This window comes from Phodopus roborovskii, unplaced genomic scaffold (genome assembly GCF_943737965.1).
Source record: "Phodopus roborovskii unplaced genomic scaffold, PHOROB, whole genome shotgun sequence".
NCBI lineage: Eukaryota > Metazoa > Chordata > Mammalia > Rodentia > Cricetidae > Phodopus > Phodopus roborovskii.
The window spans coordinates 6,544,757-6,663,856 of record NW_026125489.1 but is presented as its reverse complement, the minus strand read 5'-3'; the positions used below and the strand labels follow the sequence as shown (position 1 = coordinate 6,663,856).

General features: G+C 44.0%; 1 protein-coding gene across 1 annotated transcript; it reads left to right on the top strand.

Annotated features, from left to right (window-relative positions):
• Positions 1 to 31,106: 31,106 nt before the first annotated feature.
• Wif1 (WNT inhibitory factor 1) lies at positions 31,107 to 86,554 on the top strand. The gene is made up of 10 exons (XM_051176344.1): positions 31,107 to 31,257; positions 31,693 to 31,832; positions 66,456 to 66,564; positions 73,466 to 73,606; positions 74,425 to 74,520; positions 75,572 to 75,667; positions 78,878 to 78,973; positions 83,533 to 83,628; positions 84,173 to 84,268; positions 86,440 to 86,554. Exons 1-10 carry the CDS (start codon positions 31,107 to 31,109, stop codon positions 86,529 to 86,531), a joined length of 1,113 nt encoding a protein of 370 aa, XP_051032301.1. The 3' UTR covers positions 86,532 to 86,554.
• Positions 86,555 to 119,100: the final 32,546 nt, after the last annotated feature.

The following is a 119,100-nucleotide window of genomic DNA, read 5'->3' as shown; positions in this document are numbered from 1 at the left end:
TGTCCGTTTGCTTGCTTGCTTGCTGACTATGATGGTGACCGTACAGAGTCATGGATGGAGAAGCGGGAGCGCCTACCATCCGGACCACTTTGGCAGAAGACGGACTCGCTGACTCTCCTGCTCTCCCAGCACCTACCCAGGCAGTCGTTAATAAATATTTTTGTTTACTTTGAAATATCTTATTGCCCCCTTCGGCTGTAAGCGCCGTGCACAGAAGACCTTTGCTTGCGTCCATCGTTTTCAACACCGGCAGCACAGAACACATTTGTTGGGTGAGGTAGAGAGCTGCAAACTATAATAGAATGAGGTGAAAATCTGGGGGGGGGGGCATGGGAAAGATGCCTGGTAAGGTCGGGAAACTTTCCCCCACAGAAAATAGTAACTGGAAGTCCTGCCTTCCTGTTCACGAAATACAGAGTGAATCTGAGAGCAGAGAAAGGATCTTGACAATTTTTGGTAAAGAGTGCTTACCCTTTTCTCAAATCCTGACAGAGCTAATACTTTTTTGAATACTTAATCCCTAGAAGCTATTAGGCAATCCTAGCACCATGTATGAAACACTACCAAGTTTCTGAGTTCTACCCTATAACATAAAAACATCTATAGGGAATAGCTTAGTCAAAAGCATAGATAATAGCTCTTCAATAACCAGCATCCCACAGTAGGGAGAAAAAAATACATATTAACCTCAGTTCTTGATTTCTAGCAGATCTTGTCTTCAAAACAAAGCTCTCATATGAAAGGCCGCTTCCCTTTTTTCTGTATCACGGAGACTTGACCCCGTCGCACATGATCCTGAATCTATGACTGTTAAGCATTTACAAGAGTGCCTGACGATATTATCATAACGATTATGATGACCCACAAAGTAGTTCATCTGGGTGTTATATAAAACTAGGTATTGGCCCTGTCCTTTCCACTACTTTTCGTCTTAGTTCAACATGCCTTCACCATTCTGCTGGTTTAGGTCAGAGTCCCAGGTGTCCGTGATGGGGAACACTGTCAACCTGACTGGATCCAAAGGCCCACCTAGGAGACAAGCATCTGGACTGCTGTAAGGGGTTATCCAGGTTTGGCTAACTGATCCACCTTAACTCAAGGCAGGCCCATTCAATAGCCTGGGATACTACACTGGATAAAAGGAGAAAGTGAACTGAGCATAAGACATCCATACCTTTCTGCTTGCTTGACCGCAGTTGCAACACGATAGTAGCCTCTGGCGTCTTCATTCCTTGGCTGCCATGAACTTTGACCTCAAACTATAAGCCAAAATGAACCCTTCCTTAAGTTCCTGTGTGAGGACTGGAAAGTAGCCAATACAGTACATATTGATCCTGCCTCAACTGTCTGGAGCTGTTAAATGCATGCCTGCAAGGATGGCTGGACAACTTGTATTTCCATCTCTAACTTTGGGTAAACTGATGTCTCTGAGCCTTCATCTCTGTGTATACGAAATCCACCACATATGATCCCCACACAAGTGTCCATGTGATGCATAGAGTCACGCCTAATACACAATGTACGCTCAGTAAGCCTTAGTAATGCCAAAGTCAGCCACCGTGGGTGTCTATTTCAGTGGCATGGTTCCTAGGAATTCCATGTGACAGCAATCAAAACACTTCTGTACAGATAGAAGTAGAATCATTCAGAGTCTGCGGAAGGTCTTAATCACATCGAGTTAACGCGGGTCAAAGGCTTCAGTAACCACGGTTGGTCAGTTCAGTACTTGGGGTTTTGAATGAACAGGGAGCGAAAGGTCTTCCGTCTCCAAGTTACAAAAACCTTAGGCTCTCAGAACCCCAGTTTATCCTGTTAAAATGTTGACATATTACCTTCCTCACTTGGCAAACAACTAATATTTAAGAAATTTTTATGGGAATGGTGAATAATACATAGTATATAAAAATGGCATTCAAGTATGGTATTCACATGTTGGTTACTGCCACACAATAATAAAAGATGAAAATTGAACTAACATGCAAATTAACGTCTTACAAGACTTTTGTAAACATGTTCTCATTTGGTCTACACAACAAACAACAAAACCCTTTCTTTCAGGATGCTGAGGGCATGGTTTATCGTAGGGAACTGATATGGGGTTGTAATTCCCTATCACTGATCATTTGTGACTTGCCTCTTATTTTCCAAATGCACCTTATTCCAGCTCCCAGACTGGCTGAGTGTTTAAGTATGGAGCTTTATCTTAGTTGCACCAAGATACTTGGCAGGGAATCCAATCTCAAACTTACTGGGCTCCATGGCCTCTGTTTTCATTGAAAAACCTTGTATAGAATTTTTTTTGGAGCCCGATATTATAATCAAAGATACCACTTGTGGTTTATTTCCTAGAAGTTCTGGTCCTAGTACTAAACATAGTTCTGTTTTTCCAGGTCAATAGATTTAGTTTTGATTCTTTTTTTTTTTCTTACTGAAATGAAATTCACAAACATAAAATTAGCCATTTTAAAGTATACAAGTGGTATTTAAAACACTCATAGTACTGCACAACTATCACCTATATCTAGTACCAAAATACTTTCATCACTCCCAAAAGAGACTCTGAACTCATTAAAAACCCACTCTCCATTTCCTCCTTTCCCTACGTGGCAGACAGCCGCTAGCAGTTTCTTGCCTTTCTGGATGTAGCACGCATGAACATATCAGGTGAGTAGAATCAAAAGTTATGTGACCGTATACCTGATTCCCGTCACTCAGCATAAGGTTTCCAAGATTTATCCATGTTGTAGCATTTATTTATTTAGGTTTTTCGAGACAGGATTTCCCTGTGTAGCTTTGGAGCCTGTCTTGTAACTCACCCTATAGACCAGGCTGACCTCAAACTCACAGAGATCCGCCTGTCTCTGCCTCCCAAGTGCTGGGATTAAAGGTGTGCGCCACCATTGCCCAACTCCATGTTGTAATATCTTATTATATGATAATATTTCATTAGATGAGCATGTCACATTTTAGTCATCTATTCATCCATTGACCAGCAGTTTGGTTGTTTCTACATCTGCTTGCTAGTAATAATGTTATCATAAACATTGATTTTTTTTTTAAGTGTCCATTTTCAAATCTGTGAGTATGTGCTTCGGAGCGGAATAAGAAATCATGTGATAACTATATGTTGGAATTTTTGAGGATTACAAAAATTCACGGGGGTAGACAGTGCCAGAGGGACATTTGCTAGTTTTGTGGAGCAAAGCGGTTGACAAGTGAGGCTGTATTGTTAAGGGTGGAGGGAATGGACACAGGGAGGAGGGGCCAACCAAAACATGGGGGGGGTGGTCCTCTTGGGAACTAGGCTTAGTCCTGAATGCTAAGGTCCCTTGAGCCAATGTCAAGAGGAACAAATTTTAACAGGCTCTGCTGGAAGCTTGAGAGGTACAGCCTTGTTAGGAGAGCTCTCCTGCTGTTTCAAGCCCCGCCCCCAGTATCTTTACACATAAAGCGAAAGCCTGGGGGCAAGGTGTTCCCACTCTTGTAATCCACGTGGAAATATAAAAAGCTAAAAAGCACAGCCATCCACTTCACAGAACATTAAAAAAAAAAAAATACCTGACACTCTACTATATTGATGCTATCATTGGAACTCCTCGAATAATGCCTCAAGGGTGTGTTTGCTAGTTTTTAATCTACACAGTTCCTGGTATTTATTTCTCTTTTTGATCGCCCAACTTCTGTTTTAAGTGCTAACCCTTCTAAGGAAGAAGCCAGAATAAACATACTAGAAACACAACACGGTATTAAGAAATGTTAGACAAAATTCTTACCCTATGTTAGTGTGAGAATTTGCCAAGAAAGTTTTGTCGGGCGAGCGTCTGTCTTGATGCTCTATATATAACTCAAACAGGTGAGGAGCAGTCACAGGGCTCAAGTAAACAGCGCACATATGCCGCCGCCGGTATTTATATCCTACTGTAGCCACTCGAGTGAGTGAATTGCCTCCATCATATGCAAAAAGCTACAGACATTTCTCTTTACAGAATGATGCATCCCAGTGTTCGATCTGAATTCTATTTCCAGTTCTACAACCCATTGCAGAAATATTTTATATGGCCTCCTAACCTACCCAAAAAAAAAAAAAAAAAAAAAAAAAAAAAAAGCCTTTAACTTGTCATTTCATCTTTACATCCACTCTGAGGGGGAAGAAATTAACATGATAGTTTTAGAGATGGGAAAACTAAAACTTAGGAAGTTTCTGTCCTTCGCCCTTTGTGAAGCAAATGACCAAGACCCAAAGCCACTCTTGGGTTCTCAGCCTCTCAGTTGGCTGCTCCTGCCCACCACAGTATCATTCAGATGCCACAGACAGAGTTATGGGATCTCTTACTTCATCTATAAAATGTGGTGGGAAAGTACAGTGATTTAACCACCAAGATCCCTGCAAGACGCAAAGTCCTTCTCAACTACTTACATGGTGGGCATTTCTGTACTGGCCTTCTCTCTGCCCCTCGGCTCTTCCTGTCTTTTTGAAACTTTCTTCTTCCCTGACTCTAACTTACTGCCTGTGTAGTGGATAACTATACAGCTGTGTCAATCAGTCACATTTATAGAGGGTACCTACCTGTAACAAAATGACATTAGGGCGTGTCTTAGGGTCTTGTTGCTGTGAAGACACACCACGACTGTAGTAGGACTTTCTTTGGGACTATCAGCTCCCCGAAAATGACATGGGGACTTACGTTTAATTATGGAAGGTTGGCTTTCATCTTAGGCTTGATCCCCACTAGCTCTAATAACTTAAATTAACCTGTTTCTATTAACCTACATTCTGCCGTGTGGCTTTTTATCTCCATTCTGTACATCCAATTCCTCAGCGTCTCGATGGTGAACCTAGATTCTAACCCTGATTCCCTCTCTCTCTCTCTCTCTCTCTCTCTCTATCTATCTATCTATCTATCTCCATCTCTATCTCTACTCCCCCCCCCAGAAGTCCCACCTCCTCTCTCCTGCCTAGCAACTCTTATAAAGGAAAACATTTAACTGGGGTTGGCTTATAGTTACAGAGACTTAGTCCATTATCATCATGAGAAGAAGCATGTTGGCACATAGGCTGCCATGCTGCAGGAGAAGGAGCTGGAGAGTTCTGCATCTTGATCTGCAGGCAACGGAAGTGAACTGTCCCACACTGGGCATAGCTTGAGCATATAAGACCTCAAAGCCCACATCTGCAGTGACAAACATCCTCTACCAAGGCCATACCTACTCCAACCTATTAATAGTGCCATTCCCTATGGTCCAAGTGTTCAAACACTTGAGTCTTTGGGAGCCATTCCTATTCTAACCACCCAAAGATTTTTTTTTTATTTATTTAGAGCATGGTGGTACTGGGATTGAGTCTGGATACATTTTTATATAATTTAACTTTACTTTTGATTTTTTAATTTTGCTTTGAGACTGGATCTAGCTACATAGTGTCCAAGTTGGTTTCAAACTCACAGTCCTCCTTCCTCTGCGCCTTGGGTTCTGGAACTGCAGATACCTGCTACCAGGCCTAGCTTGAGTTTCAATTTGTTTCATTGCTTTTTTAACTGATACACAGCATCATTCAAAGTCCCCATATTTCTAAGATACCATTTGATGTCTCAATACATGTATACACAGTGTAAAATTTAAATCAAGTTAACTAGATCTGTCTCCTCAAACATTTATCTTTTCTTAATAGTGAAAACATTCGAAAATCCTTTCTCACAGCCATTTGAACTATACAGTACACACTTGCTATCCAAATTTCTCTGACCCTGCTGTGTAGGAGCATACTAGAGTTCACAGCTCTTATCCAACTGTAACTTTGTACCTATTGAGATGCCTTCCCTGACCCCTCTGCCTCTATTTTTGAGACAGTGTAAAGCAGAGTCTGCTTACAGATGGGTGGCAGATCCCAGGAAAGGATACCTTCAGAAGAGCCAATCATGACTGCATAGTTTTAGGTTGGGTATCCAGAGAAAGAGACACTGTTTACTTAGCTATAGCAGCTTACTGCAGTGAGTTTCCATAGGTGCCAAGAGATACATTTGGATTTGTGAGGTTTGTAATTACCAAATAAAAGGAAGATGGAAGCAGCTATTCACAGAACACAGATCTGGGAGTGGGTGAGTGAAGGAGTGGGAAGTGAATTTCAGCATCACAGAGTGGAATTTTAAAGTCGTGGAAATTATAAGAAAAAAGGACGAGATGGTGCATGCCTTTGACGCTTTTAATCCCAGCACTCGGGAGGCAGAGGCAGGCAGATCTCTGCGAGTTCGAGGCCAGCCTGGCCTAGAGAGAGAAATCTAGGGGTGTTTTCTCAACTGAGGTTCCTTTTTCCCAAATGACTCTAGCTTCTATTAAGTTGACAAAATACCAGCCAGCACACTGTGCAAGCCTGACACCCTGAGTTTGACCCCAGCACCCATGTAAAAGTAGAAGAGAACCAATTCCACGAAATTGTCCTCAGTCCTCCACATGAGAGCCAACACACACGCACACACGCACACACACTATTATTAATATAATAATCACAAAGAAACAAAAGTTTATTCTGACTAGCATGCCTGTTTTAATCATCTCATATATTTAATCATATTTTCATTAAAAATAAGCTGCACAAAATGAACTCAAATTGATGTCTCCACCTGACATTCTTTTCTATCAGTCACCATCTACCATCTAACTATTCTTTGTAGCATTTTGATTCTTTCTGCATTAAAAAAAAAAATCAAATGATAGATTTTTCCGTAAGAAAAAGATGATTGCCACTGTCTACTGAAATGTTTTATATTCCAAAAGAAAAGTGTAATCATGTTCATTTTAGAGAGATTCATGAGCGCTATTAAAGTCTTTAGCTCAAGTTTGGGGTAGAGAGCTGAGCTTCAAAAATTATTATTTGGTAAGTGGAAAATTCTTTCTAGTTTTAGCCCTCCCCTGCCCTCTTCCCCGCCCCCCCATCCTCTTCTCCCCCCTCCCCTCCCCTCCCCTCCTCTCCTCTCCTTTCTTTTCTTCTTGTCTTAACATTTTGATTCAATGACTCAGGAGAAAAGATTCACAACTGTCACAAACTTAGAATTTCAAAATGCCTGAGAAAACAGTGAAGCACAAAGGTGGTTACATTATTGCAACAGTATAAGAACAAGACATTCTACTTCCTAGAAAGCAATAGCAGGCCCACTGGAACCTCCCGCGAAGAGTCACTTGCCATATGGCTTCCTCGGCTTGTTGGTGTTCTTCCCAGTATAGCCAGTAAGATGTGCCATATACACTTCTTGAGAATTTTAATCTCCAAACCCAATCTTGAGAAAATGTGGTATAAATTGGAGAGATAATTGGAGGTCCCTCAACACAGAGGTCCTGCACACATCCTGGTTATGAGATAACTGCTGTACTTTCTGCTCCCAGATCGGTGTGTGTTACCTTGGTTACCGTTTATTTCAGATGGAGCCATCTCTTCTCAGTTTGAATGCAGTCACTGTTAACTCGATCCGTTTGAGAAATTAGCAGGACTTTAATGAGATGCAGCTTTGGCCATTGTTTGTTATCTTGTTCTGAGAGAAGATGAACTGTGGGGGAAAGACATCCTAAACAAGGGCTGTGCCCTCCCATGGGATGGAGTCCTGACTGATTAAAACATTAAATTAACTAAAAAAAAAAAAAAAAAAAAACAGAAGCAAGCTGAACAACAGCATTGCCCTTGCCTCTGAGTACTGGTCCATTAAGATGTGAACAGTCTCAGCCACACACGCCTGCTGCCTTAAACATCACCATAATGGATATTTATGGAAGCCATAACTGGAAGCCAAAATAAACTGCTCCTCCCTTGAGCTGCTCAGTCACAGCAGTGACAGAGTAGTGACTAACACTGGGAGTAGTTAGCCAAATCTAGCCTGGCATGCCTGTTTTTATAAGGATCCCCAGTGGGAGGCGCCCCCTCCCCGGTCTTCTCCAAAAAAAAACCCCATAGGATAGAAGAGATGTAACTTCCTAAGGGAAAGCTCAGGTATTTTGTGAGATGCCAGACATGCTTTGAAAGGAGCAGCAAAACACTGAGTGCTGACCCTCAGGCAGGAAAATTGTGGAGGAGTATTTTATAGTGGACATAAAAGTATGTCCTGGTGACTTAGAGGGATGGGCTAACTGGACAGGTGAAATAATAAGCCCCTTGGCACTCGGAGAACTCCAGCAGAGGTGGTAGCTGAAACATTGTTGGTGGTATCGGAAGAGGCGTCTACAAAGGGATCACATAATGAGGGTGCCCATAAAGATGGCTGCACGCCATCTTGGCACAAGGGCAGAGAGTTCAAAGCTGTCAGCAAATCATAAGACCTAAAGGTCAAAGGTGGATGTTTTGGCTGTCTTAGTCTAAAGAACAACAGACCTGAATCTGAGGTGTGGCTACTCTTGACCTCAAGGCTAGGGAACAAGAAGTTGGAGCTAAGGTGGGGTTACTGAATCCTTAGATTAAGTGAGGAAGAAAAGTCTGTTTGTTCCATATACATGATACTGTGTTTCCCCTTTTTAGATGTGTATAAGAGTGGTGAAAAATAAACTCAGGGTATTTCAGTATTGACTGATCTGCCCTCCTGACCTTTATTCTGTCTCTCTGTCTTTCTCTATTGTCTATAGCTAGCCTCTCCCTCATCCACACTCCCCCAGTCAAGTATGGACTTGGGGCCGCTCGGCTGGCTCCAATTACAGCCCCACAAAGACCGCTCCTGTCTGGCTATTTAGGGTTCTTCACAGGAAAAGACACTTAACAGTCTTGACTATTTTACACCATGGGATATTGAATGTATGTACATAAATAAACAGATATCAATCATAAGCAACTTTGCCTTTTACTTACCTTCAATGCTGTCCTCAAATTGTGAACTGCCTCACTTCCAAGTCCCTGCATCCCTCTGATTGTCATCGGTGAGGTAGCTTCTTCCTGAGTGAGGACACAATCTTTCTTGGTCCCAGAGCACAGTAGAGATCATTCTGCTCTGTGATGCTAAGCTTGTACTGAGGCACAGGGGAGCCAGGGAAACTTCAAGATCCCCAGGGTGAAGGTTCCCACCTCGGCAGGAAGCCTACTGTGAACTACTAGGTACCCGTGCCATGGCTTCTCTTTAAGACCCTGGACAACCTGTCTGCCCACAAATTCATTTTTTTTTTTAAACTAAAATGACTATTTGTCTTTATCTCTGCTAACCTATCTCTGGCTGCCTAAGACTTTTGTTGAATAACTGTCCTGGGTAAGTGTATTAAAGTTCGGTATTGGAAATAGAAATTGAACTATTTAAAACAGATTTAATAACGAGAATTAGCCAGACATGATGGCATACACCTTTAATATCAGGACTCTGTGAGCAGAGGCAGAGGGATTTCTGTGAGTTTGAGAACACCCTGGTCTACATAAAGAGTCACAGGGCAGCTAGGGCTACATGGTGAGACCCTGCCTTAAAAATAAAAATCAATCAATCAATAAAAAAGAGTTAGGTCGTTACAAAAATCACCAGAAATGCCAGAAGACTGGGTGACAAGCACATCAAATATAGAAGAACCCTGGTGATAACATGTCTGGAAATTTTGGTGTGTGGTTTTCCATCTATTGACTACAGAAAGACACACAAGAAAGAAATACAAGTAGTGAATGGTATACTCAGCACACCATGCCCACGAGTAGCAGGAACCCTAGTTAGTACATTAATGCAAAGAAAACACGCAGGAGGGAACGGGTAATAGTAAAAGAACAAGGGGACAGCGTAGAGCCAAGTACAACGACTCGGTATAAAAATGCCATAGTGAGTCCCATTGCTTGGTATGCTAAAATCTTTAATTTTAGAAGGAAATTAATTTTAAAAAGGAATAATGTGACTCTGTACATGACAAATCGTCTAGAACCCACAAGGACAGAAGGCATTTCAAGTGCTAAGTAAATACAGCAAGTCCAAAGCTACAGGGGCCAACTTCAATTTGTGATTTCCCATATAGGCAGCGGACTGCTTCTGGAAATTAAATTTAACATCAGTTATAATGTAAAAAATTTAAAATATCGGTTATGATATAACTAGAGAACATGAAATAATCAAGGACAGATTTTTCTAAAATATACATAGTATATGTGCATTTAACATTTCAAGGTAGGGCTAGTGAGATGGTTTCCGAAGACTACTCAGGGTCAACATGGCGGAAGGAGATAACTAACTCCTGAGAAGCTGCCCTCTGAGCGCCACATAGACTCTGAGACACACACACACACACACACACACACACACACACACACACACACACACACACAGAACAATACTTTAAAACATAAAACTGTGACGTATTCCTAAGAGAATGAAGATCTAACTACAAGTAAATTAAGCATTTCATCATGTTCACAAATGGGAAGCCGTTTATATTCCTAAAATGTCTATCCTTCCCAAAGTAGCCTTTAAAGCCAATGCAGGCCTACTCAAAATCTCAGCAGGTGTTCTAAACTGAGTATTTATACTCTGATTCTGATTTTACATAGAATCAAAGTTTTTAAAGCACTCAAAATATGTTGGAGGTCAGGGGGACCCTGTGGCTCTTTGGAGAAGTCCTTCTGAGTCTTGGGCATTTGAATACTCAGTCCCCAGTTGGTGGCTGTTTGGGAAGGATAAGAGATGTGTCCTATGCTACTTGAGGATGGGCTGTAGGATTTCAAAAGAGTCACGCCAGCCTGGTGTAATGGCACATCCTTTTTACCCCAGCACTGGGGAGGCAGAGGCAGGCGATCTCCACGAGTTTGAGGCCAGCCTGGTCTGCAGAGTGAGTTCCAGGTCAGCCAAGGCCACACAAGCAGACCCTTTCTTTAAAAAAACAGATAGAAACCAAAGGCTCCAACTGTTTCTAGTTAGTTCTCTCTGCTTCCTCCTCACGGTTCAGGGTGTGTGCTCTTGCTTGCTCCTGATACCATCCATGCCTTTGTGCCACCATCATGGACTCTAACCCTCCAGAAACATAAACCCCAAATAAAGCCTTCCTTCAATAAGATGCCTTGGTCATGGTGTTTAATCAGCAACAGAAACATACCCACAGCGCTGGATACTGTCGGAAGCTCACACAGCTGATACCATGTGGTATTGGCATCCCAACAGAGGCAAAGGTCAACGGAACAGAACATGGTTTCTGGAATTAGGGCACACACATCGGTACACTGATTTTTCGGAAAATTGCCAAGGCAACTCAGCAGGGGAAGGGTAGTCTTTTTGGCGAATCACAAAGGGACAACTAGATAGACAGAGCTGAGGAATTAATTTTACTCTTATTTCACAACACACCCGGTCACTGTGAGGGACTGGACGATTTCTTAGAATGCTGAGTTGGTTGTACAGCGAAGGACTTTGAAGTAAAGGTCTAGCCTTTGCTCTGTTAGCAGAGTTTCCTCTTCAGCAAAGCTTTTCAGATGAATTAAGTGAGCTACTAGGTAAAATAATCAAGCACACTGCTTTTTACATGGTACACACTATCTAAATGTCAGCTTTAGCATAAATGGAAGTAGCTATCCCACTGTTCGGCATTGATAAGATTTGCCTGGATGCTAAATCTGCCCCCACAGTTGTCAAGTGTGTAAGTAGCAGACAGCCCAAAAAAGCTGAGCCTGTGGCTTGTGTTTTCTTTCTTTCTTTCTTTTTCTTTCTTTCTTTTTCTTTCTTTCTTTCTTTCTTTCTTTCTTTCTTATTAGTTTTATTGACTCTTTGGGAGTTTCACATCATGCACCCCAATTCTGCTCATCTTCTGGTTCCACCATATCCTTCCCTCATCCCTGCCGCATACCCCCAACACACACACACACACACACACACACTCACATACACACACACACATACACACACACACACAAGCAAGCAAACTAAAGCAAAAACAAACAAAACCCAAAGAACAAAAACAACAGAAAAATAGCGTTCCCTCTCCTGTTTTCCTGCCCTTCCAACCCCTCTTCATTCATCCTGGTGGCACTGGAGGCTTCGGTGTGCCATTTAGTATACCCACTTTCCGACATCAGCTTTACTGGCAATGTTCATTGCAATGAGTCACAGTCTGATCAAGGCTTCTGGTCTCTGGTACGCCATCATCACTGGATCTTCATCAGAACTCCTCCTGGGAATCCTGCGGCTGCAATAAGTCTTGGAGATCTTGTGGGTATCAGTCCACAGGACGAGTCCCTTCACAAGCTCCAGCAGGTCCTATATGGGGTAGATGCTAGGAGGGGTCAACCCACGGTCCTGCTGTGGGCGTGGGGTGGCAGCCAATACTTGTGTTTTCTTAAAGTGAGATTGAAAAACTGAAAAGTTAAGCCACATAGTGGTGGCACATGCATTTAATCCCAGCACTTGGAAGGCAGAGGCAGGCAAATTTCTGAGTTTGAGGCCAACCTGGTCTACAGAGTAAGGGTCAGGATAGCCAAGGCTACACACAGAGAAGCCCTATCTTGAAAAATCAAAACAAATAAATAGAGAAATTAGATGCTGCTATAGCTAAGTACCTCTATTATTTAAACATCACTTTTTAATAAAATGAAAAAGCAAACCACAGGCTTGGAGAAAATACTCACAGTACATATTTCTGATAATGACCTGGGATTCCAAACATCTAATTATTCAATAAGAAGGTGGATGGCCCAATTAAAATGAGCCAAGCTGATATACAAATGGTCAGTAATCTGTAGCACGAATAATAAAAATCCAGTGACAGACATTGCGGTTAAAGCTGAAGACCAGAAAAGCAGCCTAATCACTAGAGAGTTCTCACCTCTACCTCAGACTGAAAGGGCTATCCTGTCTCCACGAATCCTCAGATTCACCTTTGTGTGAGCTGTTTTCTCTTTGGACTGGATCAATTTCATGAAGCTCAGGGTGGCCTTGAACTAACAGAGATCCATCTGCTTCTGTCTTCTGAGTTCTGGGATTTAAGGTGTGTGCTACCACTGCCTGGCCTCTATGACTAGCTAGTGTGGCTAGCTTTGTACTCTGATCTTCAGGCAAGCTTTATTTGTTAGATCATACATAAAATATCACCACAGTAATCACATACCAGTTTGAACATTAGCAATTATGGTAAAATACAAATTAAAAGCATAGTGAAATATCACTGTACACCAACTAGAATGGGTACTTTTAGAAATTGGCCATACCAAGTATAGGCAAAAATTTGGAACAGTAAATTCTTTCCTGTGTTGCTGGAGGGACCATAAAAAGCTGCACTCACCTTGGACGCCATTTTGGAGGTTACTATATAGCCTAGCAGTTCTGCTTCTGGGAATTTGCCCAAGAGAAATGAAAACAGATATCCACACAAGGACTTAGCTGTGAATGTTCACAACAGCTTTATTCATGGGAGGCCAAATGTGGCTTCAGTATCTAGCAACAGGATAATGTATAAATAGATTTTAGTGGAACCGCTAAACATAACTTTGTTTGAGCTACTCATTAGTCATAAGTATTTACCTACTTATACATGGACAGTACTCTAGACATATTTCAAAAGTAATTTAAATTACATAAGCCCAGCATAGAGGAATAAATATTGCATGATTCCATGTAAAAAAATTTTTTAAAGGAAAATTAGTCCATATGTACAAAAAAAGCAGAATGCCTTTGGTGATGGGTAGAGAAGGAATAGAGGCATGTTTGGGATACAAAAAAGAATGTCTTTATCTTGATTGGAACAATGAATACATTATATATGATTTTTTTTGTCAAATCCAAGAAAATATTTCAATTGATATCTATTATATGAAATTTCTATCTCAACAATGTTGATTTAAGCCATAAAACCCTAGCTATGTTGTATACAATGTTTCCATTCATTAAACTATGCCCCAATTTATTAATTTCTTTATTTTTTTTTTAACATAGGGTCATGCTATGTAACTCAGCCAGACTGTGAATTTACCACCGTCCTGCCTCAGCCTCCCGAGTGCTGGGATTACAGGCATTTGCCACATCCCTCACCTAACCCCCAGCTGGTACCCACCCCCCAAGCAGCACATAGCCAAATCACCTTTTTTTCCCTATACTGATACAAACCTTGGAGATGATAAATGCTTCAAAGCTGTTTTCCTAGTTGCTATGAAAGGACCTACTCAAGACAAGAGATATTGTAAGGTTATTCATTTTACTCCTGCTAAAGTCAATTTTCTTCTCATCTCACTCATAACTTGCCAGTTTTATGTCAATTTTTCATCCTTTCCAAAAGTTAGCATTTCAGAGCAGTCCCTAATATTTGGGCAGCACACATCAAATTGATAATTTCTTTGTACAAAGCAAACTGAGAAATCTCCATCGAGTCCTTTGACTATTTCTAGTCTGGCTGTTTGGCTTGGAGTTGCTGAGTCATTACATCCATATATATTTTGAGTATAATCACCTTAGAAAATACATCGCTCTAAAATAGTGTCTTGTGTGCCATGGGTTATCTCCTCACTCAATTTATTCCTTCCTTTGTGTTTTAGTTTGAGGCAATCCCATTTGTCTGTTCATATTTTGTTGAACAAGGTTTTGGTGCCAAATAATTGTGTCAATGTCATATGAAAATGATCAGCTTTAGTCACAGCACTTTAGAGGCAGATGAATCTCTGTGACTTCAAAGTCAGCCTGGTCTGTAAAGTAAGTCCTAGGCCAGCCAAAGGCTTCTCACTGAGGAGGCAGAGGCAGGCAGATCTCTGTGAGTTCGAAGCCAACCTGATCTACAGTGAGTTCCAGGACAGGTTCCAAAACAATACAGAGAAACCCTGTCTCTAAAGAAAAAAAAGAAGAAGGAGAAGAAGAAGAAGAAGAAGAAGAAGAAGAAGAAGAAGAAGAAGAAGAAGAAAAGCTTTCTCTTATGAATTCTGCTTATATTTATATTGTTTGGGGTCAAACGTTTAAATTTTAGTTTAAAGTATATTTGCATATGTATGAGGTGTAACTTCCTTCTTGGGCATGCAGACAGCAGCTTTCATAGTACTTCTACTTGGTCTTTAATTATGGACTCCTTGCTAAATTCTACAAATACCTATTGAGAGCAATGTTGCCAAATGTATTGTACTAAAATAAGCAGGACAAATGAGTACTTTACAACCTTGTGAAAAATTAATAACTTCTAAAAATCTGTAATCTAAAGCAAAAAAATTTAATCATTATAAGAAACATATATAACCTTATAGAAACAGGGAAAATCACGCCTTGTAATGGCATTTTAATTGAAGATATCTGACTGAGTTGTGTTTGCAGGATTGTTTGTCTGTTTGTTGAGACAGAGTCTCACTCTTTGGCTCAGGCTGGCCTAGAACTCAAAGCAATGCTTTTGCTTAAACTTCTCTTCTTATTTACTTTTCTTCTATTGCTTTGAAAAAACAAACAAACTAACAGAAAACACAACCAAAGCAACTTACAAAATAAGGCACTTAATTTAGGGGCTTGTTTACAGTTCTAGAGGGTGACTCCAGGACCATGATGGCTGGGGCCAAAGCAGCAGGCAGGCAGTAGCTGAGAGCTAACACTTTATCTGGAAGTGGGAGGCAGACAGAGTCAACCAGGACAGTGAGGGTTTTTGAAACCTCAAAACCCTCCCCCAGTGACATATTCTCTCTGACAAAGCCACACCTCCCGATCCTTTCCAGACAGTTCCACCAGCTGGGCACCGATCATCCAAACATATGAACCTATGGGGGCCGGTCTTATTCAAACCACCACACCTCTTAAATGCCGGGATGCAGGCATGAGGCTTATGCAGACAGAGCTTTTAAGGAGGTCCTGGAAGTTTTTTCGAGACTTTGACAGGCAGAGATGGTTCCAGAAAGCTTTATGATCAGAGGGATATTAAAGACAAAGCCTGGGAGTTTAGAGAGCACCGGAGGGTTTCAGAAAGAACTGTGGGCATTTAACTAAGGCAGAGCATCCATCCACGGAGCAGCAAGGTTGTTAATGTGGGTTAGATTCGGGTTCAGAAAACGTGGGGTGGAAAGCTAAAGGCTAACCTTGTCAAAGCAAGAAGCCTGTTAGGCGAAGTTTAACAAATGCATGTTTGGCCTTCCGTTTAAGGAGGACCGAGCTGCAAGGACAGGCGAAGGGAGAAGGAGCCCCCAGATAAAGAGGACACGGAGAGTCTAACTCAGTACTAGGTAAACAAGCAAGCAAGAAACTAAAAGGGCTGGAGAGACGGCGCCACTGTTAAGAGTACTCGCTGCCCTTGAAGGGACCGGTTTAATTCCCAGAAGCAGCGTGGTGGCTCACAAGCATCTGTAATTTCAGCATCACGCAATCTCCTGACCCCCGAAGGCACCCATCACACACACACACACACACACACACACACACACACACACACACACACACACACATACTTAGACACGATAACAACACAAATCACTGGGGGAAATGAAGGAGGACGGTGAAGTGGCACTTTAAAAAGTTTCCACAGGACTTAGTGGTATGTCACAGGTACGCTGAAGAGGGAGAACGGCACACTTCAGTCCTGGATCTTTCGGGTAGTGAGGGATGCATGCAGGAAGGCAGCAGAAGCAATACTATCTGGACGGTTCTCGGGCGAGAAACAAGGTGAACATTTGTTTTGTCAACAGAAATTAGGAACCAGCTTCAATTAGACGTGGTGAGTTCAGTGCTTGTGTGGATGGAACATTTAGATGGTGATCTGTAATGGAATTTGGAAATGAGCAAGGGAAGCCTGGCAGCCAGGCCTAGGAGCCACAAATCATCCGGATGGCGGAGTCGGCAAGAGCGATTGATAAGTTCACCCAAATAAAGCCTGTAGAGAAATAGTCCCTGGGTATTTATGGCCCCCACTGCCATGCTTGTAGATACTGTCAAGTAATTAGTGCACTCAGGGAACCATGCCATGAATTAATTCTCCATGTATTAGTTATCACAATAAGGGAAAATGTGAGTTATAATTATGACTGGTTAATTATTGGTAAACACTATAAAAGTTAATTTCCCAGAGATAGAATCCTAGATGATTTCAAGGTTGGCAGTAACGAAGAGGAGGTAAGAGGGAGGGAATGGAAACCAACCAGATTTTATTATCTTCTCCAGAGAAGGAGTCACTGCAATCGCTAATCGTTAAAACGGAAGTTCACACTCAGTTTTCACCAATGGACCGTCACTGGGTGTATCAGCCATTCTGGGCAGGCCTCATGTTCAGGGGTAGTCGACCAACATATAAGGACTAAACACTCTTGTGTGTGTTTGCTTTTATTTGGTTATAGTTTAGTATCTCTCTTTCTTTTGGGGTATTGTTTTATTTTGTCTTCTTTGTTTTGGGGGATTTTGTTGTTGTATTGTGTTTTGTTTGTTGTTTCTCATTTTGAGAAAGAATTTAAATATGGGTGGATAGAGAGGGAGAGAGTACCCTGGAAGGGCTTGGGGAGGGGAAGGTTATGACCAAAATAGATTTAAATAACAAAACATATAAAAATAAATTTAAAAAGGTCAGAAATTCAGCATTATGAAGAACATGTAAATGGATATAATATGTCCTCAAACCACTGGATTGTAAAAAGCCTGCCTAAGTAACTGTGGGGATACACTTGCTTTATGTTGATAATCTAAGGACACAGGTTTGAAATACATACTTATACCTTGTTAGAAATATAGACTGTTTTAAAAGCTAGGCAGTGGTGGCATACACCTTTAATTCTAGCACTTGGGAGGCAGAGGCTGGCAGATCTGTATGAGTTTGAGACCAGTCTGATCTACGAGAGCTAGTTCCAAGACAGACAGGCTCCAAAGCTACAGGGAAAACTTTTCTCAAAAAAAAAAAAAAAAAAAAAAAAGAAAGAAATACAGACTTTTGAAAATCTATTATAATGAAAACTATAAACAACCCCTTGTATAAGTTTACATGTCAAGTAAGCCGAAATGTTAACATTTAAGTGACATCATTTAAACAATAACCATATAATGTATGTTCTTATGTATGCACATAAGTGATTGCAGATTTCATAATTTTCAAATGTCTTTGGACATTATTAAGCACATGGATTTTGGAGGTGACTTCAACAAAATAGAAACAACAGGATCCTGAAGTCATACATTCTAGCCATACTATAATAAAAACAGAGACTCGAGGAAAGGACAAACACACCTTACGTCGGCCTCTAGACTCAAAGTAACCTCTATCCAAGCCTGTTGGCAGTACACACGAGCAATCTGCTGCACCTTTCCCCTCCAGCTTCCCCCAGAAAATGCTTCATTCCCTGGCATTGACAACGTCGTCGTGGAGCCTCTCTTGACACTTAGACTCCAAAGCTTCATCTATAGACCACTGGGAAAGTCCCTGGAGAGATTCTAACCACGCCCCACTTCCCCTCGGAGGCTTTTCCCTGCAGTCCTGGTGCAAGTCTCCAAAGATTCATCCCTCTTGCCTTCTGCACTCCTGCGAAGCCAGTAGCACACGAACGATGAGGGACCATCAATCGTTCCACACTGCCAATGCAGTAATCAGTTCACTTGGGTCACTTGCCACGCCTTGGCCTTCCAGTGCCCGCATGGCTGAACCAAGAAATACTCCCCTCGGCAGAATCCCTTCACCTCTTACGTTTTTAATGAACCCAATCCCATTCTAGTACAAAATAAGAGGTACCTTTTTTTTTGTTTGTTTCTGTTTTTGTTTTTTTCCCCCTCTCTCTCTCTCCCCCCACCCCTCTCTCTCTTAGACAGGGTTTCTCTGTAGCTTTGGAGCCTGTCCTGGAACTTGCTCTTTGGGGAGACTGGCTTCCAACTCACAGAGATCCACCTGTCTCTGCCTCCTGAGTGCTGGGACTAAAGGTGCTCATCACCACTGCCCAGACAAGAGGTATCTTTTTTTTTTTTTTTTTAAATGGTGCTAGTATCTTCAACAACAACCACTCTGTTCCTGGTTGCTCTATCTGGAACTTTAACTATATACCCAGCTCTATCTTCCCCAAACTGTACAAATTTTCACATCTTTCTGCTTCACATTTTGCTCCCATTTCTCTCTGTGCACCTGACTCAATACTAAATAAAAGCATCAAGCAATAGTAATGCAACAGGCTGAAAGTTACACTGATGTTACGAGATGTTTTCCCACCAGCCTGGTCCCACAGCCACGTCAGCCCCAAATAACACATGGAGACACTGTATTCAATATAAAGCTGTTGGCCTATTACTAGCATTTCTTATTGGCTAGCTCTGTCTTAAATACTAACCCATTTCTATTAATCTAAGTATTTCCACATAGTCTTATCTTACTGGAGAGAGGGTCCAGACCTTCTCTCAAGTCTCTACATCTTGACTCTCCTCCTACATCTCCCAGAATCCTCCTTGTCTCCTAGTCCTGCCTATCTTGCCTTCCTATTGGCCAACAGTGCTTTATTCATTAACCAATTAGAGAAACATATTTACAGAATGACATTTCCCATCACATTGATTTGAAATTTCCCCCAACAAAGTAAAACACCCATTTTTCTCGAGTTCATTCTCACTCCAAGGGTCCTTTGCCTCCAGTCCAGTTCCAGTAGAGTATTCCCATCTGAAACTTCCTGAGTACAGTCTTTACTGTCCATACCCCTAACAGCATTGCTGTTTTCTGAACTCATCATGGAATGGTCCTTTAAGTGTTCTTGCCACATTGCGGGGCTTCCCTAGCAAACAGCTCCAAATTTTTCCACATTTTCTAACGAACCAAGCAGCTCCAAAGGCACCAAGACCCCCCACAGTCAAATTTTATCGCAAACACAACCTCATCTAACCGGTTTCCATAGCAGATCACCATCTTCAAATACTCAAGGGAGAAAAGGGTGGTTTTGGCTCAGCATGGGGAGGCTAGTGGGCGTGGCGGCTTGAGAGCTGCGTCTGTGGCAGCAGGAAATATGACGTCATGCATAGAGCACAGCTCAGCAGAACCATGCATGCGCATCATTTTAGTGACACTCCTAATGACCTACTTCTACAAGCAAGGTTCCATTTCCTAAAAGCGCTACAGCCTTCGAAGTAGTGCCACAACTAGGAACTGAATGTGTAAAATGTGAACCTGTGGGGATAATTCACAATGGAAATCAAAGGCGCAAACTCTTTACCATCATAGGTTAATGTGCTGGAACGTTATTTTAAGATGTGTTACGTTTGTTTATGCCGTGGAGCATTTGGCTTAGTGATGCAAAGATGTGTTGCATTCTTTTACACTGCACTCGTTTAACTCCGTGAAGCTGTGTTATTTTGCCTGCCTGAAGCAACCGATTGGTCTAGTCAAGGGCTGAAGAGCAGATAGCTGGGCAGAGGGAGGAATAGGCGGGGATGGGAGGAGAAATCTGGTAAAGGAAGAGGGAACGAGGAAAAGGGAGGGTGCTAGGGGTCAGCCCCCAGCCACACAGCCACACAGCCGGCCACAGAATAAGAGTGGAGGTAAGATATACAGACGGGAACGAAAAAAGTCCAGAGGCGAAAGATAGATGGAGTAAATTAAGAAAAGCTGGCTAGCAACACACCAAGTTAAGCCTGGGCACTCATAAGGAAGAGTAAGCCTCCATGTGATTTAATTGGGAGCTGGGTAGCAGGCCCCCAAAACAGTAAAAAGAGAAAAACAACCAACTATAGACTAGCTCTTTTGATATTTTAATACAACACTAAAATCATGTGATAGTTTGAAAGAAAGTGGGCCCAAAAGGGAGTGGTACTATTAGGAGGTGTGGCTTTGTTGGTGTGGGTGTGGCCTTGTATGAGGAAGTGCATCACTGTGGGGGCGGGCTTTGAGTTCTCCTATGCTCAAGGTACTGCCCAGTGTCACGGTTCACTTCCTGTTGCCTGCAAGATGGAGAATTCTCAGCTACTTCTCCTGCACCACGTCTTCCTTTCATACTGCCTTGCTCAGTCACGATGATAATGGACTGAACCTCTGAAACTCTAAACGACCGCCTCAGTTAAATGCTTTCCTTTAGAAGAGTCGCTATGGTCATGGTGTCTCTTCAGAGCAATACAAGCCCTAAGACAAATCATCATACAGATGAGGGGAAGAAATGAATTTGACTTGAAAACTTTCATCCTTAAAATGATACTACCAAGGAAGCAAAACTACAACCTAACAGAGGAGATGTTTGCAAATTATATATCTGTTAAGAATATATACACAATCTTGTGTGTATAAACACTGTATATAAATGAATATACACGTCTACACTCACATGCACACATACATACCCAAGTGGGACATGAAATGACAGAGTTAATTCGATCATCAGTCTGGAAGGTCTTCCAAACGGTTAAATATGATGTCATTGTAAGCAATCAAAATCCTAGCATTACTTTACAGAAATTGGCAAGATAATTCTAAATATCCCTTCACTGAAAAGACATGCTCGGAGGAAGCGGTTTGGGGTGAGTGTGGTAACCTCAGGTGTGAACTGGGTCTACCCAACCATGGACTCATCTGGATAGCAAAGGCCCATGCACAATAGGCACAGCAGTTCTCATCCTGGCTACTCAAAGGCATTTCTGTATAAACTAGTATAACTAGCTAAACTAGTATACCACCCATATAACTAAACTTGTTGTTTTTCCAGACTAAGGTATTTTATCCTCTGTTGAGGTTTGATATAATGGAAAGTGTTAGGCTAACTCACAATTATGAGCAAATCTGAACAAGGATGGGGGGTACCTTCCACTCTGAATTACCACATCTAACCCTGGGCTTCTTTATCGACATTTTAAGACATTGAGATAGCATTGACGATTGTTTTCATTCGGATTACCAGAGGGCTTCTTTATCGACATTTTAAGACATTGAGATAGCATTGACGATTGTTTTCATTCGGATTACCAGACACTGTGTCAAGGACAAGGCACTTCCTTCTTTATAGATCTTTAATTGGAGAAAAATTATTTCTATAGTTGTCACCACAGTTCTTAATCGTTGTTTCAGAATCAGAGAAAACGGCCTGCCTGCCGTTTTCATCTGGGAAAAGCGTCTCGTCAAAGAGTTGGAGATGAAAAAGCGTCGGAAGTGGGTACATTAACTAAAGAAGTGTCTAAGGTGTGTCTGATGGGGAAATGTGTACACAATAATAATGAAAACAACTCTGGGGGGGGGAGGGAGGAGAGAACATGGCAGGAACCGCAAGCCTGCCAGGAAAGGCGGCTGGCGGGAAGTTGAGGGTGAATGAATAAAAATGTTTTAGGAAAAGGGATGTCTAATTGTCAAAAACTATGCAAGCTATCTGCCTGTCACTTAAGGCAGGTATGCGCTTTTTTATAGATATAATTTCATTTTTGTTTGGTTCTTTACGTGTGTGTGTACATGTGCCCAAGGGTATCACAGTCTCTGGAGATGGAGTTAAAGGCAGTTACGAGCCATCCAACGGGGGTGCGTGGGAAGTGAACTTGGGTTAAGTTATCCATCGCACCAGCCTTAACATAGCTACTTTTACATGAAAGGAGTCGAGGGGAGACCCAGCAGTGAGAAACCTGGCCTGCCTTCACCCCTTTCTTCCTGAGAGGAACTTAGGAGGAAGTTTTGGTGGAGTTAAGAGCAACAAAAGGCAATGATAACCGATTTAGAATTGCAGGTGGGAATGCACAGCCAGATGCTTGGTGGTATGGAATGTCTTTGTCATATGTAATCAAGAGAGAGATAACCCTAAACAACTAGGCTGAGGGAAATAAAAGATCTACATGACAGTGACACCAGACGCTAGGGTCTTCTTATGACAGAAACAGTAGGAATAAGGCCAAGCCATGCACTATGCACAAGACAGCTGAGGCGTCTTTACTGGGAGTGAGATCTCAAGTAGGAGGGATCTAAGACAGATCTAGAAGATGACCAGGGTACTTATTTAACAAAGGGAGCAGCTGACACTGATGGCCTTTCTGGTGTGGACTACGTCTTCTAATTGTCCATTGGTCAAGGTCAAGGTTTCAAAAGGCATTTCCTTCTTGTGCATAGGGACCCTAGCCTTCAAGGTTGCAAGGTTGATTGTGGTTGGTTCAACCCAGGAGCTGCTTAATTACTCTCCCGGCTTACTGTCAGCGTCTCTCCTAAATAACCTGGCCTCCTGTTTTGTTCTTGGCTTTAGGATGAGAATGAGCAACTTTACATGCTTGAGCTGCTGAGAAGCACAAGGGTAGAATATAAAAAACCACACACGGCTCCAACAGGCACTGGGTCCAGCACACCTTGCACTATAGCACAGGACAAACACTAGTGCCAGCCTGCATAGATGCCATCTGTCTATGCAGAACATGGAGGCACAGCCGCCAAACCTCTTCCAGAAGTTCAGTCTTCCATCAGCTACCTGAAGGTCTAGTAGAGAAGTCAGTGTTACTGACAAAGATGACCTTCGAATTCCTGTGGGGTAACCTAGACAACTGTTATCGGAAGGGCAGACATCAAAGATGTTATCTTACAGAAAAGCTAGTGAGGAGCCAGCCACTAGTTAACCATGGAGGCCAGGCAGTGGTGGCTCACACTTTTGATCCCAGCACTTGGGATCCCATGCCTTTAATCCCCCCACAGGGGAGGTGGAGACAGGAATGATACGGCTGGGCGGAGACAGGAATATAAGGCTGGAGGAGACAGCAGCTAGCTTCTTTTCAGTCTGAGGATTCCATAGAGGTAAGAGCTCTAGTGGCTGGCCGCTCTGCTTCTCCGATCTTTCAGCATTCGCACCCTAATGTCTGACTCCAGGTTTTTATTATTAGGACCAATTAGAACTCGTGCTATTGTCCAGCTGCGGAATCTCTGAAGCTGGTGTTCTAGTCCAAGGGCAGGAACATCTTCTGCTCCTAATGCTGCCACCCCTTACTACAGTTCCCCATGCTGTGCCAACCCCCAACCATAAAATTATTTTTGATGCTATTTCATAACTGTAGTTGTGCTACTGTTATGAGCGTGATGTAAATTTCTGATATGCAACTCATGTGGGGATACCCACAGGTTGAGAACTTCTGCTATAGGGTTATCTTCTTGAGCCTATCATTAAGAAAGTGTACTGGTCTCTCTCAGTGCCTTAGGTGTTGGGTGAGGTCTCTTCAGCGCCTCTAAGTTTCTCCGAGCTCTGAGGGCATCTGGGGACTTTTCATCTTCTAGCGTCCCGACTGTAAGCAGCCATGTGAAGTCTGCCTGTGTATTCTCCGCTTGGTGTTCATGGAGGCAAGAGCCTAACCGCAAGCGCCTCCTCCTCGCTTCCTTTCCTCACATAGCTCTGTCCTCTAAGGGTTTTGTTACAGAGTGCCTCCATTCCGTCTTGCTCCCCTTAGACTTGGTGGCTATCTGCGGATCCCATCCCCACACTCTAATCTGGGATGGGCCTTGGACCGAGATGTGACTCTGCTTCTTCCCCCACATCATTGGCTGGAGGGAACAGAAGCAGGAAACAGGGTTCAAGCAGTCTGTGGGTACCAATGGAGGCGGAGACTTGGGTGACTCAGTCAACTCTATTCCAGAGTGTAAGAACGCATAGGATTAAGGAGGCTGGGCACAGACCCTAATTTGCATTAAGTGTCACCCAAATGGCTAGAGCACTTGCCTAATTACCTCCTGGGTCATCAGAGGAAGAGAGTTGCAGGGGACTGTGTCAAGGGTCACCCTTGAGATAAGTCAAGCATCCTGGGCCTAGAGACATCCTCCAGATAAGGCTGGGTAGAGAGCAGGAAGCCTTGCTGGGAAGGGAGGAAGTTTCCATACTGCAGAGCTGCCAGGCTATGGTGGACTGCAACCTCCAACTATTAAGCAATGCCTTCCAACACCTAATAATCCGAGTCCTTCAGTTTTAAGGTCTACTGTATTGTGCTATCTATTGTCCAATGTCTTAAGACAATTAAAAAAAAATCTTATTTTCTCATTGTGTTCCATGGGGCCATGAGTACACCAACATTTTCCATTATTGCTGGCAGAGGAAGTCTCGCTTCCATAATTAATTATCTTGTTATCTATCCATAGCCAGTACTATTTTGATACCTGTACAAATCCCTACCCTTCTCTGTAGACGTATATATAGAAACAACCCATTTTAAGTTGGTGGTGGACAGAATTTGTTATGAGCAGGTTTTCCTGCCAGCCTGGTTCCAGAACCGCGCCAGCCCCAAATAACACACAGAGATGCTGTATTTGATATAATGCTGTAGGCCAGTTACTAGTTTCTTATTGGCTAGCTCTGTCTTAAATATTAACCCATTTCTATTAATCTAAGGGTTTCCACGTGGTCTCATCGGTACCCACAGAATTGCACTCATCCTTGAGTGGTTGCCACAGCAGCACACCCAAAGATTTACTGTGTGCCATGGATGCTGGAATGCTGGAGTTTGGGCATGAACTACCTTCATCCCACCAGGAAATCCATGGTTCAGTCTACTTTAAACAAAGGAAGATTTGGGTTTTATGTTGTTTCAAGTCATTTGATTTTCACCCAATTCAAGCATCAGTCGCTATAAGCAAACTCGTTAACCTAACGTTTATTTGGTTTTTCTTTTAGAAAACCATGTACAGAGATTTAAACCGCATGATCTTAGCATATGTATCAGCCAGTGATTATTACATGTCAGATTACTTCTACTCGTGTGTAGCTTAATTGAGAGTTTAACTGGCAAGAACATTTAAAGAGCTGTTAATTTATCATTTTGGCATGTATTACTTGAGTGCTATCCAAATTAAAGTCTTTTATTCATCTTCCCCCTTAACTATGTTAGTTGTTTACAGTAAGTGAACTATTTGCAGAGGTTGGTATTTACCAAGGCCATTCCAGAAAGTTACATAATATACTATAAATGACAAAACAATAAAACCCAAACCATCCACCCTTTAACAGCTGAGTGGAAGCCGGAACTTTTACACACACACCTCATAAAAGCACAGGGGACTCTATTGTCAGTCGTTACAGTGTCCTTTCTTTGAGGAATGGGAACAGTGTTTTGTTTTGTGTTTCCCTTTCCTTCTCTTAGCAAACACAGGTGGCATGGTAACAGAAGAACTGACTTTTTTTTAACTTTACAAGTTTCATGCTGATGGATGAATAGAAATGCCCCCTCCCCGCACACACATCACTTTAACATAAAACCTGTCGGGAGAGGAGAAATCAGTGTTCTCCAATATAGTGTCACTGGGTATACCAGCCCCATTCCAGTTCAGGCCTCCAGTTAAGGAGTAATTGACTAGCTAACAGACGTCACGTGAGCGCGTGTGTGTGTGTGTGTGTGTGTGTGTGTGTGTGTGTGTTTGTGTGTGTGCACACTCGAGCGCGCACGTGTTTATTTGGTTATAGCTTGGTGAACTTTTTTTTTTTTTTTTTTTGCTTTTTTGTTTGTTTTTCCTTTGGGGTGTGATTTTATGTGGTTTCCTTGGTTTTGAAGGGTTTGTTGTGTATTGGGTTTTTGTCCATCTTTTGAGAAAACTTAAAGTTGGTTGGCTGGGGAGAGGGAGAAGATCTGGAAGGACTTCGGGGAGGGAGAGAATGTGATCAAAATATACTTATGTTTAAAATCGTTTTAAATGACAAAAACATAATTAAAAAGTTAAAACATCTTATGTAAAAAAAAACTGTCCACATTTGTTTCACTCTTCCTCTAGCGTTAGGCAGTGGATCAGTTTCCATTTTCCCCATATCATAAAAAAATGGTTTTGTTAAATATCACAGGGATGCAAAAGCATGGGCAAAGAAGAATTTTTTTTTTAAAGAAAACATTTCCAAAGCCTTTATTTACAAAAGCTTTAAAAACAAATAATACCCTCTGTTTTGCAAATAATGTTTAGCTTAAAAAGGACCGCCCAGTTACAGCATTTTAGTATCACGAGCATAGATCGTACAGGGAAAACGAAGGATGCTGGGAACATTTGGAGGCTTGCTGATATTGACTGAAGTGTAGATAACACACATTACAACTTGTAGTCTGCCACTTCAGGGCAGAGTGAGTGACCACCAAAACCTTCCAACACATGCTCTGGTCCTGTCACATATTCATTCTGCATGGCTAAACACTTCTGTCTCAACAGGAAATTCTGAATGTGATTTGTGGAAGTCGAGATATGCAAGGTTGCTTGGCAATGGCTGCCACTGAGAAGGGCAGAGCAGGAAAGGCTGTGGGACAATGAGGGACGCTCAGACTGTGTGTCCAGTAATGAGCTGTCATGTGTCATATTTAACTCAAAGAACACCTTATTATGAAGGTCCTACAAGCACCTGAAGGGAAAATCATTTTCTCTTCCCACTTTCACATTCTATAGACACCTGCTGGCAATTTCATGGTATGTCATCTTCTAGATGGCATACAGAAATAAATATGAACATAGGTTGGCAGATTTGTCTGTGTACTTTTATATACATATTGTATATTGTCTTCTACAAGCAAAACTAAATTATACACAATACTGGGCCTTCTTATTTCTTCTTTCCAGACTTCCTCCCCACACTAGTGTGCTACAATGTAACTCAGGTGTCATTGATGTGTACTGTTCCCACCCAGCACCTGTAGCCACCAAGATCATTATAGCTGGGAGCTGGCTACAGAATGGCCACATGACCAGGGAGAAATCACTCTTATTTTTTTTTTAAGTTGCTTTCCTATCCCTGTGCCCTGTACAATGCACATATCAAGCCCCTAAGAATGTTTTGAATGAACGATAAATGAAAAACTGTTCAGAATTCCAGATGCCAGATTTCTTCTTTGAACCTCTGTCAAAAGTCGATACATTCTGCTTTGAATCATGGTTGTCTGGTCTCATTGTTTTAGTAAGTCTGGTGCTCTGAGGGTGGGGTCAAGTGCTGTTTTGTCTGTTCTAGACCAGTGCCTGTCATGCATTGGGTACTTAGTAGATTTTATTGAATGGGTGAAAAAATTAATGAGCAAATAAATGAGGCTACAAGCATAAATGATAGGACAGAATCCATCACACCAGGGTAGGGAGCACACCGGGCTAGGGAGTAAATGGGAAAGCTTTCAAAGTAAACATAGTGACTCCCGCCACAATGCAGCCAACATGTGTCATGCATTCATATTTCCTACTAGAAAGATGCGAGGCCATACCTGTCCTAAGTGAATAATCTATTTGATTGATCTTTGACTTAAAGCAGGTAGAGGATAAAAATTCAACTCTTAGATGGATTTCCCATGAAGATGCACTCTATTACTGTTAAAAATAGCGTTGTATACACAGCGTATGATCCTTCCTCATTCTTAGAACCCAACAATTATTCAACCACAGGTTTCTTTTTTCTTCTTTGAGACAGGGTTTTACTTTATAGCCTGAGCTAGCTATGAACTCTAGAAATGGTCTTCCTCCTTAGGCTCCAGAGGGTTGCCATCACTGGGTGTCATGTGCCATCCCAGCTGGCTTAAATTCCAGATGTGTGTGTGTGTGTGTGTGTGTGTCCATGTGCAACCCATACACAGAGATCAGAGGAGAACATTATCGATTTTCACCTTAGTTCTTGGGGCGGGATTTTTTCAATAAACACAGCACCTGGCTAGCAGCAGTAAGCCCCAGGGATCCCTGTCCCACCCCTCAGCATTAGGCTAACAGGACAGGACCACGCTACCTGGATCAGCTTTCTATTTTTTTCTTTCTTCCTTTTTTTTTGGTCAGGGTTGTGAACTCAGGCTCTCATGCATGTGCATGTTCAGTTGGGGTAAGGGCTCTCACCTGCTTAGACATCCCTCCAGTACCAATAATTTCTTAAACAATTCTTTATATATTTCTAAAAGTATAATATAATGTCTTCTGCTGGATAAAAGTGAACAGAAAGCAACCATTGCTGCTGCTGGTGGTGATGACGATGTGAGACAAGCTGGACTTGGATTCCCTAGTAGCATAAGCTGGCGTCCTAGAAACCCTCCTGCCTTAGCCTCTGAGTGCTGGAGTAACACACGCTTGCCACGACACCAAGCGAAATAACTACTGAAAAGGGAGAAACGCCTTCATAGCAGGATAGATCAACACCAAAGGCAACACCACAGAAAATCCTAGCCATCTTAACAGAGAATTTACTCCTTTTCCAGTTCTCAGCTTGTCTTCGACAAGAACGACCTGTAGAGGGCGTCCTTGCACCAAGAGCCATAGAGGACTGAGCAATCATAGCAGGAGAGAAAAACCTCCAATGAAAACCACACGCTCCAAATCAAAGAAACGGTCTACTGTGTTTCAGAGTTATGACGAGTGACTGAGTGGCACTGGCCTTGCACTATTAAAGGGTTTAAAAGTTTGCGTAATGGGGTAAGACATTGTACAAATGAATATTCACTGCGACGATAAAATAAAACGTTAGGGGGAAAGTTTTTGTGTTGTTGTTTTGTTGAGAGATAGAATCTCACACCGTCTTCAAACTCCATGTGCAGACTGAATGAACAATGAGCTTCCGAGGCCCCGGCGTCTACTTCGGTAGTGCTCACCAGAACCGGTTTACAAGTTTTGTTCCCGGGAAGAGTGGCTGTGAAACTTTGGGGGCAGACTGCCTCGTGATTTGTTCGTAACAAAGAGGAATCATCACGAGAAGCGGCTTTGAAGTCAGAGCGATCGTGACCTGAACTCTGACTCTTGTCGCTCACCAGCTGGAGGTCAATTTACCCGATTTTCCAAGCGCCAGTTCCCCATCAGTAAAAGGAGAATAGTAACAGTAGCTACTGCAGAAGGAAACAGCACTAAGAACTTAAAGTTGAATTCTCAATGGGCGGTCGTCCTCTTGTGTACCCTCCAGACACACACCCCTCTTTCTATCAGCTTGATATCTTATTTATTTATTGGGAACTGCCAGTGACCTAACGTTTGTTGAACACGCACATGTCCAGACTTTTGTTGTGTAGTTTCTGTTTGCTTTTCCCTGGCGAGAAACACTCTGTTCTACAAGGGGCTGAGTGCTGAGTAGGACAAGATGGGGGGGGGGTGTTGGTCAAAAAGCAACTGGGTATGGTGGGGGGGGGGAGAGTAAACAAAGCTTTTCCTGAGTCTGAAAACTTTCTGGGCTTTTGAAAAACCATTTGCAGCCTGTTTCTCTGCTCATTCAGGGAGTCAGGCAAGAGGCGAAAACCTTCCGTGCAGGGAACTGGATGAGCAGTGCATAATGATGGAGGCCACTGCCAGCTAGGGGCTCTTCCCCAGCCTCCCAGGGTTTCAGGAACTGGGCACGAGCCTCCATTTTCTTTTTCCAAAATCCAATGTTTAGGGAAGTCTTACCCTCGTGGGGCAAGGCGTGTGTGTCTGTGTGCGTGAGTGCGTGTGTGTGGTGCAAGTGTGGGGTAGAGAGTAGTCAGCCACAGCTATCATCCAGGACCTAGGGGGACTATTCTGGGTGCAGCTGGGTTATCAAGAAGATAAACCACGCCACCTGTCGGGTATCGATCGGTCCAGTGCAGAAATGAAAACTGCCTGCGAGGACCAACGCCTGCCATAGCCACACTACTGCCCGTGGGGGTCTCGATACTTAACCTCCCAGGAAAGTGCAAACCGTCAACTAGAGAAGGCTGCGTTTGCAGACCGGCACGCAGAGGCACAGGTGGGTTGTGTGCGTTCAGTTAGCCCCGGGATGGAAGACCGAGTTGTCACCATCTTTGGTGACCAATCGAGCCCAGCGTTTTTCCGTTCACCGCATCCCCGCACCCACACACGTCTCGTCTGGTGGGAGAAGGGTCCAGTGGCCACCCTAAAGTCCCTTTGGGTGCATTTTTCTCTGCTGCGTCCCCATCACACTTCCCGGGGCGCACAGCGCTTCATCCACCTGGCGCGAGCGAGCGGGCTGGCGCGGTCTGGCGGCTACCGCGGCCCCGCCCACGCGGCCCCGCAGCGCCCCCTAGCGGCGGCCGCTCTCAGCGCTCGCCGGTGCCAGCGGTTCCCGCGGTTCCTCCCTCCCGCGTGTGATCCTCTAGCTGCTGGCGCTGCGGGACGCGCTGGCCCCGCCAGCTTTGCCAGCATCGAGTCTCTGAGGTCCCGACTCCCTCCAACGCCCCTCCTTCTGCGCGGCCGCACATCCACTCCCTCCTCTGCAGCTCTCCCCAGGCTCACTCGCACCGGAGACTTGCCCGCCCAGCCGTTTTAAGTGGGAACAGTTCCAGCCTCGCCAGCTGCAGCCCCCCCCCCCCAAAAAAAAAAAAAAACAACTCGAGAACTTCACAAGTCACAAGCGCAGGTTGGGTCCCTGCGTCAGGAGTTGCACCACCAGCGAGAAGGTCCCCAGCAGCAGCATGGCCGGGAGAGGTGCTGATCCAGCTTCAGCGCTCCTGATCTGTAGCATCCTCCTCCCTTGCCTGCTCCTCCTGCGAGCAGACGCGGGGCAGCCGCCGGAGGAGAGCTTGTACCTGTGGATCGACGCCCATCAGGCGAGAGTGCTCATAGGTAAGACCCCTGCATTTGCACCTTCCCGGTCTGTCCCCAGTCTCTCCAGACAAGCACCGAGTATGCTTTAAAACTTGACTTCCAGGATGATTGCCCCCTCCTTTTAAAATCGGTGTCTTCCATTGGGAAGTTTATGAGTTTCTTCCTCAAAAACAAATCCAAGGCGACCCAACATTCCGATCCTGCTGCTGCTAGTCCTGAGAGGAACCCAACTTTAGCGATGCTTGATTCCACCCACCGTGTGTGTTCGAGTGTTGGCAAGCCTGGTTCTTAGCGCGGGAGGACAGAAAGTAACTATTATCGTTGGTACCAAAGGCAGGTGCTTTGTGGAAAGCCGTGACCTACAGGTTCCCTCAGGTTTTTGCTTTGTGCACGAAACGCCTGTTCTTCGAAATGCCTCTGGTTTGATAAGTTTGTTTATTACTTCCACTCCAGGATTTGAAGAAGACATTCTGATTGTCTCAGAGGGGAAAATGGCCCCATTCACACATGATTTCAGGAAAGCCCAGCAGAGAATGCCAGCCATCCCTGTCAATATCCGTTCTATGAATTTTACCTGGCAAGCTGTGGGGCAGGTAAGTTCTGGTGTGTGTGTGTGCGTGTGTGTGTGTGTGTGTGTGTGAGAGAGAGAGAGAGAGAGAGAGAGAGACAGAGAGACAGAGAGACAAGAGACAGACACAGGGAGAGAGAAACAGAGAGAGGGGGAGGAAAGACAGAGACAGACAGGAGAGGGAGAGGGAGAAAGAGAGGGAGAGAGAAACAGAGAGAGAGAGAGAGAGAGAGAGAGAGAGAGAGAGAGAGAGAGAGAGAGAAATAGCTTTAGTATTTCTACTCTCTGGTAATGAGTAGTGATAACATTTGCAATTCTATACAAGTTCTTGTTTGGTTGCCAAAGCAAATAAGGGATCAGTTCCACTGTATTTAAAGTTGTCAAATGAATGGAAGAATCTAAGAGGCAAAGTGCCTACAGTCATTATTTTAATAAGGGTTGGTGTCTTGGGGTTGTGAATATAAAGACCCCAAACATCCATCTCACTGGCTCCAGTGATCAAAGACTTTCCAAACTAAGCGATAATCATTTGTGGCATTATTTATACTTTACAACAAAATAAGTTTATAGGTATTCTTGGCATGCAATTTTAAAGGCTGATAATGTTGATTTTGTTCAGAGAAATGTGATGCCATACATTTCTGATAGAGATTCATAGACTCAAGAGAAACAAAATAAAACCATGAAAATTAAAGACTACTGATTTTTTTTTATAAAAAGTGTCCACTCAAAATGCTTTTCTATGAAAAAGAAAAAAGAAAAAAAAAAAAAAAGACCTATCTTAGTGAAGCATTCCTTTTAGTACTTAACATGTAATGGTCTTTTTTTTTTTCTGCCACTTTTTGTACATCTCCATCACAATATTAATGGCCTCTTGTTTGGGAAGGACAGGGTGTCTGTGTGACTTTAATTTCTGGGGCACAATTGTCTAGAGGACAAGTTGGTAAGTAATAAAATCTGCTCATTAGTTGGTAAAAAAATGTGTCTACTATGAAACCCATTGTAATTATAATTAACTGCACATTTTCAGTTTTTTTTTTAAATTCTAAAATTGCTTAAATAGCCATTTTCAAGAAGAATGTAATCAAGAAAACACTTTATAAAAAGCAACTATGCTAAATCAGGAGGCCACTTTGGTCCCCTGTAATTGCCTATTACGGCACAGGCACGGCCACTTGGGCTGCCGTTTTATTCGGTCTGTTCTGTTTCATTTGGAATCTTCTTTTAAAATAGATCACATCCAGACCTTCAGTGTTTCTCTTGCTATGAGTTTCTGTCACATGATGTTAGAAGGATCTCGGTCATAGATGCTATGGTCCCATTGCACAGATAAGTTTGCTGGGGCCTCTACCGTCCTTTTTCTCTCTTCATAGAAACTTTGTGTGCAGTTTAGTTCAGAGTATTGTGGAATCACTCGTGAAAAACTGGCCTTTCGTGGCTTCCTTTTCTTTCACCCAAATCTGTTTACTGGCGGTAAATGACTTTGTTAGTGCGTTCAACAGTCTATATTTTAAAGGTACTGGTTCATAGTACTGGATCCATCAAACACATTAGAAAGTAGTTCAACACACACACACACACACACACACACACACACACACCTCTTCAGGTGAAAGGGTTGCATAGAAACCCATAGAAGGTTGGTAGAAATGCCAAGCTACACACACACACACACACACACACACACACACACACACACACACACACCTCTTCAGGTGAAAGGGTTGCATAGAAACCCATAGAAGGTTGGTAGAAATGCCAAGCTACACACACACACACACACACACACACACCTTCTGGAGAATTACAAGCAAAGGCTTTGGTTCCCTGCTGTCTCCTCTATTGCTTTGAAGCTGCATATTTGCAAATACTGACTTCTTGCTGAATATAAAATGGATTCACACAGCCAGCAATCTTAGGAGTGTCTTGTGAGGGGTTAGGGGAAATGGCAGAACTAGCTAAAGATGAGATGTCTAGTGTTTTATTTCCTCCTGCTTAGGTGCCCATTAAATGTATGGCTTAGCTCTTCAGGAAGAACAAAGTTATCACCTCAAGAAGGTACCTTGTTCTCTGTGGAGAGGTGACTCCAGGCCATTACATAGCATCTGATGTGTGTTCTTCTTATGAATGGAGAGTGTAATGTGGGGAGAACTCAACAATGCCAAAAGAAATGTATTTGTAAATCTTATTTAAATATAGCCCATCTTGCCCCCTAAAGTAATGCCAGAGAAATTTGAAGGTGGGAAACATAATGACTTCAACATCAATTAAGTGTTTTGAAAGGCATCCATAGCTATAGCCAAACCACATCAAAACATGAAAAATGAAAAGTTAACGCCACTATCTAGTTACTTAATCCAAATGATATCAAACACTTAGACATTTCAACACTGCAGAAACAAAACATACCTGATTTGTTACATTTTAAGCTTTGGCTGTTGTAGCAACATGTGAACCAAATTTGTTTCTTCCTTCCTTCCTTCTTTCCTTCTTCCTTCCTTCCTTTCTTTCTTTTTTTCTTTCTTTCTAAGATACAAAACCTAGTAAAAGCAAATAAAGAATCATCAATTGCTAATAAAATTTTAGTTCAGTCACCCAAAATGCTGAGAGCCATTTAAAGCATACCCCCAATCAGCTTCAGGGAAGCGCAAGGGGATAACAGTGAGCTTCATTTTCCCATAGGACATTGGTCAGACCTTAGTCAAGTGTTTTCAGTATGTAGGGAGCTATGCAGACTCTTACATTGGATGGGAGCAAACAACTCATAGCAGGGCGGTCCCACCAGGACAGAGAAAGGCTTGAATGCGACTTTTCAGTGGGGGGCATTTTACTTACAGAAACAAATCTTAAGAAAATTGTTAAGAACATGAATATAAATTTAGCTGAAAAGTCACTTAGGGACCCAGCAGTCATAGCAACGTATGATGAAGCAATAACATGGATATTCTAGGCAGTATTTGAGGCCCTGGGAAGAACTGTAGTAATAGATTAGCCTGTGATATAGTACATTTTGTTTGGCTCCGTTGTAAACAGGTTGGGCATCACGGGACAATTCATTTGGGCTAACTTCCGATCTTCTAAGGTGTAAACGCGGGTCACAGATGTGTCGTGGCATCTCCGTTTCCCAGGAGTGACATGTGTCGAGCTGTCATCTAGAAACTCATTTCATATTAGATGTGTATGAATGGGCGAGTGTGTATTGAACGGGGTTAAATGCACATGGGATGAGTTTAAAATTGTGAGATGTTCTATTTTCACAAATACTTAATATCTATTGTCCCCTATCATGTCCATGCTCCACATCACTCAAGAAAATGACAGGGTAAGTGGCTTTTATAGGCAATTGTCTACGGAGACTGGAGACCTAACTAATGCTTATGCGGCTTCAGTAGCCTCTCAAGTCCTCAAAAATCTACCTGAAATGATTCTACCTGAATTCCCTTTCTTTTGAGGGGCGGGGGCAGTGGGAACCTTTGCCCCCATTTTCTCTTCCATATAAGCCACTGGGTTTCTGGCCTGCCTTTTCTAAAAGCTTTTAGTTGAGAAGAGTTTCCATAGAAAAAGGCGTAGGCTTGAAGGCTCTGTAGTCACGAAGGGAAAGACCCTTGCCGTTGTGTACACTGTTTAACAGTTGTTACTTTTCAACGAGCCTGTGCCTCATTCATGTTCTTTAAATTTGAGACAGGCAGGGGCCGTAAACAACCATTTTGGTTTTCTAAATTAGGCACTAATTAAACATTTTATTTGGAAAATAACACTTCCGAAACCCCAAGGCTTTCAGCTAAAAATTTTAATGGGAAGGCTTGGTTAGACACATCTGAATTCTAACTTTAGGACATGGATGCTGATTTCCACATGAACAAATCTGGTGTAAGGCCAAAATGTTTTATGGATGTAACTCTTGTGAGTAGTTCTTCGTGTATGAGGCTGACAAAGACTTGGCCTTTTAAAGGCAATACAGCCAATCCCCTGCAGAAGCATTAAGACGGCAGGGGTCTAGTACTTAATGACATTATTTATTTATTTATTTATTTATTATTTTTGGACACGTCTATTTTGATGTTGCTTTTTTTTTTCTTCTGTTTTTTTGGTGGAGGGGGGAAGGAGGGGTAGAGTTTCTGGAATCATGCTGAGCCCATCAGCATTAACTTTTCCATTCTTCTTATGGCCCAAATCTGAATTTCTTAGATGGAAGATTAGACCTGGGGTGAAATTGCTGTCCATGGACTAGAAATGCTTTGGGTAAAAATAATCAAGCAATATGAACTTCAGATCTATCACCTGAATTATGGTGCAAGGTGGAGCCATCAGTAACAGCCCATCCAGCTCTTAGACAGAGCGTTTGGTAATGTAGAGTGTGTTAGCTCTTATGCAGCCACTAGAAGCCAGTAGTATGGACACTTTGAAAATATTTTGAGATGTCTGCATGCATGTTAGAGGACTTGACTTTATTAGGCTAGACTGCATGAACATGCTCCTTTGTGGCTTTTAACTCATTATTAAGTGTATATAGTGTGTGCACACATGAGGGCATGGGCAAAAGCCAGAGGACAGCGGGGGTCCTGAACTTTCCCTCTCGGTGTGGTCCTTGAGACAGGGTCTCACCCAGAACCTATAACTGTGCTGAGAGCCAGCATGGCCCCCAGAAATCCTGCTCTCCACCCAGCACACATACCCACACCTGGCTCTTTACACTTCTGGAGATATGAATTCAGGTGGTCATGTCCATGCAGCAAATGCCCTTGCATACGGACTCATCTTCCCAGCCACACCCCTTTGCTGTTACGCATGACCATCGAGAATATAAAATATTGGACGGTTAGATAACCCAGTAGCCAAGCACCTATTGCAAAAAGTTCTGGGGTTAGTCCCCTGCACCACCCAAAACAAGATTAGGTAATAAATACGCTGAAGTCACAGTGTATCAAGGAAGTGTTTCTAGCATGGAAAGTTAATCATAAATGAATCAATGATCCTCATTAGCTCCCTATTGACTAACAACAGTCTTGAGTTATTGGAAGTTACTTAAAAATAATAATGAATAAAGTATACAGAGAGCATGAAATCTTCGTATGGGGCTTGCCTTATGAGTCCAGTCAACTACACCCAAATTCAGCTTTGGAAGGAGCAATGTATCATTTAAAAAGGACAGAAACAAAGCCCAGGTCATTTCTCTGACAGCCAACCCAGGTGCTGGCTAATTACTTTAAGAAAACAGTGTGATTGTAGAGAGATACTCTAAGTCCATTAGTCAAGCACTGCCACCAGAGAGCCTGCTCCCTAGGCAGGACTGAGATGGCAACACGGGCTCCATGAAACCTTAGCTGCAGCTTTCAGCCTCCAGTTTCCTACTGGAGTGGCTGCATTCCAAAGACGTGTAGCAAAGTGGGATTTTCCCCTTGATGAAAAAAAAAATCAAAGAATAGCAACAGGGGGCGATTTTAACTCGAGCATCCTTCCCATCTTCAAAGGACCATCCCCAGCCTCATCACCACAAGAACACGCTGAAGTCTCTCCTGTCAACATTTACGACAATACTCTTCTATAGATCCTCGATGTCCCCACTTTCTCCCAATGGAGTTATGATTGTCTGAGTGGCTCCAGCCCAGTGGGCTCATGTCTTGGGATTCCTGAGACTTACCATCCAAAGTTAGTGTGTCTTTACGTCACCAAATGACGGAAATACCTTGTTTGCTGACCCCTGTTCCGCTACTTCAAAAGTGGAATGTAAATACATTTCACATACCACGGACGTGATTTTTTTTTTTTTTTTTTTTTTTTTTTTTGAAAAAAGGAGGTACACATCCCAAAAGGACGACGTTAAGCCTTTAGTGTTAGGACTCCACTCTGCCTTTGCGTTGTGTTGTGGACACGCCACTGAGGATCAAAGAGTGAGTCTGCAGAGAGCCCGATTTCATTTAGCAAGCCAGGCATGTGCCAGCCATCTGTTGCATCTGATAGGAAACAGCAGTGTCTCAAACTTTTGCCAGAAGAGGGGGAGGGGCTTTATAGCTTAGCGGAGATGAGTTACAAGGTACCTAGCAAGCCACATCTGGTTCTGTAGAGGTCTACATGGCATAAATGTAAACTCTGTTATGTTTCCCTTCCATGGCGGTGTAAAAGCACATAAACAAACTCTTCACTGATAGCCTTTCTGCTTGGTCCTGGTTTTGAATTGTTGCACAAATAAAGGTAATTTAAATTTCCACGGGGAAGCAGAAATTTGTTTTTTGTTTTAGGTTAAACTCATATAATCTATTAACCTGTGATAACGAAGAGCGATTTGGAGGGAAGAAGTTTGGGGAAGCTGAAGTTTGTGACAGTGACTCTCAACTGTGGTCTGAGCTCCAGCGGGGACCTCACTGGATCCGGGCCTCGATGAGCACAGTAGTTTAGCTAACTCGCTCAAGTGACTCGAGAGTCACATGGCTTCATGCTGAGGGGCCTGAAGGAATGGGTGTTGTTCTCCAGTGTAGACTGGGAACAGCAAAAACATCACCCCGTTTTCTTCTAGGAGGAGCGAGGCTCTCTATGCAGGTGCTGTGTGAATTAATTCCCGGAAGGATGAGTTAGATCTGTCACCGAGGAAACTGCTAGGTGAAAAGTTGGGATTTCCAGGTGCTTGCAGCTCCCAGAGGACAAAGCAGGCTCCATGTGACTGTGTAGGGCTTTACCTTGTGTCTGAAGGGTAATGGGCACCCAACGAAGAGGAGTTGCAGGTCAACAGGCAGAGGAAGTAAGAACCACTCATGTGGTTCGTCTCCCATCTCTTTCCCCTCCCTTTGAGAGACGGCATTCATTATCTTGCACGTTTATGCCGGGGATGCACTGAGTACATTTTGTCTTTCTGTTCAATGGTCGGTGTCTTACCCATCACCTGAGTTGAGCTCGTTGTCTTAGAAGCCTTTGGAAAGAATGTGCAGTGATTTCTCTTTTCTGTCTTTCTTCCTCCGTGCTGTCTCCTCCCACTCCATTGTGATGGCATAGGCTTGGAACCATAAAAAGTAGCTTCCGTGCGGCTGGAGGGGTGGCAGTCACTGCTCTTCCAGAGACCCAGTACTCTCCTGTGGCCTCCATGGCAATGTAGTGCACATGCATGCATACACACACGCACGCACACACACACACACACACACACACACACACACACACACACACACACAGGCAAAACACTCATGGACATACAAAATAAAAATAAACAAATTTTAAAATGGCCTTTTAAGGGAACAGAACGTAATGAATGAATTTAATTTCCTAATAAAGTCTCAACCGCAAGGGGGCCTAACTGCCTTGAAGAGACCTTCCTACAACAGCCCGCACACCTTTCCTGGCCAAGCACTGTTTGTCACCTTAGGGAGATGGTGCTGCTTGCTCATGCTCTGCTTTAATTGCCTGGCTCTCTGATCCATGCAGGTTCCTGAAAGGAAGAACCCTGCGGTGTTTACTGTGTCTCTCCTGATGCCAGAGCATCCTGGCTCCTAGCAGATGGCTGATAAAGCTGTGTTGGACAAATAAAGGAGGCATATCTAATTATTACTGTCTTTGCACAGATAAGGCAACCGAGGCATGGAAAAGCAAAGATCACACCACTAGTAAATAGCAGAGTCAGAATTCAAGCCCAGACAGTTAGGGTCCAGATCCCTATAGGAAACTACTTTGGGGTAAATACTAAACAGAGCTGGGACCACAGAGCTTTGGGAGCACAGAGGAGGCAGCTGGTTTGGGCTGAGGGTAGGGCTTGTCTATGGCTATCTGTGACAACAGGAAGGAAGCTCATGATTGGTGATGTCCACTAATCAGTCGGGGAGGAGTACGGCTTGGCCAGAAGGGCTGGCAACAGGGGAGGGTCAAGCGAGTTGCAACAGAATATTTTAGGAGGGAAGTACATTCCACCTGAGTCTGGGTCTTAGCCTATGGAAAGAGAATTCTGGGCTTGGGTGGGGCACATGGAGGAGGACATAGGAAGTGCATTTGGAGAAGGTGGGTTGGAGAAATACTAGAGCACAGGAAAGGTCACACAGCCCATTCATTCCCCCGAGCTCTTAGCTACCAGGGGTGTGGTTTCGGTTATATGTAAATCCTACCAAATTCTCCAATGTGAGTTTATCTGTAAAGTAAAGCATCTTTGACCACTGGACACTAATGGCAACATCCTTATACCGAATGCACAATCTATCTTCAGCTTTAGAGACAAGGCAGAAGGGTTCTTTCCTCCAAAGGGAAAGCCTCTTGGCTTATTCTGTGTCAATAAGAATAGTCAATAGTAGCCTAGGATGCAACTTAATGGTCAAGTGTTTGCCTAGCATCCACAAGGCCCCCGGGTTCATTCCCAGCACCCAGAGAAGCAGAAGCCAATGGGTTCTCAGGGTGAGCATGGATAAGGCTTCTTTGCACTTGAGACTTTAATCAAGCAGGACAGTGGGAGTTGAAAGCCAGCCCACATTTCCCTTCTCAGTCCCTATACTCTGACACAAAGCTACCCCTGACCAGAGAAAGCTCTTTCGTGTGATTTGCAAAGAAGTCAAAATGGGGTAGCTGTGGTTTCCACGGGTGGCCTAAGGAAGGTGCTATGAGACCATAACCCCCAAGGATTTGCTACCACTCAGATAAATGTCTAAGCATTTACTCTCTAGAGAAAAACATTGCTAAGCAGGTAAGATCCAAGTGCACCCGGAAAGCTGGAGACTAGGTGGGGGCAGTCAAAGCAAGAGTTGTTGAGATGGCTGCTCAGGCTATGACGAGGAACCCAAAGGAGGGCACACAGACTCGAGAATCTCTGGTGTGGGTACAGAATGGCAAATCTGAGGAATGGGTAGAGCTTGTAGGATAGAAAATGAGGAACGTGCCTAAAACAGCAAGTTTAGGAAAAAGCTATGACAGCCATCTGCACTCCACAGTTGACATTATCTTGTAGACGATGAACAGGGAGCCATTGACATTTAAAAGTAAATAGTGTGTTGTCTGAGTGGGTGATGATGTTGGGTTCGGGGACACTTTGGAAATTACTTGATGAGCTGTCACAGGTAAGGAGGCAATGGAGGGAAAGGGCAGACTCCTGACCTTCTAGGTCAGTATAACTGGACACGGCATGAATGGACACAAGGGGATGGAAGATGGCCTCAGGGGACTTAGTGGACAGCAACGTAATCAGAGGAACAGATATTTGAGGTGCAAAGACAATTAGAGCCCTTTCAGAAATTGTGGGTGCATTTCACATCCCATGGCAAATTTGAAAGTGGAAGCTGAGACATGGTATGAATGACAAACACCACATTTTGAAGGCTGACTCCTTCCTGTCCTCTCCCTGCCCCTTCCCTTCTTTTGACCTCAGCTCGATGTTTGTTAAGGTCCTACCTAATGCCCAAGCCCAAAGCTTGCTCTCATGGAGTTCAGAGTCCAGTATGGGAACAGATATGACCCCAAATAGCAGCGATGGACCCTAAACGTTTTCTAATTGCAGGACGGGTGAGGAAGGCACAGTTAAAGTCCTGGGAGTGGGCGTTGGCTCAGTAGAGGGGGAGTGAATTGAACATGGCATCCCCGATGCTCTTAGGGGTTGTATCCTGGGTTCATAAGACTGTAACGAGTATGGTTTTTCTTCCCGCCGCTGCTGGTCTCGTCCCGCCGCCGCGCCAGCCCCAAATAACGCACAGAGACTCTGTATTTGATATTATGCTGTTGGCCAGGTGCTAGTTTTTAATCGGCTAGCTCTGTCTTAATTATTAACCCATTTCTATGTATTTCCACGTGGTCTTACCGAGAGCGGAGGAATGGCGGTTCTGTTCTCTTCAGGCTCTCCATCCTGACTCCTCCTTACTACTTCCTCTTTCCTCCTTGTCTCCTAGTCCCTCCTATCTTCCTTTCCTATTGGCCAACAGTGCTTTATTATTAACCCGTATGAGAAACATATATACATAATGGCATCTCCCATCATAAGACCATGACATATTATGTGGAACAAGGTTTGACCACTTTGTGACTTGCATGTCCTTGAGCCTAGTGGATTCTGCCTTCTACTTGACAGAAGAGTTTGGACATGGATGTGACAAGGTCACCATTATCTCTAGGTGGCAGAACAGATCGGCTCTCCTAGGCAAGACATCTGAAACTACTCATGACAAACAAGTTTGTGCAAGCCATAGATGAGCTTGAAGAAACTTGGAGTAGTGCCTTGCTTCCAAGGGCCATTTCTGTCTTGGCCAGGGTTAGGCCACTAGCAGGATTCACCTCTGAAGCGGAGTCCAGGGGACATCTTTTATTTTCAGTGTAACCAGATGGCCTCCTGCAGACTTGTTTGGTTTTACAGTTTTATATTAATCACCATTGATGAATATTAATTAGTGATGATTTATGATATTAATTTCTATTTCCACTTAGAAGTTGATTAGGACTGAAGATTGTGTTTGTGTTGCTGTCACTCAAAGCAATGTGAAGTTATTTCCCGGGGATTGTTTTCTGCCTCAACATTGTTTTGAGCCTTCTGTGAGTATTGCACTGTGCCTTGCCCATTTCAGTAGCTCACTAACACCTTTGGTGTGTCGGAAGATAAACTTTCTCAGATTTCTACCGCTTTATCACTATAGCTCACTGATACAGTCAAGAAGTAACTAATTGCCACTAAAGATGGGAATGATTTCATTACATATCAATGACTCACTTCTTTAATTCAGAGAGGGGTCACATGTAAGGTCATCTTGCCTTGTGTGTTTGATGTTTGCTTTGCCTTTTCTGGCTGTATGACGAGAAGGAGCCACGAAGCAGCTGGAAGAGGCTGAAGGGCTCCTCCAACCTCATAACAAAGCATCAGAGCACTTGGCTTAGGCTCTAATGGGACATGTCCCAGTGTTGTGTCAATCACAGTTGCTTGTTGTAAGGGATCATGGTCTGTCTTCCTAGTACAAACTGAATATCCCCAGCCTCGATAGCAACGGTTCTCAACATGTGGGCCAAAACCTCTTTGGGGGTCTCCCAAGACCATCAGAAAATGCAAATGTTTCCATTATGATTCCTAACAGTAGCAAATTACAGTCATAAAGTAAACAAAATAATTTTATGGTGGGGGTCACCACAGCATGAGGAGCCCTATTAATGTGTTGCAGTGTTAGGGAGACTGAGGACCAGTGATTTTAGAGAATCCCATGTGTTTAAACACTCAAATTGTTTCATTTATTCTACTTCTTCCCCAGCAGTGATTGGCTAGCTCTGAGTTGTTACCATGGCTCCACAAAGCTCCATCCTGGATGGAGGTGTTTTGACTTCCTGTCATAGTGCCAGGTTGCTTCCCCAGCCTGGGCAACCTGTCCGTACTCCTTACATAGTAGTCACACAGCAGAGCAAGCTGTGGTGTATTCTTCACAGGCATTGGAGCCACGCAGCAACTTGCCATTCTGTGGGGAGAAAAGGAGGGGTCTACGCCTTTCTCTGGTTTTACATTGAGCTTTGTCTCTTGGAACCTTAGAACCTGCTCCTGCAGCCCTGGTCCCCATAGATGTCCAGCCCCAGAATCAGAGTCATGCCTTAAATTCTCTCATTAATCTCTGTCTCTCTTTATCTTCCAAGCAACTGTATAAAAAATTCTACCCATGCATGGCAGAGGGTGTCATAGACAACCAGGAGCACACCCAAGCTCCAGATCCCAACCAGAGCTCTGCTAGGATGCCTGGGTGGATCCCATCTGAAATTCCTGGCTCCAATCCGCTTCCTCTTTCTGGAGCCTGTGAGTGAAAATTTAACCTCTTTCTCATTTGAGACTAGGCCATAGGCTCCCATTCCCTTCAAACTATCCTTTCTCTATGCTAAACCTGATGCTTTGTATTTCTTCAGCCTCGACCTGCATACTTTCATCAAAAGTTCAGAATTCTTCCAGGAAGGAACTCACTAGGACTCTACTCATTGTGCTTTGATAAGGAAGAGTTTGTGTTGGTTTTTGTTTTGTTTTGTTTGCACTAGGAAGGCAGGTGGATCTCTGTGAGTTCAAAGTCAGCCTGGTCTACAGAGTGAGTTCCAGGACAGCCAGGACTACACAGACAAACCCTGTCTTGAAAATCAAACAAACAAACGAACACATGAACCAAGCAACCAACCAGAGGTTTTACTCTCATCCTGCTCATCACACTAGACACCTCTCATTTTTATTGTGCGATAGTCTAAATTTCACTTTCATGTATGTTATCTCATGAAGTCCTTCCATCAATCTCAATCTCTAGTTTTCTCCATGCGTCCATGAAAGTTTAGATATTCAAGTATGACCACGAATGCAGTTTAGCCAAAAGGAAAAATGGTTCAAACCTAATCTTAACTGTTGCACGATGCACAAAAGATCCGTGTTTGTGATTCTGTAGATGTGCCTTTGCCTGCTGGAAACGCAGCTCAGTTGGTAAGGTGGTGGCCTCCCTTGGAGGAAGGCATAGGTTCAAATCTCCAGTCCTTCATAAACCAGGCAAGGTGGCCCAAGCCTGTAATCCCAGCACCCAGATTCTAGAGACGGGAGAATCAGAAGATCAAGGTCACCTCCTGTTATATTCTGAATTTAAAGCTAGCTTGGGCTACAATGGACCCTGTTTTAAAAATGCACTTACCTTTTAATAAAAACATATTTAATAAAAACATAGAAGCTTATCAAATGAATATTATCCCAATTACCAGGAAACTACCCAATAATTTTTAGTTGAAAATCAGTGGGTTTCAATTCCATTCAGTATAACAGAAACAACTGATATTCGTCTGTCTATTTTGTATTCAATATTTCAGTTATTTAAAAAAATTTTTACCTTTGCTATCAATTTCTTGAGTGGCTTTGTATACCAAAGGCTTTTCTTTGACTGTAAAAACTTGTTTTCCTATCCTCCACCCCCTACTGTAAGAAAGGGGACAGAATCTACTTGTTTGCATAAGACACAGGACCTGACGTAAATTAGGGCAAGAGAGGTACCCAGGATGCTTGTGTGAGCTGTCAGAATGAGTGTCTCTGTAAACATACACTCTGGGGTAGGGAAGCCCATCACCTAGTCCAGGCCTGAGAATACTAGCAAAGAGGTGTAACAGTATAATACTATGTATGTGTCAACTTGACAAGGGCCATGAGGGGCCTGGATATGGGCACCCCAACTTTATTGTGGGTATGTCTTTGAGAGTGTTTCTGGGTGAGAGGAGCATTTGAATCAATAGACCGAGTGAAGTAGATTGACCTTTCTAATGTGAGTGGCCGCCATCCCATCAGCTGATGGCCAGCACAGGGCAAGAAGACAATCTACTTATAATTAGACAATGTCGTTGCTCCTGGCTTTGTCCCTTCATGATGAGACACTCCTGTTTCCTGGCTCTCCAGCTGCCGTCTTTCAGGCTGAAATAACAGTGTGGGCTCCTTCAGCTCTCTCCTTTGCCAGCTACAGATCTTGGAACTGAAAGCCTCTGTTTTCATGTGAGTCAGTCTCTCTGTGTGTCTCTGTCTATGTCTCTCTGTATCTGTCTCTCTCTCTGTATGTCTATATCTATCTCCATCTATATCATGTACACACACACACACATACAGAGAGAGAGAGAGAGAGAGAAAGAGAGAGAGGAGAGAAGAGGAAAAGAGAAAAATCTCCTCTTATTCAATTTCTCTAGAGGCCCTGAACAATAAACCATTCAGAGATCACAGTAGTTGATCGAGGCTAAGTCTTGATTAACTTCAACTCTTGGGGCCTCATATTCAAGGACTAAAATGAAATCAATAATTCACTTTCTTTTTTTTTTTTTTTTTTTTTTTTTTTTGCAGGGACAGCAAAATGCAGTCACATAATGTGTACAAAGTCCTTGACACATAGTGGACAACAGAGGAAGCAGGGCCTTTCTTCTCTTTGTATTAATGAGCTGTTAGAGCTAGGTGGGAGGCATGGGGCCAGAGAAAGATCAGCTGCCAGCTCCCAAGCTGGGAGAGTGCTGGCAGGATGCCCAAATTCCACCGTAAGTGAATGGCGTCCTGCCCTCTGGATTCAGAATGTCACACTGAGCCTGCCTCAGGAGACCTGGCTTAGAGCCCAGCTCACACCCGCTATCTGGGACCTCAGACAAGTATTCCAGTTTACTTCTTCTCGCCGGTCGCATAAGGGGGGTTTCTTTCTGTTCTAAAATCCTCCGACTTCTTATTAGTCAGTGTCTTTTCCGCATTGTTCTTAGTCTTGTGTTTGAACTCAGATTACAATAATAGGAGCGGTCCAGACAGCGTGAACACTTGTCAAAGTGATCGAGCAGAGGTAACTTTTCAAAATGCTGTTGGCCTACTGAATCTACTCAGCTCTATTCAGACAATGTCTGTGTCTTCTGTATCTGCTTGGATGCCCTCCTTCGGTTTGACCGAAGAGATGACTTTAGGAGCTGAATCCTAGGCAAGAAGACAGGAGGGCCCTACTATTAACATTCACTCCTCAAAACCGTGCCCAATCATAGCTTCTTTATAGATACTCATGTTCATTCCTGACTTAGCTCTTTGCAAAGGACTAAGAACTCTGAGATTTGTCTTCCTGTTATAAACAGCGGCCTTTGCATCTCTACTTGTCTTTGTAATAATTATAACATGCAAAACCCATTACTCACCAGGAACCCAAACTGAACCTCATTAGAGTGCCATCCCTCGCTTCCTGGGTATAACTGTTTCTTTTCATGAATCATGACAGGCTTTTTCTTCATTGCTTTTTCTTTTTTCCATCATAAACTACTGCCTTCCCTAAAGGCTTCCTGGAAACTATGAAAAACAAAGACGGAAGACGGAGGGAGGAAATAATTATGCGTGGGTAACTCACCTAGAGAAAAGCAAAAGCATGCTAATATGTTGGTGCTTGTCTGAGTGCCATTTTCCTAACAAAGTAGGAAGACTGATTTTCTCTGTTAGTTGCTTAAGGATATGGCACTTTCCCATGCATTTGCCTACATGTCTTCTCAACTTGATTTTTAAATGGTTACGCCACATCCCATCGCAAATTTAAACGTCCTCCCTTCTAAATGTGTAACATTTTACTATTGTAAATAACACCATGAAGAGAAACATGGCCTATAAACCTTTTTCTGAACTGGGATTACTTCCTTAGGACTACGTTCCAGAAGTGGGATTTCTGAGCCCAGAGCTCAGATTCTCCCTCCCCCCATGGGCTTTTGGCCCATGAGTTACTGCTGAAGCTATTATGGGCACTCCATACACCAGCAGCAGAAGTATGAAAGACACGTTCTTTTTTGCTTCCTTTTATGGCCTTTAAAGAAGTCTCTACAGGACGCTTTCCAACTGGTCCCTGTGGTTGCTGACGTGGGCCTGTATTTCTGTTCAGATAGGGCAAACTGAGCTCAGTGGGATTTCCATGCTGTAGGGGAAAGGGAGCGATCAGTGTGTGGAGGCAGTTCTCTCCTGCTGTACCAGGCTGTGGGTGTCCGTCAAGGCAAGAGGCTTTAGAGCAGTGGTTCTCAACCTATGGGGTGAAACCCCTTCAGGGGTTGAACAACCTTTTCACAGAGGTCATATGCCAAATATCCCGCATAACAGACACTTACATTATGATTCATAGCAGTAGCAAAATTACAGTTATGAAGAAGCAATGAAATAATGTTATGGTTGGGGGGTCAGCGCAGCATAAGGAGCTGTATTAAAGGGTCGCAGTGTTGGGAAGGTTGAGAACCCCTTCTTTAGAGAGAGCACCCAGGAAATGGCAGGGCTGGTGTTGTGTTTGAGCCTTCAAGGTCCAGAGCCATCATCATCAATGACTGAAATAGCAACCCTGTAAAAGAGGAAGAACAGGTCAGGTATAGGGGCTCACCCCTAGAATTTTCCATTCTCCAGAGGCAGCAGCAGAGGCTTGCCGTGAGTTCAAGGCCAGCTATGGAATGTGTTTACCAATCTTATCATCAATCGTATTTTATCAACCTGAGGGAAGTGTACGCTCTCTCTCTCTCTCTCTCTCTCTCTCTCTCTCTCTCTCTCACACACACACACACACACACACACACACACAGACACACAGACACACACACACAGGTGTGAAGGGAGCAGATAGGGTGAAAGCAGGAAACTAAAGACGAGTGGGAAAAGGAGGCTGGCAGATGGGGGAGGGAGGATCATTGAAGGTAACGGGGATGAAAATAAGGAAAGCTCAATGATACATACATAGGAAACGTCATAAGGGGAAATCTAGTATTTTGTGCACTAGCCACCCCCCCCAAATTAGCTCATTAAAAAATAGACTCTAAGGGTGTTCAAAAAGGAAAAGACAGGCCGGGTGTGTGTGTGTACAGCTGCACTGTGTGTGATTAGTAGAGCCCTATGTCCACTACCCTTCTACTCTCCCCTTCCCAACCCCAAGAAAGGGCTAATGTGTCAGTTTTTCTCAGGCGCTGTCTGAGCGGAGGCAGACATAGATCTGGGAGAGTCTTCAGCGCGCACGAGAGAGTACCAGGGCGGCAGGTCCGAGCCTTCACTTCCGCTAAGTTTACTCTGTGCTTTAAGATCAGGAATCCTGGCAGTGTGTGGTAGGAATGATTGCTTACCTGCCTGGCCTCTGAGCAGCTCATCTCCCTTCTGCTGTCACTGAAAAGAGAGGCGTGTCCTGCGGCCACTGAGAACATTGCACACGTGTAGACTCATGACCAGCGGAAGGGGAAGGGCAGCTGTAGCAGAGAACTCGCTCTTAGCTATCCCACTGGTTTAGTCTAAGTTGCCTTCTCAACAGGCTACCAACACACACCTGTACATCTTCTTGAGGGACCGATAAAGGACTATGGCGTCCCCACGGGCGTGGGCACACTCAATGTCCAGCATTTTTTCTGAGACTGCTCATTAGATCATAGCAGACCAGAACTAATATGCTGGGCTTCAAGAACTGTGAGCTTATCAATTCTCTGCATAGATACATATTCAAGAGGGACTGTATCTGCTCCGTGTTACAAAGCTCAAGACTCATAGTTGAACATGGGGTTTGTGTGTGTGTGTGTTGGGGGTGGATTACCAAGTACTTGTACACTTCCAGAAGGGAACTTTAGGAATAAGTTCAAGCACGCCATTTTTCAGGGGAGACACGATGACAGACGTCTGGGGATAGCAGGGACAGCCAGCAATAGATCTTATAGGAGAGTGCATTTTCTGACAGCCAAAGCCAAGCTCTCCACCTTCCTTCAACCTCAAGCTCTAGCCTCTGAGGAAGTGCGATATCATTTCATCCTTGCATCCCAACTCAACAGCCCCATGAAATGTGGAATGATCAATGTCCTTGCTGTTTCTCAGCGTGTAGAATGAAGACACCCATTGATCTGACTTTTGCCGTTCAGTCCAACACACATGTGTGCATATTCATGTGTGAATTTTAGGCTTCCTTTTTGAAGCAAGAGTTGGACAGGCTGAAGGTAGTCACCTTTCAGTCCTGGCTATGATGCATTTTCCTAAGCACGGTGCACAGGATATGGAAGGTAGCCAATAATGGTGCGTGGAAACATGATCAGGAACGTGAGGTGGTTCATGGGACAGATGTTGAGTAGGCTTTGGAGTGTAGCATCTCTCCCTACTTGAACTTCTAGAGTCATTCCAGCTTTGGAGTTTGATGATCTGCCATCTTAATTTACAAGGTTACTGTCAAGAATGGCTTGTATGTAAAACTCACTAAGATCCCATAAAATATAAATTCAGTCTCATCAAAAGGAACTAGAAATACCACTTTTTAAAAAACAAGATTGTTTGGTAGATAATACATAGTTTTAAATATAGCATTGCCTTTTGATGATTTTGGAAAGTTGTCCTGGTGTGGTAGAAACATGCTTCCCAAAGCCTGTGTTTAAAGACTGACTGTCTTGTATCTGCTATCCACGAAGAAAGGAAGACATCATGACACCGCGTATTTACTAATCCTCGTATCCTGCTGTTTTTCTCTGAAATTCTATTGGAACCTTGGTTCTTGGAGATGAGCTCTCTCTCCAAAGCCACAAATTTTAGCGTTAAGCACAACCCTTTCTTTGTCTTCCCCCTTTCTTCTAGTTAGTAAGCATATTTGGCCCAAAATGTTTCTTACCAGGGTCATATCTGAACTAGTGTCATATTTTAACTACTGAAAAACCTTTGGAAGTTGGTCTTTCCAGAGTATTAAGACCTACTCATAGGCTTAAGTCAGTTTCCAAGAACAAAGCAATCACCACCCAGTACGTATACCTTTTAAACATAGATTGTATTTAAGTGATGTCAGGATGGGAAAGGCTAGGCTGTTTGTCAATCAGCATGCCATGTGGGCAGGAATTGAGACTGAGTTTTGAAATAAGGTAAATTTTGCTATTGTTCCTGACCTTACTCTGATGAAACATCAATTTGGAATTTGGTCTGGGGCTTTCTACTTCCTCTCATTTTTTTTTTTTTTAATGTCTAGGTTGTTCTTCTAGATACTAAACAAAAAAGCCAATGAAAACCAATACTGAAACTGACAGATGTAAATTTGCCATCACCTTTTCAAAATGAGTAAAATAACGAACAAAAGAGATTCCATCCTCAGAGCCTTTTAGTTTCCCTGTGTCCGCCACATTGTGGTCCGGGTCACACCAGCCTCCCTGACTTGTGTACATCAGTTTTCCTATTCATCTATCTCTTTTCTTCTATACGCTCTGTCATCTTCTGTCACAATTGGGGACCCTAATAAGCTCACTGGGATTTTCTTTAAAAGCAGCCAAATTGAAAATAGTTAAGAGCTTGAACCCTGGCCCCTTTGGAATTACTCATCTCCTTTGATCCCTCTTTTGTATGGGGTAAGACTTGGCTCCATAAAATAATGGGGGCTCTGAAAGCAGATGATGGCTACAGCACCTGCCGTTAGGGATGATGCCTGGATGGAGGGATGGGGCCACACATCAGTGTCAGATTTTCATTGCAGACGCAAGGAAGACACTGGAAGCCAATGACTCCGATTTTAATATAACTGATGTATTTTCAAGCGCTGAGGGTCTGTGGAGGGGAAGGAAATTCCCAATGCTCCGTCAGCATTGCTGATCGGAATTCAGGGGTCTAGACCTGTGTGTGTGTGTGTATCCTGAAAATTGTTTTTGTTTTATGGTATGTTCCAAAAGAAAAAACGTTCATGATGAGCGGTACCAGAACCTGCCAGGTGCCATTGCAGAAGGGACAAGCTGTTGTAAGAGCAGCAGAGCATTGTGGGAGAAGCCCTCTGCTCGGACCATTTTTTCATTGATTGCTATTGGCCTTTTATACACCTGTCTTTTCAAAGGTCTGAGACTTAATCCAAACCTAGGAGACTAACCTTTCCTTTGATGCCTTTTATTCTGTCGTTAATTGTTCCCGCAATTCAGACTTTGTTGTTCCCTGGGTTTGTTTTTACACTAGTGAGGACCTGGCTGGCCACTTGTCCACCCGCTCTTCTCTTCCATACTGACTGCCCTTCCTCCCTAAACGGAGGCACTCCATGGCCGAGTCACTAATACAGTGTCATTTATCTCGATGAGAGAGACGGAGAGGGAGGGAGAGAAAGAGAAGGGAGAAGAGAGAGGAAAAACCTAAATCACTACTTTTGGGCTTCCTAGTCAGGTTCAAATTATGACAGAACTTAAGAGCACATCTCCGCTAAGTGAATATACGTATATATGAAGAATATATATATATATATTGTGTGTGTATGTGTGTGTTTCTAACAATTATTTACTGAGGAGTCTTGTTATTTCCCTGGTGCAGGTTTGAAAGCACACAGGCCATGCAATTAATTTAAGGAGTTCCTGGCTTTGCTTAAATCCTCTGAGACAAATGAGTGCCTACTGAATATGAGAGAAAATATTTATCCTTTCAGGCTTTCCAAGAATCCAGCCCTTGAAGGCCCCACACCCAAACCAGGGGTCTAAAGAGGGCTTGTAGTAGCTGTGAAAACTTTCATTGCCTTTTATGAAAGTTCAGCAGCTGTATTCAGGGAAGAGATATGAATCCCAGGACTGCAAGCTAACAGGCGAGTGGAACATATGGAATTCATAAAGGTCCAATTACAGGGCCGTCACTGTTTGCCACGGTTTTAACTTATGTAAGTTATGGATTATACTTTCATGAGATCATAATCAAAAGGTTATTCCTTGGTAATGGTGTGTTAGAACTTCAAAGCCGTCCTCTGAGCCTTGAGAACAAAGGCTCAGAAGTTTGAACGTAGGCCAGAATCAGTCTGTATGAGTTAACGACATTCAACCATCCAGGAGCCGGATCAACCTAGCCAGGCACATGAACTTTCTCTCATCACCTCAGATCAACAGTCGTCACTAAGAGATGACACTAAGAGATCACTAAGAGATGACAGTTGCTTCACCTTTAATGCATTTTTTTTTTAAAAATAAATCAGCCTGACTAACCAGGGTGTCTGCTCACATTTGACTCAGAACCGTTTGTCACGAGTGTATTGTCATTCACTGCTCTTCCAGAAGGGAGTCGTGATGATTAATTAGGGCCATAGTGAGGGAAAAGAATGGCAAGTATTGAGGAATTTACAGAACTACCTGGGTCTTGGAAATGAGAAAGTGACTGTGTAACTTACATAACGAGTTGTCGGATAAAGAAGGTGTCCTAGCATTCTGCCATGCTCTAAGTGAACGGCAAAGGAAGTCAGGATTGGCTAATGTCCCAAATGGAAAGGGCCTTCCCCTTGGCTCTTAATATCCTTAAATAAGGACTGAAGTGTGCTTAAAACCACTATACCAAATAAGCAAAATGCCATGGTGTATGATCACGCTGTCAATCTTACAGCTCTTTCCCAACTGGCCTGAAAGCCTCCAGTGTGGGCTGCTCCCTCTCTGGGCACTGGGATGGATCCTTGGGCCCGTCCTGGGATTTTGCTCATCCTCCTCATGTGGTAAAATGTTCTGACTATTTTGGCCCAACAACTCTTCAGGTCTTCATTCCTGGGGGGTGGGGGTGGGGTGGGATACTGTTGATGCAACTCACTGGGCTATTTCTGTCTCCACACATCTGGAGGGCTAGGTAGTGGCTAAAGGCAGAGATAAGAGTCAAGAGGGAAGGGGCAGGGTTTCTGTGACTACTGGGGTGTCCTCTGCTCCCGAAGTAGTTTAGAACGGGGGCCACTTTCCTGGCTTCCTCCGCTGGGAGTGTTGACTGTATTACCTGTGTTGAGATGCTCCTTCTACTGGATGTTGATAACCAGGGTGTCCATTCAGTCCACGGTATTCCCGTGTTGCTTCCCATCCCAGAGACCCAGCCTTAACTATTCTCCCTGTAACAGTGCCTTTCCCCTGATACACGCTTGTTCCGGCCTTTGGTCTAGCCTCTGGTAAGCTGCCATCACATAGGCAGGGTGCCCTTCCTGTTTAAAGAGCATCTGCATGGCCAACCATAAACCTCTATTGTCTTTCTCGCTTTGCTTTCCCATGTAGCCCAGCTCATGCCCACTCGAGCATTTTGTTTTTAATTTCCATCCTCCTCTTCACATGGTGAGAGTAAGCTCTCTGCCGACCAGGACCTGACCTCATCACTCGCCACTGCAACCCAGTCCCTGAAGCCATGTCAATAGAAAGGGTTCTGACAAAACCCCCTGAATAATTGAAAGGAGGAATGGACAAAGAAAGACCAGTTGGGTTGAATGGTAGTCTTCCATTTGGATCTCTGGTCAAAAATTTTTTTGATTTGCTTTAAAAATCTCTACCATGTTCAGAGCTGTTGGCCAAAACTGACCGCTAAAGTGGAAGAGAAAGCCTTATGAGAAACAAGCAGGGTTTTGGAAATCTAAACACGGCATGATTTAACTGCAACGATATTTTATCTACATGTAATTTCTTTTTTTTTCACCTAGAAATAGAGAAATTTAGCTGTACAGAATGAAACATCAATTTTTTTTAGTGGTTTTTCAAGACAGAGTTTCTCTGTGTAGCTTTGTAGACCAGGCTGGCCTCAAACTCACAGAGATTCGCCTGTCTCTGCCTCCCGAGTGCTGGGATTAAAGGTGTGTACTGCCACCTTACAGCTACATCAATGTATTTTTTTTAAGAGAGCACACTCTCACTCCCTTAAGTCCAGACAAGAAAAAGAATTTGCCAGAGGGAAGGGTGAACCCTTCTCCTATAGCCCCTCATTGCCTGGTGTGATGCTAGCCTCTGTTGGAAACACTCCTAGCCAACTCAATCCTATGCTTTCAAGTTTTAATTCTGGACCAGAACCAATAGCCTCACCTGTGCCGGAGAAGCATTCTGTCACCAACCTGTGTCCCTACATCTTTAACTTTTTAAAATTACAGATGGTTGTGAGCCACCATGTGATTGCTGGGGATTGAACTCAGGACCTCTGGAAGAGCAGCCAGTGCTCTTAATCACTGAGCCATCTCTCCAGCCTTTGCATGTTTTTTTTTTTTTTTTTTTTTTTTTTTTTTTTTTTTTTCCATTTAGGAACAGAGTCTTGCTAAATTGCCCAGACTGGTCTCAAATTTGTAATTCTCCTGCTTCAGCCTCCCAAGTAGCTGAGATTTTAGGCATGTGTCTTAGTTAGGGTTTCAATTGCTGTGAAGAGACACCATGACCATGGCAACTCTTAGAGAGGAAACATTTAATTGGGGTGGCTCGTTTGCAGTTTCAGAGGCTCAGTCCATTGTCATGATGATGGGGAGCATGGTGGCATGCAGGCAGCTGTGATGCTGGAGTAGTAGCTGAGGGTCCTCCTACATCTTGCAAGCAACAGGAAGTCAACTGAGACCCTTGGTGGTAGCCTGAGCAAGGGAAACTTCAAAGCCCGCACCCATAGTGACACACCTCTACCAACAAGACCGCACCCACTCCAACAAAGCCACACCTCCTAATAGTGCCGCTCCCTACGAGATTATGGGGGCCAATTACATTCAAAACACCACAGTGAGTATTATCACACTTGACTGCTTTTTGCTTTTTTAAAAAATACACTTCACTGCTGTCTTTGTGATTTGAAAAGTTTCTATCAGTACAATTTGGTAAATATGAGCAATGAAAATGTGAATAAATTAGCTAATATAGGTTATTTGTGACGTACTGTTCTCTGTGAGTTGACAAGTATTAATTCAACACAGCAGCCAGGAAGGGACTTTTCCAAACATACAATTACTAACATACTATGAATAAATGATTTAGTTCTCATCATGGCCAGTCTTGCTGCCTCTATACTTAGTTTTCCAAAGCAATCTTACGTAGCAGCATCAGCATGGGCACATCTCTAGAACTTAAGAGCTGAAAAATGTTCCCTAATATGAAATGCATAGCTAGTATTTAAATTTTCTGTTATATCTCACAAGTGTTGTATAAGGGCCACACCCTCTGGCCCTTTTTGGTCCCTTCTAAAGAAATAGGCACTGTCCATATACAGCTTGCAGGTGGACAGTTTTGTTCCTGTAGTCCCATTGTGACTTTGTGGTGTGGCTCAACTTGTTCATCTAGCTTCTAAGTTCTCTGTAAATCAATAGTTTGATAATATTGGCTAACTTGCTTGAAAGCTAGAGAAAATCCCACCTTTGCTTGCATGTGCTGGCTAGAACTACATAATGCAAATTTTGACACCCACACAAAAAGATTGTTAGGTGTTAAGAGTAGTTTCCCCTGCCAGTCAAGTCCCAGCGCCACGCCAGCCCCAAATAACACACTGAGACACTGTATTAGATATAAAGCTGTTGGCCTGTTTCTAGTTTCTTATTGGCTAGCTCTGTCTTAATTATTAACCCATTTCTATTAATCTAAGTATGTCCATGTGGTCTCATCTTACCGGAGAGTGGGCCCGGACATCTGTTCTCCCCAGTCTTTCCATGCTGACTCCTCCTTACTACTTTCCTCTCTCCTTGTCTTCAAGTCCCGCCTAGCTTGCTTTCCTATTGGCCAACAGTGCTTTATTCATTAACCAATCAGAGAAACATATTCACAGATTGGCATCTCCCATCCGTTAGCTACTTTCAAATCCCTGCCTTGTTTCAGGGTCCTGCTGCTTGTACTCATAACACAGGGATGATGACATTCAGGACTTTAGAAGGGCACTCTGATCCCACCCCCTGAAGCCCTAGTACCCAGAATCCCAGGCTATTCCTCTCTGTGTGCAAGTGCTTCCCAATTCCGGGAACTTTCCCCGCCCCGCCCTGCCCCATCAATAAAGCTGTTCCCCTTGACCCTGTTAATACTGACCAGCATTTGTGAAATGCTTGCAACATGTCAACCTTTGCTAATATTTCACATGCAGTATCCACTTTGATCCTCGCCGCCTCTCTATGGAGGGAATGACGGCTTTCCTCAGATTCCCCAGGCTTGCTGACTCCCTGCCAGCTCTTCCCTACTCTTCCCTCTGCTGAAGAAGTTGCCTCACCCCGTCTAACCTTCCCCCCTTCCCCCAGCAGTTCCCAGGCCTGTCATTCTTCCTCAGGGCAAGCCTTTACTATCCTCACAGAGAAATCCAAGTGTGCAGCTCAGGTCACCATGGACATTTCTCAGGCTCTGTATCACAGTCATAGAGTTTAAAAGTTACTCTTTGAGAGACTAACTTCAAACTCCACAGGGACAAAAACTAAGTAAGGTAATAGCTCTTAACCTTTTTTTTTAAGGTGTATACTCTTTTAAGAGTAATAATAATAATAATAATAATAATAAAAACTAGAGTTTATTCTTCTAAGAAAAAAATGTTCACATATCTATGGACACAAAAGCTATACATTGTAAAAAAGCATGGACCTACATGTGGGACTCCTATTTCTGGTCCATTTTATAGATGAAAAGCACATTAAAGTAACTAGAGTAACTAAAGAAGGGAAAGATGGCTGCTGTGTATAAGTCAAAGAAGAAAAGTTACTTATTGAAAAACAAATTTCAGAGAAAATAGAGATAAAGTTGGAAACGTGTTCATTGAACTTCATTATTGCTGTAGTTTCCTGCCCCACCAATTCAACCCCAAATAAACACGCAGATGCTATATTAATTATTAAACTCTTGGCCAGTGGCTGGGGCTTCTTATTGGTTAGCTCTGTCTTAATTATTAACCCATTTCTAAAAATCTATGTATTTCCATGTGGTGTTGGCTTACTGGAGAATGCCTGGACCTATTACTCCTTTGGAGGCTACCTGGCGTCTCTCTCTGCCTACCTTTTCCAGAATTTTCCTTGTTTCCTAGCCCCGCCTATCTTCTTGCCTCTGTCGGCCAAGCAGTGTTTTATTCATCAATCAACAGGAGAAACGTATACAGAAGGACGTCTCCCATCACTCCATAGTGAGGTGGGAAGATTAATGCTCCAGAAAATGGAGGCTTCTGGAAGCAATGGCATGAGAGACAGAATCTGCATTTTCACCACGTTTGTGTGCATGAGGAAAGATGACATGGCTGACGGGGACAGGTGTGTGGGGGGGGTCTGTGGAAAGGAACATGGTGGGGTGAGGTTTGAAAGGACTGTTTGCAGGTGGAATGGGGCAGGGGTTGCCCAAAGAACTCATTTGTGTGATCACTGTTTTCATGAAGTACTGTTTCGAGTTGAGGGAAGAAAGGGGAATTGAGTAGGGGACTTCGGGAAAACAATGGACTTGTGTAGAAGGGAGAGACTAGCACTATTTAAAAGAATTACCCAGGGATCTTGAGAGACAATCAGATTTGGCCACACAGATCTATCTGGATCTCAGAGTTTCTGAGGGATCTTGGGGGACATCACTTTGGTGCTTACATCAGTTTCTCCTTTCCAGAAACAGGAGGATGATGGATCTACATCAATCATATGGGTAGAGGAACTTACTAGGGTTCTAGGTGGCTCAGGGGATGAAGGTGCTTGCTGCCAATCCTGACAACCTGAGTTGGACTTCTGGGACAGTCGTGGTAGAAGCATAGAAATGAATCTTACAAGTTGTCGTCTGACCTCCACATGAGCAATGTATCACATGCACATCCACACATATGCACACAAAACGTACATGCCCCACACATGCACGCCCCACACATGCACACATGGCACATGCACGCCCCACACATACATGTATGGCACATGCATGTCCCACACATGCACACATAGAACATACATGCCCCACAATGCACACACAGCACATGTATGTCCCACGCATACACACACAACATATGAATACCCCACACATGCACACACAGCACATACATGCCTCACACATGCACACACAGCACATGTATGCCCCACACATGTGCACACGCGCACACACACACACATACACACACACACACACACAAGATAAATAGATGGTTTTAAAATGTTTCAAAACTGCAGTTTAAAAAGTCACTTTAGACAATGACTTTTTCTAAAGTGTGAAATAAGATGTGTAGAATAAATGGGCAGTCTTTAATCTGCTAGTAAAAGTATCCCTCAGAATTTTGTAGCCATGAGGTCACAGACATTTCCCTCTTCCTGTGCAGCTTTTAGGAACAGGACAAGCTAATCATCAAAGCATGTCTCGTAGATGGCATTTTGATATGAGAAATTTCAACTGCATGAGCAAAATATTTAAATTCAGGCAGGCAGATCCCATGACTTTCCCCAAAGAACTTTGAAAAGTATTAGTCAAAGCTAAAGAAGAAAAAAAATCTATTTCATTTTTTTAAATGAAAGAAGCAAGTTAGTGCTGTCCACGTGGATCCAATAAAAATATATTAAAACTAAGGAAAACATGACCTCATTTAAAATACCCTGAAAGCCATCACAGAAAATATCTCCCCTCATTTCTAAGTTGCCTAAAATATTCCAGTGTTCCTTATCACTAGAATGAAGTAACACACACCTGCAGAGATATGTATATACCACATAGAAACAAGAGAGAAGGTCAACACTTATTTTACCTTTTGGGGGCTACTTACAACTTTTACCCAAGTTTCTATTATCCGTGTTCTGTCCTAAAACGTGGGAAGTTGTGAAATGGACCCCGTGGACAGTGCGAAGGGACATAAAAGAGAATGCCACACCCTTGCAGGTTGTGGATCCCTCAGGAGAGAGAAGGGAGAGGTTTTGTTTTTAGTAACGATTAAGGAAATTTAGCATTTTCTTTCTGCCTCGAAGCACATGAGTACTCACTGGCTACTTCTGAAGCTTTACGAACGGTCAATAAGCAATAGTCAAATATGTCCTTAGGAGAAGAAAAACACGATGGAGGGTTGTTGTTGTTTTCTCCAAATGAACACTTGCCTGCACGTGCTGCATTTGTCAGTAATCACTGCACTTCCCATTCAGGCTCCCCTGGTCTCCAAAGTGCTGAGCAGACCACACATACTTCTACACCTCCTTCCTAGGTAGGTGCTTTACCTTCCACTGTTTTAGTTACCAGCAGCATCATTCCTCCCAAAGTCCAATCTGTATATAGCTTGGCACTGGCCCTGGCCTTACAGTTGCTTGCAACCGATCTGGCATGCTCTGAGGAGTGCATAACAAGTAGCCAGGGGCTAGAAGAATAAACGGAAGCATAAGCACTCAGAAGCCCAAGGCTGCCTGCCCGGGCTGTCTGCTGAAAGCAGTGTGCAGAACAGGGCTACATCTGCTGTTGCTTGGAGCTCAAACCCAGCAAAGGGAGGCAAGCATCCTACCAATGAGATATGGTCCAGCCATACAGAGAGGGGTATGACAGCTCTTTTCCTTTTCATTGGCCTTGAGGCAGACTGGGAAAATCTTTTCTACCATCTAATGCTTTTTCTTCTCCTCCTTCCTTACTTCCCTGTTGCCCTTCCCTCCACTCTTATCTTTGGGGCCATTCACTACAAAAGATCAGCTCAGGATTCTGTTGCTTCCCCATCTTGAGGACTTTTGAAAGAGAGCGACCAGCCAATGGTTTGTTGGATAGCCAGCTCTGTTTCTGGTTTGCAGAAGCAGCGGTGATTCCAAGTGCTAGGAGGAAAGATGGAAAATGTCTTAGAAATTTCAGATTTATGTGAAGCCAAACTGTGTGATCTCTTGCCAATTTTAGTTTACAAAACTCGCAGGGCCCCAGATGTGTTTACTTGAACTTTAAGCTTTAATGCCACCATTATATTCCAATAATTTCACTCCCTGCATCCAGGCCACTGGCTGCGGTCTGGTTTGGTGTGCATAAAATTATTATTGGAACAGAAGAGCTGGGAGGCCTGGTGCCCGCTCTACGCAGCATTCCTTTCAATGCCAATTAGTGAACTAATTAGCTAACCATTCCTCGTGGAAAGGTGCTTTTGCTTGTTTTGATTATACACATGCGTGCGTGCACGTGCACACACACATTCTGGAAGCCAGTTGCAGAAGGCTTTGTGATATCCCACAATTCCCGGCGTTGCTACAATTACACATTGAAAGTTGTAGAAAGTAAACTGGCTGGAGATCTTAGTGGGGAATTGTGACCTGGAAGAGCATGGGGACAGTTGTTTTCAGAGCCGGACCATGTTACTATTATCCATTCGTATTCTTCTGGGAGTCTCATGGCCAAGGGTTTGTTCCAGAATAAGCACAAAACAGTTACAAACTACACACCCAGTAGCTGGATATCAAATGTCAATATCTATTGGTTTGCCCTTTAAAAGATTTTATTCTGTATTTTCTATGTGAGCAGCAGAAAACGACCTTGCAGCAAGGTCAGAGGAGTTCTTTGACCCACAAAATAAGCTAGTGCCTGTCAAAGCGACAGGCAGCTTCTGCCTGGAAGTAGAATCAGGAGGAAATGCCACTACCAAGTGTTCTGGAAGGCAGTAGATCCTTCTCATGCATTCATTCATTCATTCACTCATCGAATATCTATGCATTCATTCAATCCTTTATTCATCAAATATTATTCAAGTGCTTTGTACACGAGTCTCCAACAACCTATTGGAGAAATGTATATATGTATATCATTCATACTCGCAAGGAATCCACAATTGCCAGGGGCTGGGCACTTATTAGTGACTACTTAGGAGGAGTAAAGCTAGGGTCTGTTCCTAACACCAACAAAAACTTGGTTGAGAAGAAATGATCTGTGTTTATGAACAGTTGACCAAGACTGCACAGTGGTGTGTATACTAAGGAACATGCTGGTTGAACTCCAGCAGGCCAGGTAAACTCCAGAAGATGACACCATTTGACAGATAGGATGTGAAGGAAATTCAGTCCATACTGTGAAGAGGCTGACAAGACTAAAGAGCTTACTCTGGAAGTGAGAAGCACCAGCGAAGGACTGAGGCATGGCAAAGCCATGTCTTAATGAGAACGGCTGGTTTGTTTTGTGGTGGATGTTTTTAAAAAGAAGGCAAGAAAGATTTATAGTAAAGGCAATGCGGGAAAGAAGGGGTTGGTTTAGGGTTAAAAGAGAGGGGCGAAAGGAAAGGATGCAATGAAAGACAGCAAAAGAAGAGGGAGGATAATGTTTTGGTACCCAGGTACAAAGCGATGAGAGATACTAAGACATGACAACGAAGCCTTTGTTACTGGAGAGAGTACGGTGCCCTTCTCAGGCCTGAGGGAACCAGCTGCCTAGGAGACCAGCCAGGCTTCACGAGTACAGCATGGACAGGCAGGAGGAGAGAACACCCTGTACTTTGGTAGAAGGATGTTTGACAGTACGTGTTGACCCATCATCTCGTCCATTCCCATTGCTACAATGAAATACCCCAGGCAAGCGGCTTAGAAGGAAGGAAATAAAGTTATTTTCGCTCATACTCTGAAAAGTCAAGGCCATGGGTGGGACCTCTAGAGAGGGCAGCCTATTACGGCATGAGGAGTGAGATGACTGCTCACATTACCATCCAGGAAGCAGACAGAAGGGGCAGGAGACTGGGGTTCTCCTGCAGGGTGTGTCCCCTGACCCACAGACTCCGCCAAAGCTCCATCTCTATCAGATTTGGTCATCTTACGGACAGGTGGACCATTCTGAGCCTTCAGGGGCCTCACCAACCAGGACAATTGCCATCGCCTAAAAGGTGCCGTGAAACCAGTGCAAACCACGAAAAGGAAGAAAGATTGAGTCCTCATGGGTTGGCAGAGGTGATGTCACTGGAAATAGAAGAGTGGCCACAGTGGCAGCCACCTATTAGTGGTTTGCTAGGATCAGAGGAGAGGGAGAAAGATGGTAAGATAGGGAAAAATGGTAAGGACGGGCAGGGAGAACAGGAAGTGGGAGGGGACCCGGGTGACACAGCCCAGTGGGAGGGGACCCGGGTGACACAGCCCAGTGGGAGGGGACCCGGGTGACACAGCCCAGTGGGAGGGGACCCGGGTGACACAGCCCAGTGGGAGGGGACCCGGGTGACACAGCCCAGTGGGAGGGGACTCGGGGTGACACAGTCCGAGGTTAAGTGTGTTCCTGTTTGAAGCATGAAGTCCTGCAGAGAGGAACACAGAAGACTGAAGTCTGGCAGCCTTCGGTCTAGACACGCAGGCAGAAGATTATTTTAAGCACTGGGCATACTTACTTGTTCGTTTTTGTTGGGCTTTTAAGCCCGGCACCATTTCCTTTCTTGTTTATTTTAGTAGCTATCTTCCTGCCCTTCACCTCTAGTACAGGGGCTATTTTGTAACCCTTTATAGTTCTCCTACCTAGTACCCTGCTAACCTGAACTCTAATGTCGCAGACTGTTTCGGTAACAGTGCAGAGTGTGGCAGTAGTGATGTAGTACAGTCAAGCAAGGGTTACTTAAAAATTTGAACCCGCTGCCCATCTGTGCTTTGTGTCTTTGGAACAAAGATGATACTTGAGAGTTTGACTTCTCTCCCGTGACCACTTGGGTCAGCACCATGGTACCAGTGGTTTTATGAAAGGCTGACTCGGAGGTTTCTGCAATTATTGCGCTTATTAGAGTCAGCACACACCTCTAAGGCCAGACATTCAGAGGTAAAAAAGAAACATGAGATTCCCCCACAGTTAACCACAGTTAACCAGGGCTCTGTTTCCTTCTCTACGTACCCTCCAAAGAGCCTCTGACCAAAGGCCTTCTGAGGTGTTCCAGTTTGCTGTGGAAATGATGTCTTCATCTATTTGGAAAGAATGACTATAATTTCACCCAAGGCAATTTGGAAGCAAGATGAATGGCTTCCAGCGCCCCTCCCTTGATAATATTTGGGTGACTTTTATATTTCTCCATGAAAAAAAAATTTACTGGGCAGCAAAGCAGTCCAAAAGAGAAAAACAAAAAAAAGTTCAGCAGCTTAATTTAAAAGTGAATTAATTATCCCCCTGAATGGACCCTTTCTTTGTTTGAATACAAAGCAATCATTTCATGTATTCCCCAAATAACTGCCCTCCTTGCCTCTACCTGAATTCCCACTAATGTCATTTAATAAGACGAAACATACTTTTTCCTAATGGCAGTTTACAATATAACTTCACTGTTGCATTGCAGTTCATGCTCTGCTCCTTTTATCTAAGCAATAAATCTGTAATTTCTGAAACTTGTTCCCAAATTTTAAAGCTAGTTCTCTGTTCTTCTTGGCATAGAATTTGGGTTTTATTTGCCTCCAAATAAGTTATTTTTTCCAATGGAGAGACTGGGGTCTAGGAATATTTATCATATTATAAATAAGGTAAAAATGGAAAGTTCTGTCTAGAAGTTAGAATGAGGCATAAATCTAAATCTAACATTTATGACTTTTAAACTTAAGGCCTTTACTCTCTGTTGTGGTAGTGAAGGTATGTCTACATCTCCTACCATTGTAAGGAGGTCTATCCTTCGCTATCATGTAAATAATTCCACATATATATGTACTCATGTGGAACTGTTTACATGACAGCTAAGAGTAGACTTCTTTGCAATGGTAAGTAAATCTTTCTAAGAAGTCACTGTCAAGATCAGACAAAGCTGGTTAATTTCTAAGTGACTTTCCATTTAGAATATGTAAGAAGCAACGGAAGAAGGAAGTGTGAAAGGGCCTTTGAAAATACACAGATATAAAATAAATGCGGGGCTGTTAAGACAGCTCAACACGTAAAAGCTCTTGTACCAAGACTTGACCACCTGAGTTCAATCCTCAGGACCCACATGATGGAAGGATGGAACCAATTCCCAACCCCTGACTGCCACATGTACTGTATATTACCACACACTAAATAAATACAAAGCCATTTAAAACATAGTAAGAACTTTATAAACAAACAAGAAAAACCAAGCAAGAAAGAAATCCCATATTTTAGAGACTTGAGCATAGTTATTGTCTGCAGGAAGAAGTACAAACAGACAAGGTTTGCACCAACCACCACTCTCTGCTGGTAAAATCCAAGAAACGTCTGTGCCTTGAGACATTTTAGATACAGAATTAGAACTGCAGTAAGGAAACCATAATGTGTGCCAACCATCCAAGAAGTTAGAGTGATACCCTGAAATCCATAATGTGGGGCCTCCTTTGACAAGGTCGAAGGAGCAGCCATCCTGCTCCAGGGTCACCAGGGCTAGAGAGAAGGCACTGAACCTGAAAGAGCCACGCCTTCCTAGCCTGGCATTATGGGATACTATGAAGAGCAAGATGTCTCTTAAAAGCTGCATTTCCAGGACTGATCAAAATCCTCCCAGATCCTCCCTCCGTCTTTCATGGTTATGGAATGAGTTTTGGAGTAAACTCGGAAGCAACCATGATGTCAACTGCTCTCTCACATTCAAGGGGCTGTGCCAGGAAGGCTGTATGAGCACAGATGCCCTCAACCGAGTGCCAGTGTACAGATTTGTTGACTACCATTGGCCACGTGGACCTGACAGCAGACTCCATGCTTATTGTTAAGTTAATGAATTAAACTTCACTATAAAATGACTAGAACCACAATGCTGAAGGTGTGTAAGAAGGAGGAAACACACACACACACACAAAACAAGTAATTTATTGTCAGTTCTAGTTCTGTGATGCCTTAATCTCCAGTTCCTTTAATGAAATGGTCTTAGTTTACAAGTGTAACTTATTTGCTGTTTTTTTTTTTTTAAATCCTTGGTGGTACAAATAACTAGAACATAGTTAATTATAATGGCATTCAGCACCAAGCCCTTTCACAGTGCCACTTTACCCTGAGTTTTAAAATAGGATGTTTTAATGACAAATGCTATGGGCTGAAGCACAGGGAAGGAGGGTGTTGATAGGAATCATTGGAAACACCTGGATCTGTGGAAACCGGAGTCTTTTCCCTTGATTTTCCTGCAGGGACAGAAATACTATTCATGCTCTATCTCAAAGGAATTCGTTGCAAATTGAATTACCTTTCCTGACAGCATCGCTTTCATAGGCTTCCTTCAGATCTCTGGCTTCCCTTCCATAGGGGAGCAATCCTTGGTCTCATGAACTGACCTCCTCCCTTTAGTGGATGAACTTAAGAAATGAATTCACCCAACCCTGTCACTCCCTCTCCCAGGGAACAGACACACAGCGGTCTTCTGGAACCTCTGCAATCATTGCCACAAGCCAAAGAAGGGGATTTGGTTAATGAAGGTGGTATTTTGGCTCCGTGAACCCAGGTGGTGTTTCTTAGCTCACTGTACATGTGGACAGAATCTGTGTGGCAGCTGAGATTCCATCATTATCCGCCCATGAAGTCCTTGGTGACTGATGTATTTGACAGTGATTTCAAGCAGAAGTTGGTTTGAATGGCTTCTATGCATTCATTCTTCATATTTTCCATGTTATAAAATAAAAAATTATACTGAATGTTAAACCCATTACTTAAAAAAAAGTCTCAGTCCATCCCCATATATGTACTGTAACTCATTTCTATAATAACTTATCCAAAACTCTGGCTATCTCTTCGGATAATGGTGGACCCACTTAACCTGCCTATTCCACTTGTTAGCATTGTGCTATTTATTCGTTGCCCATTATTCCAAAGCAAGAACAGACTGTTGCTAGCATAAACTGTGTGTGTGTGTGTGTGTGTGTGTGTGTGTGTGTGTGTGTGTGTGTGTGTGTAACTGGAGTTACTAGGGGTTGTCAGCCATCCTATATGGGTCCTTGGAATAGAACTCTGATTCCTGGGAAGAGCAGCAAGCGCTCTTAACCTCTACCCATCCAGCCTCCACAAACGCTTTCAATAAAAGTGCTAAGCATCAAAGCTCCACGGTTAGACCATCCATCAATTTCCCATACTGATGGCCACTTGAGTCACAAGACTTTTTCTTAACTACTGACATAGTGGGGAAACTTTACATTGTAAAGTTTTACTACTTGTCGTTGTTGCAATGTTTTTGTTTTGTTTTCAAAATTTAGGCTTTTCTCTCTATTAAATCGAGACCTTAAATATAAACCTTTTAACTTAACGGCAGCAAGATCCTTAAATTTTTGGCCTTTACACATCGTCTTTGCCATTAGGTTTCTATTTCATTAATCGTTATTTATTACAGCTCTACCAATTCTCTCTGATTGAAAACAAAAACAAAAACTAAACAACTAATGGTCCAAGAAGCAGTGATGAACTTCCTATGGGCTGGTTGCTAATCCTTTTGTTATGTTTTCTTCCTCTTTTTTCCTCCAAATCCTTCTACATAAAGCACCTAATCATATTGTTGAAGTTAAATGACATTTTGAGTAAGCTCCAAATAAATGCATTGAGCATTTTGGGGGCTTTCTTCCCTCCAAGAATGGTCCAAATTCCATAGGTATAAATCAGAGAGAGTGAATTATGCCTATATGAAATTTTAGATGTCGGGGACTCCCGAGTTCCCAGAGGAAAAATGATCACTCTCCCATCACGTAGACAGTTCACCAAGTTCCTGGATCAATGTGGTTTCCCTGGTGCTGACTGGCAATGCCTTTTGTTGTAGGCAGAATACTTCTACGAATTCCTGTCTCTTCGCTCCCTGGATAAAGGCATCATGGCAGACCCAACTGTCAATGTCCCTCTGCTGGGAACAGTGCCTCACAAGGCATCAGGTGGGTGGACGTTGCTTTGGAGCAGTTTGTCCATAAGACTTCATGGAGATGGGGGTATAGAAGGGACATGTGTCGTCCATTAGAGGGATTATGGGATGTATTCCTGAGGAGAGCTGTTGAATTGAGGGCAGCTTGGTCATTATCCTTCAGGCAAACAAGAGAGCCAAGACCACACCCAATTCATTAAGGATTCTAGATTTTTTTTTTTTAAATAAAGGAAAAGGAAAATATACATGCTTGATGATGTGGACATATTCAGTCAGGGAATGTGGATTAGCACAGTACACACAAATGTAACAAAGATTCAAAGTGGTTGGGGGCAGATGATAACCAAGAAGAAGTTCCCCAAAGTGAGTCAGAAAGCCTTTAGGGGATGGAGTGATGTCAGTTCAAGCTTCCAGATGTAACCATCCTGCGGGGCTGAGAAAACCATGTATGTGATTTGGTCCCAGCTTGTGTGATACCCACTCAAGCATTATCGAACTTAATCACACTAAGACCAGAACTCTATTTTATAAGCTTAAAAAAAAAAATGAAGGATCACACAGCTTGAACAATACGTCCAAAGTCTGATGTTAGTCATAGATAGTAGAGTCAAGGCCAGAGCCCAGGATTCCCGGGTTTTAGGAAACAGAAAGTTCTCCTGTACTTCCTTCTCGTCCTGCCTCAAGGATCTAATGTTCTTACACTTGACACTTCATGACAAGCATGCTATTTATAGGTCTTTCTTTCTTACCCTTGTTAAGACATGAAGCATAACATTCTATTATATGGATTGCCATAGCTTGTTTCTCTGTTCCCTCGGTTTTCATTAATGAGATTTCTTTTTAGAGTTTTCATGTTATAAATATCATGATAAACATCCTTTGAAATGAATAGATGCTCACTGCTGTAAGGGAAGGGCCCCATGCATCTTATTTACCATGACCCCTAATGCAAGGTTTAGCAAACAGCCAGCACAGACAAAGTCTTGACTGGATTAATACGTATACTAAACAGTTGGTACCTATTTCTTTATTATAATAGATTGTTGTATACTGAATTCTTGGTGCTTCTTTATTATAATAGATTGTTGTATACTGAATTCTTAGTGCTTATAATAAATAGATGTTGGAAGTGATATTTTTGTGGTAAAGATCATGATATGAACTATTAACATAAAAACAAAACCTATGAAACTGCTCAAATGCCAATAGTACTTGCCATGAGTTGCACCTATTTGTACCCTGGCTCCAGTGTGGGAATGTAATCTCATCAGTATAGGTAACCAATTACATCAGCTACTTTGCCAATTTAAAAAGTAAAAAGTGGCCTTTTTGCAGCGTTCTCCAATAATTTTTAAATTTTTAAAATTTCCTACTGATATAGAACGAACATTATCCCTGAATTTAGTAGACTAGGTGGAATATCAGTGTTTTGTTTTGTTTTGTTTTTTTTATAATGAGATAATAGTGTTCTTATTAGCTTGCATAACTTGTGGCACATACATTTATTTACCTTTTACTATGCTTTTTTTTAAGCTACTGTTTTTACTTATTTATTTGTTTAATTGGTGGGAGAGTGAAATTTATATTGCCAGACATATTTTTCCTTTGCAGTTTTTCCCATTTTTTTTTTTTATGTTTCATTAAGTTCTACTCCAGAAAGCTGTCAAGTGTCCACTTACACGTACTTCTAGAATCCTAGGAACATTTATTTTGGCTGGAGTATAAACGAACAGCCCTAGCCCAGGTTGTTCTCTGTCATTGGCCCTCTTAATGGAAGAGGTCCCGCCCATATGGCATGCCCTTTGCATTTCCATGTGCAGTCAGCCATGGCTTTGTAGCATTTAGGAAAAAGTGATAGCGATGCCTACTTTTAATATCATTCTTCTAGAGGGACAAGAAGAAAATCGTCAGGTATCAAATAAGAATCCCATCAGGGGCTAACAGGGGTCTGAATTGTGATTAGGAAATGAGGCCCCTCCACCGAGCCTGGGCTCCTACCGTCCACCATTTCCAATGGGTCTGTGATGTGATCTGCAACTTCAAGACTAGAAGATAGTCTTTCTAGATCCTGGCCTTCACAGCCAGTGGGGGCGCAAACAGGAGGGGTGAGGTGGGTGGGGTCTTAGTTCTTTGCAGTCATCTTCCTGGTGCTGTCCTGACCAACAGCCTCGCAGGGCATTCACCGCCCATCTGCAGGGGTGAATGGGTGAGGGTTTGCATTCTCTCAGGGCATTGGCTACCCATCTGCAGGGGTGAAGGGGTGAGGGTTTGCATTCTCCCAGGGCATTGGCTATCTGCAGGGGTGAAGGGATGAGGGTTTGCATTCTCCCAGGGCATTGGCTGCCCATCTGCAGGGGTGAAGAAGTGAGGGTTTGCATTCTCCCAGGGCATTGGCTACCCATCTGCAGGGGTGAAGAAGTGAGGGTTTGTAGTCTCCCAGGGCATTGGCTGCCCATCTGCAGGGGTGAAGGGATGAGGGTTTGTAGTCTCCCAGGGCATTCACCGCCCATCTGCAGGGGTGAATGGGTGAGGGTTTGCATTCTCCCAGGGCATTGGCCGCCCATCTGCAGGGGTGAAGTGGTGAGGGTTTGCATTCTCCCAGGGAATTGGCTGCCCATCTGCAGGGGTGAAGGGGTGAGGGTTTGCATTCTCCCAGGGCATTGGCTATCTGCAGGGGTGAAGGGATGAGGGTTTGTAGTCTCCCAGGGCATTGGCTGCCCATCTGCAGGGGTGAAGGGATGAGGGTTTGTAGTCTCCCAGGGCATTGGCTGCCCATCTGCAGGGGTGAAGGGGTGAGGGTTTGTAGTCTCCCAGGGCATTGGCTGCCCATCTGCAGGGGTGAAGGGGTGAGGGTTTGTAGTCTCCCAGGGCATTGGCTGCCCATCTGCAGGGGTGAAGGGGTGAGGGTTTGCATTCTCCCAGGGCATTGGCTGCCCATCTGCAGGGGTGAAGGGGTGAGGGTTTGCATTCTCCCAGGGCATTGGCTATCTGCAGGGGTGAATGGGTGAGGGTTTGCATTCTCCCAGGGCATTGGCTATCTGCAGGGGTGAAGGGGTGAGGGTTTGTAGTCTCCCAGGGCATTGGCCGCCCATCTGCAGGGGTGAAGGGATGAGGGTTTGCATTCTCTCAGGGCATTGGCTGCCCAAATGCAGGGGTGAAGGGGTGAGGGTTTGCGTTCTGTAGAATCTCGGGCCTGAGATCTGACATTTTGAGGACACGGGCATCCTACTCCAAAGACACGGATATTTCGATTCTGATGCCATGTGCCACACTTTTCTACCTCTTGAAGATGAGTGACACACCTAGACTCTGAAAGTCCCTGGGACATGCTCACTACATAGCTCCCTGCCATGGCATGCAATATTTCTTTTCAGCCAAAGATAATTTTCTGTACATTTTTTTCTTGATAATTTCCCCCTCTCTTTTCCTAAAGAGCCAAGAATGAACACATAGCATGTTTATCGGCATCCAATGTAAATTTTAATTTTTTCCTTGCCTTCTGATTACTAAAACTCATACAGAAGCTTCCTGCCACTTAATAAAATTCATCATCTCAGTTAATTACATTGGCACTTGTAGTGTCCAGTAAAGGATTTTTGCTAAGATTCCACTATTGAAGCTATTGACAGGCCGACTATTGGGTACATAGGACAGAATGCCTTTAGAGGGACTGCTTAAATTCAGCATCACTTTCGAATACTATGCAACTTAGAGAAAGAAAACCTAGAAGCTGGGGAGATTTCCCCATTGGGAAAGTGCTTGCCACACAGACCCCTGGCAAAACCTGAGCTTGGCAGTGCCCAGTTGTAATCCCATCCCTGGAGGGACAGGCTCCTCTGGGCTTGCTGACCAGCCGGTCTAGCAAATTGTCACGCTCCATGTCCACTGAGAGATTTCTTCTCTCACCAAGGAAAACATCTGATTGATATGGACCCCTGACCTCTGCATACACACAGGCACACACACGTGCACGCATGCGCATACATAAAAACGAAGTGCAGAGGGGAAAAGCAGATGTCATTCGGGTCAAGGTGAGATTTTTTTTTTCTTCAGGGACAAAGTGACGTCCCCACGTGTATATTTGTGCACACGCCTCCCGCTTAAGCCCTTTCGCCTGGGTGAGCACATGTATTTTCTTTTTTCTCCTTTCTTTCAGAAGCAGATGTAAGGTTTGCAAGACCGCAGGTGCGCGAAGTTTATGGGCTTTCAGATCATTGTGGGGCAGCGGCTCATTAGCCTCATTAGCTTGGTCACCACAGTAGTAGTGAAGGCACCTTGAATTATTAAAAAGTAACCAAGTCACTGTGTCTTTGCTCCTAAGCATCCAGGTAGCACTTGTTATTACGCCTCGCTGTTTTACACCGCGAGCTGCTGAGCTGTCCTTAGTGCCACAGGCGCCTTAGTGCCGGGACATCCCCTGATCTTTAACTTAAGAAGTGCCTGCCTGCCTTCTGGCATTTGAAGAGAACAAAAACAGGAAACACAAACTGAGGACTGGTTCGGTTAAATTACCGAGTTATATGCATACATGTACGTGTGTGTGTGTGTGTGTGTATGTGTGTGTGTGTAAATATATATATATATATATATTTTTTCTTAAAGCCAGGGTTTTGCCTCTCTGAAGGTTATCACTATATGAAACCCATAGTGTGTCTTAGGAACCCTGGGTGGAGAAGGTTTTAAACAGGCGTTCACGTTCAGAGGGGCACCATCTTGTCGATGGCTCCAAGCCAGAATAAATGGTCAGTATTTGCTGAGAGACGGGATGCCACAGCAGTTAGAAGCCCTGGGTATTTAGGTTGAATATTTTTTATACACTCGTGTATGTGTGCATGCATGTTCCCATGGGTGGCACATGTATGTGTGTGAGTGTGAAGGCCAGAAAACCACCTCAGCTGTTATCCCGGGGAAACACTACCCTCCTCATTTGAGACAGGCCCTGGAGTTCACCCAGTTGGCCAGCCAATTAACTGCAGGGATCACCTGTCCATACCTCCTCCCTGCTAGGATTGCAAGCACAGGCCACCGTGCCTAGCACTGGACCAAACTAGGCCCTCTGTGGGTGACAGTTGTGTGGCTTCACCTTTGGGAGGGGAGTGGCCCGGCACCAGGGGCATGAACTGGCTTTTTGGAGCCCATTCCCTATGGTGGGATGCCTTGCTCAGCCTTGATGGGGGGGGGGGAGAGGGGTTTGGTCCTGCCTCAACTTGGTATGCCAGACATTATTGACTCCCCAAGGAGGGCCTTACCCCTCTGAGGGTGGATGTGGGGTGGGGAGGGGGTAGGTGAGGGTAGGAAGTCGAGGGAGGGGGAACTGGGGTTGGTATGTAAAATGAAAAGTAACTTTTTAAATTAAAAAAATTTGTATTAGTCCTTTGAGAATTTCACACAACATGTTTTGGTCATATTTCTCCCTCTCCCCTAGCTCCTCCCAAGTCCACTCTGACCTACCCAGCCAGCTTCCTGTTCTCCCTGTCTTTTACAAAGGCCCATCGAGTCTGATTTGTTTGGCTCCAACACTCTTGGGTGTAGGGCCTGTCAGGGAGCAGGGTTTACCTCTCAGGGGGGTCACACCTTTAAAGAAAACCGAATCTTCCTCTGCCAAAAGTTATCAGTTGCCAATAAGTCCTCAGCTGGGGGTGCAACTTTGTGCCTACCTCCCACCTCGACGCCTCGACGCTGGGATTTTGTCTGGCATGAGCTTGCACAGGTCTTTGTGCACACCGCCACAGGCTGCAAGTGTGTATGGGCGGCTGCCCTGTTGTGCCCAGAAAATAGTTCCCCTGGAGTCATCCACCTCTTACATCTTTCTGCCCGCTCTTCCCAGGAGTGAAGGGACATCCCACTTAGTGCCGAGCACGCTAGTCTATCAATAATGTTTTATAGCCAGGTGGTGGTGGTGCATGTCTTTAATCCCAGCACTTGGGAGGGAGAGGCAGGCGGATTTCTATGAGTACGAGACCAACCTGGTCTACAAGAGCTAATTCCAGGACAGGCTCCAAAGCGATACAGAGAAACCCTGCCTCTTTCTCAGTGGGTGACATGATGATCCAGTATATTCTGGAACATTGCAAAATCATTCTCTCACCCAATAGCCAATGTCTGATTAGCCCATTCCACCTAGTGACTTGGTGGCACCTCATCCTCTTTGTGCAGAAACAATTTGTCCTGTCTTACCTTATAGCTTTGCTGTCAACACCTGGGCGTGCCAAGTACCCATCAGACGCACAAGAAGTGCATCCTCCTGGCTCTTTGGGGCTGGTAACACAACCTACAAATGTCTTGTCCTAATTAATATAGTTATGCTTCCTTTTTGCATCTTTAATTTGCAGATTAAAAATTAAATAATTAAAAAGAGCCACCTTTCTAAGGTATGAAAACCAGTGTTAGAAAGATAGCTCAGTGGTTAAGGTCAGCTACTGCTCTTAAAGAGGACCCAAGTTTCCTTTCTATGTTAGGTGGCTCACAACTGCCTGTAACTCCAGCTCTTGAGGATCTGACATGCTCTTCTGGCCTCCACACACTTGCACACATGTGCCCATACACACATACGCGCCCGCGCATCCACGCACACCCACACACATGCACACACACACACGCGCACACACGCACGCATACGCACACTACGTACACACAACATCATACAACACACCCAACACACACACATGCACAGAAATTAAAATAAAATCTTAAAAATATATATACAAGCCAAGATTATTAAACCAAAGATATACAAGCTAAGAACCTGTCCCCCCAAAAGTTTTATCCACAAAATATGCCCAGTTCTGCATTATTGGAACACAAATTACCAGGAGTCATTCATTCTTTTAGCACCTAGTGTGGCTCATAGTGTGGTTTCTGTAAAGCCAGGACCATTTGGCTAAATTGATCTCACACACTCTTTTCCTTTCTAGTCGTTCAGGTTGGTTTCCCGTGTCTCGGCAAACAGGACGGGGTGGCAGCATTTGAGGTGAACGTGGTTGTCATGAATTCTGAAGGCAACACCATCCTCCAGACCCCTCAGAATGCTATCTTCTTTAAGACATGTCAACAAGGTGAGCACCGACGGCCACTCAAGAGAAGCTTAGGAGGTGGCGAGTCCAGGGGTTGTTTGGTTCCCTTGTCTGGCTCTATATACTTCGCAGGGAAGGGCTCGTGAACACAGCGCCCACTAGCGTGCACTTAGATTTTTCTAGATTTTGACACAGGTAGGAATCTCAGGGACTCCCGCGTGCTGTCCCAGCTCTGGCCCCTTACCCTTTCCTAACGTAACATTTAGGAGTCCCAGGGTATCTCACCCCTGGCCACAGATGTCCCCTTTCTCGTTCCAGTTCCTCATTGCAAGTGTCAGTCATCACCAACATTTCTCCCTGGCGGATGCCACTACCCATGTCCCTGCCAACTGCCTGGCACAGTGCGCAGGCACAGAGGACAGGAAGTCATGGTCACACAATGATCCTGCCTGGCAGGCGCCTCTTGGCTATGCCCCGGGTGCGCATGCGCACTAATAACCCCAAGGGTCGCGTTTAAGCCCTGGAGCCAGCCAGTGCTCTGAACACATACAAAAAGAGCCCCTCTGTTCTCCAGCCACGAACACCGAAGGCAATGCCCTGGTGTGAATCCTCTGGTGTGGCTTTACAGAGTTACCGCACTTTCGGAGGTGGGAAGAAGTAAAAGTTGTTTTATTCCCTTCACGTGCATCCCCTACTGTTGTAAATAAGATTGCAGAAAGCACTGAGTGGAAACCGAGGGGTGCGGAGGGAAGGTTAAAGACTGTACCCAGAGGACACTGGAATGTAAATGACCACCAGTGTCTCACGCTGCCTGGCCTCAATGAGGGGCATGCTCCATGCCTTGTTTCCCTTCGGTGCAGCCGAATGTCCCGGAGGGTGTCGAAACGGCGGCTTTTGCAACGAAAGGCGAGTCTGTGAGTGTCCCGATGGGTTCTACGGGCCCCACTGTGAGAAAGGTAAGCAAGGGTCCACCTGGCTTGCTCCCCTGGCCCATGGAAGCCGCAGACAGCCCACCACGTGGGTCTTCGCTGTTTTAATGCATCTCTTGAAATTACTCTTTGGTAATAGTTTAAGGATGAGTGAAACTTTAGCCGCAGAAGACCTGTTGGCTAGTCGTGCTTCTATGGTTCAGTTTCTGTTTAATTTGAACTCTGGCCAGAGAACCTTGATCTAGGGCCTCTGTTCTCTGCCATCAAGCCTCCCACTGGCCTATAATTTGCAGTGAACTTTGTGATACTCTAAGCATCACAACTAATTGAAACTCTTTCAGTTAAACATAGCTCTATTCACACAATCAAATCCATACCTGAGTATAAGTTATACCTTAGCATAAGCTGAAAGACGGGTTGAAAATAATTTGGGTAGTGAGTACATTTATTTCAGAGGTACTATTTTTGAGACCATTATATGAAAGGAGATGAATGAGAAATATGAATATTAAACCCAAGGTCTTTAAATACCAAGAACTTACCTGACCAGAATAAACAAAAATATTCTTTCTACTTTTAAGAGATAAGAATATTTTCTTATTTTCACTTATCTTAGAGTTTGAAAGTCAAGGAAATGGGAAAAGAAAATATATTTGAATTTGTTTGTTTGTTTGTTTGTTTAAGCACATCATAGTCAAGTTGATTCTGGGAAAGATTTTATTTTATTATGTTGTAGCCCTAACTGTCTTGGACCTCGATTATATAGACTAGGGTGGCCTGGAATTCACAGAGATCCATCTGCCTCTGCCTCCAATTCCTGGCCTGATTTTGAGACATATTTAATCAGGCATTCAAAGTAGAAAGAATTCAAAATTCTTGCTTAATACATTGGCCGAGAAGTTGAAACATAACCAAATCAATACCACAAACTATTTTTTTTAAATTGCAAATTGTATACCTAAAGCGTAAACATTTTAGACTCTATCACAAAGCTTAAGTTGAGGAGACATTGACGTTGTAAAATGAACCTGCTCTAGACCCCTGTTTGGCCTTAATCAGAGTCCTCTCTCCCTGTAAGCCCTCTGCATACCCCGGTGCATGAACGGCGGGCTGTGCGTTACTCCTGGTTTCTGTATCTGCCCACCTGGGTTCCACGGCGTCCACTGTGATAAAGGTAACAGTCGTTTGTTCTTCCTTCTCTTTATTTTTTTAAAGATTTGTGTGTGTGTGTGTGTGTGTGTGTGTGTGTGTGCATGTGGAGGTCAGGAGAGAGAGGGTAATGGAGCCCCTAAAGCTGGGGTTACAAGTGGTCACAGCTTCCATTTGGGACTCAAACCCTGTCCTCTGGGGGAAACAGCCAGTGTTCTTAACCACTGACCTCTCTCTCCCCAGCCTCCCAAACGCACGCTCTCGATGGCATCACCCTGTAAACACGATATATTATGCGGAATAAAGATGACTACTATGATAACAGCAATCCCAATTTTGGTGTTGCTTAACCCACAAGTTGTTTATTTTCACTCCCAGAATTCTCCAGCACAGGAGTCTCCAGGTCAATGATGTAAGCAATGTCCATCTGTGGTAGCCAGACAGGGCAGAAAGACAGGGACACTCCATACAGGGACAAGGGACGGCTCTCGTCAGCCGAGAAGCAAGAATTCCAGCACAGATGATATTTGCTGTGGAGGTTACTGACATACAGAGCGTTTCTTTCCTAGATAGTTCATCTTGAAATAGCAGGGAACCAGACTTAACGCCTCAGTGCCTATGGCCTTGTGTGGGGCCTCATTCAATACTCTGTTTACAAGAGGTCGAGTGCATGTCTGTAAACATGGCAGCAGTGTGTCAGATTTCACTTACAGGAAGTGGATGCAAACTTGGCCCCTGAAATACTATCTGCCTACTTAGCCAGCCCACAACTTCTCAGTGGGAAGACCTTTTTAAATACTCTGTAAGCCAGGCAGTGGTGGCACACACCCTCAGTCCCAGCACTCAGGAGGCAGAGGCAGGTGGATCTCATTGAGTTCAAGGCCAGCCTGGCCTACGACAGTACACAGAGAAACCCCGTCTCGAAAAATCAAAAATAAATAAATAAATACTCTGTAAAGTATTTGGATTTAATGATGGCATCCTAATACCCACAATGCTATTTGCCACAGACAGTTTTTTTTGTTTTTTTGTTTTTTGTTTTTTTTTAGTTAATAAAATATGCTTTAAACAGAATAACAAATACCGTTTTTTAAGCAGTGTCTCCTGTGGTCAGTTTCCCAGCATGGAGTAATACCGAAGCTTGGTTTTCTGTTTGGTTGGTTTGGTTTGCTTCTTCACATGTGGACGCAGTTTTTTTTTAAAAGGAAAAGAAGAGTAAGGCCAAGTGATTTGAATGTCATTGTCTTAGGCCATACAAAGCACTTTCAATGGAGTGTCTGGTCAGATTCTTGACAACTGTCCCGAGAGGAGAAAAGCATCCTATATTTCCCAGAGAAGCATGCTGGCTTTTATACAGCTTGGATCACAGATTTCATTCCCTCCACTGTGCACCTCGCCCGTCACTCTATCCAATCAGGTCACGGCTGCTCCCAGGCAGATAACTTGGGTCACAAGTTCTTCCTCTCTGCCTCCTATCTTCCGTCCCCGGGATGGGATCCTAGCTGAGCATGTGTATCTTTTTATTGCTAAGCCATAGCATTAGACTGAAAACATTTAAATACATATTCCTAAAGACTAAGACCTAGCGGCAACAGTAATTTTTTCCCAGCGAGTCAGTGAGATTCCTTCATTTGTCCAAGTTTAGCATTTGGCATCTCTACCATTTTGAAAGCAGGCATTTCTTGGAGTGCGATATAACTCAGGCTACGACAGAGCTCCTGGAAACAAAGCAGACCCTCAGACACTTGAACTGACACACACCCAGGGTTAATGAAATGATTAGTGACTCCTGTCTGTTCAGCGGTGGCCATTATTGCCAGGACTTATATGATGGAAGATTCGCTGAGGTCTTTTATCCAATTATCCAACCTGGGCTGGCTCACCCCTCCTTATGCAACCTGGTGTTCCCTGCTCCCAAGAGGTCACTGTACTGATGCTGATAGCCACAGCCATAGAATTCTTGGACTCAAGAGTTCCTCTTGTCTCCTAAGTGGCTGAGACTACAGACATGCACCATAGACTGACTACTGTGATACATATGTATGTACATTATAAGTGTATGTGCATGTATGTCACAATATACTACATATATATAAATGCTACAGTGTCACAGTACTTCAGAGTTATGAAGGAAAAACATACATTTGTATCCCAGTACATTTGATATTCCGTAATATTTTGTCTTTCAGATGAAAGATTTTCCTACATGCTATACTCTAGTAATTTTTTTTTTTAAAACCCATTTGGAAAAATCTGTTGGAACTTCATTTGGTCTCGCTGGAGACCTTGGAACATAAAACATATCAATGTTTACTGGCTCAACAAAAGATTGTTTTATTACCCACTTAGAAATATGGAGATGAAAAATGGTTTTAATTACTGGCATGGAACTAGACTCGAGCACTATATTTTGGAACAAACATTAAAGAATCATGTCCATTGGCTCCAGGGACATCTGCCACAGACATCAGGGAATAACTAGTTAAGCGCTGGCCAGTCTACCCTCAGCCACAATGAAAGTTAGTTAGTATCCTTGGTTCACAGCAAAACAAAATTCACCTTCTGTTTCCATAACTGACAGCGAGAGGGAGGGGCTTGGGAGGAGTTAGAGCTTGCTTGTCCCCCTCCCCCACCCAAGCTGTAATTCGCTGTGTGGAATCATCCAGCTTCATCTCTCAGGCTCAGTCATGGCTCATCCTCATCCTTGGGATCTTACAGGGTCCACAGCCTGTCTCTCTGAATGCAATTACCGGAGCCTTTCTCCAAGCACTGTGGCAGTCTCTTTTTAACTCCTGTTGGTTAAAACGGAGCTCGGATCCTCTGAGAGCTCCTTGTTGGACCTTGACATTTTGACATCACTTTTCCTTTGTCGAACCCAAATAACTTCTCTCCCTTTATCTTCCAACCCGATTTGCAGGTTCTTCTTTTTAGCACATAAACTTTATTTGGAAAGACTTAAAACACACACACAATTTTGAATAAAATGTGTGATACCCTAGTCTCTCTGAAATAGACTCTTTGTAACTTGGCAGTAATTATAATTTGAACCTGTTATTGCAAATAATGGGGTGTTTGGTTGTAACTTTAATTTTTTTTTAACTGTGAAAGTGGTTTGCTTATTATGTAGATGAGAACATACCAGACACACACTGGAGAAACATCACTCTCTTTAAGTGAAATTCTTGCTAGCCTTAACTGCCTGTCTAATGAAGCACCCTGTCATTCATCCTAACAGCAAACTGCTCAGCCACCTGCTTTAATGGAGGTACCTGCTTTTACCCAGGAAAATGTGTTTGCCCTCCAGGACTCCAGGGAGAGCGGTGTGAGATGAGTGAGTACAGACCTGGGCATTCATTTGGCTTGGTAGGAGGAGGGGGGGGGACCTGAAGGGCTGTCTCATGCTTCCTTCGGTGGATCGGAAGCCTGGATAGAATGGAGACCGTGTGTGAGATCTCCGGCCAGTGGTTTCTTTTCGCTAGCCACTCCCTTTGTCTAAGGCTAAGAAAGGAGTTGTGTGTCCCAGAGGCTCAAGACAAACCCAAAAGCTCGGAGGGCTTTCCTCTGCCGGTCATTACTAAAACCCTAGGGTAGACTGACCTAAGGAGGAGTTACACCGTCCACAGCAATGAGAACAGGACCATAAGTGGCTCCCGGGATACAGCGCACAAAAGGAGGCAAAACCAATGGGCGAAGAAGAAACCTTAATTGCTGTTGGGAGGCAAAAGTAATTTTGCTGGGTGCTGGGAATGCCTGTGTCTTCCATAGCAGGGTTGCCTGAGTTCTCAGATTAAAAAAATGAATAAACGCAGGGCTGGGCTGAGACTTAAAACTGATACCCATTATGCCCACACCACGTTGTCTGCCACGCTGCTATACAAAAAGCCGAAGCATGGTCCCAGCTCTGACACCTGCCAGCTCTCACGCACCCAGATTTCTCTTGGAAACTCAAGAAATGAGTCAATTCGGTCTAAGCCGCACTGTGACCCAGAAGCCTAGCATGGTGGCGCATGTCCAGGCAGGCCACAAGCCATCCAGTGTGCCTGCTGAGGGTCCACTTCCGACTTTTGGGTGTTTGTCCAGGGCAGCCCTTCCCAGCCGAGCCGGCTCTAAAGCACTGCTGTGTTTGGCACCGACGCTGTTTCCAAAGTTGAGGTAGATTCCAAATTGAATAATGCTATGTTCCTATTTTAACTTCCAACCTCTAATTTATTTGTGGGTTTTGTACTTTAATGAGTAGTGGATGAAGTCACCTTTTTTTTTTTTTTAATAGAGTTCAAATGAAATCACTCTGAAGTTTCCATTGAACATGTAATTAATTGTCAGGATGTGGTTTCTGTTCTTATTAATTACTCTTTCCTGATAAAGACATCTTGAGCTAACTCCCCTCAATTTTCTCCTGATGCTAAGCCCCAGACATTGCTTTGTTTACGAGTCTTTGTTCATGGGTTCATTTCACATAATGGTGCCTTTTCATGCCTCTGTGTTTATGAACTTTCCTCTGGCAGAGGCTCTCTCTCTCTCTCTCTCTCTCTCTCTCTCTCTCTCTCTCTACTTTCCTCCCTCTACCTTTCCTCTCTCCTCTGTCTGTTTTTCTTTTTTAATTCTAACTGGACCAAAAATGTAGTGTTTTGGAAACCATGAATTCATTCAAATTCCTTTAGAAAATTTCCAGTTTCAATGAAAGGGAACACTACCAGTAGAAGAAAAAAAGCAGAATAGGTCTGGAGTTGAAGTTTCTCTGAGTGTACAGACAAAAGGCAGTTGAACTATTTATTCTTATCTTTTAGTGAATATATAACTCACATACCATAAGATTTAACCCTTTAAAGTGTATCATCCTGTATATCACAGGCTATGCTGTTACAACAATCTGATTTCAGAACAACTTAAGTCCACCTTAAATAAAGTTTATACCTATAGTTGGCTATGGGTGGCCCATGCCTTTAATCCCAGCACCTGGGAGGCAGAGGCAGGCAGATCTCTGTGAGTTCGAGGCCAGCCTGGTCTACAGAGCAAGTTCTAGGACAGGCTCCAAAGCCACACAGAGAAACCCTGTCTCAAAAACAAACAAACAAAAACAACAACAACAAAATGTTTATACCTATGTTTATCAGAAATGTCTCCCAAATCCCCTCATAATCCCAGGGCCTGACAACCATCAATATTCTTTCTATCTGTCTAGCTTTGCCTGTTCTCAACACCTCACATAAGTGGAGTTATACAAGAGAGAGCATTTTGTGCCCGGGTTCCTCCATCAAAGGTCCCTGTTTTCAGGGACTGCACATGGTGCAGATTACACAGCTCATCAGTCCTTTCTGTTGCTGAGTAACACCCAGTAGTGTGGACAGACTCGTTTGTTTATTCACTTACCGGTCCAGGGACAGCTGAGTGAGTCTCCACGCAGACAGGTGTGTGTGTGTGTGTGTGTGTGTGTAATATATGCCATAGCATGTTAGTTTCTGTGTGTGTGTCATAGCATATGTGTGTGTGTAATATATGCCATAGCGTGTTCGTGTCTGTGTCTGTGCGTGCGCGCGCGCGCGTGCGTGCGTGCGTGTGTGTGAGGAACTGTTGGATTGTTTCTGGTTTTCAGTCCACCTGCAACCCTGACTCCCCCACGGTCTAACCGGTACTCATCATCCCTTCTTACGGGGCGTCTTCTCCTGTCTGTCAGCCTCTAACCCCCACTTCTCCTGACTTCTGCCAGGAATGACACCTTCTCAGTCCCCACTGAGACTTTTGAGAGATGCTGTCATTAGGTCTGTCCCTGCCCTCAGAGCTGTCTGGGATGCCAGCTATGCATGCATGTTGCTATGTAAGGCTTATAGGTTTTCTAAGAATCTTTAGTAGAACTTCGGTTAGAAAGGTCACACAAATTACTTATGTCCTATGATAAATAAGTTTAAAAATGACCTAATGGGAGCTTCTTATAAAAGTTCTCTGTAGAAAATAAGTTAAACTGTTGGAGGAAATAATAAAAAACCATTCAAAATTCCAAGGCCCACACATGGTGGGTGTTGGCCCTTGATCAGTACATGGTGGGTGCTGGCCCTTGATCAGTACATGGTGGGTGCTGGCCCTTGATCAGTACATGGTGGGTGCTGGCCCTTGGTCACCCCAGCTCTTTCCTCTTGTAGCTTAGTTGGGACAGGAGCACTTGTCTGACGTGCACAAGCCCTGTGTTTGATCCCCAGGACTGAATAAAACTGTCTATAATGGGGCACACTATGACCAGAACCGGGAAGATGGTAGTAAGAGGATCAGAGGGAAGCTCAGGGGACCCTCAGCTACAGAGTGAATTGGATTGGAGGCCAGCCAGGCCACATGAGACTCTGTCTCAAGAAAGGGGGGGGGGGCTTTAAAAAAAATAAAAGCTAAATTCTAGTCTACTGCAGAGCCCTTAACTTCCCAACATTGTTGTGTGCATATCGTCTTCATGACTAAGTGTGGCCTTGCCCAATTTATAAACAAATGAAGTTCTTTTGGGTCGTAAATAAAAACTAAAGTGTTTGTAGCAGAGCAATTTTCACATGAAATTCAATTCTTTTGTTAAAAAGTGTTTATTAATAAAGAACATTATAGTTTGCTTCATCTCAAGCTTTCTTTGGCCCACTTTTAAAAAAAAAAAGATTTAGTAAAGCGAAAGTTGAGGTTGTTAATGGCAACAACTTCATTAGTGAACAAACAACACAAGAACACAAACCCAGACTGGGTCACACTGAAATCCAGTGGCCTCTGGAAGTCTCTGGGACATCATCATGCACTTGGCAGGATGTAACTTCAGCTCTGGGTTAACAGCCCCTTTTCAGTTACTTCTAAGAAGTCATCCCACAGACAGAAAATTCTAGGTTGTAGAGGAAAAGAAACATTTGTAGCATAATGAAGGAGAACATTATTGCATAGTTCCTATACCTCTGTTCCTGTTCCCGTTCTAAAATTCTAGGATTCAACGCTCTTCGAAAACAGGGAGATTGGCGTGGCCTTGGGTTCTCAGACACTCCACAGATATGGATAGCCATGGCACCAGAGACCCACGCTCATTCCGCCCATTTGCTCTAGCAACCTCACCCTCATCTGCTCCATCCACGTCCTCCCCACCCAGGCGCATCTGAGTCCTTAGACATTTCATACTGCCATTCCACCACGGAAGTGAGAAGGCGACCTCTCCAAAGGACAATAAGCCAGTGGGCACCAGATGCCAATACACAAATGTCCCCTTCTATTCTTTTCAGTCAGCTCTCGTGTGCTTCTGATCTAATCCTTGGGCGGGCCAGCGGGACAGAGTCCAGGTGCCCACAAGCACACTTTTCTCCTGTCTTTTCCCTCCTCCTCTATCCGTGCCCCCATCCTGTCCCCAAGGCTCACTTCCGGTTAAACTACCTAAATGCAAACTTGCTTTCTGAAAGACGAAGCCAGGCTAAGGCTATCATCAGGTGTGGGTATAGATGAACTCACTTCCAGAAAAAAACAAAACAAAACAAAACAAAACAGTGATCTGCAAAAACCAGAAGTTGTTCACATAGAAAGTCATGTATGAAGGTCTAGAGCAATGTATATGAATCTACAAGCATGTATGAGCCAGGATAGTTTGAATTTTCTATTTCTGTGCATTTGGCAATATATTCACTGTAGAAAGGGGGCATTATAATAACATAATATATATTGTAATTCATGTAATATGTAATGTAATATATAATCATGTCAACATATTAGTTTGTCTCCAAAACAAAAACAATATAAAGGCCAGAGGAGACCTACAATAAATGGAAATGATTGCCATTTCAAAGTGTTTCTCCACTCAAAGCCTTGTGACTGCTTTGAGAGAAGCGATTACTGTTGAATAAAGACCTGTGTTCCTTCCTTACTTAACAAGTTTCCTCTCTATTGCAGGCAAATGCCCACAACCGTGCCGAAATGGAGGTAAATGCATTGGTAAAAGCAAATGTAAGTGTCCCAAAGGTTACCAAGGAGACCTCTGTTCTAAGCGTAAGTACCACATTCGGTGACAGTATGGGTGCAGGGTTAGAGCATTTTCTGTCTGCTCTGGATACAACGTCCATGTCTCCTGTGTGTTGTCCCTGAGCCAGAGCTGACCTTCCCCCCCCCCCCCGATGTATACTTCCTTTACTTAGACCAAGGGCATTGTGGGAACACCTGCATATAAAATATTTATGCACACAGCTGAATTCTTTCATTTTTAAATTTTGTTTGTTTAATCTATTAGAGATTTCTTGAAAGGAATAATCCCCCACCATCCGGTAGTTTAAAAATCTCACCGAGGGTCTTTGTGTATGAGAAACATGATGCTTAGCAGAAAGATCACTCATAAGGATTTTGTTTTTCCAACCTTGAAGCTGACTTTTGGCTGGAAAGTGACTTAGACAAAAACAAAGGGGGGGGGGAAGCAAAGCCAGAATGAACATATTCTAACGAACGAAAGGAAAAGGAAAAGTAGCTGTGTGGCTGTGTTTAAGAAGAGAAAGGAACAGGAAAGTCGAGGAAGCATGGCGTTACTCTGCTCTGATTCCAGCGGTCTGCGAGCCTGGCTGCGGAGCACATGGGACCTGCCACGAACCCAACAAATGCCAGTGTCGAGAGGGCTGGCACGGAAGACACTGCAACAAAAGTGAGCGGTGGGCACCCACATCCGGGGATGGCAGCCAGGGAGGGTCATCTTCCCACCTTCCCGTGACCTGCAACTCCGCCCTGCTAGCCGGGTCACCAGGGAACTTCTCTGCCCCCTGCCTCTGCTCATCTCTCCTCTCAGCTTCAGAGCCAACCACTTTTTAGAACAGAGTGTGTGTAAAACGACAGCAGATCTGTAAACATCATCACCTATATTCTTAGGTCAGACTAGTAATACAGGCTAGCTCAGTAATTCAGGGTTTCGAGGGAAGAAACTAATTAGAGTCAGCCTTATACCCTTTTCCTTCCTCCCTCCCTCCCTTCCTTCCTCCCTCCCTTCCTTCCTCCCTTCCCTCCCTCCCTCTCTCCTTCCTTCCCTTTCAGTGCTGGGGACCCAACCCCCACCATGAGCCTGCACACTAGTCCACTGCCACAATGCTTCAAGGAAAAGGAAGTGCGTGCCATTTCACATGTCAGTAACCAATTATGTCAATCCTGTCACACCTCCAAAATAAGAAGATACGAATTTGAAGTCATCACTTACACATCAATTATTTTTCTAGCTCAGTTTTCACAGGGCAGTGCACACAACCCAGGGACAATGCCCAGTGAGCTGGGCACAAAGGTTCTGTCACCCGTACAAAACTGAAAGCATGTTAGGAGCCTTCCTGTCACAGAGTCATCATGAGGAGACGACCACCTTGCACTCCAGTGGCGATCACACGGGTTCATCTGCCATGAGTATCTCTTTCAGAGCAAGGCATTGCATGAGAGAAGTTGCTTCTGTTGCTAACCTGTCCTGGGGCGGCCACCGTGCTCTTTTGTACACCAAACAAGAGAATCGAGCTGAAAGAATGGGGTTTATTTTGACTAGAGGGAGGTGACAGGGAAGCGCCAGTCACAGAGCTCCGGTGGGGTGGCACGTTGGGAGGTCCTAGGCACCCAGACCAACTCTCTGCTTTAGGCTCTCCCACCCCAGCAGGGAGGTTGGGCTACATGGGTGGCAAGCCAAGCCGCATGGGAGAGATTTACTCCAGTGCATTGTTAGAGCATGCTTTGACCGTCCCTCCAGCTAGTAGCCTACATGCTGACAATTCAAAGAAACACATCCAGCAACAGGGCTCTGTTCTCAACAGTTGTTTAACAGCATGCTTGCGTTTAAAAACCACAAGGAACATATGAAATGTTGAATCCGGTTGACTCCGATGCACCGGGAGACAGAGAGAGACTTTTAAGATGTAATTGCTGTCTTGGATCCATTTTAGGAAAGCAAAAATGAGCCACGCCCCCAGCACCTCCAGAAGTTCATGAATGGAAAGAAAGGAGGCCCGAGTTTCATAAACATGGTTGGAGATGGCTATTATGAGCACTTGGAGCAAAACTCAACAAATCCTACTGATAGAAGTCAGTGGAAACTATAGCTCTTCCCTGCTGTGCAGAGTGAGGTCCTAATTCCAATACAACACCTGTGTTGTATGAGTGCGATAAATTTCTTCCTGGGGTCTGTACGAAGAACAGAAGCTGTTATGTCTCACTGCTTTAACATGTATGAGGCTGGTTGGGTCATGGATCGAAAAGAATCCACGGCCAAACTCTCAGCAGGAGTATTGGAGACCTAGGTATAGGACCAGCCTTCTGCCCAGTCATCTTATGGCCAGGCTAGGCAAAGCCCACATGATAAAATGCATCCTCAGCATGCACAAAGTACTGGGTTTGAGTCCCAGCATCAAAAAATCCTGGCCTGGTGGTGTACACCTGTCATCCCCAGCTCTCAGGAGGTGGAGGAATGATGATCAAGAGTTCAAGGTCAACCTGATCTACGGGAGACTGTCCAGAGAGAGGGGGACAGACAGACAGACAGACACTAACAGAAACAGAACAGACTGACACACACACACACAGAGAGAGAGAGAGAGAGACTTTCTAAACAGCCAAAATACATAGTGAGTGGCGGGTCCAATAGAAAGCTGACCTGACGGAGTTGGTAAATAGGTTTTTAGTGACCAGGGACTGGAACCTGTCACTTGCTGCTATTCAGGTAGCTCTGTGTGGTCACTATGGTCTCACTCAGGGTTAAAAAGGAAAACTGGTTTCACTTGAGTGATTAATGAAAAATCCGAAGAGCCTGTTTTTGGGAGTTTCTTTTCTCCTAAGCTGTGAATAATTTTGCAGGGTATGGAGCCAGCCTCATGCATGCCCCGAGGCCAGCAGGCGCCAGGCAGGAGGAGCGGCGGGATCCACCTGAATCCAATTACATCTGGTGAACTCCACCAGCCGAAACGGTTCAAGTCACCCCGAGTTCATAGCCTTTGTTAACCTTTCATGTGTTGAATGTTCAAATGATGTTCATTACACTTTAGAATACTGGCCTGAATTCTATTAGCTTCGTTCTAAACCTCTGGGCTGATATTTACTCTTCCTTCTAGGTTTTCGAAGTATGGCCAGCAATGGTGGTAGACATTCTCCTCTTTTGGTCCTTTGGAACAGATCTTACGTAGTCAGTTGGTCAGGTTGAGAATGTGTCTTTTCAGTGTATAGTTGTCAGATATTTGCAAAACTACAACCCATTTGTGGTATTAAGACGGGGAAATGTGAGAGAGGCTAATGTGGACAAAGACGCATAAATCACAAGGGTTTGGATAAAGCAGTTAATAGCGATGAAGCTACAGCATTTGAAATTTGATTGTCAAATATCTGGACGTTTGTCTAATTAATATTTCAATTGCCTTCCCTTATCTTGAGGTGCATACGATATTATTTTGCCCTTACTATTATTCTAGTCAGTTTAGTTTTGGGGGGGGGATGAAGTAAAAAAAATTATACTGTGTTAGTGGCATTTAAACAATATAATATATTGTAAACACAACGAAATAAGGAATATAATGTATGAAGTCTTTTTCATTGGATGGAAGCAATATAATATATTGTAAGCAAAACACAGCTCTTACATAATAAACATTTTATACTGTTTGTATGTGTAAAACAAAAAAGGCGCTGCATTCATTTTCTGAGTGCTGTTGGGGTCTCTGCGGGACTGCTAGCTTATGGAAATAAAGTTGGTTGCTATTTCATGGTGCTTAGTATTTTCACAAAAGAGAGGTCAACTGTAGCTCTCCCTCCCCCTCCCCCTTCCCCTCCTCCCTCCACCCTTCACCCTCCCCCCTCCTCCTTCCTCCCTCCTCCCTCCACCCTCTTCCCTCCTCCCTCCCACCTCTCTCACTCTACCCCCCCCACCCTGCTGCCGGGCATGTTGCTGTCTCTGCATGCAAGACTCCCATTTCCATCACATCTCAGCTTGTCACTTCGTCCCAAGAACTCTGCTCTAATTGGAACATGTTAAACTTGTCTCCACTTCTGTCTTCTGTTTTCCTGATGTAACTGAGGAGCCAAGACCGCTTGTGGCTTAGGAAGTAGGAAAGTCAGAGACGTGTGGCTGCTACATCTGACAAACCCTTCCTGCCGCCGCCGCAGGTCGTGATGGGTGGCAGAAGGGCAAAATCAAAGAAAGACACGAGAGCAAGAGGAAGCTGAACTTGTGTTCTTAGCAAGCCAATGCCGAGGCAGCCAGCCTACTCTGCAAAAACATTCATCCATGATTTATGAAGGCAGGAGCCTCGGGATGTGATCTCTGCTTCCTAAGTGCTCCCTCCAACCAGGAATTACACTTCCAACATGAGAACTTTGGGAGTCACTATAAACCACAGAAGTGCCCCCTACCTGTGGGAGGCCTTCTAAGACTGGCTAAAGGTTTTAGAATTTCAAGAGTATAAAGCACCAGTTTCCATTACTTAACCTTCTGACCCAAGTACACATGTGTTATTTTACTAGTCTATGAAGCAAATATTACTGTTTCCTTTATTATACATAGGAAGCCCAAGAAGCATGAAGACAGTGAGAAATTTAGCCTAGGTCACCAAAGACAAGCACAGAGTATCAGCTACGCCATCTGATCCCAAGGTGATAACAACAGTGTGCTTTCTCTCTTCCCACATGCACTGAGGAACACAGATGTAAACCCTAGTGAACAGCTGCCCAACACGCACTGCTCACCCTCTTTCTCTACAGGGAGTGGAGCGTAGGCTTTATTTCATAACAACCTGCATCCAACAGGGTTTCTTCCCGCTGGGGAGTGGCCTGATCGGTTGTGTGGTGTAGGAAATGAATGTCAGGAAAAGAAGTTAGACAGCATGCAAAATTACAGACTGAAGTCATCTCCACTGACCATCTGCAACACCTTTAAATTATGGACTCCGCTAGATATTTGTGAGTGCAGTGGCTGGGCCTCTGATGGTAGACTGTCTGCCTGGCACACGTGAAGTGCTGGGTTCAGTTGTCAGCACCACAGAAAACTGGGCACGGTGGCACACATCTGTATTCTCACAGGCAAGAACAGAGGCAGGAGAATCAGCGGTTGGAAGTCATCCTTGGGTACATAATGAACGCTGTGTCTAATGGGGGAGAGGGGTACTGTGGGAGGCCGGAACAGGGTGTCAGATCCCCTGGAGATGTGTATTACCAGGCTGTTGTGAGACACCAGACATGGGTAATGGGAGCTGAACTGGGTCTTTTACGAGAGCAGCAAGCATGCTTAACAAGCAAGCCATCTTTCTAACCCCACATGCTGAGTGGAAGGCTGTCTCTGTCTCAGAGAGGAGGAGGAGTCTAACATGTGCACCATAAAAGTCAGAAATGTTTAAAGGGCAGAGAAAAACACAAGAATAAACTATAATATTCAATATCCAGTTCACAAACCCCAAATGATATATATGTGTGTGTGTATATGTGTGTGTGTGTGTGGACACATCATATAAGTGGAGAAATATGATATGAATGACTTTAGGGTCAGGGACTCAAAAGAGATTTCAGACCAAAGCAGGGGCTGTAAGGCCAGCTAAACATAGGGTTTCCAGTAGAGAGACACCTGAACACAATGTTAATGAAGTAGGGCATAGGAAGAACACAGATGGGTCAGGACTTAGGGTTTCCAGAGATATTTGGCTTAAAATTCCATTGCATTATCTTGTTGGAAGTGCCTGGTAGGTACTCGGAAATAACTAGTCCATTATTAGCCATATTATAAGTGAGCCATACTCATTATATATTGAACACTTTTGGTAAACATACACACACAGAGAGAGAGCTTTATTTAGCTAAGTGTGGTTTTGTTCATTTGTGGTTTTAGATTCTACATGTAATTGGGACTCTTTGATACTTACCTATTTACCTATGGCTTTACATATGGCCTTTATTATTCTGTTGAGTATTGAGGGCTCCTGGCCACCAGGTATGTTTTGAATCTTCATTCAAAAATATGCCCAGTGTTACTTTGTCAACATAGGTAGATCCACAACAGTAGAAACCAGCTTTAAAACAATGGCTGATAATTGTTACTGTATGGGGCCTGGAATAATGTTTTTTTTGTTGTTCATATAAAGTTACTCAGACGGGCAGTAGGAGGGCAGGGAGGGAGGAGAAGGGAGGTAATTGCATAGAACACCTCTATAAATATTTTAAGAGTTAAGGGCTAGCAAAACGGCTCAGCCAGTGAGGCTCTTGCTAACTGACAGCCTGAGCTCAATCCACAGAAGCCACATGGTAGGAGGAGACAGCTGCAGTGGTTCGAATGAGAATAGCCTGCCAGAGGCTCATGCTTCTGAGTGCTTGCTTCCCAGGTGGTGGAACTGTTAGGGAAGGGTTAGGAGGCGTGGCCTTTGTTGGAAGATACACGTCACTGGGTGGCTTTTGAGGTTTCAAAAGCCTATGCTAGCCCCATCTCTCTCTCTCTCTCTCTCTCTCTCTCTCTCTCTCTCTCTCTCTGTGTGTGTGTGTGTGTGTGTGTGTGTGTGTGTGTGTTGCTTGTATATCCCATGTACGCTCCCAGCTACTGTTCCTGAAACATGCCTGCCTGCCTGTCAACTGCCAGGCTCCCCTCCATGATGGTCACGGGCTATAACCCCTGAAACTGTGAGCAAGCCCCCAATAAGCTCTTTCTTTCTTTTTTGTAAGTTATCTTGGTCATGGTGTTTCTTCACAGCACTAGAACAGTGACTGAGCTAAGAACCAACCCTGTACGTGGTCCTCTGACCTCCACATGTTTGCTAGGGGCATGAGTCTCCCTCTCGCTCAAAATAAAAACCCAAATACCTGCAAAAATGATGAAAAGTTGAGGCACTAAGGGGACAAGAAACTCTGAAGAGGTCTGAAAAGATGTGGACTGCATGGCAAGATGAAAAATAGAGGGAGAATGAGAAATAAAGGAAGTGTGGACAGGCAGGCTAGAACAAAGGGAAAACACAAGCCCTGGCCCCAGCCACCTCCAAGAGAAAAGCATGCCTGAGGTAATACATCCCAAAGAGCATAAATACAAGGTAAAGCCATTGCTCGACATTAAGCCACAGGAAGTATGTCCACACAGGAAAGAGGATGAAAAGACGCAGGGCTGGGGCTAGAGATAAGAGCACTGGCTGCTCTTGCAGCGGACCACGGCTCAGTTCCCAGCCCCCATGCCAGGCAGCTCACCACTGACCACTCCAACTCCAGTTCTAAGGGATCCAGGGCCCTCTCCTGGCCTCCTAGGGTACCAGGTCTGCACATGGGGCACAGACATGCAGGCAGACACGCATACGCACAGCACAAAAATAAACAGACATTTTAAATGAAGGAGGGGAAGCGGGGAGGGATGGTAGTCCTGGGAAGGCTGCTTTTCTCCATCGTTTAAAGGGACCCTGCCCACATCCCCTCCACATTCATTTGCGAAGGGCCCATGAGAAGAAGAGGTGAGGGAGAAGGCTTCCTTTGGGGCCCCGCTTTCCAGCCATTGTCCCAAGACTATCTATTTGTACCACAGTCTTCAGTGAAGTCCAGCCAACCTACCCCAAGGGGAATGTACTGTTTAGATTTTTGAACACATTCCTTAATTCTTGCCGCTGAGGCAGCCGCCGCTGCCCCGCTGCCGCCGCCACCACCATCACCATCACTGCAGCTGCCACAGCGGCTGCCACCGCCAAAAGGAGGGTTGGCAATGAGGCATCGTTCCCATCTCAATTCATACCCAGTTATCCCTGTGACAGAATGGTCCCAGGCATGCTGGCCCTAAGTCTGTCCTAAATGAGAAAAGAGAAATGTTCCCGGAGGGATCTCGAGATTTCAGTGGCTCTCCCAAGGCCTTTCACATGCTACACAAATCCTCTACCACCGAACGGCATCCCCAGCCTTTCCCTGTGGGTTCTCAGAAAGAGGGAGGAATGTCGTGTAGTAGATGACACCTGGATCAACAGGCACACAAAGCGGTAACAGGGCTTTTTCTTTCCATAGTCTTCCAGAAGTGGCAAGTGTTCACAGTAAGGAACTACTTACTGAAAGCATGTCTACCTAGGACAGGAACAGAGGGAAGGAAGGGCACAGCAGGGTAAGAAACTTTTCAGTGGGGGTAACGGACAGATGCCACCCTTTCAAAAGATTTTTTTCCTGAGAGCAATAAAAGAAGAAAGGAAGAAAGGAAGGAAGAAGAAAGGAAGGGAGGAAGGAAAGAAGGAAGGAAGGAAGGGAGGAAGGGAGGAAGGAAGGAAGGAAGAAAAGCCTTTCCAAAGACTCCTGTCCTTGGAGTTCTGTTGTAATAATTTCTAGGCAGTTCATGCAACTGCTGCAAATATAAAAATTTAATAAGCACATTGAATAAATGTCCTCCATATGGCTCAAGATTTAAAAAAAATAGAAACCCTATACAGGAAATGGACACCATAAAACAAAATACTCGGGTGTTCAATAAGTGTTATTTCTCCATTTTTAAGAATACTAATGTAAATGCCAAATGCTTTGCCTTCTTACCGATTTATAATTGGTAAGTATATAAAAGGTTACAAAGGAAAAATGTTTTAATAAACACAGGGATTTCAGTGAGTCCCCTGAGCAGCAGGTCTGCCTTCCTAATCATGTCCGGCTATTAAAATTACCTGACATTTCTTAAAAGTCCAAAGCAACTAGATGTTGGAGGATGACAAGAAGAGACAGACAGATGTTGAAAAGTCCACAAAACCCACCAGAGAATGGCCTAAAATGAACTCTGTTCAGAGTAAACAGCAGTGGACTGCCCGGTGCTGGGCTCCGTCCTGAGCCCAGACCTGATGTTATGGCTGCACGGGCAGAGGTAGGAACGAGAAGAAAGCAGAGCTCTAGGCAGCTGGACAGCTATAACCCAGCAAGAAGATGAGCTACATCATCTGAGAGGTCCAAAGCAAAACGAAACAAACCATGGATCTCCTTGTTCAAAAGTGATGAACTGTTTCAAGATGGACACAACACACCATCTCAGTTAATGTTGGGTCCTGTGTGACACTGGACCCTGGGCAGACAGCTGCAGAGTTCATCCCAAAGGAAGCTGGCCCCACCCACAGCACATTCTTAAGTGCATGAGTAGCTTGAGCATTCCTAATCCAAATATCCCAAATCTGAAACTTTTGGATGATAGCACACGTGGAAAGACCTTACAACAGACTCCATGTGACATACCACGGTCAAAAGGTAGCAGAAACAAATTGTACTGAATTACCTTCTAGCTGGGTGCAATGCCTGTCATCCCAGCCCTCAGGGTTCTGCCACTAAGGTGATTAATGAGCTCGTGATTAGCCTGGGTTACATAGTAAGATTCGACTAAATAAATAGTGTGTGTGTGTGTGTGTGTGTGTGTGTGTGTGTATACATGCATGCAAACTTTTTTTAATGTTTAGATTTCATTCCCGACCCTAAGACCTCACACCCTGTACACTCAAAAAAAAAAAAAAAAAAAAAAAATGTTTTCAAAGCTTGCAAGTCTGGAATACTTCTGGTCTCAAGTATTTTGGGTCATTGCACTGCACCTGTCTGAGGGAGTGTTCTTCCTCTGCCTAGGCCCTGGCACGTCCAGTTTCATGGCAGAGAGTAGGAAGTCACGCCTCCAGCACAGAAGACTCCTTAGCCATTGAACCAGTTAGGTCGATGACCGTTGCAATGGATTAATGTTAGAAAGATTTGCAATGGATTAATGTTACAAAGATTAAAGCGGGAAGGAACGGGGAAGACAAGGTTAGGGGACCAAACTCGTTTACTTTAGCTTTCATCCCAGTGAAAAAGGAACCTTGGTTCCTGCTTCAGGAAGAAAACGAAAACGTGTAGTTTTGAAATCCCAGCTCACAGGGCGAAGATACTTTACATAATTCTGTGGATAATCCATTATAACCAAAAAAGACCAGTCTGGACTTTTCCAACTTCTGGCTGCTGTTCTTTATTAGGAGGCAGAAACACGGAAACCTGGCTGCACTGGGAGGCCACGCCTTTGGACAGACAACAAGTTCAACCCAGCCATGGAACCCTAATTCAATGAAGAGCCACATGAAACTCTCCAGAAACCCCACAACAAATGTCCCCAAAGCCCCAATTAGTCTTGCCTCGAATTAAGGAAACACCCAAAACTAAAAAAATAAAAGAAAGAAAGAAAAAAGAAAAAAACGAGTCATCATCCCCTCCCCCCACACGCTCTAAAGAATTAGTTGCTAAGAGTTTGAACTTGAGAAGAAGCAACTCTGCCTCTTCAGACACAAAGCCACCATGAGCGTTTTTTGTCCACCGGGCACGCTGAACCCTGCCGTACGCGGAAGGAGCCGGACTGCCGGTATTCCACTCATTTCAAAGCTGTTTTGCTTTCGGTCATTTAGATATTCTGCCCTGGCTTGTTTATTTGGCTTACATACTGCCTTTCTCCTAAACCGAAACCAGACTGAAGGAACAGCTTCAGAGTCCCAGGCCAAGGGGAGCCCTAGGCTGCAGTCATCCTGGCTCCGCATGGAAGCCACCCTTGAAACCACGAGGCCATTCCGTGACAGCTTGCCTCCATGTAAGTGACTTCAAAATGTGTCAGGGGAAATAATGGTGGCAGGGGTGATTTTCAAGAAAACAGTAACGGCTGAAACTTCCTTTCAGGTTGAAACTGAAGCAAGGTGGCGCATCCTTGGTTTTTTGCCATGTATCTCTTCATGTTTTTACATGGATGTCAACCAGGAATTGGCATTCTAGATACATGCATGATTGAGATCCTGGAAAAAAATAGAGCAGGGGACGAACCGACAAGAAACGTCTCAGACGTTTAAGAGACTACGGAGATGTGGGTGCACACGGCTCTGCGAGGGGGCTAAGACATCCTAAGAGGAGCCGAGGGTTAGCGTTTGTCAGAGGTCAGGAATAGTTGGAAAGCAGAAGACACTATGTGGAGATGCCAAAATTCTGTTCCTTGGAATGGTAGTTTCTCAAATGTGCATGGGAGCTAGATGGAATTAGGGTCCTGGGGTCAAATATGACTAGAAGGCAGGACAGGAGGGTGTGTAGGCAATGGCGCTTCCCACGGTCCGCATCACGTGAATCTGTGCCATGCCATCTGCAGAGAAGACAAGCACGCTGGGTTCCCAACTGATTTGATCAAAGATGCCTCTTTCTCCCCGAAAGAATTTCCCAAGAACAAAATCCCATATAGCACTCACAGGGGAGCACACCCCTAGCTAAGTAGTTTGAAATCCCTGAAGTTGAGTCATTAGTAGACTCTAGTGTTTTTATTCTTAGACTGGGTGTTCGAAGCTAACTCAAAGAGAACCAAACCTTGTAATTTACAAAGAACTTCTGGTTTGAATTGTAAATCAGTTGGTTTTAGGCAATTTGCCCCCCCCCCATGTATTTCCAGAGAAATTGATCGGTTTATTCCAGATTTGTATAGCTACAGGAACAATGTTTTTAAGACAGGATTTCTCTGTGTAGCTTTGTAGATCAGGCTGTCCTCAAACTCACAGAAATCCACCTGCCTCTGCCTCATAAGTGTGGGGTCTAAAGGAGTTATGTCCCCCACATCTTGCTTGTAAGTACTTTAAAACTTAGGTTAAAATTTTTAATTTATGGAATTCATTTTTATCAACATAAGGACAAATAGATCCTTATTGTGTACTCATTTTCAGGGTATGTTCTAGCTGCCGTTTCTGTCAGTGTAAAAAACACCAGAAGAAGAAAGAAAGACAATGAAAAGAAGGAAGATTTATTTGGGCTCTTGTTTTAGAGGCTTCGATCATGGTTGGCTGACTCCATTGTTGTGTCCTGAGGTAAAGCTGGAATGTCATGGAGGGTGGGCATCAGAGAAAACAGCTCAGCTTGTAGCGTCCAGGAAGGGGAGACTTGGGGAGGGGGGGCAGAAAGAGAGCCAGAGAGAGGACAGAAAGACTATTGGGACAAAGATACACCCTTAAAGGCATGACTCTGAACTATTTCCTAACGAGGACACCTCCTAATGGTCCACTGATCCATTACTGAGATACCCTCATGAGCACCTATCTGCCAAGAGCACCAGCATCTAAGGAACAAGCCTTCAACGCAAAGCTCCTGAGATGACACTTCATGTCCAGACCTCAATATCCGGGATGAACGTGCAACCTGTGAGAGGCCCCGTGGACTACTAACAAAACACTTCTTTAACCCAGCTTAGGAATGTGCTTCTGAGGATTTCACCAATTCCTCATCTTCGTATTATTATTATTATTATTATTATTATTATTATTATTATTATTATATTCAACTTTAAATTGAAGGAGGAAAAGGTGGGCAGAGAACAGAAGGTCACCATTCAGGAAAAAAAAAAAAAAAAAAAAAAACCAGTAAAGTGGAAGGTGTGCTGGAGAAATGCAAGGCTAGCCAGGAAAAATCGACTTTTAGGAAAAGTTGACTTTCGGTCTTACATTCTCTCCCTGCTGGGTCCTATTCTCCAGGCTCAGAGTGGTGCATCTTAAACTAGGTGTGGCCATCTTGTCTCCCTGGCTGAGCTTCATCTGATTCTGTAGCAGTTGTCTCCCAAGCACTAAGTAGTTGGTAATGTGAGTACTCTACGGAGATGGCAAACTTTCTTTACATTGTTTCCAACTCTTTACATTGTTTCCAACTCTTTACATTGTTTCCAACTCTTTACATTGTTTCCAACTCTTCCCTTTACATTGTTTCCAACTCTTCCCTTTACATTGTTTCCAACTCATTCCTTTACATTGTTTCCAACTCTTTACATTGTTTCTAACTCTAAACTACCTTTGAATGCTCACACCCTTAGAGTTGGTGGACCAGAAAGGGTGCTTTAATGTTAGTGCCCCAGCTTGATAGATAACAAGGAAAAGTATCTACATTTAGCCTTGATAAATTAAAGCTCACTCGTTTGAATAGTATGGTAACAGCATAATTAGTGCACCCCACTTAACCTCAGGACAACAAGGCTTTCCTCCAAGTTCGTAATACAGAGTAAGTTAGCTGCCGTCCATGTGCATCCAATCAAGAAAGACAGTTAACAGTTCAGAGTTTTAGGGAAGCTAATGAGCTAGTTGCTAAACTCAGTCATTAGAATTTCTACAAATGGGTTGGGCATTGGTGGTGCACGTCTTTAATCCCAGCAATCAGGAGGCAGAGGCAGGAGGATCTCTGTGAGTTCGAGTCCAGCCTGGTCTACAAGAGCTAGTTCCAGGACAGGCTCCAAAGTTACATAGAGAATCCCTGCCTCAAAAAAAAAAAAAAAAAAAAAAAAAAGAGTTTCTACAAATATAAATCATTTTTAAAAGTAAAACTACTCAAATTCAACCTCTTCTACTATAGTCATTTTATTTTATTATAGTTTACTATCTATGTCACTGAGGTCATTTACGTCTATTATATTTATACACAGAAAACACCACATGTCTGCCCAACTGCACACTCAAAATCCTATGTTGATAGCTTCACACTGCCTGAACACTCCAGAAACTGGGAAATATAAAAATCAAGGCATTGTTTTTCCCTGGAGAGAGAGTGGCTTAATACCAATATTCCACTCCTACTGAAGCCTCGAGAAAGATGATGTGCAACCATGATTTCCATTCTACAGATGAAGGACTCAATGAGGCTCAGTGACATGCCCAAAAATTACAGACCCAGTCAGCAGCAAGAAGTCTGGTTCCAGAATCTTGTATTCTTAATGACTGCTGGCAAGAACACTGGCTTAGATGAATCAGAAAACAAGATAGATAACAGATAGATAGATAGATAGATAGATAGATAGATAGATAGATAGGTGTGTGTATGTGTGTACATGAATGTATGTACCTAATTTATTTCCTCCCTGATGGAAAGAGTCTATAGTCAAATAATGGCAATAGAAGGCAGAAATCACAGCTCCAGTGGTTGACAGTGAATAGCTAATGGATAAATGGATCATTTCATTCCTAAGAAAGGCTAACCCTGAAGCTAGGGATTCTGTCACTGTGCTCTCTATCCCCCTCCAGTCTGCACCATGATTTAGCTTATACTTGTGCACCATCCCTATTGCTACTTTAAGCAACTACGTTGGGTGCTATAGAAAATTTCCACACAAATTTCCATGCACTCAGATCTCCAAGCACAGGCATGTGTCCCCATAGCTTTGGAGGACAGACAGACAGATTCAGTTTCACTGAGCAGAAATCAGGGAGAATATATCCCTTTCCTCCATTTCTTGGCAGCTGCCAACATTCCTTGGCTTGTGAACACATCGTTTTCTGCTCTGTTTGCGTGGTGTCTTCTCTTGTGTGTCCATGTTCAATCTTCATCTGCTTTTGTCCCTTTTTAGTAATATTTGCAGTAGCATTTAAGACCCATTTCAAATCCCAGGTAGGCTCATCAAGATCTTTAATGACTTTTTTTTTTTTTTTTTTGCCATTTAGATTCATAGTCTCACATTCTAAGAATCACAATATGAACAATCTTTAGAATCACCATTTATCCAGCTACAGCCCTCATCATCAGCAAGTAGAAACCTATTTCTTGTTGAAAGTTAGGTCTCAGGCAGGATTTCTGTCATCAAGAAGCCTCCAGCCTATAGAGGGAGATAAAACGCAAATCAACATAGAATTCCCACTAAGAAGTCAATCACTAGAAAGATAAAATGATACACCACATTGGAAAACATTGTGACGGTTTCTAAAAAAATAAGTTAGACTGACCATATGACCTAGCAATTCCACTCTTAGGAAGCCAAATTAACCTTTCTGGGGAGCAGAGGAAGTCCTACATGAGTGAAATCCTGAGCACACTTGTGTTGTTACATGGCCATGGCCATGTCAAGGACCTAGCCTCAGACCCATGGGAATGACAAAAGCTTCCCACAAGGATGAGACTCAGAGGAATAGCAAAGCCATCCTTTGGTCCTTGTGTGCATAAAAATAGTGTGTATAGCAAATGTCCACCACAGCCTTCTCACCAAGGGTACCTACAGCCTGAAGACTTCTTCCCTAAAGAGACTGCTCCTACAGTTTGTTCCCATTCTCAAAAGAGGCAAAATTACACCCTACTCTATTTGGAGACATAAAAAGCACATAGCGGCATTCGAGAACAGTGTTGGGAGGTATGTATACAATGAGGTTTTAGCCACCAATGGCTGCTTATTTCTACAAATATTTTAGCATCTGGGTGTATTGGTGGTCAAATAATTTCAAAATGAGTCTCATCACAATTAAATGGTTATGTGAGGAGAAGAGATCAGAGGCAAGAGGTATGCTCCTAGGACCGGAATGAAGGGCAAGACTATGACATACTTTTAAGGAGTTGAGATGCTCAAACAACAGAGAAACGACTAAACAGGTCACAGCACATCCTGCCTTTGACTGTAGCAGACTCTTAGAAAGTGTCTGGAGGACAAATGGATGTAATGGACAATTACGGAATCAGTAACAGTTGCAACTTCCAAAAACACCTAGTAAACATATGGTTCAAGTCAGGTGAAAATTTCCAGCTTAAAAAAAAAAAATTATAGGTAATGCATGGCCCTAGTGTTGTACAGGTAGAAAAGTCAACAAATTGAAAGGGAAGATAAATACATAATAAAGAGATAAGTGATAGATACTATACAAATAATAGGATGATTGCTAGATACATAATAGAAAAATTCATAAAAACCATGATGAAATGCCACCACACGCGCGCAGGCACACACACAATGATTTTAAGTAAGTTGCTAAGTTACAACTGTATTTGATTGAATTTTTGTGTATTTCTAAATTTTCTGTAAAAGCAATATATTACTTTTATATGGGAATAAAACAGTAAGTGCAATTTTTCTAGTAAAGTACCATAACCCACATTTTATTGTGTTCCCTACAACAAATGTAAGGAACTAAGTTACCCCATCATAATCTTCTTTCTGGGTTCCAGGGGAAATGCAAACTATTTCCTATTCACTGGGTGGGTCTGCAGAGTTCAGTCTGCAGCTGGTGCATATGGTTGTCACCCAATAGTTCAATAAACCCTCTGGAGTAACTACAGAAGAATTGCTAACTGGGTCATGGAAACAATTCGGCTGGTAGAAAACAAATGATTAAAAAGCCATTACATTATCTACTCAGGCAGGAGAACTGCCTAATTGAACCACAAAAGTCACTACAAAAGACGGAGGGAATTGCAGTGTAAATGGATACTCAAAATGAGACAATCATTTGATTTTAATGATACCTCGAGAGGAAATTTGGAACACAGGCTACGTTTGCCTGAATCGTGTAAAACAACTCATTAGCACCTTCATTGGACCCAGTTGGCTGTGCTTAGATGCCCAGTCCTCCTCCCCCGCAATCCTTGTTAATTTCATTTTGGTGTCTGGGCCTGATGTCCTCAAATGCCTGAGGCCCACTTGGGAAAGACAGAGGGAGGTTTCCCAAGAAACACCTTTCCTTTTAAGTTCCTATAGGACTCAATTCATAGCAGGATTTCTGCCGTGAGTAGCCAAGGACATCTTGAGTGGCCGGGGTGGTGGTGTCAGTGATGGGTATATGTATCAATGGACATCAACAAAGCAAAAGTTCTTCCGAGTACCAAAAGCAAGATTTCCACAAAATATCTGATGGTCTCCCAGAAAACACACCCTCCCTCACTGCAAAGAGTCCACCCTTTTCTAAGGACCCAAGGAAACCTTTGTCCAACTGGATCTTCCAATTCAAGTGTCTCATTCAAGCAAGAGAGGCTGCTGAAGTGTGTGGTGGTGGGTTTATCTAGTCCTATATCATATGCTGACTTTGTAGATGAGGTCCCTGCATCAAAAGGCAAATAGCTGGGAACTGGGGGTGATGGTCCAGTCACTACGAAAGCACAGTACTCTTTCAGAGAGCCACACATACTCCATTCCCAACGCCCACGCCAGGCGGTTCACAAGCCCCTGTACCTCCAATTGCTGGGGAATCCCACACGTATAGCCTCAGCACAAGAACACACATGCACCAATATACACATAAAATTATTTTAAAGACACAAAGGCTGGAGAGATGGCTCAGCCATTAAAGGCTAGGCTCACAATCAAAAAGGATAAAGAAACAAACAGTTTGGGAGGGAGAGCAGGTCATTTGTGAACGTCCTGTGGGATGCATGCCTATAGGAAGTCTGTGGAGCATGAGGGATGAAGGGCCACATTCTGGCTGGAATAGAAAGAAGGGAAGCCTGTTAAACCTGCCTTGTGCAGAAGAGATATAACTTACTTCCCAAAGAAGTGGAGAAGAGGCATCTGATGGGAGATGTCAGTCTGTAAATATGTTTCTCTTATTGGTTAATGAATAAAGCACTGTTGGCCAATAGGAAAGCAAGATAGGCAGAGCTAGGAGATGAGGAGGATTGGGGGAGAGGTAGGAGGGGAGTCAAAATGTAGGACCAAGAGGAGTGAAAGGTAGAGGCCCTTTCTCCAGTAAGCCAAGACCACGTGCAAATACTTAGATTAATAAAAATGGGTTAACATTTAAGACAGAGGTAGCCAATAAGAAAAGATAGTAACTGGCCAACAGCTTTATATCTAATACAGTGTCTCTCTGTGTTATTTGGGGCTGGTGTAGCAGTGAGACCAGGCTGTAGGAAAAACTGCTCGCAACAAAATGGCACCTGCAATGTGGGCACTAAATAATCTGGATGGTGTCTCTGGCATTAGAAGGAGGGACAAAGGGTGGTACCTCAAGAGGAATCCAGCTCCTCGGAGACGCCCCCACATTGATTCCATGATACCCTGCACTGAAAATGCCTTCACACACACACACACACACACACGCACGCACGCACGCACGCACACACGCAGGCACGCACACACACCTTACCAGTTTCCCAGCTCTCTCTCTCTCTCGCTTAACCCAGGTAAACTGACAACTGAGATCAACTCTGGCGATGACTGAAACATGTAAAGAATGATGGCAATGGATTATAACCCACTTCATATGCCGAAGAAGGAAACCACAGTCTACACAGAGTTGCTTTATAAATGAACAAATTGACAGTGTGATGATGAATGTGACATTTACAAAGATTCAAATCATCTTCCTCCCACATAACTATGACTGCAGAGTAACACTGACGGAGGGGAGAAGCCAGGTCACAAATGTACTAAGTGACCTCTGGTGAGTCATATCACAAATTAGAATCCAGTGTCAGCATCTGAGAGCATGCAAGCAGAGAGGAGATGTGCCTAGCTGCTGTTGTTGCTTAATAAAAATCGTGGCTCAAGCCTCATTCTTGAGAAAACAGCTCTTGTTTGTCTGTTACTGTGATAGCCAGTGCCTGGAACAATTTAAGAGGATGGAGGATCTTCATCTCAGTTCTAGAGATCTCAGTGAGCGGCCGTCTGGGGCCAAGGGACCTGATGTGAGATGCAGGGCTGTGGTGAAGACAGCTTAACAGAGAAGAGTTCATCAGCCAAGTAGCAGCCAAGGAAGCGGAAAGCTACAAACCAACAAGACAAGAGACTAGGAATGGCTTTCCAGGCCATACCCCATAACCTCCAGTCCATCCAGTACTGCCATCACCCTATGAATCCAAAGCAAGGCGACTATCCCATCGATTAAGCCAAAGTGCCCAGGATCCATTCACTTCCTATTGAGAGGTGACTACTTCAGGAAGTGGAGTCCACCCCACCAGCACCTGTTGCACTGACCACGCCCATTGGGAGTGTGGGGACAGGTTCGGGCATGACCTGGGGGTACTGGGTCTTGGGTCCCAAACGCCAGCTAGCTCTTTTGGAGCTGGTTGGAGACAGAGAGCATCCAGAGGCATCCTTGGGACAGGAAAGCTGTTCCTAGTTTCTTGTTTTGTCCCCAAATAAACATCCATCAGGCTATCGTTTCCCGGATTCTTATTTACCATGCATCAGTGTCCTCATGAATAGGATTCGGACTCTTGCTGAAGAGTGTGCACTCCATGTGAGGACACAGACATGCTGTGACTGTCTGTGAACTGGACAGTCAGCCTTTGGGAAGCAACAATGTGAAGATTACCATGAGACAGAGGCTGTGCTGAAAGATGTACTCTGGCCCCTAACTATTTAGGAAGAAAAAAAATTAATTGAACATAGACTCACAAGCATAAAATCACAATCGTACTACTTGGTGAATTTTCATAATCTCCACATGTTGAGGACGCCAACACTAACATCAAGGAACTAACATCCAGCTCCTAGAAGTCACCTTGCTCCACCCATCCCCCTCCCCCCAGGGCCAAGGCTGCCATCCAATCCACCTGACATTAAACAAGGCTTAGCTTTGCCAACAAATGTTCTGCTTTGTCTTGCCTCTGTGTCTGCAGGGTTAGGGTTTTCACACACGCTAGACTAGTACGAGCTACATTACGCTTCAGCCTGGTCAACTTTCAGTGAATGCTATTTTGTGCAGAACTGTGTGCTCACAGAATCACAAGGCTCTCGGGTGGCCTCCAGGGCTTCTCTGCAGTGCTAAGTCACTGATTAACAAATGGGGGGGGGGGGGGATAGACTTGGCAGTGTGTCCATGTGGGGATAGGGCAGGCAGTGTTGAATGTGGTCGCCAGCAGGGGGCGTCTGGTGATTCCACCCACCCCTTTTGTTAGATCAGCTGCAACATGGAGAAGTTGTGTATGCATCCACCTGACATCAACCCTGTGAGTGTTGTTTGAAATAGAAATGTGAGTGAGGTTGTGCTGCTGTGAAATACAGCCACGGGTCTAAATGTAATTCTGAAGTTGTGTATTTCTTAGAAGTCCTCGTGGGAGGCCTGGAACTTCCCAAGGTGCTGCCTCTCCCGGGATTGCCTACTTACATCAGTGGATCCCACAATGGAGGCTTTCAGATGGAACCACTCTTGTGTTTTCGTAACACAGATCTCCACTGAGTCCAGGAAGAAAAAGATGAATTCGCCCCTAAGGCAGACGAAGCATCCCTCCTTCCTTTTGTAGTTAAGAGTCCGCCCCTGGAACTCTGGTTGGCCCAGGACTGTAGAACCCTTCTCCGCAATCCCGAGGGTCCCTGGTGGCTCCAATCCCACTCTTCACCCTTCCCTCAGCCTGTGTCCCTCTTGGCCGTCTTCTATTTTACTTCCTTCCTTTTTCCTCTTGTGCTATTATTGCTCGTAAGGGTTCCAGTTGAGTCCTACTGGCCGTCATATGCAGAACAAAGAGAAAGGAAGAGAAGATGATGTCAGGAGAGAGAGGCAGGGTTGGGAGGAGGATGCATAGGGATGTAATGTGTGCCACAGGCCTCCAACCAAGGAAAATTGTATGTATGTATGTATGTGTGTGTGTGTGTGTATGTATGTGTGTAGGTATTTATATATGTAAATATGTATGTATTATGTGTATGTATTCTATGTATATGTGTGTGTGGAAAGAGAGAGAGAGAGAATTTGTGGAAGTTAGTAGAAGAAATGCCTAAGTAAGAGTCTGAGTTTCCAGAACACCAGTCTCAGTGGTGGTTAATCTTGTTGACTTGATGCCTCAGGGCATGTCTGGAAAGAAATGTCTGCACTGGATTAATTGACTGGGGAAGATTTACCCATGAGTTGGGGTCCTGGGCTAAATAAAATGGAGAAAGTGAGCGGAGCATCAGTATCCATCTGTCTGTGCTCCCTGGCCGGACATACGTGGCCAAGGCTTCTTCATCATGGTAGACTGAACCCTTACACTGTGATCAAAGCTGGCTCTTCATTGCTGGAGTTGCTCTCCTCCAGCATTCATCATAGTGACCAGAAAATACTACCAACTCCTTGTACAGATTAGGAAGCACATCCAGAGGTTTTATCTGTCAACGTTCACACCCGTGTTCACTGCCAAGAAGCCATATCTCCAGTCCTCAGATACAGTCTTCCCATCCCTCATGGTTGTTCTTATAAATCAGAACAGCAAACGTGTAAGCTTCCTCCTACATGTCCGGTTTCAGCAGCAAGCCCCAGCAAGTTGAGAAATTGCGTGCGCGGTTATTTGCAGACGCATCCACCAGACTCCATTAGTCTGCCTTTCAGAAAGCACAATACAAAGGAAACAACGGCACTTTCGCCGCCTTAAATTAAGGGCGGTGCGTTTGATGAGGCCCCCCTCCCTAATGTACTTGTTTTGAAAATGTTGAGACATCTCCAAGCAATCCAAGCTTTTCGTCTTCTTGTGGTTTGTTTGATATCCTTTACCCTCTTTCATCCCCAGTCAACCTTTTCTCTGCCGCCCCCCACTCCACCTTCACACTCCCACCTCCGTCCAGGTGAAACCTGAACGCTCTTAAGGGGAAACATCATCACCACCGAGGGCACAGCATCCTCCCCGGGATTGATCCCACATGGTGTCTCCAAAGATGAAGGCTGAAGCTACGCCGTCTGGCCCCTCAGGGTGAAGTGTGAACACCCTTCTCCCTTTCCATTTCAGAGGTGAGTTTAGCCTTCTGGACTCAAGGACGTCTGCTCCCCTGGCTTCAAGAAAACTTTCAGCCATGCCTTTTCCATTTCTTCAACTGCATTACAAGAGCAACAACGTCCAGAGCTTTGAAAAGCTTTAGAAGTGTATTTCATCTGATCCTAACCCTGCTGAATCCACACTCCGATTCACCTTTGAGCCCTTGCCTAGTCCTGCTAATTCAGCTGTTCTTTTTTGTGTCCATAAATTATATCGAGATTTTTTTCACTTTCCTCTAACTTATTTAGTTTCCAGAATGGAAGGAATTTCATCCCAGGATCTAATTAAAACTCCAGCTCAATTGGTCATTTGTTTTCCAAGATGTCTGAAGAGATGTCTCTCTCAGTTTCTACCCCCTTCCCCCAAAAAACAAAACAAAAATCAAAAAACTAGCCCCTTGGAACCTAAGTGGAGATTTCTAGAAGCTTCTACCATTGGCGGAGTCTCACTCACTCTGGAACCTGAATATATAGCAGCAGGGTGGAGAGCACAAGAGGTTAAGCAGATGATGAGTTTGGTGAGGAAGGCTTACAGACACCCTTCCCAAAATAGCCCCTACAGAGAGTAGGGATGGCTCCCTCATTAACATGTTTGCTGTGGGAGGATGGAGACCCGAGTCCAGTGCCCAGAATCTGAGAAAAAAGCTAGGAGTGGTGGTGACAGCTTGTATTCTCAGCACCATGGAGATAGAGACCCCCGGAGTCCACTAGCCAGACAACCTAGCCTAGTAAGTTCCAGATCAACTGATGAGAGCTTGATTTAAAACAAGGCAGCAACTTGTAAGATGGCTCATTGGGTAGCAGCTCTTGCCACCAGGCCTGAAGACCTGAGCTTGATCCCTGGAACCCACGTAAAGGTGGAAAGAGATGACCAACTCCAGAACATTGTCCTCTGACTTCCACAGGCACACTGTAGCACATGAACCTGTGTGATGCGTGTGCGTGCGCGCACGGGCGTGTGTGCACACACACACACACACACACACACACACACTAAATAAATAAATAATGTAATTTAAAAATAAAAATCATAACATGAAGCAAGATGGACAGCTCCTGAGCAAGAACACTCCTTTGTGAACACACACACACACACACACACACACACACACACACGAATACACATTCCCCTGGCATTGTTTTTTTTTAAGTACTTCTCTAAGTTTGTTTTAAAGAAAGAAGTGGCTGACTGTTTTTCCTCCACCGTCCTCATTGTTTACCCAGTCATGTGTAGAGAAGCCAGGGAACCCTGGCTTTGGCAATGGAGATTTGTCTGGCTTTCCTAATGGCTTGCCCAGTTACCGGAGTCTCCCTGTGAATGCCAACAACCACTCCACCAAAGAAGCAGCCAGAAAAGGCCATGAAAAGAGAAAGGGGAATGACACACGAAAGCAATTCTGCTCTGGTAAACTGTTGCATGGCATTCAAAGAGGCCGAAAGGCAAACACTCTAAATACAGCCTTAAAAGTGCTTGGCAAGAAACACAATGCCCAGTGGGGGCCTTTGGGACTTTACACAGGGAGCCCAGGCTGTGCCAGTGCAGTGTAAATACTGTCCCACAGAATGCAGCTTGAGGTAGGTCTATTGTGCAGTGGAGGAGTTCACCAAGAGAGGGTTACTTTAATCTCAGAAAGCCTTTAACCTTTACACACACACACACACACATACACACACACACACACACACACAGAGAGAGAGAGAGAGAGAGAGGGAGAGAGAGAGAGAGAGAGAGAGAGAGAGAGAGAGAGAGAGGCGGGGGGAGGGATATAACAATTTTAACACGTGTGAGATTGCTCCAAGAGTTGCATCGTGTTTACAAGGCTTCACAGTTTCAATAACCCGCCTCCCGAGGAGCCGATTCTTTACAGAACACACAGTACAAAGCTACTCTCTAACAAACGCTGAAGGGAAAGCTCACTGTCCAACATGTTCTGCAAGATTCTCTGCTTGCTCAGACACAGGCAATGACTGCGCAGGTGGTCAGCTGGCTTCTTACCCAGAGCTTCGGAAAACCAGCTCGGCGTGAATAATGTCATAAGAAGTGGCCCTGGGGACAAACATTACATTAACTGGTTCCTGCTCAGTTCCTCCTAGTCAGATTTCCTGGGAAGAGAATACAGCTGCAAAGACAAAAAGTATTTGGCTTGGAGGGGGGGGGGGTGTGAAGTGCTTCCCTTGTAAGAACAAAGAAAGGGCTGAGTTGGACCCGCAGAACTCGTGTTTTAAAAGCCCAGCATGGCGATAAGCATTGGTAATCTGCACTACTGAGGCAGACAGGTGGATTCCCCAGGGTTCACTGGTTAGCCATGACCCTGCCTTTAAAAAACTAAAAGTAAAAGTAAAAAGGCAGGCAGGCAGGCAGTGCCTGAGGAATGACAGCAAGTCATCTGGCTTCTATGTGTAAGAGAACACATGCATATATATCCACATACACGTGTACCCACAAATATGGACATGTATGCACGCCGTCGTGCACACACACACATACACACGTATCTATCAGTGAGTTCATGCAGCACTGGAATGAGCTTCCAGACTGACCATTAATTACTGCTACCCACTTAACCTAAATGCTAAATAAGAACGGCATTCATTCTTTTAGACAATAGCATTTGCTACCCAGAAGCCCCTGCACTTTGGGACTAAGTTCTGCGGTCAATCCTGCAGAGATTTTTCCATCCTGGAAAATGATCTCCAAGTGTCCCTTTCTCTGACCTGAGAGACTGATACTCTGTCAACAGAGTATGCATAGATCTAAATGCAAACTAGAAACCTCATACTTAAGGATGAAGGTCACATTCAGAAAATCAGAACAGCAAAAAGTTTATCTGTGTCACCTTATCACAAGATAGAATCATGCTTAAAAAAAATAAACCCCCAAACGTTTTTTTTGTCCGTTTGGTTTTAACATTTGTTTATTTATTGCTCACTTGGTGTGCAGTGGCTGAGGTACTTGAGGAAGTCAGAGGACAACTTGGAATTAGTCAAGTGGAACCCCAGGATCAAACTCCTGTTCTCAGGCTTGGTAGCAGGCACCTTTACCCACTGAACCATTCACCAGATCCAAATGTTTTTAAGTTTGTGTCAGAAATGAATCAGACAAGACTGAGTACACTCAGAGAGATTGGAGGATGGGGTGGGAGCTTTAATTAGGGAAGGAGTAAATAAAGATAAATAAATACAGAAGAAAGGTAAGAAGGGTAGAATAACATAGGGATATCTAAAGCAGTCAGGAGGAATCATACTATTATCTACCTAAAAATACCTGTAATATATGTAAATCGGTGTAGACATATACATCTACAATTTAAGTGAAATTTTCCTATATGGGCTGACAATGTCTCCCTGGAAGAGTTAACTAAAACCCCAATAACAGACATGAGAAACCGTCTATTGAGCTGTTGGTCAAGGTTTTCCAAGCAACTCCCAAAACGTTATAGGCTATTTATGTTGCCTCCTTGATTGCCTCCCAGAGGTGGAAGGCAAGTCCCTACTGCTGCAGATACTATGTGCTTCAGGCATGGGTCCTGAAGGACTTGAACTGGATCTGACCTGGAAGGCTCCTTCCTGAAGTCTAGCTTCTGTGGAATCAGAAGGTTATCATGAAAGCTTCCAAAGGAGGGAACCAACCAATAGCCCTACCTAGTTATAATGCATATGAACCACAGTGAGCAACACAGCATGATGACTTTAAGAGTAAAATAGTGGCACCCACACCTTGGTGGCAACCAACAGCTCTATGATTGGATGTAAGGCCTGTTCGAAGAGGAAATCATACCTAGTCACAGACCTCAGAGCTAATGCACTAAATCATCATAACCCCTAAACTACATTCTAAATAGTTTTCTCTTATACCCACAGATAAGTGTAGTTCTCAGTTCTCACCAGGGAAACTTCTCCTGTGCAACAGATAGAGACCATTACAGAAGCCACAAGTGATCAACAGATAGAGACCATTACAGAAGCCACAAGTGATCAAAGTATGGAGTTGTTATGAGTAGTTTTCTCCACCAGCCTGGTCTCACAGCTGCACCAGCCCCAAATAACACACAAAGACACTGTATTAGATATAAAACCTGTTACTAGCATTTCTTGTTGGCTAGCTCTGTCTTAAGTATTAACCCATTTCTATTAATCTATTTCCACATGGTCTTATCTTAATGGAGAGAGGGCCAGGACCTCTGCTCTCTTGGTCTTACATGTTGACACCTCCTCTACCTATCCCGGAATCCTCCTTGTCTCCTAGTCCCACCTATCTTGCTCTCCTATTGGCCAACAGGGCTTTATTCATTAACCAATAAGAGAAACATATTTATGGAGTCTTGTCCTAATGGACACAGTTAACTCCTACAGTTAAGGCTCCAGGATCACTGCAGAATAAAAGGTGGACAGACTGCTAGGAACCAGAGGAATAGGAAGTATGCTATGAGGCTGTCTCATAGAATTGTCAAAGAAGCTCACCAACATGGCTGCCCAAACATGATATGAATGGTAACACCAATCAGACACACTAATGTGCAAGAGAGAAAGCTTATGAGGCTTCGACCCTACACAGAGAACTACAGGCAACTGAGGAATGCAGGGAGCAGACCAAATGGTTACATAATACCAAACCCAAATAAACGGATCAACGGTTAGGTCTAAAACCATATATATATGAGAGAGAGAGAAGACAAGGGGGAGGTACATGGGAGGGGTTAGAGAGAGGAAAAGGAAGAAAATGATGTTATTATAATCTAAAAAAAATCAACAGAAAAATTAAATCAGTAATTACTTAGTGTCTTTAACACCAGATGGCAAAAGGTACCGCTGACTACATCCTGGTCAAAATAGCTAAGCCCCAGTGGGCCGTTCCAATCCCATGGCCACACAGGCAGCCCAGGAAAGTCCACAGAGACACAAATCTAATAGGAAGACGTGAGTGTGGAAAAGACTAGTAGAAAGGGGGCTTAGAGAAGGGAGGTAAGAAAAGGTAGGGGTTAGAGCAAACATAATACGTTATACACATACACGTGAGTGAAATTATCAAAGAACAAATTTAATTAATTAAAAAAAAGACTGATGATTCCAAAAAGGAAATGGGTAAATGAAAGAAATAAGGAAATAAATTCAAGATGTCACTGAGAAAGTTGGCAACTAGAAGATGCAGGCTACAACACTGATGACAAATTCAGGAAGGAAAAAAAGAAAGAAGGAACTAAGTGAGATTTGGGGGCAGAAAAGGACAAGAATGTTGGAAGTAAAAAAAAAAAGAAACAAACAAACTCCACTCAAACCAACATACAAATAAAATAATGGAAATCCTCAGCAACAGCCTAGACCAAACCCAAGAAAGAATACCAGGCGTGGAAATCTGAAGAACTATTACATCTGGACATTAATAAAGAAAAAAGAAAACCAATAACCACAGCTCCTAAGAACTCTGGGACATGACTGAGAGAAAACAAACAAACAGCAAACCATGGCTTAGAAGGCCCTTATACTAAAAAAGAAAGGACTCTGAGGGCATAGAGAATTCTAGTCAATGAAATTAAAGAAGACAAGTTCTCCAATCTGGAAAGTTTCTATCCAAGCATAGGAAGAAGCATTTAGGACCCCACACATGCATGACAAGAATCTCTCTACAGCACGTTCTAATGCTGAGGCCAGGAAACAAAGGAACAATATGAAAAGATGCAAGAGAAAACAACAACAAAATCTAACTCACATAGAAAGGCTACTCCGTGATAACAACTCATACTCTCAGCAGAAACCCGGGAAACCACTCTTAGACAAGGAAGGGTCTAATGATGTCTCCCTAATGATGTGTTTCAAGCCCTGAAAGAAAACAAATGCCAACCAAGAAACTTTATCCAGTAACATTATCTTTTAAAAGTGGTGGATAAACAAAACTTTTCGAGACAAGCACACATGCAATCCATAATTACCAAGGCATCATTGCAGGAGATACTTGTGGAAATCTACCCACAGAGACAGAGGACAGAGTGAGGGCCAGAGCGACAAGGATGAACTAAGGAAGACCCAGCCATGGCCAACTCAATAAACCATCAAGCCCCTGAAGGAAAGAGGGGCCCAAAGAAATGCAAATCAAATAAAAACTCTAACCAATCAGGAAAATAAGACAACAAAATGATGGGAGCTAGTAAATACCTCTCAAAAATAGTCATGAATGTTGATGGCCTAAATTCTCTAATTAAATAATACTAGCTGACTGGATTGAAAAGAAAAATGTGATTCCATTATTTCTTGTCCACAATGAATGCACTCATTGTGTAGAGAGGATGGGCTGAAAACAACAGAGTGCAGTGAGATGTCCAGCAACGTCAGGCAAGAGTCAGCTGAATCAGAAGGACGGGGGTTGGAGACATGACTCATCACTTGGTGCTTTCCCGATGACCTGAGTTCAGTCCCTAGTATCCATGTCAGGTTGCTCATAACTGCCTGGAGCTGTAACTGCAGCTCCAGGGTCTTCCACCCTCTGCTGACCTCCAGGGGCACTGCACTCAGAATATGTAATAGCTGTGGACATGTATGTACCTTCCTCTGGCCATCCTCTAGCTAGTCCACACTTGGCCTGGGAGCTAAGTTTAGCGGCATTCTCCTGAACAGTGAAACCACCCTTGAAAACGAGGCCCTGAGTCTTGTTTCTCATGGGAGGTGTGTGTTTCCCCTCTGATTTCGGGTGACTCGATTGCCCTATGACATAAATGCTTGAAAGAGCTCTGTGGGGGTGGGGGAAGGTTGACCATTGTTAGAGCGATGGCCATCTTTTCAACCCCAACAATGCAGACTTTCCATCATTCCTCACAAACTGTGTGAGCTCAAGAAAGCCACTTGGCTTTCTTGCAGAGCCTCGACCCACAGAACCATGTCGGCAAGTTGGAGGGTCTGTTACAGGCAGCGGGAATGTTCTGCTAGCAACTGCGTTATTGCTGTCCAGATCCACACATACATCCAGATGAATACATATGGCCAAGATGGACAAGGTCACAGACAGTTTTAATGGCCAGATTCAAACTTTTGCTGCGTGGGGAGCTATTCCCAGGATGGGTGAGTCAGTCGATTGTATTCTCTGATTGGTTAAGATTGATAACATCATCTTGAAGAACCTCTGACCAGAGGGGACTGAGGAATATTATTCTTCATAATAAACCATGAGAAACCGTCCTCCAAATAAAAGGTGTTTATTCTCTCTTCACAGAATGACAGAGTAATGTGCATGCCCATGACAAAAGCCACAGATTGCTCCGTTATTCTCCATAGCAGCCAGAAAGATAGAAACCTGCCATAGAGAAACAGTGTGGGGGCTGGAGAGATGGCTCAGTGGTTAATAGCACCAGCTGCTCTTCCAGAGGACCCAGGTTCGGTTCCCAGCACCCACACAGCAGCTCACAACTGTCTGTAACTCCAGCGCCAGGGGACCTGACACCTTCAAACCAATGCACATAAAACAAAGTTATGTAAATTATTCTTTCAAAGAAAAGAGTACAAGCTCCAACTTGATGTGATGATCTCTATCAACAGGGGCTCTAGAACAACAGCTCAGTCTGGCTTCCTAGCTAACCAGCTTTGCCATCACTAGATTCTGGAGCCAGTTCCGGTTGAATGAGCCGTTGGCAATCCTGGGAGTTCTTCCCCTAATTGTCATCCCTGATACTGATTTTTCTCTCGTGCTGAACTTGTCCTCTCTCGTGGCCCCTCCTGCTCACAATCTCCGGGGACTTCCAGAAGGCCTAGAAGCTGTCTCTACCAGAAAGCCGGAAAGTGGTTCCGTTGCTCACAGAGTTTTATCTTGGGGGTAGCTGGTGGGAAGTCATGAGCCATAAGAATCCCCTCTTCCAAATTCATTTACTTCACAGCCTCTCAGGACTGTCATCACAAGGAAAATATCAAGAAGAGCCTTCCATTCTTTTAATCCACCTTGAACTTACAAGGAGTTTCAGCCACAAACCAGAAAGTAGCTTCACGCAGTTCCCAGACTGATGACTGTTGCGTGGCGATACACACATGGCATTGATGAATCCTTAGTCTGGCATTTCCTGCAAGTCGCTTACAATTGATTACTGGATTTTACAGGCCGGACTTGGCTACACACAGAAGCATCATCCCGTGCTCTGGAGAGCTTTGCCTCATGTCTGTCCAACTTCCCTTTTACTATTTATTTTTATGCCATATTCCAGACCCTTCTCTTTTGTATCTGATGATTTTCCAGACTTCATGTGTAGCCAAAGGAATTAACAGATAACCCAAGGCAACAACTTCATGGCTACGGACTCAAAGTCCTGCCATCACAGTGGAGAATACAGAATTATATGGCCTTTCCTTCTTAGACTCCATCCAACAAATGTGGAATCCAGTGGTTGTTGTCTGTCAGAAAGCTGTCTGTGCCAGGGCTTTTAACAGAGGAACTGCTTCTTGGCAAAGCTTTGCTACCTAAGGAAGGGGAACCCTCCACTCTCCTGCTAGAGTTACTGCAGTAGAGGGAAGTTTTATTAAATGCTTTGACACCAGGTTTGGCATTTCCTCTCAATCAGTCCAATATGTGCAGCTCAGACAACATTTCCTTTCTTTTGCTTTACATAACCTGTTTAAGATTTGTAAATTTCCTGAACCAAAATTTTGTGGCCTATTCAAACTTTTTTTCTACTCAGACACTAACTTCCATCTTCTCTCTTCAAAATGAGAACCAGCCGGGCAAAGATGGCGGGCGGCTTTTTGGTGGTAGGTATCCCCCTAACAATGTTCTCAGGAGATGGTTTAAAACAGAAGGAATCAATCCTTGAATTAACGAATGCTCGGTTGCTTCATTTTGGCTTAGGATAGGGTAAGCATCCTATGTGTATAGAGCAGTGGTTCTCAACCTTCCTAATACTGCAACCCTTAATAGAGTTGCCACTTCACAACTAGAATTTTGCTACTGTTATGAATCATAACGTAAATATCTGTGTTTTCTGGTGGTGGTAGGCAACCCCTATGAAGGGGTCATGAACCGCAGGCTAAGAACCACAGCTTCTTTCTGTGTGATACAGCCAGAGAAAGTGGGAAAGGACCATCCAAATTTACAAGTCTTTCCCAAGCACAGTTCCAGGAGTGGGGTTGCCACTATGGGACATGCAATTTTGACCTGAGGGAAAGAGTTGAGCCCTAGGAAGAAGGGACAAGGAAGATAAAGAAGAGAACATGAGACGGGGGAAAAATGGAAAAAAGGGAAGAAATATTTTCTGAGTACTCACCATGAGTCATATAGATGATGTATTGACATTTATTTAGCATTATGAGCAAATTTCATCTGGACATGAAAGTTGGACTTTCTAAGTCAAATCTCTCCCCCACCCCATGACCCCATATGGGTGTACCTCTCTCTCTCTCTTCCTCTCTCTCTCTCTTTCTCTCTCTCTCCTTTCTGTGTGTGTATGTGATGAGGGAGGATAACCTTGGCCAAGAAGTCATCCTCAGAAATAACATCCATCTCCTCCGAGACAGGGTCTAGGCCTGGATCATGAACTGAGCTAAACTGTCTGGCCAGTGGGACTCAGGGATCCTCCTGTCCCTGCCTCCCTGGTGCTGCATGGGAAGCCCAACATTTTTACATGTTTGCTTCAGATCGCAGTCACGTTCTCACGCTTGTGTAGCAAGAGCGCTAAGGAATGAGTAATGCCCCCAGACACTCCAAATCAAACCTTGACCACACCTCTTCCTAGCTGTGATGAATTGGACAAGCTGCCAAATCACTTCCTGCCTCAGTTTCCTTACCTTTCATGGTTTATGTGGGGATTAAATGAGATAATTCTGGTAAAGAACACAGACCAGTGCCTGGTGCAGTAGCAACAAACATACTACCTACTGTCACTGATTATTACATTTAACCAACTAACACAGAATTGGGAGAGGAAATTTTTCCATATGACGCGGACTGATAATAAGCTCCTCGATATTTATTAAATACCCTTTAAATGTAATATTTTTATTAATTCTTTGAGAATTCCACATACACGTAGAATGTATTTTGATCATATTCACTACCTACTCTTCCAAGGTCAATCCTCCACTACCCAACTTTGTGTCTTAAAAATAAAATATATATATATATATATCCCACCAAGTCCATGTCATACTGCCCATAACTGATGGGTGTGGAGTCATCCCCTGGAGTGTGGTTGACACACCCTAAGAGAAAGCTGACTGTCCCTCTCCCCAGAAGCCATCAGCTGTTCATAGCTCCTCAATTGGGGGTGGGAGTTCATAAGTCCTACTCTCCTCCATTCCAGAGTGTTGAGGGTCTTGACCTTGGCAGGTCTCACTCGGGCATGTGAGGCCATGACTGCAGCCAGCCTTCAGGTCATGTCTGGAAGACACTTTCATTCCAGTCCTCTCTAACCCCTGGCTTATCATTTTTTCATCTCCTCTGTATCAGTGGTCCTTGAGCCTTAGGGGAGGAAGTAACACCGATGTCCCATGTGTGGCTGAACACTGCAGACAACATTTTCTGCACAGGCAAGATGCTGTATAAAGTACACATCCCACTGCTGTGTTTGATCATTCCAAAGCCATCAACCGTTTCCCAGCCATTCAATTTCAGGGCCTCGGTAAGACTTTTCCAACCACAGCCTCCACCAGCAAACCAGCACAGTCTCCAAGGTCCTACAGCAAAATGGCTATATTCATTTGACTTTTTCTTTTCTTCAAAATAGACCCAATGAGCCAATTGCAACAGGAGGAGTAAGGTGGCTCAGGGGAAAGGCACCTGCCACCAAATCCGATGACTTGAGTGCAATTCCTGGGACCCTTGTGGTAGAGGAAGGGAACTTGCAAAGTTCCTCCATGCTACACTGTGGTACGTGTGTGTGTGTGCGCGCATGCACACGCACGCACACACACACACACACACACACACACACACACACGTGAGTAAATCAACAAATGCAATAAAGCTGCCAAGGTCTGAGCACTTGCCCCAGAGGATCTGATTTAACTCAGTTGGAGTGAGTGCCGAACACCTGATTTTTAAAGCCCCTCCCCCGTGTGATTCTCATAGGTAGTCACGTTTCTGCACGTTGAAAGGAAATGCCATAAAGTCAATATGACGTGTAGCAACCAAAGGTGAGATGAGGCGCGGAGAGTTCCCATAACTAAGTCACCAGAGCTCCGCAGGTAAGAGAGGACCTCAGAAGACACTATAAGAACCTTTGGGACGCCTCCTCCACCTCTCCTGTCCTCCCCACTGTCTGGAGATGCTTGTTCTCCCCCTAGTAAATCTGGGCCATCCTGGCTAGGGTGTGATGGACTCTCAAAGCATCCATCTATGTCTCCCAGGACTAGGAATGCTGAGGGTTGTCCTCAGTATTTGTTGGTCATTTGTATTTCTTCCTGTGACGACTGCCTATTCAGTTCACTTATCGACTGGATGGTTTGGGTGTGTTGGGTATTTAATCCTGGTCGTTACTTACATGTTCTAGACATTAATCCTATCTGGTAAACAGCGGGCAAGGATCCATCCTATTTTATGGCTATTTCTTCAATATATTGATCATTTCCTTTGCTGTACAGAGAGCTTTTTTAATGTCCTGTAATCTCGTTGGTCAATTCTTGGGGCTATTTCCTGTGATATTGGGGTCCTTATCTATGCCTGTATCATGGGTGTTCTACCTATATTTTCCACTAGTGTGTGTGGGTTTTTTGTTGTTGTTGTTGTTGTTTTGTTTTGCTTTTTGGTTTTTTTGAGACAGAGTTTCTCTGTAGCTTTAGAGGCTGTCCTGGAACTTGCTCTGTAGACCAGGCTGGCCTCGAACTCAGAGATCCGCCTGCCTCTGCCTCCCGAGTGCTGGGATCAAAGGCGTGCGCCACCACCGCCCAGCTCTTTCCTCCAGTGTGTTAAAGGGTTAGAAAGGGGACCATGATAAATGACAGATCTCACAGGGATGGGACAAATGACAGCAATTATTCAAATACATGTGACGTGAGAGCAGAGGGTAAGAAAAGCAAAGCGTGCAGGGGGAAGAGGGGGGGCAGTAAATGACGAAGTGTGCTGACAGATGCTTACGAAAATGCCAAAATGAAGCCCATTGCTTTGTATGCTAATTAACAATAGTAAAGAAGTGGCCAGGAGGAATTTTTCGAGCAAAAAATAAACAAAGAACCCCCATTTCTATCTAACCCTGCCATGGCATGTCCTCAGAGGACCCAAGGCAACACAGCCAACATAATCCGATTGTCATTTGGGAAAGATCATTCTGTATGTGTGAGACTGGCTGGAGGCCTGTCACAGTGGATCTGGAAGGGCCAGACAAGAAGCTGTGCCAAGAAAGGGGACAAGAGCTTGTGGAGGTTTGCAGCCCCTGGCTCGCATCGCGCACAATAGACATCAGATTGTATGGTAGATCCCACCTTAAGGTAGGGACACTTACATCCTACCTGAGCATGTCATGATCAAAAAGTGCCCCAAACATATTCAGAGACCTTCCCCTCTCCGGCTAAACCAAGTCAGACAAATGATCAGACACTGTGGAACTTGGGACAGTTTCCTTCGGCTAGTTTGGAAACATTGTACACTCCAGATCACATGCAAGAGTTTAGGCGGAGATTATAGTGTTGCTGTTTGCACGGCTATAATCACAGACGGCTAGCATTTTTCTCCACTCACATCGTATTCCAAGGGCTTTCTAGCCAGCTTTGAAGCTTACTTGCAAAAAAACGTGGCATGCACAGTGAACCAAAAACGGCTTCCAAATTTCCTGCTTAGACTCAAGTCACCCCGGTCTTAACAAGCAAAACCGGAATTGTAAGTAAATGTTTGCTCAGAATCCATTTAACTTCAAAGTCGTAGCCTCTTTTGAATCCGTTTACCTTAAAAGTTCTCGCACTGTCAAACTCGTGAGTGAAATCTTCAGGTGACAGGAAGTGGATTTGCCACAGGAGTTTGTTCCATCAGGAGGTAACCAAAAAACATATTTGTTGAACTGTTGAAAACCCTAATTTCTGCTTAACTTGAGGATTTCCAGCAAGGATTTTTCACTTTTTTTTTTTTTTTTTTTAATTCTATCACTATCTTTGAGTCTTAAAAATAGTGGCAACACTGGATTTACTTTTTTTAATTATTTTTCCTTTTACTGAAAAAATTTCCCCTCAATAATACCCTGACTATGGTTTCCACTCCCCCCCACTTTTCCCAGCCATTCCATACCCCCTCCAATCCAAGCCTACACCCTTTCTGTCTCTCACTGGAAAACAAACAGGCTTCTGCGGGATAATATTAAAATAAGATCAAACAAACCGTCAGAAGGAAAAGGGCCCAAGAGAAGGCACAAGAAACAGCCCACTCATTCTCACACTTAAACCCCCAACACTAACCTGGAAGTCCTACTAAATACACAAAGGGCCTATAAGGTAAAAAAGAGAAGAAAAGAAAACTATATAATATATGTAACTATATATAATTAAAAACAATGTTTTTTAAATAAAGGAAGTGCTCTAACGTGACAGTATGAGACAAGCAACCTCCAAAGATGCCCTTGAATTTGCTTGTGTTGGTCATCTCCTATTGGGCATGGGACCTACCCTTAAGAGTGATTTGCTTCCCCAGTGAGAATCCCATGGAGAAAACTAACTTTTTATTCGCAAGTGGTTATCTATTAGACGTAGCTTCTGCATCAGGGATGGGGATGTGTGTCCGCTTCCTTCAGCTCTAGGGCCCCGTCTGGTGCAGACCCATGCTGGCCCTGTGTTGCTGCCTCCCTCTCTGAGTTTCTGTGACTCGATCCTGTTGATTCAGAGGGCTTTGTTCTTCCGGTGCCCTCCAAGCCCTCTGGCTTTTACATTCCTCCACTCTCCTCTTCTGAAGGGTCACTGAGCCCTGGGGGCCAGGGAGCACGGGGATTTGATGGAGATATCCTTTTTAGGTATGAGTATTCTAAGGTCTCTCTCTCTCTCTCTCTCTCTCTCTCTCTCTCTCTGCATAGTGTCTGGCTGTGGGTCTCTGTATGCATTCCCATCTGCTGCAGGAGGAAACTTCTCTGATGATGGCTGAGCAAGACACTGACCGATGGGCATCGCAGAGTATCATCGGGAGACATTCTGTTGCTACTTTTCAATGTTTTTACCATATATCCCTGTCCTCTCTAGGTCTCAGGCTCTT

Excerpts from the sequence above, each read along its gene's own strand:
- Wif1 (XM_051176344.1), top strand. The coding sequence starts at position 31,107 with ATGGCCGGGAGAGGTGCTGATCCAGCTTCAGCGCTCCTGATCTGTAGC. Across the intron at positions 75,668-78,877 it reads CGGCGTCCACTGTGATAAAG|CAAACTGCTCAGCCACCTGC; the intron begins GTAACAGTCGTT and ends TCATCCTAACAG. Across the intron at positions 83,629-84,172 it reads AGGAGACCTCTGTTCTAAGC|CGGTCTGCGAGCCTGGCTGC; the intron begins GTAAGTACCACA and ends CTCTGATTCCAG.